General features: G+C 30.8%; 17 protein-coding genes and 1 non-coding gene across 30 annotated transcripts; 6 read left to right on the top strand and 12 right to left on the bottom strand.

The window, feature by feature from the left end:
- Nucleotides 1-1,091: 1,091 nt before the first annotated feature.
- LOC137832510 (GDSL esterase/lipase At1g28600) lies at nt 1,092-4,389 on the bottom strand. Of its 5 annotated transcripts, none has more exons than XM_090303405.1 (6): nt 4,061-4,347; nt 3,740-3,973; nt 3,188-3,275; nt 2,742-2,946; nt 1,933-2,206; nt 1,092-1,500 (listed from the first exon to the last, which is right to left on the bottom strand). In XM_090303405.1, exons 4-6 carry the CDS (start codon nt 2,910-2,912, stop codon nt 1,253-1,255), a joined length of 693 nt encoding a protein of 230 aa, XP_090159531.1. In that variant the 5' UTR covers nt 2,913-2,946; nt 3,188-3,275; nt 3,740-3,973; nt 4,061-4,347; the 3' UTR covers nt 1,092-1,252. The 5 variants fall into 5 exon arrangements, with proteins under 5 accessions (XP_090159531.1, XP_090159529.1, XP_068496806.1 ...); XM_090303403.1 differs by having other exon boundaries at nt 2,742-2,890; nt 4,061-4,336; XM_068640705.2 differs by lacking the exon at nt 3,188-3,275 and having other exon boundaries at nt 2,742-2,890; nt 4,061-4,389.
- A 1,635-nt stretch (nt 4,390-6,024) lies between these two features.
- LOC137832513 (pyruvate decarboxylase 1) lies at nt 6,025-10,818 on the bottom strand. Of its 3 annotated transcripts, XM_068640709.2 has the most exons (7): nt 10,736-10,818; nt 9,953-10,585; nt 9,687-9,850; nt 8,002-8,563; nt 7,557-7,645; nt 7,154-7,460; nt 6,025-6,442 (listed from the first exon to the last, which is right to left on the bottom strand). In XM_068640709.2, the coding sequence occupies exons 2-7, from the start codon at nt 10,412-10,414 to the stop codon at nt 6,272-6,274; spliced, it is 1,755 nt and encodes a 584-aa protein (XP_068496810.1). In that variant the 5' UTR covers nt 10,415-10,585; nt 10,736-10,818; the 3' UTR covers nt 6,025-6,271. The 3 variants fall into 3 exon arrangements, with proteins under 3 accessions (XP_068496810.1, XP_068496809.1, XP_090159107.1); XM_068640708.2 differs by lacking the exon at nt 10,736-10,818 and having other exon boundaries at nt 9,953-10,729; XM_090302981.1 differs by lacking the exon at nt 10,736-10,818 and having other exon boundaries at nt 9,687-9,873; nt 9,953-10,648.
- A 796-nt stretch (nt 10,819-11,614) lies between these two features.
- LOC137832515 (GDSL esterase/lipase At1g28580-like) lies at nt 11,615-15,029 on the bottom strand. Its single transcript, XM_068640712.2, is given in 6 exon segments — nt 11,615-11,799; nt 11,801-11,973; nt 12,099-12,372; nt 12,729-12,877; nt 14,251-14,457; nt 14,715-15,029. Coding segments are annotated over 6 exon segments (1,155 nt in total). The 5' UTR covers nt 14,992-15,029; the 3' UTR covers nt 11,615-11,724.
- A 2,590-nt stretch (nt 15,030-17,619) lies between these two features.
- LOC137832514 (GDSL esterase/lipase At1g28590-like) lies at nt 17,620-23,083 on the bottom strand. Its single transcript, XM_068640710.2, is given in 6 exon segments — nt 17,620-17,978; nt 18,103-18,183; nt 18,186-18,375; nt 18,724-18,872; nt 22,289-22,495; nt 22,778-23,083. Coding segments are annotated over 6 exon segments (1,167 nt in total). The 5' UTR covers nt 23,070-23,083; the 3' UTR covers nt 17,620-17,730.
- A 2,034-nt stretch (nt 23,084-25,117) lies between these two features.
- On the bottom strand, nt 25,118-25,577 carry LOC137833176 (signaling peptide TAXIMIN 1). Its single transcript, XM_068641536.2, has 2 exons — nt 25,412-25,577; nt 25,118-25,283 (listed from the first exon to the last, which is right to left on the bottom strand). The coding sequence occupies exons 1-2, from the start codon at nt 25,525-25,527 to the stop codon at nt 25,160-25,162; spliced, it is 240 nt and encodes a 79-aa protein (XP_068497637.1). The 5' UTR covers nt 25,528-25,577; the 3' UTR covers nt 25,118-25,159.
- A 3,185-nt stretch (nt 25,578-28,762) lies between these two features.
- Nucleotides 28,763-30,942, bottom strand: LOC137832516 (Tetratricopeptide repeat (TPR)-like superfamily protein). 2 transcript variants are annotated; one of them, XM_068640714.2, is made up of 2 exons: nt 30,352-30,875; nt 28,763-30,267 (listed from the first exon to the last, which is right to left on the bottom strand). In XM_068640714.2, exons 1-2 carry the CDS (start codon nt 30,743-30,745, stop codon nt 29,168-29,170), a joined length of 1,494 nt encoding a protein of 497 aa, XP_068496815.1. In that variant the 5' UTR covers nt 30,746-30,875; the 3' UTR covers nt 28,763-29,167. The 2 variants fall into 2 exon arrangements, with proteins under 2 accessions (XP_068496815.1, XP_068496814.1); XM_068640713.2 differs by having other exon boundaries at nt 28,763-30,942.
- A 1,155-nt stretch (nt 30,943-32,097) lies between these two features.
- Nucleotides 32,098-35,336, bottom strand: LOC137832518 (THO complex subunit 7A). The gene is made up of 3 exons (XM_068640716.2): nt 35,267-35,336; nt 34,511-35,112; nt 32,098-32,419 (listed from the first exon to the last, which is right to left on the bottom strand). The coding sequence occupies exons 2-3, from the start codon at nt 35,102-35,104 to the stop codon at nt 32,288-32,290; spliced, it is 726 nt and encodes a 241-aa protein (XP_068496817.1). The 5' UTR covers nt 35,105-35,112; nt 35,267-35,336; the 3' UTR covers nt 32,098-32,287.
- A 1,748-nt stretch (nt 35,337-37,084) lies between these two features.
- Nucleotides 37,085-40,406, top strand: LOC137832517 (SGNH hydrolase-type esterase superfamily protein). Its single transcript, XM_068640715.2, has 5 exons — nt 37,085-37,324; nt 37,436-37,672; nt 39,277-39,344; nt 39,487-39,642; nt 40,029-40,406. The coding sequence occupies exons 1-5, from the start codon at nt 37,223-37,225 to the stop codon at nt 40,183-40,185; spliced, it is 720 nt and encodes a 239-aa protein (XP_068496816.1). The 5' UTR covers nt 37,085-37,222; the 3' UTR covers nt 40,186-40,406.
- A 5,740-nt stretch (nt 40,407-46,146) lies between these two features.
- Nucleotides 46,147-48,330, top strand: LOC137832519 (HXXXD-type acyl-transferase family protein). 2 transcript variants are annotated; one of them, XM_068640717.2, is made up of 2 exons: nt 46,147-47,043; nt 47,711-48,330. In XM_068640717.2, the coding sequence occupies exons 1-2, from the start codon at nt 46,205-46,207 to the stop codon at nt 48,249-48,251; spliced, it is 1,380 nt and encodes a 459-aa protein (XP_068496818.1). In that variant the 5' UTR covers nt 46,147-46,204; the 3' UTR covers nt 48,252-48,330. The 2 variants fall into 2 exon arrangements, with proteins under 2 accessions (XP_068496818.1, XP_090160292.1); XM_090304166.1 differs by having other exon boundaries at nt 46,163-47,043; nt 47,697-48,330.
- A 2,263-nt stretch (nt 48,331-50,593) lies between these two features.
- LOC137832520 (magnesium-chelatase subunit ChlI, chloroplastic) lies at nt 50,594-53,025 on the top strand. The gene is made up of 3 exons (XM_068640718.2): nt 50,594-50,898; nt 51,101-51,198; nt 51,831-53,025. Exons 1-3 carry the CDS (start codon nt 50,796-50,798, stop codon nt 52,881-52,883), a joined length of 1,254 nt encoding a protein of 417 aa, XP_068496819.1. The 5' UTR covers nt 50,594-50,795; the 3' UTR covers nt 52,884-53,025.
- A 935-nt stretch (nt 53,026-53,960) lies between these two features.
- Nucleotides 53,961-56,452, bottom strand: LOC137832521 (nudix hydrolase 15, mitochondrial). 2 transcript variants are annotated; one of them, XM_068640720.1, is made up of 4 exons: nt 56,193-56,452; nt 55,969-56,111; nt 54,562-54,681; nt 53,961-54,434 (listed from the first exon to the last, which is right to left on the bottom strand). In XM_068640720.1, exons 1-4 carry the CDS (start codon nt 56,398-56,400, stop codon nt 54,192-54,194), a joined length of 714 nt encoding a protein of 237 aa, XP_068496821.1. In that variant the 5' UTR covers nt 56,401-56,452; the 3' UTR covers nt 53,961-54,191. The 2 variants fall into 2 exon arrangements, with proteins under 2 accessions (XP_068496821.1, XP_090160168.1); XM_090304042.1 differs by having other exon boundaries at nt 54,562-54,694; nt 56,193-56,439.
- Nucleotides 56,453-58,864: 2,412 nt separating this feature from the next.
- LOC137832522 (nudix hydrolase 15, mitochondrial) lies at nt 58,865-60,492 on the bottom strand. The gene is made up of 4 exons (XM_068640721.1): nt 60,170-60,492; nt 59,830-59,972; nt 59,355-59,474; nt 58,865-59,283 (listed from the first exon to the last, which is right to left on the bottom strand). The coding sequence occupies exons 1-4, from the start codon at nt 60,438-60,440 to the stop codon at nt 59,074-59,076; spliced, it is 744 nt and encodes a 247-aa protein (XP_068496822.1). The 5' UTR covers nt 60,441-60,492; the 3' UTR covers nt 58,865-59,073.
- Nucleotides 60,493-65,970: 5,478 nt separating this feature from the next.
- On the bottom strand, nt 65,971-70,552 carry LOC137832523 (protein IQ-DOMAIN 9). 3 transcript variants are annotated; one of them, XM_068640722.1, is made up of 6 exons: nt 70,084-70,552; nt 69,375-69,484; nt 68,446-68,613; nt 67,431-67,658; nt 66,797-66,910; nt 65,971-66,703 (listed from the first exon to the last, which is right to left on the bottom strand). In XM_068640722.1, exons 2-6 carry the CDS (start codon nt 69,444-69,446, stop codon nt 66,365-66,367), a joined length of 921 nt encoding a protein of 306 aa, XP_068496823.1. In that variant the 5' UTR covers nt 69,447-69,484; nt 70,084-70,552; the 3' UTR covers nt 65,971-66,364. The 3 variants fall into 3 exon arrangements, with proteins under 3 accessions (XP_068496823.1, XP_090159733.1, XP_068496824.1); XM_090303607.1 differs by having other exon boundaries at nt 69,375-69,509; nt 70,084-70,275; XM_068640723.1 differs by having other exon boundaries at nt 69,976-70,086.
- Nucleotides 70,553-70,879: 327 nt separating this feature from the next.
- TRNAI-UAU (transfer RNA isoleucine (anticodon UAU)) lies at nt 70,880-70,953 on the bottom strand. Its single transcript has one exon. It is a non-coding gene; the product is annotated as a tRNA-Ile (tRNA).
- A 1,324-nt stretch (nt 70,954-72,277) lies between these two features.
- LOC137832524 (RING-H2 finger protein ATL5) lies at nt 72,278-73,462 on the top strand. The gene has a single exon (XM_068640724.2). It carries the CDS (start codon nt 72,590-72,592, stop codon nt 73,271-73,273), a length of 684 nt encoding a protein of 227 aa, XP_068496825.2. The 5' UTR covers nt 72,278-72,589; the 3' UTR covers nt 73,274-73,462.
- A 9,961-nt stretch (nt 73,463-83,423) lies between these two features.
- Nucleotides 83,424-86,721, top strand: LOC137833177 (uncharacterized). Its single transcript, XM_068641537.2, has 6 exons — nt 83,424-83,730; nt 83,935-84,631; nt 84,750-84,857; nt 85,509-85,672; nt 85,752-85,929; nt 86,013-86,721. The coding sequence occupies exons 2-6, from the start codon at nt 84,017-84,019 to the stop codon at nt 86,178-86,180; spliced, it is 1,233 nt and encodes a 410-aa protein (XP_068497638.1). The 5' UTR covers nt 83,424-83,730; nt 83,935-84,016; the 3' UTR covers nt 86,181-86,721.
- Nucleotides 86,722-88,512: 1,791 nt separating this feature from the next.
- Nucleotides 88,513-101,126, bottom strand: LOC137832525 (RNA helicase family protein). Of its 2 annotated transcripts, none has more exons than XM_068640727.2 (23): nt 100,692-101,126; nt 98,973-99,294; nt 98,825-98,899; nt 98,642-98,731; nt 98,387-98,466; nt 97,643-97,712; nt 97,421-97,506; nt 96,059-96,128; nt 95,328-95,423; nt 93,878-93,983; nt 93,636-93,682; nt 93,462-93,545; nt 93,316-93,369; nt 92,736-92,836; nt 91,793-91,883; nt 90,756-90,920; nt 90,351-90,440; nt 90,115-90,186; nt 89,836-89,934; nt 89,650-89,736; nt 89,251-89,304; nt 89,041-89,120; nt 88,513-88,873 (listed from the first exon to the last, which is right to left on the bottom strand). In XM_068640727.2, exons 2-23 carry the CDS (start codon nt 99,225-99,227, stop codon nt 88,726-88,728), a joined length of 2,100 nt encoding a protein of 699 aa, XP_068496828.1. In that variant the 5' UTR covers nt 99,228-99,294; nt 100,692-101,126; the 3' UTR covers nt 88,513-88,725. The 2 variants fall into 2 exon arrangements, with proteins under 2 accessions (XP_068496828.1, XP_090159293.1); XM_090303167.1 differs by having other exon boundaries at nt 98,387-98,471; nt 98,973-99,307.
- Nucleotides 101,127-106,106: 4,980 nt separating this feature from the next.
- LOC137832527 (glutamate receptor 2.7) lies at nt 106,107-109,888 on the top strand. The gene is given in 6 exon segments (XM_068640729.2): nt 106,107-106,460; nt 106,820-108,111; nt 108,405-108,711; nt 108,846-109,243; nt 109,329-109,715; nt 109,717-109,888. Coding segments are annotated over 6 exon segments (2,700 nt in total). The 5' UTR covers nt 106,107-106,174; the 3' UTR covers nt 109,747-109,888.
- The last annotated feature ends 1,002 nt before the right edge of the window (nt 109,889-110,890 follow it).

Here is a 110,890-nt window from a genome sequence, read left to right on the forward strand (position 1 = left end):
AATATCTAGAAAAGAGAAAAACTGAAGTGAGTCTTACCTCGAATAAAAGCTCTCTTCTTCTACGATAAAACTAAATAAACAAAGGAGACCAAAAAAAAATGTGCAGAACATCTAAAATTATAATTCTAACTTTTGAATATTTTTTCTATACTTTAAAATTTTTACACGTATAATTAAAGACAATTATATGTTTATAAGAAAAAAAAATTGTTCCCCTCCATTTTTCTATCCAACTAAACAGGTAAAAAAAACTTAACATGTCTCTTCTACGTCTCTTTTCGATCCAACACGATAGATTTGTTTTTTTTCAACTCATTTTCTCTTTTTTCTTACTTTTAACTTTCAAGCTTCTCTTTATCAACACAGACGGCTTCTTTTTCACCTAAGTTTTTTATTCCAAAAATGTCTTTTTTAATATTCTGTATTATGTAATCTAGAAGTCTTTTGTAATTAGCTTCCAGATTATATAATCCGGAAGCCTTTTGTGATTAACTTCTGGATTACATAATCCAGAAGTCTTTTCTATACATGAGATTAACTTCTGAATTATGTAATCTGAAAGTTTTTTTTCAGATGCTTGATTAAATTCTGGATTACGTAATTCAGAAGTCTTTTCTGAATTGATATTAACTTCTAAATTATGTAATCCGGAAGTCTTTTTTCAAATGTGTGATTAACTTTCAGATTACATAATCCATAAGTTTATCTCAAATTCAAAAAAGACTTCCGAATTTCATAAATCTAAAGAACATTTCCAAATCTAAAAACATTTTCTGGATTATGTATGGGATGACACAAAAGGATACAAAAATATTTTCACATTTGGTATGGAGGTGCAGGAAGAAGCAGTCATCAATGCATAAGTTTCTGTGGCTAAAATTCACATTTTTTTTTATCTGGAGGAATGTGGGTGTATAAAGTAAGAAAAATGTCGCAGACCTAATAATAATTCAACACTTCTATTTCTTTTCCTTTTCTTGTCTCTTACTGACTTTAGAAATTATGATTTCTTCTTTAATTATGAAACAGATATAGCGCATGAGCAAATTAAAGTTAATGTCGAAAATAAATAAAAGTAAATAGTACAAATCTTAGCCAGACGGAACATTAATTAATATTTATAGAAAAGCATGCAATTATATAGTGTCTTCATTAAACATGAATTTACAAGGTGGTGCTAAAGAAGAGTCTGTATTATTGCAGGTATCACATCCTCTTCCATAAAGCGATCCTCGATTTTCATAGATAGTTATTAAATATCTGCGATGGTTTCAGCTGTGAAAGAAGAGACATTAAATTTAGGAATGGTGTAAGATCCATCTAATAAAGCTATGGCAATCCATCTATATGCAGCCTCGGTCATATGATAACCATCCCAGCTAATATACTGTGAAGGATCATCACAAGCAACCACCCCTGCCTCCCCACACTTGTACGTGTCATTGTAATTGTAAGAACCATCAACTCCACAACAAACTTTCAGAACATTTCCACCAAACCCTGAAACAATAACATCAAAGCAAATCTCAGTGTCACTCTTTCAGAACAAGAGCCCATGCTTAAATCACAAACATCCTAACAACAAAACTTAAATACATTTCGGTAAGTGTTTTTTATAATGTTCTCCAATCAAGATTACAATTTTATCACAACGAAAGTTTACATTATACATATCGGTATAGGTTAATGAAACAAAACTCTAATTCTGATCTGAAAACAAAACCAACCCTTGAAATATTGGATCCAAGTACTGCTCCTGTATTAAATGTGAAGTCAAACACTCAACCTGAAATTTAGTTTCATTGTATTCATTCATATTAATTATTCCAATTAGTACTACTGACTAATGGAACATGGATATATATGCCTGACTTTTCTGCTTGCTTGCAAGCCATAAATGTTGACATGACAAAGCTAAGAGGATAGATATACCAAATTGTTCTGGGGATTTGTAAAGCTGCAATGCAGCGTTGAAATAATCTGCATAAATAATATTGGTATGAGAATATAGCCCTCGAAGCTGATTTAGTTCAATCTGGAGCAGCTCATTGTGGTATTCATAAAACGTGTTTAACCATTTCAAACAGCCAACTTGGTCATACTCCTCTTTATCTGTAGTCTCAAATCTTGTTAAATATGCAGAATTGCATCCAAGTGGTAACATTCCAGGAACCATAAATGTTACAGCCCCTAAATCAATCAACTCCTGCATGAATTAATAAACCAATCAATAACTAGCCAATGAATTAAACTAGAAAGAGAAAAGAAATCACAAATCCTTGGTTTCTTTTCAAAAGAAACTGATTACTGACTCTCACCTTTGGAGGAATGCAACAAAACGAAGTTTTGTCTGGCATGAAATAGGACCTTTTTAAATATAAAAAATAATTTCTAAGAAGCAGTAATCTAATTGTTAGTTATTAGTCATTCAAAGATGCAGTAGCCTCTTTTTCAATAATGTTTCTCTCTCCAAGATATAAGTAAAAGCTCATTTTCTGAAAATTTTGCTAAATACTCAACAAATTTCATCCCAGCTTTTTACTTCACTCGACAATTTTATTTCAAACCAACATCTCTCAACTTTTGTTTCTTCGTCTTCCACTTTCCTTTCCTCAAATCTCTCTCTTCCTTCCATACACTTTACACTCCATAGAACGGTGTCAATAAAACACTACGGACTCATTAATTACAAATAGAACAGATATCAGAATGGCTGATAAACAATTAAATCAAATTCTTACCCTGATCACTGCAGTGATCACAGATACTACTTGGGGTATATAAGGCACAAGATCTCCAAATGCGGTTGTTTTAGATAAAGGATAGCCATAATCATTGCCTCCAATCTCTCCCACCATAAATAAGGAGTTGCCAATAAGATTTTTGCAGCCTGCAAGAATGTAAAATCCCATATGCCATTGGAATAGCTAGTAGAGTAGAAATTACCTACATGCCGACAACATTCGAAGAAAAGGCATGAGAAAGAATCCTTGCTTATCAAATTTTAAGATTCATTTAATGAACTCTTCATCCTTCTAGTTGAATAGTTATTATAGACTACTACACTTGATTAGAGGATCTTTAATTTGATATTATGGAAAAGCACTCTATTAAAAATATCTAGAGAGAAATGAAGTGAATGAAAATCTTAAATATGTAAATACTATACGATGCTGGGCTGACTTACCGAATACTGACATTAAATCAAACTTGTTGATGTCAATCATTCTCCTCCACATTACCCAAACTGCATATTGCATTCGGTTTGGTCGGATCTAAACGCGTCATATTTATATATAAGTTTAACTCTAATACATCATCATTGTAAGTAGTTTAAAAGTTTCAATGAATTAAAAATTCCTTAGAGAACAATAATCTAGTTAATAAAAAGTATGTAATTACATGTGTAAAACTCCAATTTGAATTGGAGAATAGTACCAACGTCATTCAGGAAACTGTATATAAGTTTTAACCATTAGTTTATATATTAATGTTCAAACTAATTATTTTTAAAACTAGCAATTTTAATTATATGTGAAATCTATGATTGCATAACTATAAAAAAACGTTTACTTTACATTCCAATAAGGAGATTCCATTACATGTAACAAAAAAACTAATTAAAAACTAATAAAATACCATATATGTATGTTACAGAATAAACAATTACTTCAAAAATAGTAAATTGTAATGGATTAGCTTACTAGTGAAAAAAAAAGGAAAGAAAATATAACTTCACCGGAAGAAGAATTGCAGAGCGAAGGCAGCAATTTCTTGAACCAATCTAACTGAACCTTCAGAGAAAAGTTTCCGGTGACATCAACAGTGAACCCCTTTTCTTCAAAGAAACCGCGGTCCAACGCGGAGGCTCCGGCCACCGCAAAATTCATCCCCTGCTCGGTATTCCCCTGTTTCAGCGCTCCATTCTTGAAACCAAGATACGGTTCCAAATACGGAAGGCCAAGAGAATCAGCTGCAGAGGAAACAGAAAGAAAGAATGAAATTTAATGGGAGAAATTGATAGAAAAAGCAAGTGGGTATGGTGGAATTTGTGCAGTACCGAGGAAATCGAGGATAAGGCGTCCATCGGAACATCGTCCAGTGGGGCGATGAAAGTAGGTTTGTCCATAGGGAGGGAGCAAGCAATTGGGGCTCTGGGGAGAGGAAATGAAAAACAAGTTACCGGTATCAGTGAGGGAATCTCCGAAGCTGAAGAGTGAGGAGAAGGAAACAGTGACAGTTGTAGAAAGAAGTAGCAGCAGTAGTGGTAGCAGGAGTGACCCAGCCATGCTCATCATTGCATTTTCTGCTCTCCATTTTCCAATGATGATATCACATCCAATTGCCAAGTGCAGAAAACAAAATGTATTAAAGTAGAAAAAATATACATTAACAACCCGGGGTACTCGTAAAGAACCACTCATGTAATTATTTTAAGAAAAAATATACAATAAAAATTTGATTTGTAATTAAATAATGTAAAGAATTATTAAAATAAAAATATTGATGGAGGCTAGGTCGAATGTAAATTGACTAAATTTCTTTATACTACAAGGTTGTGGATTTAGTCCGAACTTTTCTAATTTTTATCATTTAGTAGGAGGCCGATGTAAATAAATAATGTAAAGAAAATAGTATAAGATGCAGATTTGTATTAATTAGCATTAACAAGTTAGTAAAGAGAGAATCATAACGGCAAACAAAGGGTTAAGACTTCCTCTATATATACTAGGTAAGACCTCACATATAGATAAATCACAAATTAGGTTAAGAACACACTTGTTATTGACTATCTTGAATATTTTGGGTTTAGGTCTCCAATTAGTTTGTCCAGAGTACAATTATTAAAAGTAGAAATATAAATAATCTTTATTGAAATGTGAGTTTTGCTTATGAAATAATTTTTTTTCAAAAATAATTAACTTATACCTTTAAATTTGACCTGAAAAAGTAATATTTTTCTATTTTTAATATTCATCTTGACTATTAATACGGGTTATAGAAAGGGCGATGATACTTTAATACTCATATTATTTTTTATTAATAAAATATAATATTTTATTATTAAAAGGAATCCTAAAGTGGGAGTAAAAAAAATTAGGTATCAAATAAACTTTTCCTTATAAAAAAGTAATTAAAATGTTTTCGATTTTAATATAATTTTACTCACTGTATTTTGTTTTGTTTTAAGAAAATTTTCGATCCTTTATAGTTTAGGATCAAGCTACTTTTATTTTTATGCGAAACAAAAATTAGTTCTGCTTTTTCAATATTTTTCTTTTTGTTGTCAACCAAAATTGTTGATGCAATAACAATAATATAATAGTAAAACATACATATTCTTTTTGTGTTATACTAAGTAATACTCACATTTATTTAGTTTTAAAATAATTATTCATTTTCATATATTTTAATAAAATAATACTTACACCTATTTTAGTTTTAAAATAAACATTTAAACTTTTTTCTATGAAATGATAGCCACTCTTTTTAAAGTTTTTAAATGTCATCTTTCTCGTAAATGAAGAGAGAAATTAAATGAGGAAGTTAAAGAAAAAAGACGTAGCTAAGAGAAAAAAAATAGAAAAGAAATAAGAAAAAAATAGAAAAACGAAAGAGATGAGTTATGACCAGATCTTCAAAAAGAAATAGAAAAATAAATAATATATATATATATATATATTGATAAATGCCCTAGACTAAAAGAAAAACAAATAATTGGCAATTGATGATGATGAGGATGTCATGGTTTATTTTTCTGCCCTCAATTATTGCTTGATGAATATCTCTAACATTCGAGTAAAAAATGGAAAAAGAGATTGAGAAATTACTTTGGGAAGAATATGGAAGAGTTTTTTTTATCAGAATATGGAATAGTACTTTGGCCCAAATTATCAACCTAAGTTTAGGCCAAATCAAAATCCAACCCAAAATTCAATTTGGATAATTCAAAAATGTATGTAATCTATATCTAATCCATTTTGCATAGGCCAAATCAAAATTCAACCCAAAATCTAATTTGGATAATTCAAAAATGTATCCAATCTATATCTAATCCATATTGCATTGTAGAGTATCTCATTATAAATTATAAAGCAAGAATAGTTCGTGATTACAACAACAGGAGAGTCCAGGTATAAGTCTGGAAAAGCAAACATTTATTTGAACTTCACATTTATTAGGCTTTTCTCTGGAAATTATGATCTAGTCAATTTATTTAACAGGATATACAGATTACAACTAGGCGATAATTAGGATAGGAACGGAATTTCTATTGGGGATTTGGAGGACGGCTGTTAGCAGCTGCAACACGAGATCCCCATTCCAGCAATTCTTTGCTGGTGTCATCCTTGTGTACAAAAACTTCTATAAAACATAGTGAATCTTTCTCTGCTCCACTAGCTGTTCTAATTGCTTCACTCAAATCATCCTCTGTTCGTACCTACACTCACAACAATTTATATATGGAATTTCTGAAGTAAGTAACTCTTTCTTGTAAAGTAATTAACAAAATCTGCAGTCTAAAATCAGTTAAATGCTTGAAACAATGTCCATTTTCAAACGGACTCTTACTTCCTTATTTTACTATATCGAAGTTTTAAATAATACAATCTAAGTTGTTGGGGACTATATGCTTACAAAGCACAAAACAAAGGTGCTCTTTCCCTTTAATGATACCAACTACAGATGATAATTAGCATAGTATATTAAAGAAAGATCAGTGGTTGCACAAGGCATTATTCACTTTCAACTACCATATTTTATAAAAAAAAGAAAAAATTATAAGGACCATAACTAATAAAAGAAATTAAATAAACTACACTATCACTCCCAGGTTATTTTAGATTGCATTAACCCTCGTTCTTTTCTACCCTTACACTAATCTCCTTTGAAAAAAGAAACATTACAATGACACTTTTTATACATTGCACTAACTCCCCTTAATTGTTTGAAAAAAGATAGTGACCCCATCCTATTTTACATAAGGAAGATTGCTCCAAATGTTAAAAAAGTAAGGAAGTATATGCAATTTTAAGAAACTTCAGCAGTGTAAGTATAATTTATTTAAAAAAATTTAGAGGACTGAAACCAATTCAACCATATTTAAAAGGCCCAAACGATATTTGAGTGATTATTGAAATTTTATGCTAACCTTGGCAACCCAGCATTTGCCTTGTCCATTATGGATGGCTTCCACAAAACGTGTGTAGTCCCAATTCTTGATCACATTGTATGGGCCATCATGAATCTCAACTTCAATTGTATAACCTCCATTATTAATGAGAAAGATGATGCTCTTTTGTCCGCATCGAATCATTGTTGAAATATCCTGTGCTGTTACCTGAAAACTGCCATCGCCAATGCAAGCAATTACACGCTTGTCTGTTGCAGCTTGTGCATATCCAAGAGTAGCACCAACTGACCAACCAATGGATCCATACTGCATCTGGAATTCATACCTGAAAGAAGGAATTCAAATTGACAATGTTAATTCCAATAATATAATGGTTGCAATTAGCATATTGTTCGATGCAGTCATAGAGAACGACTCTCACCCGCAATTCTCAGGCAGACGGAGCTTCTGACAGTTGAACCACGAGTCTCCAGTTTCAGCTATTACAGCAGTATCTCCGCCCAGCATGTCCTGTTCAACAGATTCAATTAATGGCCTACAGGGAAACTTGATTGAATGCATTAATTCGATTGAAACCATGAAAATAATGTGGCATATTTAGCGATGTCACGTGAATCATCTGAAATTGCTGTGTTCCCAGTTTTTGTGCAATGCTTCACACTTTTGACCCACTCAATTAACAGATACAAACCAAATTCTGTAAATGCTCACAACTATCTTGTTCTTTAGCATAAAAACGAAGCTCAGGTTTTGAATGAAATGCTAGTTATAGAACCAAGTAACAGAAAGAGAACTCCAGCTTCAACTCCTGCCACAGGACCACTTCATCTCAAATTTTAAGGAGCTTACAATACAAATAGACTTACTTGAATGTGTTTGAATAGAACATTAACTCTTAGAGGTTCATCCTTCTCTCGCTTCAAAGGAATGCCTGGAGGGACATAGATACGTCGGTAATTCTCCACAGCCGTGGTGTTTGTTTTCACTTTTTTAGCCAATGCAGTTAAGAAATCAGCCATGAAAACCCAGCCAAATGAAGGACCATTGCCTATGGTCACCCGATTAGGCTGCACTATTATGGCTTTCTCCTTCTTTATCAACAATGAGTATCCAACGGAGCTATAGTCATTGAAGACGGGGCCAACAAAAATATAAGCATCAGCAGACTCCACTATCTCTCCACAGTAGCTAGTACTGACAGCACCCCAATATGTACCAATGAAATGAGGATGATACTCTGGTACAAGTCCCTTCCCCGAGGGCATAACAGCTATTGGATATCCACTAGCTTCTGCAAACTCCAGGAAGGCCTTTTGTGCCTTCGCAACCCTTAGTTTTGGTCCACCCACAATCACTGGCTTCACAGCTTTGTTAAGTAAAGCAGCAGTTGCTTCCACTGCTGCTTCTAATCCTTCTTCATTGCTTGCCCTACATAAAATAAAGTATTTTATTCCCACCATTAACTTATTGCCAAATGTCGATGCAAGAACAAACATTATTCATGAAAATGGTTGTCTGGAATTCGCTTCACCGAATATATATACATTTACATTTTAATACTTTTTACAGGAAAAAAAGAAGTCTATATACCGACCACAGGGTCATCTGGTGATATGTTAAGTTTGGCAACTTTTTACCACAAATATCTAAAAGTTATATCAAAATTTCTAGGATGTACATAGCCATTTTTTTTCCTTAGAAAAATTTAGATCCTCCGTCAATTTTCCTTATTAATCTACATGCTTATTATTACACAAAAAATATTAAATAAATTTATAGTATTTGTTACAGTTTATTTTACACCGAATTTTTACTTTTTTAAATGTTAAGCTTTTTTCATTAAAAAAATTATTAATTGATACCTGGTGTGATTTTTGGAAAATTTACAGATATGGAAAAAAATTAACACATTTTTAAATAAAGAAGCTGTGTTTATAAGCAAGATTTTTTTTTATAATTTTTTTTTTCAAATTGGAAGTTACACTTCCAAGCATGAGTTTTAACTTTTTTTTACAAAGCACGAGAATTGCACTAAAATCGTGCTTTGAAGCACGTTTTCTTTTGTTACTTTAGTCGTGTATTGAGTTGTGTTTCAAAATACAAGTTTTAATTTTTTAGTTTTCTTAATCTCGTGGTTTTAAAGATGCTTTTCAAATTTTTTAGTTTTCAAATCGTGATTGCAAGCATGACCATTTTTTTAAACTTTTTTATGTTTTAAACAATGTAGATAATTATCTATACATTAATTGAGTTTACGTTGCTGGTATGTCCCTTCACTATGGGATTTGGAATGTTGTAGAATTTATCATTTATTTTGGTACAATATCTTTCTAGACTTTCTTAGGTTTAGGGTTGCTAATGATGTAATGAAGTTTGATCTTTTCAAACACACAACGTCCTAACCTTTCTTTAAAATTGGAAAGTAGTAATTTTATAACTATCAATATAAAATATCTCCTACAATTTATTTTTCACAAAAACCCCTTTAAGAAATAGCAATGTTTTGAAAAGTGATAAGTTAAGAAAGTAGAAAAAGGCAAGAAAAGCATACTTGGGTGCAAGATAGAATGGAACGGGGTCTCTAGCAAAAGTTGGATGAGGAATTGCAGGAAGATTACAACTGATGCTGATATAAACAGGCTTGCTTTCCTTCAAAGCAGTAGAAATCGCAGTGTCAATTAGTTCATGCGCGTCCTCCAAGTTATTCACCACTGCCTGAACAATCATAAACACTCATACTAATAATCACAGATTCTTCAATTCCATTCACACCCTCAAAAATCAAAACCAAAACCAAAACACGCACTGTTCACTCACCTGAAAACACGTCACGCTTTGAAAGCACCGAAGCTCTTGGGAGAAATCGGGTAACCCGATGGTGTGGTGGAGGATCCGGTTGGTGCCGTAGTCGTTCGAATTCGGTCCTCCGACGACGCAAATCACCGGTAAATTCTCGCTGTAAGCTCCGGCTATGGCGTTGAGGACGCTGAGTCCGCCGACGGTGAAGGTGACGACGCAAGCGCCGACGCCCCTGGCACGCGCGTAGCCGTCGGCGGCATAGCCGGCATTGAGCTCGTTGCAGCAGCCGACGAGGTTGAGTCTGGGCTCGGCGATGAGGTGGTCGAGCAGCGTCAAGTTGAAGTCGCCGGGGACGGAGAAGACGTCCCTGACGCCTATCTCGACGAGGCGGCGAGCCAAGTGGCAGCCGAGCGTGCCGTCGAAGGAGGGGGGAGCCGTGGTGGGTTGAGCCGCCGCTCCGACTTTAGTGGCGCTTTCCATGTTCGGAGGTTTCGGTTTGGATAATCGGTTTGCGTGAGTGTGGAGCGAGCGAGGGGTTTATGATGAAGGGGTTTCCCAAACCATGTGCCATTTGTTTGCCGGATTCAAAAACAGACAACCCTGTTACAATTCCACACAAACCGCTTTCTTTTTCTTTTCAAATCCCAGACTCTTCTCGTTCATCAATAAAAAAATATTAAATAAAAATACTGCGTGAGTGTCCATAACCTAATCAACTTGTTTTATAAATAATTTTGCCTTTTAAATAAGTGTATTTTTTTGTGGCACTACCACACATAATACACATGAATGATTGTGTACCTTTTTCTTTTTTGACGTTTTAATAGGAAAAAGCAGAACGGAATAAGAATGACGAGTTTGCTTATGCACGCTGTTCTTTAATTTTGTCACTGTGCTACCTGTGCCCGTATTATTTTATGCTAAGGTCGTCCTACAAATTCAAAACAATGGAAAAGCAAAACCAGCTGAGAGGCCAAATCAGTGTAGGCACCAAAAATATCCAATATCCTCCACCACAATCAAGTAACATTTTTTTTAAATTAGTCATATTTCACATTTTTTTTAAGGAGAATCCATATTGTAGCTTTGTTTTTGGTAAAAAAGTTGGAAATTCAACTTTACTTTTAGCCTTAGTATTGAATTTCCCTCACTACTTTATTTTCAACCAAAGCTAAAAATGTGTCCTATTATGGAGTACAAAGGACAAAGGCTAAGAGATTTGACAAGTATGCTGTAAGAAAAATATGTCAAATAATTAAATAATATCACTTATGTATTAGGTAAAATATAGTTATTGATCTAAATGTAATTTAATAAAATAAAAAATATATTGCTTGGTTTGGAAAGTTATCCTTTTAAATTGATGATAACCAATCTTATGAGAATTGGAAAAGATTAATAAAATATGTTTATGTAATTATAGTTTGTTCACATTTAATTATAAAAAAAGAGAGTGATAAAAAGAATTTGCAGAAAAATACATTAAGAAAAGAAGATTGAAAATAGAAATTAGGTCTTTCATGAATTAAGATAAATGTCTCTCACTTTTATATGTCCTAATTAGAAATTTTTTAATTTAATCAAATAATAAATTATAAAGGTTTTGACTAGTACTTACTCAAAACATAAAACTTGCTCAAATAAAACTTTTGACACCAATACCAATCATAAAGATCAAAGTTGTAAAAATTGACAAGCATGTTCATAAAAGTTAGGTGTCCGAACAATATTTTTATAGTGAGAATTACATTAAACTTGTCTCGCTTCATTTGAAAGAAAAAAAAAAGAGTTCAGCTATTGAAATAGCTAAAATTTGCATTGGTCAAACACAAGGAACTAAATGGAGGAAGAGGAATATGACCATTTTATAACAGCTTGAGCGATTAATTTATTTGCAGCTTCAGTTAAATGAATTCCATCCCATCCAATATACTTGGAAGGATCATCACAAGGAATCACTCTTGGATCGCCACACTTTACTGATGCATTGAAATTGTATGGACCCCCCATTCCACAACAGGCTTTAAGACCACTAAATCCTGCATAGGAATCAAAGTATAAATCATAATACTATATGTTTGAAGTAATTTGTTTTCATGGAGTATGAAGATGTATATTTGAAAGCAAACATATAATAAATTACAATGAGAATTGAGAAGATTACCAAACTTTGTGGGGTCACGATATAAAGGCAATGCAGCATTGTAATAATCGGCAAAGATGATATTAGCATGAGAATAAAGGGCTTGAAGCTTATGTAATTCACTTTGGAGCTCATGGTTGTAATATTCAGCAAACTCGTTTAACCACTTCAAACACCCACTTTGGTCATATTCATTCTCATCTTTGGTTTCATAAATTGTTAAATAGATTACACTACATCCAATTGGTAAATTCCCTGGAATAATTAGTGTACGAGCCCCAACACCAACTAACTCCTATAAAATAAAAAAACAATACAAAAGGTTTTAGGGATGCTTTGAAGCTGAAATAAAAATGTTTAGCAAGATATTTAAAAAAAATGTAAATCTTCATATGTTACCACCTTTAGTACTCCAAAAACTCTAGTCCTCAAATTTTTAATCTTGAAAAAAAAGTCACCAAATTTATCAATAAAAAAAATATCATTTTATCATCTCATCCCATGTCTAAAATAGAGAATCAAAGGGGCGATAATAGAATCATAATCTTTGAAACTTTAATTTGGTGACGAGATATTTTGGATGATTAAAGTGGTAACATATGTAATTGTAGAAGAACAAATTAGAGTTTTAATATATAAAAAAAAACTTACATGGATAGCTGAAGCTATTGCATTGATTACATACGGAACATATGTTTTAACCTCTGCTATGCTGTTTTGTTCAAAGAAAAAATAATTGAAATCGTTTCCTCCAATTTCGCCCATAAGAAATAATGAGTTCCCAAAAACTTCACGACAATCTGTAAGATTAAACCTTAATTCAGAATTTGATATTATTAGAGTTACATCAAATGTGTGATAGACTATTAAAATATTTTATATAGAGTATAAATAAAAACTGTTGAAAAATATTTTATATAGAGTATGAATATATCAAGTGTTAAGACGATTAAAATTTCTGGCATTAAATTGGATGTAAAAAACTGTGGATATTCAAGATGGATAAAAAATTATACTATCATTAAATATTGTTAAACGTGATATATAGCAAAAATAAGATAAATAATCAGTTAAATTAATTCTTCCTTACATTTGAGAGTGAAGACCAAAGGTTGTTTTTATTCATCTTTTATCTTTTAACACATCAGAGTGCCAATTAAAGAAAAAAAAATTGATAAAATCTTGAAACTCCAAATAAATAATATCTTCGAGAGATAACAAAATTCAATATGTATGTAACTTTATTGTGGTATTTTTTTTGTGTGTGTTTGCTTTTGGAATGATGGAAATTGAGAGTGAGGGTGAATGAAAAGTTAAGGGTATTTAGGATCCTCTCTTGAAGAGAAAGGAGTGTGGAATAAGATGAAAAGACCATGGTATTCTTACTTTCTCATACAATAATATTAATAATGGAAATTATTATTATTAATAATTTATATATATATATAACATAACATAATTTAAAGAATTGTAAATAATATTAAAATTATCTAAATAAATTAACTTAAATAACAAAATTAATTTTGAAATTAATAAAAGGAAAAATAATAAAATTATACTTACATTTAAAATTATATTTAATTATTTTTTTGAATTTTACATTTTTTTCTTTTATTTATAAATGAAACTCTAAATTATTTTAATTAACTAAAATATGCACCAAATTAATAATTTTTTTTATATATAAGGGTAAATTTATAATCTTACAATTTACACAGTTCAAAATAATTTAAAATACTCTTACAATCATTACATCTATCTCAATAAATTTTCTTCACACATCCACTCTAACATACTCTAATACAAACACACTCATTTTTTTCACAATTTCTTCTCACATTCTCAGTCTCTCACACCCTCAATTTTCCACTCTTCAATCCAAATAAATTCTTTTAAGTACGTTACGTCAAACAAACTATAAATGAGCACAGTTGCATTTATAGAAAACATGATAAGTGAAAATATCTATTCAAGGTGTAGAAGAATCTTTATATTATTGACTTATATAGTATTATTGATTTTTATAATAAAGATTTTAAATTGATAATAAAATAGCCCCATGTGTTTTTTAAAGTTGATCCTCTAATATCTATCACTGTGGTTGTGTAGGGTAGGTGTGGAAGAAAGTTGTCTCCAGAGTGATTGGAGAGAGAAAAAAAAATGGAGAACTTACCAGTGAAAGAATTGCAGAGAGAAGGAAGCAATTCCTTGAACCAATTCAATTGTTGTGTCAAAGAATAATTGGTTGGGATAGAAACGCCCCTCTCTTCAAAGAAGCTGGGGTCTAAAGCCGTCGCTCCAACCACAGCAAAATTGGCTCCCTCTTTCCCATTCTTCTTTCCCAGATACGGTTTCACCAATGGAAGCCCCAATGACTCAGCTGCACATAAAACAACTCCAAACACTTAAAACCTACTTTCACAGGATTTAAATTAATTCTTACCATACAGAATTTACAACTTCATCATTGTCATTCGCTTTAACATTTTAGTTCATTTATATTTATGCTCAACAACAGACTAATCTCACATAGTATAAGACATTTATGGAAGATCTAATTAAATATATATATTGTAATTTGATTATAGTTGAAATGAAAAATGAAAAGTAGGAGTAAGAGAAGAAGAGAAACGGAACCGATGAAATCGATGATGAGGCGGCCATCGGAGCAGCGTCCGGAAACATGGTGAAAGAAGGTTTGACCGTAGGGAGGAAAGAAGCAGTGTTGAGGGGAAGGGGAAGCGAGATACCAGTTGCCAGTGTCAGCAAAAGAATCGCCGAAACTGAAGATGGAGGTGAATGGGGACGGGGACGAGGATAATAACGGTGGCGATTCTGAAAGTGAGAAAGGTATCAGAAATGCTGCAGTTAGCACTGCGATTGTAATCCATCGCTGCTCACAGATTGACCTCATTGAGAATGCGATGTCGCCACACACATCCCCAAACCTCAATTTATTCTGTTAAAATAAACATTATTTTTAATTTATGCGTTGTTTCAAATTTGATAAAAATCATATTTCACACTATACTAATATGAATTTAGCTATATTTAACTATCATTCAAGAAAAATTTACTCGCTACAGGTAGAACACAGATAAGGTAAACAATATGTATGTATATACCTATTCCATCCTCATATTTTTATTTATTTATGAATATTAAATATATTTAATTTATTATGTATTTTAATTTTTTTAATTTTTAATTTATTTTATTAGAATATTCTTTTTATATAAATTTTTATAAATTTGATCATTTTGTTTGTTTTCTAATATTTTATTTACTATTTTTTTCATTTGATAATATCTATCGATCAATTTTTAATATCAATTTTGAATGTTAAATCATGTTAACTTATTTATTAGGTCATTAAAAAAAATGTCTTTAGTTCTTAATTTCGTTTTATTTAAATAAGTTTTTACTTTATCAAATGATAATTTTTTTATTAAGTTTTATACTTATTTATGATATATATTTTGTACATATACTACCAAGCTAATTAGTCATATAGTGATTTTATGGTTGGTAATAACTTTCATGGTATTTGCTTCAAATTCTAAATTGTTGTTTTGTTTTTACTTTTCAAAATACAATACTTCAAGATAAACTATCACTACAATTTGTTATTTACATATAGATTATTATATGTGGATTTAAATTTGTATGTAAAGTGAAATTATATATGGATTTTACATATGAATTTGAATCTGTATGTAAAGTGAGCATTACATACGGATTTTTACATACGAATCTGAATCCGTATGTAAAGTGAGCATTACATACAAATTTTTACATATGAATTTGGATTCGTATATAAAATAAGTGTTACATACTGATTTTTACATACAGATTTAAATTTATATATAAAGTGAGTGTTACATACGAATTTTTAAATACGTATTTAGATTTGTATAGTTTTTTATGAGAATTAAAAGTAATGAACAAACTAAAATAAAAAAAATATAAAAAAAGGTTATAGGGAATTGAAATAATTTTAAGATTTATTACGTTGTTAGAATTAAATTAAAAAAAGTAATTTGAGTTTAATTATTTCTTTTAATTTAATTTAATTAAAGAAAAAATTATAATATTAAAATTATAAAAAAGTATTAGTGATATTTCTAATACAGAATATTACATACACAATATTTTTAATAATTATAAATTGATATTAATATTTTTATTAATATTAATAGTTTAATAATATTATTAGTAATAATAATATTAATAATATAAATGATATTGATGATATTAATAATATAAATGAAATTAATAATATAAATGATATTAATGATATAAATGATATTGATGACATTAATGACATAAATGACATTAATGACATTAATATAAGTATAATAAAAATCATAATGTGACAAAAAAAACTTGTCTGGTGTAGCGGTATAAGGTTTTTTGGTCACTAAAGGGACTTGGATTCGATTCTTGCTTCTCTAAAGTTGAAGAAGCATACTTAAGATGGTAAGGGAGAGAAATGTATTACAAACTTTTTTCAAGGAGAATCCATATTGTACCTTTGTTTTTGGTAAAAAAGTTGAAAATTTAACTTTACTTTTAACCTTAATCTTGAATTTGTTTCACTCCTTTATTTTCAACCAAAGCTAAAATTTGTCGCTAATTGTTGATCAAAGTGCAAAATATCTCTTCCACTTATAATAAAACCTATTATGGAGGACAAAAGACAAAGGCTAAGAGATTTAACATGTATTATGTAAGAAAAATATGTAAAATAATTAAACAATATCAGTTGTGTAAAATATAGTTATTGGCATAAATATAATTGTAGCGTCATGTGTCAAGCCCGATAATACGTATCAATAAATCTTCTAGTGACATTCATATGTAAGACATTACTATCGTATCAACACAAATTAAGGGATTTCGAATAATCAACATTAAATAGGAGACAACATTTATTATTGAATTAGGCCAATGACAATATCAAATAATACACAAGAAAGAAAGAAAGACAGATTACACTAGCTAAGAGTTTTCATATTCTTGGCTACACTCAATGTTCTAGGTTTGAGATCGTCAATATTTTTATATGTAACATTTTAACATTCACCGTGGGGCTGGTAAATTTTTTCCTACACGTAATACTCTTGTCTGGAATAGTAATTTAATGGGAAAAAAATCTATTGGTTAGTTAGGGAAGTTATCATTTTAAATTGATAATAACCCATCTTATGAGATTTGGAAAAGATTAAGAAAATATGTTTATGCAATTATGGTTTGTACACATTTAATTATAAAAAAAAAGAGCGAAATAAAAAGAATTTGGAAAAAAATACACTAAGAAAAGGGATTGAAAAAAGAAATTAGGTCTTTCATGAATTGAGATAAATGTCTCTCACTTTTATATGTCCAATCATGAAATTTTGAATTTAATCAAATAATAAATTATAAAGGATTTGATTAGTATTTACTTAAAACATACAACTTGTCCAACCACGGTTTAAACATTGAGTGTGACATTCATTTTTCTTTGTTTCAGCAAATAAAAGTAATTTTGACATCAATATTAATCTTAAAGACTAACAAATATGTTCATAAAACATACGTGTGCTAACAATATTTATATAGTGGGAATTACATTGAACTTGTCTCACTTCATTTGAAAGGAAAAGAAAGTTCAGCTATTGAAATAGCCAAAATTTGCATTGTTCAAACTCAAGGAACTAAATGAAGGGAGAGAATATGGCCCTTTTATAATAGCTTGAGTGATTAATTTATATGCAGCTTCAGTTAAATGCATCCCATCCCATCCAATATACTTGGAAGGATCATCACAAGCAATCACACTTGGATCACCACATATTACCGATGCATTGAAATTGTATGGACCCCCTATTCCACAACAGGCTTTAAGACCACTAAATCCTGCATATGAATCAAAGTATATATCACAATACTATAGGCATGAAGTAATTTGTTTTGATGGAGTATGAATATGAATATTTGAAGCAAACATATAATAAATTACAATGAGAATTGAGAAAATTACCAAACTTTGTGGGGTCACGATATAAAGCCAATGCAGCATTGTAATAATCGGCAAAGATGATATTAGCATGAGGATGAAGGCTCGAAGCTTATCTAATTCAATTTGGAGCTCATGGTTGTAATATTCAGCAAACTCGTTTAACCACTTCAAACACCCACTTTGGTCATATTCATTCTTATTTTTTGTTTCATAGAGTGTTAAATACTTCACACTACATCCAATTGGTAAATTCCCAGGAACCAAGAGCGTGCGAGCCCCTAAACCAATCAACTCCTATAAAAAAAACAACACAAAAGGTTTTAAGGATGCTTTGAAGCTAAAATAAAATTGTTTAATGAGATATTTTAAAACAAAAATGTAAATCTTCATATGTTACCACCTTTAATACTCCAAAAACTTTAGTCCTCAAATTTTTAATCTTGAAAAACAAGTCACCAAATTAATCTATAAAAAAAAATATATCATCTTATCCCATGTCTAAAATAGAAAATCAAAGTGGTGATAATAGAATCATAATGTCTGAAACATTAATTTGGTGACGAGATATTTTGGATGATTAAAGTGGTAACATATGTAATTGTAGAAGAACAAATTAAAGTTTTAATACATATAAAAACTTACATGGATAGTTGAAGCTATTACATTGATTACATATGGAACATATGTTTTAATCTCTGCTATGCTGTCTTGTTCAAACAAAAAAGAATTGAAATCGTTTCCTCCAATTTCGCCCATAAGAAATAATGAGTTCATAAAAACTTCACGACAATCTGTAAGATTAAACTTTAATTCAGAATTTGATATTATTAGCCAATGTGTGATAACGTTGGAATTTTAGCCAATGGGTTTATATCTCTGTCTTCACTTTCCACAAGCATGTCCTCATCTTTTCGTAATAAGTACATAAAATTATGAAATTTTTAGTAATTTATTCTTTAACATTTTTAATTAAATAGGCCTCACATAAATTCATAAATCTCAATAAGTTTAATATTAATTTTTTTAAAGAATACCTTGCTCACCTTCTTCATAAGATAGACCAAGAAACCTACATGTATTGAACTATTACTTCAAAAAAATTACTTAAAATGGCACTTATTATTGACTTAGAAACTTGGTTATGGTTTAACATTTTGTATACTATGTTCGTGAATTTGTAAAAGAGAAAGGGATTATTATTATAGAATTTGTATAAAATCTATATATAAATAACACAGAATTATTTATAAGTTGACCACAGTTAAATAAATAGAAAAACTAAATATTTACTTATTTTGGGGTGAATGAAGGTCGAGGAAAGAAAGATAAGAAAACAAATGTAGAAAAGAGTGATAGATATGTGTTAAAGAAAAGTTGAATATAATATCAAAGAGAAAGTAAACGTACGTTAGTAATAAGGACAGGTTTTCATTAATCCTCTTTAAAGTCATACTAATTACTTTAAAATCTGTTATAATTTTGAAATATTCACAAAACTTGTTTGCTGTCCTTTCTATCCAGATTTTTAAGGACCGATGACCTGCGACATTAGGGTATTAGGGTGGGGAATTTGGACATTAAAAGGAAAGATGTTAGGAAGTGGACTTTAAGCTGACTCTGATACCATGTTAGGAAGTGGACTTTAAGCTGACTTTAATATCATGTTACGAAGTGGACTTTAAGTCTAACTCAATACCATAAAACCTGTTCAATGAGATGAGGTTTGCACCCACTTATATACAATAAAATGTCCTTATCCCTAATCAATTATATACAATAAAATGTTCTTATCTCTAGTCAATTATATACAATAAAATGTCTTTATCTCTAGTCAATGTGAGATCTCCATCAAAAGAAACAATAATTGTCTTTAAATGTTGTCTAAAAAAATTATGAATACATGATTTTCTTTTTTATTTAAACAGAATAATAACAGAGAAAGACAACCCATTTAACGAAAAAAATTGTCAACTTTTTAAAAAAAAAAAACCTTTAATACGTTAATATGAAAAACGGAGATTTTCTCATAATTTGTTTCTATGAATAATCTATGAAGAAGACTAAGAAAATAAAAATGATCGAAAAATTATTTTGTGCTAATTCAAATGAAAAGTTAAACTCTTCTATCACTCCAAAATCCATAAACATGAGCCAGATATGCTTTTAGCAAAATGTTACCTATAGTTTTTCTAACTTTTAAAAAAATATTTATTTTTTATATTTTAATAAACAATATAAATCTCTTTTTATGCTTTTTTATGAAACCAGACTGTTCTCTTTTATTTTATTTAAAAATATCATTTAACTAACATTAAAATAAAAAATTACGAAATCAAATATTAATCTTCTAAAATATAAAAATGAAATAACTTTTTATAAACAGAAAAATTGAATGAATTAATGTGATATATTAAAAATATTATAAAAGTATATTTATCCCTAAATTTTAAATTTCCATACAAAAATTTACATTTTAGATAAATTATTACTTGAATATAAGAATAAACATTTAATTTTTTTATACAGAAATTTTCTTAAATTTTACATTTTAGAATTTTAATTTTAATTTTTTATTTAAGTTTTAGTAAATATAATATTTAAAATAAAATGAATAAAAAAATATTACTTTATTAGAGTGTAAAGGATTTGAATCATATTTTTTAGAAGATAAGAAAAGAAAATGTCTATTTAAAAATTAGAGGATGTGTAAAGTCTTATTTTATTAAAAACATAAAAAAAATAGTATCTATTTTAAAATCACTATGAATTTATTTTAGCTATTTTTAGTGAGGTAGTGATGTTTTTTTTTGTAATAATCCTTAGGTAAATTTTTTTAAAAAAAATCACTTATATATTTCTTTTGTTTTCATATACGAAATTTGTTTTTGACATAAATAGTTATTGGTTTTCCAATCTTAAAGCAAAGTAAATATTTAATTAATTGAATTCGATTATTCTAGTATAAGAATATGTTTAATAAAGAGAAATATGAATTTCTTATGATTTTTTTAATCCTTCTTAATATTTTTTTTCTTCGTATTGTTTTTCTAAAATTAAGTTAATTGATATTAGTTTTTACATAGTTTAAAATCTAAGAAGTACTACTGAGTTATGAGTTATTGATGTTTTGTGTGTTAGAAAATTCTCAAAAATATTTTATATATTGAGTATGAATATATCAAGTGTTAAAGACAATTAAAATTTCTGGCTTTAAATTGCATGTAAAAAACTGTGGGTATTCAAGATGGATAAAAAATTATACTATCATTAAAAATTATTAAACGTGATATATAGCAAAAATAGGATAAATAATTAAGTTAAATTATGTGCGTAGATAGATTTACAACACAAACACTGCAGACAAAAAATATATATATAATTTTTAAAATATAGAATAAAAAACATAGATCTATATATTATATAATTATGAATTATATAAATTGTTAATAAAAATTTATTTGCGCAAGTATCTTTTAATTTTTTTTTTAACAAAAAGATGTTTTTCGTGTGATTCAAAGGGAATTGTTTTTTATTTTTGTAATCATAATAAAAATTTATACAATAAGTTTGAGATTGTAGAAAAATAAATTTATTTCTCTTTTTTAAAATTGTATTATAACCGTACTGAAATTGTCAGAAATACAAAAATATTTTTTGAATTGGACAATTTATCGATACATGTCTTACGAGTATCGTGTGAGTATTGATATTCTATAGGTGTGTCCAACATATACACATTATTTAAGACTTATTTAAGAAAGTATCTGAATGTAGTAAATGTTATTTTTGTTCTTCTTTTATCTTTTAACACATGAGAGAAAAACTTAATAAAATCTTGAAATTCCAAATAAATAATATCTCAATAGATCTTTTGGAGATAACAAAATTAAACATGTATGTACTTTATTGTGGTATTTTTCTTAAGGACGTTAAGTCAAACGAACTATAAATGGGCACAGTTGCTCTAGAAAACATGATTAGTGAAAATACATATTCACAGTGTAGAAGAGTCTTTATATTATTGACTTATATATATAGTATTATTGATTTTTATAATAAAGATTTTAAATTAATAATAAAATAGCCCTAGGTGTTTTTTAAAGTTGATCCTCTAATATTATCACTGTGGTTGTGTAAGGTAGGTGTGTAAGGAAGTGGTTTGTTATTGTACAGAGTGATCGGAGAGAGAAAAAAATAGAGAACTTACCAGTGAAAGAACTGCAGAGAGAAGGAAGCAATTCCTTGAACCAATTCAATTGTTTTGTCAAAGAATAATTGGTTGGGATAGAAATGCCCCTCTCTTCAAAGAAGCTGGGGTCTAAAGCCCTCGCTCCAGACACAGCAAAATTGGTTCCCTCTTTCCCACTCTTCTTTTCCAGATACGGCTTCACCAATGGAAGTCCCAATGACTCAGCTGCACATAAAACAACTCCAAACACTTAAAACCTACTTTTAACAGGATTTAAATTAACTCTTACCATTTATGTTTGAATTTAATATACAAAACAGAATTTACAACTTCATCATTGTCATTCGCTTTAACATTTTAGTTCATATATATTTATGCTCAACAACACACTAATCTCACATAGTATAAGATATTTATGGATGATCTAATTAAATATACATATTGTAATTTGATTATAGTTGAAATGAAAAATGAAAAGTAGGAGTAAGAGAAGAAGAGAAACGGAACCGATGAAATCGATGATGAGGCGGCCATCGGAGCAGCGTCCAGTGACATGGTGAAAGAAGGTTTGACCGTAGGGAGGAAAGAAGCAGTGATTAGGGGAGTGGGAAGCGAGATACCTGTTGCCAGTGTCAGTAAGAGAATCACCAAAACTGAAAATGGAGGTGAATGGGGACGGGGACGAGGATAATAACGGTGGCGATTCTGAAAGTGAGAAAGGTATCAGAAATGCTGCAGTTAGCACTGCGATTGTAATCCATTGCTGTTCACAGATTGACCTCATTGTCGCCACACACATCCCCAACGAATAACTAACATGTGTTTCACACCTCTTTATAATAATATTTTATATTAAAAATAAAAAGTATTATAAAATACTAGCGGAAAACAGTCTCAAGCTTGTCTGTTTATCCGTTTTTTTTAATTAATTTTTATAATAATAAAAATTTAACATACATATAAAATAATTTTGAATGAGTTAAAATTGAAAAATAAAAATTAATATGTAAAAAAAATATAAATTGGTTAAATAATATTTTTTTCATTAGTAGTTTTAGAATAAAAAGACTGATTGAAAATAAAATAAAAATTATTTTATTTTATACATAAAATTTGATATGAAAATGGGAGAAAGTATTTGTTACTTTAAAATAATGAATTAAAAAAATAGTGAAAAGTCAGTTTGAGTATAAAAATTTACATTAATATTAATTTAAAAATTTAAAAAATAATTTTATTTTTTAAATAGTTTATATAAAATAACAAAATACTTATGTTTTTACTGCCCATCCCCAAACCTCAATTTATTCTCTGTTGAATTAAATATTAATTTTAATTTACGCATGGTTTCAAAATTGATAAAAATCATATTTTCACACCTACCGTAATTATTTAACGATCATATTATACTATAATAATATGAATTTAGTTATATTAAATATCACTCAAGAAAAATTTTCTCGCTACAGGTAGAAGACAGATAAACATCTTGTCAGACGTTGATAGAACATCTTCTATTTTGATCATTACAGGCAATATTTCATTTCTTAAATTAGGAAGTTAACAATATGTATGTATATACCTATTCCATCCTCATATTTATTTTTATTTAAGATTGTTAAATATTTTTAATTTATTATGTTTTTTTTATTTGATTATTCTTTTTATATAAATTTGTTTGGTTTGACTCATTTCATATCTATTAAGTTCATTTCGATCTTCATATATTGTTTTCATTTTTCTTTTTATATATTTCTAAAATATATATTTGACCATTTTGTTTATTTTCTAATATTTTATTTATTATAATATCTAGCAATCAGTTTTGAATATCAATTTTTAATGTTAAATCATGTTAACTTATTTATTAGGTCATCTAAAAAAAAATTGTCTTTAGTTCTTAATTTCGTTTTATTTAAAGAAGTTTTTATTATATCAAATGATAATTTTTCTATTACGTTTTATACTTATTTATGATATATATTTTGTACATATACTACCAAGCTAATTAGTCATCTAGTGATTTTATGGTTGGTAATAACTTACACGGTATTGGCTTCAAATCCTAAATTGATGTTTTGTTTTGACTTTTCAAAATACAATACTTGGAGATAAACTATAAAGATCCGAAATTATTGCACGACAAGTAGACCAATTTCAATGCAAATAAAATCTAAATGTTAAGTATTTAAAAGGACTTTTATTTATTAGCAATGTTTAATCTGTTGAAAGTGAATTAATAATTAATGTAGTTTATTTAAATTTAAAAGGTTAGCATATATATATATATATATATATATAGTATATAATCTATAATAATATATAATATGAACTTTCTAATACATAAATTATGTTTTTATTTTATTTGTACTAATAATAATGGTATGAAGATGATGGGTGAAACCCGTCACTGTTATTAGTGTTTTTCATTTATTTTTAATTTGAAAATGTAAATAATTTTATTAAATTCGTTCGTATGTATAGTCTTCCATCATCTAAACCACTAATTTTAGATTGAATAACTACAAAGTTGTTGGCCGACATAACTATTTGATAGAAGAAAAATGTTTGTTTCACACACTATTGCTTACTTTACCCTAAACCTTACTTTACACTCCATTAAATATTAATATTTTAATTTTTTAATTTTAAAAATTATTTTAATATTTATTTATATTTTCATTAAAAATATTTTTTATTTTTTAAAAATATATTTATTATAAATATTAATATTTTATTGTAAGTGTAAAGTGAAGTAAGATATGAAAATATTATCACCCTTAATAAAATTGAATGAGTGTTGCAGGTATTATCTTAAAAAGTACATAAAATGTAGAAGTGGTGTAGAAGAGGAAGAAATGTAACTTATTTAATTGACATACATAATTTTTAACAGGGAATCTTGGAGATGAACCACTCCATAACAACAATTGGAGCCTTGATGAGTGCCAGAGCAAACTCTATTATGATAGTCACGCAAAGGCAACACGGACATATGCATGTCAAAATCAACCTGCCACGGGATCACACACAAAACTTTTGAATCAAAGAACCAAAATTAAGAGGGTATTTAAAACTTCCATTGTAGTCTAATTCAAAATTTAGAAGGAAGTAAAGAAGAAGAGGAAAAAAGAAGTTTACCCAACTATCCAAACAAGCACACCCAGAAGGGAGATGAGAAGAGATAAGAAGGCAAAAGGCAGGCCCAGCAAGAACCCAAGGGGCCTGCATTTACAGTCTTCAGAGCAGCAGCACATGGTTTAATAATATCTTCTTAATTCATCTTCTCATATTGCTTTTTATATATATCTTGAAGCTTTTGTGTTAAGCAGAAGCCAAATGCAACACAAACTCATGCTGTTGCTACAAAGAATAGGGTTGATTACCAATACCAGAACGTGGCACTTTCAAATAGTTGACTGTGTTGAGACCTGTCTGCGTTGCCAACTTCCCATGCTAAGATTCAATCACTCAGTCATGTGTCTACTGGGGGGCTATTATCTGAATCAAACATCTCTGGAATTCGATTCACCAATTTCTTAAAATAATTGTTAGTCAACAATACTAATAAATTACGTCTAATCAATACATAAATTATTGGGATGCACTATTCTAAAATTTAAACCATTACATGAAAGGTACCAGAAATTTAAGTGTGACAATAAATTATTTAGACATGTAAGGTACGGGAAATTTAAGTGTGAAGTTGGGGGTTGTAAAATTTGAGTACTTTCTAGTGTGAATTTAAGTTATCGTGTTAAAAAAGTTTAAGTCTTGTATCGGTATGAGTGGAGATCGACCTGATCGAGATCTGGAAATTCTGGTTGAGATCAGGGAAATCTGACCAAGACCAGGGAAATCACCACGGACGGTTCGGTCGATCGACACATAAATTCATTAACGCTCAAACCAATGTCAGTGATGTTAATCTGTCATTAAGTATTAGGTAATACATTCATAAGTGTGATCCATTCAACTAATCAGGCCCAACAAGCATTAAAATAATATAAATAGCACACATTCCAAAGAGAATGGTACGACATTTATTACTGTGCACCTAACTGGATACCGATCACCCGTTTTACTGACTTAAGCGTCAGAGTGTTTTCCGCACGTACCCCATTCGGTGTTCACCCGAGACCAAGAGCCGAAGGAGAAACATAAATACGAGAAAGATCTCAGTCAAGCACTTAACCACCTGCCGACCAAAGGAGGAGGACGAAGACTTCAATAGTTCTCTAGGTCTCATCTTTCTAATAGGAAAAAATCTTATTTATTAGAAGATTGAATTATAAAAGAAAGATTTATAAATTTATTAGTGTGAAGTTCGAGACGGTGTTATAATTTTTTATAATCTTTTTATAATATAAGAGTTGATTCAACATGCCAAATAAAAAAGTTATAAATTTGTAATTTTCTTAAATAAAAAAGTCTTCTTGATAGAATTTCAACATGCCAAATAAAAATAAAATGACATTATAAATAAAAGTCATCCAGAGATATTCGTGGTTAGGAATACTTTCACTATTCAAGAAAAAATATATCATTGGTGTTGCATATGACTTATTTAACCTCTATTTGAATAGTATTCTTTTAAAAAAAATTTAAAAAATGGTAATTTAGATCAAACTTATTCAATTTCCATATACCTCCTGTAAACTTTTATTTTTGGATAAAGGCGGTGAATAACTCTTATTTTTTTAATATCAAGTTCTTTTTTAAATTAATTCAAATAACCATTTTAATAATTTTCTTTTAAAATATATTACAAAAAGTAATTGAATTTTAAAAAGAGGGGATGTTTTTAACTTTTGTTTGATTTAATTCAACATTATTGTTAAAACATGTGGGTGTCAACTATTGTTTGAATCAATTATTGCCGAAACTGAGAGTTTAACAACAACTGTTCCTTAAGGCAGATTCTTCCTGCATCATATCATTTTGGACTGCACTCAATATACACAAAAAAAAGACTAAAATATGCTTAATGAAAAGAAAATTAGGATTTAGATAATATGTGCACCCAACCCACATCCAACTCACCCAGCAGCCTTGCACCCTTCATTTTTATTCTTGCCGTCACTGTGGCTGCCGGAACTCGGAGCAACATTGAGACACTGCGACGACAGCAAATGAAGCCACCGGAGAAGGAGATGAAGTCACCGGAAAAGGATTGAAGCCACCAGAGAAGGAGACAAATCGCAGTATGTGAGTTTTGAGGTTGCCAGTGAGTTCCGCACTTTTATCTTGAAAGTGTAAAAAGAGAAGAATGTCACAACGATAATCTTTGGGAATGTCAACCCCGTCGCGGTGCCTCTGCTGTTTTCGAGTTCCATTGCTGCAACAGTCACGACAAGAACAAGAATGAGGGTGTTTGGGTTGCTCTATGTTTAAGTTTCAAAGCTTTTGTGCGTTGCCTCACATTGACCACCGAAAAATTAAGGGTGCAAGACTGCTGGGTGGGTCGGGTGGACATTTTACCTAAACACTAATTTTCATTTCATTAAAGATATATTAATCTTTTTCTGGGTGTATATTGAGTGCAGTCCAAAATGATATGGTGCAGGGGAGAATCTGCCGTTCCTTAATTGCCTTCTTCTTCTTATTTTTTTGTGTAGCATATATCGCTTTTTTCTTTTGTTTGACATCAGTGACCTTTTTCTTTTCAAGAGAAAAAAGAAAACTCACATGTCTTTGAATTTTTTTGACTGAAATAATATTATTTTCAAATTTAATACCTCAAATAGCCCCCAAAGAGGAATATTCCCCCAACTACCTAAGGGAATTCGGTCCTAATTTCGGGAAGGGTTTTTTTTTATTTAAATATGGGTAGAGGGAATGTAATTGGAAAAAGAAAAATAAATAAAGGAAATTGAATTTATAGTAGGAAAAAATAGTTAAAAAACATTAATTAAAAATGTTGAGAATAAAATTTGATTGGATTTAGAAAGGGAAATATAAAAAATTATTTAAACGTGAAAAAATGGTTTTTTTAATATTGATTTTGTAGTATTATTTGAAGATTTTTTTTATTAATGTAGTGATTTATAGAAAAAATTAATTAGAAGAAATACCGATAGTTATTTCTGTAACTCATTCCAATGAGTCGTAGGGTAAATTTTCTATCTAGCATCATTTGCATTTTTATTTTTCCATCTAGTTTATATATATTTTTAGAATTAATGTTTTTTATCGTTTTTAAATTTGTGCTTTTTATATTATATTTTAATATTATAACTCTCGATAAAGGAGAAATAAGTAAGGATGAAAAAAAAGAAATAAAATATTAATGAGCACCTTTTCAAGAATTCCCTGTCCGAGTAATAAAACATTGTTTTCAAAATGTTATTATGCTGAAAGAAACCTCTACTGTAGCTACTGTGGCAGAACAAATTTTGCCTTTGCATCCGTGTGTGGCAGAACATTATATATGATGAAAAGAATAGATTCCTCTAAAGTTAACCATCTAATAATAGAGAGTAAAATGAAGAGTTGTGAAATTGATTTTATTGATTGAAAAAATGAAGTTGTGTAAAGTAGGTGAGTCATTCACTTATACTGAGGCAATCTCCCTATATTCTAATCACTCAGCAGGAGATGATAATTGATGAATTCCTACATCCAAGCCAAACAAAAATCACCTTATCTCTTAAGCAGCCGGGCTTGACTTCAACCTTGCTAAAAATAGTTTTTCTTCTTTTTGGTCAATTGGTATTAACCTCCCCCTGACAACACTTTCTGCAACTTCCTCAAAAGCCACCATGGCAAATTCATTTCATCAAACATATTGTTTTATTTTTCTTTAAATGCTTTACATTATTGTCAGAGGCACAAGAAGACATGAGTAGCAATCAAGAGGGATAATCTCGTTTAACAGAAAAATGCCGTTGTGCATCCCTAAAAGACATTATCAGCTCCAACCCAACTCCGGCCAGTGTCCTTGGATATTCCTCTCGCCTTCATTGTTTCTCTAAGCTCAGTTACACTTTCCCATTTGCCAGCATCTGCCAAAGTATTAGATAGTGCAACATATGCCCCTGGTCTTCCAGTAGCATTCAGCTTAAAAAGTTCATTTGCAGCTAATTTTGCCATCTCTATATTACCATGGAGTCTGCAAGAACTAAGTAGAGCAGCCCACACATCCGAATTCGGTCTCTCGGGCATCCTCATGACGAATTCCCAAGCCTGATTCAGCCTCCCTGCTCGTCCTAACAAATCAACCATGCACGCATGATGCTCCATCCCTGGCTTTACCAGGTAATCATTCTCCATCCTCTGAAAGATCTCCCAGCCCTTGTCCACAAGTCCAGCATGTGCACAAGCTGAGAGAGCACTAAGGCATGTCACGTAATTGGGTACAATGCCATATTCTTTTTGCATTTTTCCAAATAGCTCAAGTGCTTCTTCAGGGAACCCATTCTTCCCGTATCCATCAATCATAGATGTCCATGAAAAAACGTTCTTCACACGCATGTGGCAAAAAACTCTCAGAGCATCTGAGACTCTTCCACACTTTGAATACATGTCTATAAGGGCACTTCCCAGTTTAATGTCAGCATAAAAAGGAGTCTTCATAAGCTGATTTTGTACTTGTTGCCCAATTTCGAATGCCGCAAGCATGGAACAGGCACCAATTACACTAGCAAATGTAGAAACGTTTGGCCTAAACTTCAACCTTTGCATATCAATGTAAACTTCAATAGATCTACTCGCATATTCGGATGTCTTGCTGTAACCTTCTATCATGGCATTAAATGCTACCACATCCTTGCCCAATGTTTTCTTAAATATACGTTCAGCATCTTCAAAATACCCTTGATTCATGTAACCAGAGATGAGGGATGTTGAGCATACAACGTTCTTCTCTGACATCACGTCAAACACAGTCCTCGCGTAAGCAATCCTTCCATTCTTTACATAAGAGTCAATCAGTGCAGTACAAAGAACTTCATCTCTCTCAACATCAGATTTGAGGATCTGGGTATGCACCATTCTACCTAGATCACCAAGCAACGCAACATTACACCCAGAAGTAGACGCCTTTAAAATCATAGAAAAAGTAAATCCATCAGGCTTCTCACCAGACACTAAAAGCCTACGCACCAAACCAAGAGACTCTTCAACCTGACATTGTTTGATATAGCCACTAATCATATAATTATAAGCAGATAAACTTCTGTCCCGCAAGTCATCAAACACCTGGCGTGCATATCTCAAACAGTTGCATTTCAGGTACAAAATAAGTAGCTTGATGGAAATATTGGTGTTTGGAACAAACCCAGATTTAAGAATACGAGAATGGATCTTTTGGCCGTGGGTAGGAGTCTGGGAATTAATGTAATGCTGCAGAGCAGTGGATAACAAAGTAGAGGGAGAAGCAAAGTCATTATTTTGAGGAAATGGTCGATGGGGTGAGATGAGCGAAGTGCAGAAGGCACGTGACGAGAAGAAGGGTCTGAATATTTCATTGTTCATCCTCTCATTGACATCGCCAGAGCCAAGTTAAGCAAACTCTCGTTGAAAATACAATGGAACATAGTAAACTATTTCTAGTAGTCGCAGGTGCACGTAAGATCAATTGGCATAGCTTTCGTCTAAAACTATGTTTTTTTTTCAAAGTACGAAAAAAAGAGGGAGAGAGAGAAATTTCTCCTCATTATTGAAAGCATATTAGTTTGAATGAAAATAAATTACAGAGAAAACTTCTACTTTCATTTTTTAGTAATTTCATCATTTAAAACTTAATGAATTATCACATTACTTATCTCAGAAAATAATTATGGAATTAATTCTTTTAAAAACTTAAATTATTATTATATTAAATTTTAAAATTTATTACCATGGCATGACATTTTAGCATATTATTGTTTTTATAATAAATATTAATAATAAAGTTTGAACTTAGAATCTCATACAAATTATTTAAATTTTCACTAATTGACTAATAGTAGTGGATACAATATATTATACTATATATGACAAATCAAATTTTCAAAAAACTATTTTCATGATAAAACCATTTTACATTTTTTAAATAACTAGTTTAATAAACAAACTAAAATACGTATTCGTGTAATTTTAAGCTTATGAGCCAAATGCGAAATTCTAAGTCCAAATTTACCCATACTCCACACCTAGTAAACATCCCTGGATCCCTGCTATGTTTTATGTAGAAATTTGTTTATAAGATTTTGATACCAAACACTTGGTTTGATTTCTAATTCTAAATTTTGTTTTTATCTTTTAAAATACAATTAAACAAGGTTAGTTTGATATTGGGGTTTGGGGGAGGGAGATGATGTAAGCTGCAAAGCGTTTAGGCAGGAACTGTTGAACAATTTGAAAACACGAAATGAAAAGAAAATGAAAAACAATATCTTCCAATTGTCACTGGAGTTTTTTGTTAATTGAGAAAACTAAATACGCAGTTTCAACATTTTCTTTGAAAGTTTAACCGGTTTTTATTATGGTTTAAAATTTATTAAATAAATAAAATCTAAGAAATATATTATTTTCAATATATTTCAGTCTGTAATAAAAAGTTTCTTCAACAGAGTATGCTTCACAAAATTATATTTCTAGCATTGATCAAATTATAACAAACAAATACAAAAAAAAATCAATATTTCATCAGTAATATCTACCATAATTATATTCTTTTTTAATAATTGTCAAATCCCAGTCTGTATGGTTTTGACAGTGGTACGCCATACAAATACCTTACCAGTTACAAGTATACATTACTTTCTTTTGCTAAAAAACAATAAAAAAAATAAAAATATGGAGTGGACAAAACCCCAACTATAACAAAGGAATAGCTACACAAATTTTGATAGAAAAATCCAAACAAAATGCATTTAGTATTACTTTTTTTCATCAAAAATGCATTTAGTATTACTAAGGTCTAAGCATTGGCATAATAGTATTGATGTTTCATTTACATATAGTTCCTAATAACAGAGAAAAAAAAAAAGCAAGACTGAAATGTTACAACAGGAAGATTGAAGTTCGATTTAGTTACTGGTCAATTGCCATTGCTTCCGCCCCACTTGTGTCCTCCAGCCCATTCTTAAGCTCCTCTGTTGCCATTCTCATCTCTTCAACTAGGCTCTTCTGCTCCTCCTCAATTGTGTTTTGCAACTCATCCACCTGCAAGGATAGGAAGCAGAATAAATATTATCCTCAACAGTCAGTCAACATAGCCGATGAAGACCACAACATACAATATCACTAACAATAGCCTTGTGTCAATTTACAGTCAACAATTACAGATACTAAACAAGATATTTCACCTGTCCCAGTTTTAGAAATCGTGATGGTTATATTCATAAGATATATAGGCTGTGAAACACAGAACAGAGTGAAGAACACAGTTCATGTGACATGGGACATTATAACCAAATAGAAAATACACAATAATAACATATGATATGAAGATATCCTTGAACCAAAGAGATATAATAGCACTTGCCATAACAGAGATATAAATATTTCATTACACAAGTCAACAAATAAAAATATGAAAAGCAACACTCTTAGGAAGCTATAAATGGCTACAATATTCTAAAATAGCTAAATTGATATTTTTCATTCCTTTTATAATAGGTAAGAAGGAATACACTTTTATAACCTAAAAGATACCAACAACTGCCCTACATTTATCATCATCTAACTTTGGGGAATTAAAATATATACTTAATATTATAAATATTCTATTTATAACCTACAAAATCTTTTAACCATTTAATTTTCTTTTCCCATCTTATCAAACACAAACCAAAAAGAAGCAAGGATGAGAATGAGAGATTGGAACTCTTTTTTAAAATGCAGCATATGGGTCATTTTTGGAGAAAATCACACGGTCACAATTTAATACCAAGGGCAATTAGGGAAATTGAAATATGTTCACACTGAAGTCCCTAGTAAAACACTCCAAAGAGAAAATACAGCAGAATGGTTTCATTATCAGCACATTTTACAAGACAACTTCATGAGTTTCAAAGCAATTTTACATGATAAATTTTAAAATTGCAACTTTTTTCCAGTCCAGAGCGACTGGTGTATTCATATGATTATACAATTTTCATCCTAATCGCCAATGTAAATGTTGCATGCCTCAATGAAATAACCCCGAAATACAGTTTTGTTAGCTCAAGTTACCCTTTCAAATGTATTCAAACCATGCATTCTCTCGTTTCTCTTTACTTTTCTAAGTTCTAAGGCACACAAATAAGTTCCATGTTTTGGTCATCAGGCTATCATGTCACAACTTCTACTTTTGTTACAGAATGAACTCAACCAATAATATTAGGGGACCAGCTGCTTGAACTGCAGAGGTAGTCCTCTGGTTCATTGAAATTCAAATGCAGAAAACGGTAAGAAAACATAACCCAAACAGAGACACAAAGGCTTCACCAGATACCGGAGAAGTCTTGTCTGTCTACCCTCACTTTCCCCCTCTACTCAATCCCCTCCTCACACCCTCCCTTCAAAAAATCTTCTTCAATTGTTCCTTTTTCGCTCTCATTTTGCCAGCTGTCCATTTGCAAACTAGTTCATCCTTCTTTCCCCAACCATCCATTCCAAACCCAGTCACTAATGGCAAGCCTTTCCCATTTCAGACCTCCTTTTGTATAGATGTCTTAGAGGTCAGCTCAAGGGCATATCACCTTCTTATACCACATTTTTATTTTTCAGTTTATACAATGTTCTCTATATATGTTTTTGCATTCTTTTCTCTTTACTTTTAGGTTTCGTCACTTGCAAAACGAGATCTATCTCTAAAAATAATTAGACCCAAATTAAAAGAGCTACACTATACACGCCCGCTTCTCACCACATAAAACAGCATGCAAGTTCTAAGATACCACTTGCAACTTGTAAGCATGTGATGAGATGTCAATTGAATTGTATGAAAAAGATACATTTTCAGTGTGAGTGCAGTTTTTCATATACATCAGTGGTTGCATCTAAATATTTATATCATTTTAATCAAAATCTAAATATCAGACAAATCTAGAGGGTGTTCGATTTTGTAAAATGGCATGCCATCCACTAAGTTCTATTCCATACTTGTAGCACCACTACTCTCCCTTCTCATTATAAGCACACTATTCATAACATCGGTTGCATTCTATCAATCTACTACACTAGCCCAATAATTCCCGAAGCAAAACTCCTCAACAATCACATTATATAATAACAGCATAAGCATTAAGCGAGCTTCAAAATTACACATACCACATGTAACAACAATGCAAATTGCTTCTTCCTGAGCTCCAACAACCTGGAACCAGCCGTGTTCTCCGTGTCCAGCGCCGCAATTTCCTTCTCCAACTCCGAAATAACCTTCATTGTCTCCGACCTGGGTGGCTGCAGCGCAATCAACTTCCTAATAGCCTCGCACTCCTCCTTGTGCCGCCTCTCGACCTTGCTCTCCTCCAGCTGCTTCTTGAGATCCTCAATGTCGGCCTGCGCCTGCAGGATCTGGCGATTCATCTCCTCCTTCAACTCGTTGAAATTCTCCTTCTCCCTAACGTTGGCCTCCACAATCGCCTTGCTCTTCAGAAGCGGAATCTCGAAGGTCGTCAGCTCCTGCAAGAAGGCTCTGGCGAGTTTTTCGCAGTCGTTGTAGTTACCTTCGTCTTTATCAACTTCCGAGACGAACGAGGTGAACTTCTTTTGGAGCTTCTTCAACGGAGGGTCGCCCCTGGTGGTCGTCGTGCGCGTGAGAAGCCGGTGTTTGATGATTGCGTCATCTTCCGCAGGGCCAAACGCGTAGTTCGCTGCTACGGCCTCGCCACGCGCCGAAACCTTCCTCGTCTTTCCTAGCATAGCGATCCCTGAAATCAATACAGCGATTATTTGCTATAATTGCGCCGAATTGAGAAATTTAAATTAAATTAAATAATTGAGCATGAAATGACTGCTTGTTGATGAGGTTTTGTTCTGTATATGGGGGAAAGTGGAAAAAGGAGTAAGAAGGTTAGAATGAACCTTTGTGGGTGCACGGTGGTGTTCTGATGCCTTCACCTTCGCTGCGGAGAATGGTCAGAGCGGTTTTGCGCTGCTTTGAGTGCGGGAGAAAAAGAAGAAACGGGCCTTTTGTTTAATTTTTACTCGGCCCAATTGTTTAAGGTTGTTTCTTCCTGCACCCTTACAAATTTCTTCCTGCACCCTATCATTTTCGTAGAAGAGTGTTTTATTACACATTTTAAAAATGACTTTCGACCTGTTCTTTCCAAATTATTTTTGGAACATATTCTTTAGAATATATTTTATTAATTCCGTATTTACCAATTCAGAAATTAAAAAAATATATTTTGGAATGATTTTTTTGTCTTCTGGATTTCCTAATTTAGAAACACTATTTGTTTACAGAATCTCTATTCCCGAAACACCTTTTGCTTATGGAACTCTATTCCAAAATCACATAAAAACTGTAAAAAGGGTAATTTCGGTATTTTAATCATGTAAGGTGCAGAAAGAAAAATGTAGGGGTGCAGGAAGAAAGTGCCATTGCATTCTGATTGTTTCTTCCTGTACCTCTATATCTTCTTCTGCCACCTCTACATTTTCTTTTACCACCTCCATACACAACATGAAAATACATTTTTATCCTTTCTTGTGTCATCCCATGGAGTAGTTTCTAGATTATATAATCCAGAAAGTAATCATGCATCTGAAGAAAGGCTTCCGGATTATGTAATTTAGAAGTTAATTACAAATTTAAAAAATAACTTTCAGATTACGTAATCCATAATATTATAGCGAGGCATTGGAAATTCAAAAATTTATGAAAGTGAGATAAGAAGTTACGGAGGTATAGAAAGAAATAGTCTTGCATTCTGCACCCTTATGGATTGAAGTTGCACCCAAAACTTGGTTTTTTATCCCAAAACTATTATCCAAGGGGCTAGGACGGCACAAAAAATGTTGAATGAGCCACGTCATATGTGAATATCTTAAAACAAACATTCAAAAAGGATCGGGGAATTTTAATGGTATCTAAATTATTAACTAAAGTTAGTTAATTAATGACTAATACAAGATAGAAGTCTGTGAATATCATTCAAAATCTATTTGAAACGTTAGTTACAATACTTAAAGGGGTGATTAAAATATAATAAATATTTGTAGTGTAACAGGGATATCTCATAAAATAATTATTACAATAATATATCATCTTACAGAACCTTCTTATTAAAGAATATATTACTTTCAATTATAAGTTATAAATAAATACATTTTTATCGTCATTGGATGTAAATACTTAATTTATTAATACTGAAAAAATTATTAAACTGATTAATAATAGCTAATAATCCCAGATTTTAACTTTATTTTAAAATATCTATATATTTTAAAGAACGGCAGTATATTTTTTATGGTTAAGATAAAAATTTCTTGTACGATGAAAGGTAATATTAAATAAGGAAAAACTACGTTTTTTTGGAAAGAAAAAATAACTATATCTTAAAATATAGAAAACTGTAATATTTATTATACCATAAACCACGTCATTAATGTTAAAACTGTAATATTTATTATACCATAAACCATATCATTAATGTTAGTAAACAAGAACCGGTAATATAACATTCATGTTAGTTAAAAATTAATTAAAAATTATAAAAATTTGAAATAACTAAATAAATGAAATAACGTTAAAAAAGTGAGAAGTGGCGAGCCCCATCTGTCCCTGTCGCTCGCCGCCCCTGGCAGTGTCTCTGTCAGCACATGCCTTTTTAGTGCAATGCAATGAATTGGGTGCATTTAAATATTTGCAGCCTTTTTCCACCCAAACCTAAAAACCATTGTCAGCTTTATTTAATCCCAAATGCATCAACATCGTAGCACCCCAAACGCAATCCAATCTGCATTCTCCACTCGCTACTCTCTTCTTCTTCACCCGCACCTAACAAAACCACTCTTTTCCTCTCACCAAAAAACATGACAAGGCCAAAGATTTACCTCTTCGGTGATTCAATCACCGAAGACTCTTTCTCACCAGGTGGCTGGGGTGCTTCTCTCGCCCACCATTTCTCTCGGACGGTATTCCTTCTGCCCTTAACTAATAACCAACCCTGTTGTTTCATTTTTTGTCAGTTTGAACATTCCATGGTAAAGTTCACTTTTTTTGCAAATGGGGTTGTTGTTGTCCAGGCCGATGTGGTGCTGAGAGGTTACAGCGGGTACAACACGCGGTGGGCGTTGAAGGTGTTGGAGAGGGTTTTCCCGGCGTCACAGGGCGGTGACGGTGGAACTGAAACAGCGCCTATTGCTGTGACTGTTTTCTTTGGGGCCAACGACGCTTGCCTTCCTGATAGATGTTCTGCTTTTCAGCACGTGCCTCTCCATGAATACAAGCGGAACCTTCATTCCATTGTTTCCTTCTTCAAGGTAAATTAGCCTCTGTTGCAGTTAGCAAGTGTTTTAGAATAAATGATCAAGGGAAAAGTTGTATGGTGTTGAAACCCAGAAAAAGTGTCACTAACACAGTGGCACTGTTTTTAAGAGATGTGGAAAGTTTTTATTTATTTATTTTAGAGTTTTGACTATTGCGGGTTGATAAGCGTGGTTTTGTTGTATTATGTTGCATGTCGTAGAGGGGGGTTAATTATTTGAGTTTTGGTGGGGTAGAATGTTATGATGATTTTGTTTGTCTTGGGTGGTCAGAATTGAGAAATGAGAGGTGGTTTCTGGTCTCACACGTGCGACGCCGTGGGAATGGGAAATGTGTTTGGTTTTCTTTGCCACTTGATCATGTTACCCTGTCAAAAGGGGCCCTCCTTTGCTTTTTTATGATTTTTTTTTCTCCCATGGCAGTGGAGTTTGCACGAGACCTTTGTGTAAAGGTCCAATTTTTTATTGGTTTTCTTTTGGGGAAACTGAGAAGTGTTAGTTGAAGGGAGCCTACGCTGTTTTCACGACCAAAACCCTTTCGTGTCTTCTTTCTCGTGTCTTTTCTGTGGCTTCCATGCAATTATATTATTCTGCTCGGTCGACTATGAGCTGTTAGGTATGAATGTTAAATAGGATTACGTGGAAGACCCGCATTTAGGACTGCAAGAATTTGGTGCTTCTCCTTAAGGACCAAGACATCATCATCTCTTACCAAAAGTTACTTGGTACAAACGGTTTCACACTTCAGTTTTCTTAGTGGCTAATGACGTGGCCCACGAAAGAGGAAGGTTATTGAGCCTTGCGCGGGACACGGTGTAATGAATGCTTACACTTGTTGTATGATATGAGTATTTTTTAGTTTAATGGGAAGATACATGTGTAGAATGAACGTATGGACTATATTGATCGCCAAAAGTTTGAAAGGATGTTGTAGAGAAAAGTAGATGCCAGCAATGGAGTACAAGTAATAAGAATTTAATTCCTCTCAAGTGATAAGATGTGTAGATGTGTAAAGCAATAAACTAAATAAGGATGTATCTGTCCTTGCCTACACATTCAACTATAAGAGCCATCTTAATTCAAATTACGTGTGAACATGCCTTTAGTTTTTGTGTTTGCTTTATGCATCTCTCATTTTAAAGGAACAAAACATTGTAACTGCATCATAAAAGGGTTCTTAAATTAGTGGTCGAAATGTAAGCTAAAAATATAAGGCATGTGGAATGCATGCATAATATTTTATTGAAGTCGATAAAAGAATAATTAAAAGAAATTTAATTTCTTTGAGAATTAGATGATCCAGGCATTCAGTCCTCTTGCATGCTTCTGGACTTTACCTCTGTTTCATTTTTTGTACTTGTCTGACTCCATGTTTTTGTCATCCATTATCTGCTGCATTTAGGGTGAAAGTTATCATAAAAGGCATGACCAAGAACCCTGCCTCACTTTTTTTCTACATCATGTGTAGCTTTTTGTTGACCGGGTAGACTAGGACCAACTTATACATTTCAATTCAATGTTGGTAACATCAATATACGTGCATGTTACATCAACACATGTCTGTTTCAATTAAATATTGCAAGTTTTCCTTTCAAATGTAGAAGCGATGGCCCACAACTTCTGTTCTCCTCATAACTCCTCCTCCAATTGATGAGGATCTACGTTGTAGGTAATGTTTTATTGGCCCTTTGTTCTTCATATTGCTACTGATTCTATTGGATTCTCTCCCTTTATATGATACAGGTAGAGATACAGATACAGTAGAATAGAGGTTAAACCTGAATAAATTAATTTCCATAAATGCATTGTAGACATCCGTATGTAGAAAATCCACAGGGTCTTTCTGAAAGGACAAATGAAGCAGCTGGTGAGTATGGTAGAGCATGCATTGCGGTGGCTGGAGAATGTGGGATACCTGTGGTTGATCTATGGAACAAAATGCAACACCGGAAAAGAGATTATCTAAGGTCTCACAAAAGTTTTACCTTTTTGTTTTCTCTTACATCATTTTTTGCATCTTTCTATATCTTGTACTTTTTACTATAGTTTCCACTTAAATTTTTTAAATGCCGACAAAGATGATGATTTTGTCTTGTCATATATGTTGTACACCTTTTGTGTCGTATTTTACTGTTATAAACTATAACTATTATTTCTCTCTCACAATCTTATTTATACTTTCTAAATGTGCTTTGAATTGTCATTACAGCATACATATTTAAGAGAGTTATGAGGTTTTGATTGCTGAGTTGTGTCTTGTTTTTTTCTAAGATTATGAATCGAAGAGTGATATGTGTGATTATTTATATCTTTGATTCGGTATGAATTTATGGTTTTGGTGACTGAAATGTAGTGATGGTTTGCATCTGACTGAAAGTGGCAATGAAGTTGTTTTTGAGGAAGTAATGACAAAGCTGAGAGACGAAGGGTTGAGTCTGGAATCTATAGCAGTTGATCTCCCACTTATTGCTGATATTGACCCTAATGACCCCCTCAAAGCTTTTCTGTAGTAACAGAACGATGCATTACAAAAGGAGTGTCTTTTTGGGGTTATGGTGCTTTTATTGATACAGTATTACCCATAGTATTTTGATCGTCCTTTTGTTTGTAGCTCTATTATGTGGAAAACAATATGTATTTTTTGTAGTAACTTTTCATTTTATCGGCTTGAATGTGAATGACCTAATATATGAAGTGTTTGTATAATGCAAGATACGTTCACATTGGTCAACTTTCTGGTTTTCAGATCATCAAGGTCAAATGAGTCTCATCTGGAATTAGTGCTAATAAAAACACGAAATGTATACTACTTGTTATGCTGAATTAATTAATTACTCTATAATGTATGTTAATAAATAAAAGTAAACTTATATCAATTCTTATTGTGTTTGTAAACCTCAGTTTTATGAGTATTATAGACTTAATTTTGAGTTATTTTTTGGAAAATTTTCCTTACAGAAGTTTTATAATATTTATATATAATTTATTTTTTCAAAATATAAAAAGATTTTTTTTTTTAATTTTTATGATTCAAAATCTTATTTAATCTTATAAGTATGAGATCTAGATTATAAAAAGATAGAAAAAAAAATACCTTGCTTCAATGAGTTGTATATTTTACAATTTACATTAAAAATCCTGTAACTATTGCATAAATATTAAATTACAATATTAAATAGACATAATATTGATGATAAATGTTGATGATACCTAAGAAGATATAACAGTCTAGAAAAATACTTCTTAGTGACTCAACATTTTATCTTTGTTAATTACAATGCTTTATTTTCTTTCAATTTCCGGTATTATTTTTAATGTTCTTTTCTTAAATAAAAAATTATCTAAGAATTTACACAAAATATCCAATTTTGCATCAAATGGTTTCGTTTTCCTTTTTTAAAACATGTATTCTTTTAATGAAACAATAATTAGCATTGTTAAAATTTTGATACTTGAAGACTTAATTATTTAGAAAAAATATATATTAAACTGCACTTCTGTTTTAGTTTATGTTTTAAGAATAATTTTTTTTGTAAATAAAATTGAATTAAAGTATGACTTATAAACAAAGAAACATGTTTTAAAATTATATTTGTATTAATATAATAATAATTTAAATAATTAAAATTGTTCAAAATCAATTTAAAATAGTTTAAATAAATTTAATTCAACTAGACTATGATATAAATCAGTTCGTATAAAACTATTATACGGTTCAATTTTATAAAATTATTTTAAAGTTGAGTTTAGATATAAACTAATTTGATTTAGTTGATATATTTTGTTCACTGCTGGAAGTAGTAGTTTATATCTCCTTCTAGCTCTTTTTAAACTCTCTCAACAATTTTCTTAGCCACAAACAACGTAACATGTAGTTGCAACCCAACCATATACACGTAACTTCACAATTAAAATGTGTAAGCACATGGACCAAATTGATTCAATTATTTTAGGTTAAAGGTTTGTGTTCTAAGAACATTTTCCATGGAAAATTGCTTCCTGGATTTCTGTTTTTTATTTACGCACCTCCTATTTATAATAATATAATAATGAAAATAAATTCACTATAGTCTGAAATATTCACTATAGAAACATAATACTTAAAAATATTCTGAAATGTTTTATTAAAAAAAAATTAAAAACTTTTATGAGATGTTTTATTCTGAATGCTTCTTTGATAGAACAAAAAAATAAGACGTTTTCAGTTATTATTTATTTAGTTGATATCTGCTTTAAAAAATGAAGGGAGGTGAAAATAAAGCAATGCATCACCATCATTCAACTATGCACCTAGTCTAACTTCAATACCAATCAAAATGGCCTTCAATAATATACCAAAATGATAAAGCACCTAACACTGAGAAGGAAATTTACCTCCACTAGTAAGTGGAGTTTTCTTTGCACTTTCTTTTGTTGATTTTTCATGAAAACGGTGCAATTATTTTTAGAATTTACTGGTTTGGGTAATCTTTACAAAAATAAAATTTGATAAGTTGTATTTGGAGGTACAATTTCATTGTGAAGAAAATAAGTTGTTACTAAAATGACTACTTTAGTATTTTTTATTTTCTTCTTATTAAAAAGTTTATATTAATAAAATGATTTTATTTTTATTTTTTAAAATAATCTTCATATGATAATTTTAACTTTTTTTAAAGTGAAGTTTTCACGTATCTAACTACGTGAAGTCTTCATATAAGTCAAGATTCCATTTTTTTTAAGCGGAGTATCAAGAAACTTTTTTTTTACGTTTTTACATTAAACGGTTTTCTTAATACGTTTATAACCCGTTCTGATTAGATTTGAAACCTACTTGGACTACATAATTATCATATATATAATTAAATCCATGCTTTGTCAAAAAGATTGCAAATTAATTAGCATACGACATGTTAAAGAACGAAAGCATATAAAGCCAGCTATCTATCATATGTGCTCGTGCATCATGCAATCATGGTTCTTGTGCTAACGTGGTTTACACGTATCATCATCCATCACTTTGCTAAACACGATTACAAATACTTTAAATTTTCCTTTTCGACAAAAAAACGCTTTGTCGTTTGCAACGTTTGACTAGGCGCTATTTCGATTCCTTCGGCCTTTTGTTTCTGTCGTCATCTTCTGAATATGCATCATGCCTTTTTTAGCCATTTCTTGGGTGCAAAATGGGTTTAATAATTTGGCTTCATTTTTTTAATCTTGGATATTATGAGTCTATACTTTCAGTTTAACAAGTTTAACTACATTAATTTTTGAAGATACCACGTCGAGTAGAGGTAAGAGTGTTTTATTATATATAAGTGCAAATCTCAACCTCATAAACCAGTTTTATAAGATTAAATTAAACTTAAAATCTACTTCATAGTATGATATTAGAACCATTTTGAGTCTATCCAGATGTTTGTTGGACTTACCAGACCACCCGCTATCAGACCGTTATCAGACCACCCATAATTAATTGAATTGTGTGTGTCTCATTATAACTTTATGCAATATTAATAAATTTAATTTACACACCAAAAGATACTCGATATAACAAAGAATAAATATAAAATACTAATATTATCATAGAACGTCATGATTTTATTAAGACATTTAAATTATTGATTTGTAAAGTTTATTATTTGATTGAATTTTAAAAGAAAAGTGATTATAGGTAAATAATTTAGACGAATTTTCTTAATGAATTAAGTGTTGGCGATTTTTTGTATAGAAAAGAGAATATAGTAAAATTTCAATACTCATGTCTTTTTTTAATATATTAGTAAACTTTTTTCACGTATATTCAATCTATACTTTTAACTCAGTTGTATTTCCAACCGTGTGAGTTGAAGTTTTACCATAAATTTTTATCATAATAAAATATACTTACATTCCTAATTCATTTTAACACGTGCATCGATGAAAAATAATGGATTATAATGGCATAAAATATAACTTTAATTGTTGTATTTCCAACAGCAACAGACAATAAAAGAGTTGCATTCATTATGAACAAATCAATATGGTTGACGTTATTGTAAATGATAAGAATACTTGAGGAATTTAATTAACTCAAATTGCAATGTAGAAACCAGAATTATACATTCACCGTACTTACTCAAAGAGCTAAAAATAAAATTATTTAATCAAGTCATATACCTAAATGCACCCATAATTTATTATACATATTGTGTAAATTATTATTTTTAAGGAAAACTTAAATTATTAGTACGTAGAGCAACGAACTAATTTCTCTCCCTTACCAATAGCAAGCAACCCAAACGTTGAGATAATTCCATTTAATATAAGAAAAAGTCAATAAAATATAAGATAATTTGTTATTTTTGAAAGTACAGGGGGTGCAGAAAGAAAATACGAAAGGCGCAGAAAGATTTTGTCTTCTCCAATCGCTAAACTCCTAGAGTTTATCAATGGTGCTTTGGGTCTGGGCCTTGAGGGGCAAGTCTTGCAGGCTTAAGTGGGCTTTCTTGAAATTCGGAGAAGACGAGCCTGACATTAGAACGGGCCTGGGCTCCGTAGCTTGAACGTTGGGGTAGAAAGGTGTTGAAAGTAAGTGGAGTTTGGAGTGGACGAGATTCAGTGGTTAATAAGAGGAGCAGAAACACAAGGCAGAAGAAGAAGAAGGGTTTGGATTTGAACATGTTGACGGAATGAATAATGTGTGTGTGTACGAGAATGTGTGAGACGGTGCAGAGGTAGAAAGTATTTATAGCGAGAGATTAGGAGGTGTGAGAGAAATTGAGAGTTATATTTTAGTATGAGTTTAGGAAAATTCCAAGCTCTCAAACTCATCTAAAATAATTTTGTTGTGTTCCCATCCAGTGATGATGGTTTTTGGTAGTTTGATGACTGGGTGAATACTAGGACAACACCACATTACCAAATTCTACTTCTATTCTTCATTTCTTCACTTCTATTGGCTCCTGCTGACTCCTGCAGACTTCCAAATAATCCCCATACTTTGTCATTTATCACCCTGTCAACTTTCCAGACATGCCTCGGGACATAATCAAAAAGCAACTCAGATACCATAAATCCATAACCCTTCTCATGCTGTCAAGATTTCATCATTCTTTTTTACATGTTCAAAAACTAAAATATTTGCCCTCTTTCGTCATTGCCATTGTTTGAGAAAGAAAGAGACATCAAAAAGCTAGTGACGCGCTACTTTCTTTGCGTCAGTTTTTGTTGATCCCAAAGAGTTGGTTTTACACAGTCAAAGAATTAAATTACTCTTGTTTTTACTGGTTTAAGAAACAATTAGTTTTTTTTTCTCTTCTTGATCTTTCGGATTCTTATTGGGCTTCTAAGTATCAGAACTACTGGAGTTCATTTTCAGTTGTTGTTTGGATGTATTCTCTCACTCAACTCATGACCAATTCTTGACTTCTTGTTCAAAGGTTATTTTTAGCAAGTGCATATCTATAAAGTGTTCCGATGATAAAATTAGAATAATTTGTTTAATGATTAGATAAAATCACTCTTTTGAAAATATCACCTACTTATTATTGAATTTTGATTTGTTTAGACTTTTATCTTTCACCTTGTAAATTTGTTTAGATTTTTACTTTTTCACCTTGTAATTATTAAATATATTTTAAGTATTTTACTATTCTTGTTTATTTGTCTCTTTCTATCAGTTTACTATTTTATTATTTATTTATTTTATTTTAATTTTTATCATGTTGATCACTCTCTTATACATTAAAAATATAAATTACAAAAAGAAATATATTTTTTAGAGGTTTTATAAATATATTTTTTTTTGTTAAATAACACGACCTTTTCAATATTACAATTTTTATTTTATTATAATTTTATCTTTTAACATATTATCATGTAATACTATTAGAATTATAATAATTTTTAATCCGAGTTATTAAATTTTGAATTTGATACACATTATGTCAAAAAGGAACTATAGTTTGATTCAAATATCGTTTTAAATTTTTCCATCAAATTTAAAGTTCTTATATTTTTAATATAACATTATTAGTATCATAACTTTTTTACTATCAATAACAGTATTTACTGTTTTTTATTTATTTTTATCGATACAACTATTTAAATATAAAAACATGTATATGATGAATGGAAATTTGTTAAAAATAATGCATTTTTTTATTAACTTGATTAGAAAAAGTATGAATTAGTTAGTAAGGTGTTATATTTGTGTATCCATGGAACATATTTAAGAGTTTAGAAGAGGTGAATGATCTGATTATGAGTGTGGGGTTGGTGCGTAGTGTGTTTGGTGAGAACATGGGATGCAGCATGCTCCACGTCCCCTATCTTCTTCTACTTCCTCTTGCATGCCTTCCAGCTTTAAAAATTAAATTTTAATTATGGAGGATTTTTAGATTTTAAAATTTCATAAATTTATACCAGTTTCTTATGTCAATTCTATATTTAAAAAATTGAAAAATATAATTATTATATCATTACCTATATCTATTTTTGTTTTTGTTGAGAACAATGAATTAAAACTCCAAAACCTCAACCATAAAAGAAGCAGAAAGAAGAAGAATGGAAGAAGATCAGAGAAAAAACATGGAAAGGGTAAAAAGGTCAGAGCACAGTGTCATAATGCCTTCTCACCCTCCCTTCCTTCAGGATCACTCCCTCCCTCTCTCCCACCTGGACACGGACCCCAACCTCCACCTCACCTTCCGTTACCTCCGCGTCTACACTTCAACCGCTGCACCAACCACCCTCGACCCCTTCCACGTCATCTCCTCCTCCCTCTCCCACGCGCTAACCCAATTCTACCCCCTCGCCGCCATGCTTCGCCGCCGCCCAACCTCCCCCCACCGCCTCGAACTCTGGTGTGCCGCTGGCCAGGGCGTCCCCCTCGTCCGCGCCTCCGCCGACTGCACCCTCCACTCCGTCAACCACCTGGACGACCCGGCCTCGCCTCTCGCGGAGCAGTTGGTGCCCGACCCGGGTCCCGAGGAGGGGCTGGAGCACCCCTGCATACTCCAGGTGACGGTCTTCGCGTGTGGTGGGTTCGTCCTTGGCGCCGCCATTCACCATTCGCTGTGCGACGGCATGGGTGGCACGCTCTTCTTCAACGCGGTGGCGGAGCTGGCGCGTGGGGCCGCGCGGATGACGGTGGAGACGGTGTGGGAGCGTGACAGGTTGTTGGGTCCCAGGGAGCCGCCAAGAGTGGATTCAGCGTTGATCGACGAGTTTCTGCGTTTGGAAAAAGGGGCTTTGCCGTACGAAGAGGGTGTTGGTAGGGTTGCGAGAGAATGCTTTCATGTGAAGGATGAGAGCATGCACATGTTGAAGAGATCCTTGTCGGAGCAATCTGGGTTGAACTTCACCGTTTTTGAGGCTCTTGGAGCCTACATTTGGAGAGCCAAGTAAGTGTCACATTAGTTTAAATTAATTTTTAAGAGTTAACATCTGCATGAGTAAAATTCATTAGAAGGACAAATAACATAGTTTGATATTTTTTAGTAAAGGAGTAGATACTTATATAGTACTATAAGATAAGATTGGCTTTACTCTCAAATTATTTCATAAAGTAACTTAATTTTATAAATCTGGTTCAGTTGCATCCACATCCACTTAAATACAATGTAAGGGCGATCTTAAAAAAATTTCTGGATCTATATATTATATAGTTATAAATTATATAAATTAACAATAAAGATTTATATACGTAACATAATATGTTTCAGATTATTTACAAGAATTTGTTTTTTATTTTTATAATCATAATAATAATTTATAAAAAAAAAATTAAATTTTTAAAAATTAATATATTTTTTTTAAATTGTGTTAGAACGTTATTAAAATTGTTAGAAATCTAACAAATACTTTTTAAATTAGACACTTTATAAATACGTGTCCTACAAGTGTCATACGAATGTCGAAAGTGAGTATCCGAGCTTCATAGATAGATACACAAGTCTTTTTTTGTTCCGTTTGGTTGAATTGTCCCTTGTTTCTAATAACGTGGAGAGATGTGCGAAGTAGTATTAGAATTGAAAGTTTTGACGATGATATGAAGACTGTTGGTGACAGGGTGAGGACCTCTGGAATCCATGGTGAGGAGAAGGTGAAGTTTGCATATTCAATTAACATACGGAGAGTGGTGAAGGCAGCAATCCCTGATGGGTATTGGGGCAATGGTTGTGTTCCAATGTACGTGGTGATGAGTGCGAAGGAGTTGATAGAGAGACCCATTTGGGAAACTGCAGAGCTGATAAAAAAGAGTAAAAGTAATGTGAGTGATGAGTATGTGCAGTCGTACATAGATTATCAGGAGCTGCATTTTGGTGATGGGATAACAGCAGGAAGAGAGGTGAGTGGCTTCACTGATTGGAGGCATTTGGGGCATTCAACTGTGGATTTTGGGTGGGGAGGCCCAGTTACTGTTTTGCCCCTTGGGAGGAACCTGCTTGGGAGTGTTGAGCCTTGTTTCTTTTTGCCTTATTCAACTGCTTCTGCTCACAACAAAGATGGCTTCAAGGTTTTGGTCACTCTCAGAGACTCTGCATTGCCTGCTTTCAGACAAGCCATGCAACTGCTTTCCACTACCCAACACACAAGTCAAGACTTATAAAAATCTTGTTCAAACAAAACTTGTATGTAAGATCAAGGTTTTATATCCAAGAATAAAAAGGTAATCATTATAATAATAATTGTTTAATTATATATAAAGAATTAAAATTCAGATTCTAAAAATTATAAATGATAAATATGAGTAGACTTCATTTAAACAAAACTAAAAAACAGCAGTTTTAGAATAAAAAGAAAGAGTTTTGATAATATAACATAATATGATGGGATTCAATAGTAAAATAAAACTTTGGGTCACTTTGGGTCGATCGAGTCCATATATATATCGAAATGGTCTTAATAAAAGAAAATTATATATTTTTCATAAAGAAGAGTTCACAATATATTATGGAAGGTTTGTTAACATAGATATATAGAATTAATAAAAAAAATCTATTAACTTTTAATAAAGTTGAGATAATAATATATTATGGATGATTCGATAGTTCGTGTGTGAGACAATATATTATAAGTGTTTCGATAATGATTTGATAAATCTAACAAATAATCTTTAGAATATGTTCAAAATGACTATGATGTCATATTAAGAGGTAAACTTTAAATTTAATTCAACCTAAAATCTCATAAAATCGATTTATAATATGAGATTTGCACTCATTTGTATATTATAAAATACTTTAATCTCTAATTGATGCGAGATCTCCAATAAAACAAACAAAAACATTAATTACTAAAATGGTTAAAATACATTAATTACTAAAATGGTTAAAATTGGTTGGAAATACGTGATAGATATTGTAGTTAAGAGACATCTTTGACTAAAAATAAATCTATGTTTTAAAATAAATAATTGATCTCAAAATGTCAAAGTAATTAAAAAAGTAGTAATTATATTGCTTAGACATTCATCATTATGAATGTGTTGACACCAACCATTGATTTTTATTTTATTAACGAATTGATTACTTATTCTATTTTTGTTTAGTTTGAAACAGTCAAATCTGTATAAAAAGCATAAATAGTTTCATACGGTGCAGTGGTGTTATATGATTAAAAACAAGTTATATCGAAAAAAAAAATGGTTCAAAATCTGAGGATCTGTAGATATACTGATGACCGTAATTGTACCTCACTAAAATCTCACTCCTACAAATATCGAATTCACCTTAGTTCATTCTTAGTTTACTTAATTTACTATTGATTTAATCATACGTTTTATTTGTATGTATTTAATACTTTATCCACCGAACCCAATATTACAACACAAGTTTCATATGGATCTGAAATGAAGGAAAGCATAAGTGAAGGTATTGAATATTCGAAAAGAAAAAATAGAAAAGAACCTTACAAGTGATGAAAAATATGCATGATAAAAAGAGAAAAAAGAAATGTGAGAGATCCTTAAAATAACACTTCATTTTTCAACATTGGTATCAAACTTTATTCTTTATTATCACCCATTGTAGTGACATGATTGGAGAACATAAACCCTTTGTCCCTTCTGTAAGCAATTTCTTCCATCTTGCATCTAATCCATTTGAAATTGACTTCCAGGTTTGCTGGGATTGCCTTAGGGTCCATGAATTCAGGTTCAAATGAATGGAAAATAAGAAGGCCATGCAATATATATTATTACGTAAATATATATTTTCATATCATTTTTAGTAAAAAAAGAGAGAGAAGGTCACGTAATTCCAGTGCTTTTGTGCAAGAATATTTAGTGTAATGACCACACAATTTATGTGTCAAGTTTTGAATTTAATTGAATGTACATGTTTATTAAATTTTACCGTATGTATAATGACCCAATGTTCGTAACAGACTCTATTTGCTATTAACAAAAATACATAAGCATTTAATTTAAGAGGAGAATATTAGGAAGTTGATCTAGTTATTTTGGGCCTTAATAAAAATGTAATGCGAGAGCTATCTAGCACAAATACGGATACAGGATATGTATAATCTTTAAAATATAGGCTACGAACAAAAATATATATTTTTATAATTTTAAATTATATAAATTGAAAATAAATATTTATGTGCAAAAGTATGTTTGAGATTCTTTTGGGAGCATGAAGATATTTTCCATGACGAGTTCAAAAGAATTTGTTTCTTATTTTTATAATCATAATAAAAATTTATACAATAAATTTGAGTTTTTAGAAAATTATTTTATTTATACCTTTTAAAATTATGTTAGAACCGTGCTAGAATTTTCAAAAAATCTAACAAATATTTTTTGAATTGAACACTTTATCAGTATCTTACGAGTGTCCTATGAGTGTCGACACCGATACACGTGTCCTACACGGATACACCATTTAAGAGAAAGTGTCTGATATGTGAGATTACATGCTATTTTAAGAAAATATTTGAAAACTTGAAGGAATTATTAATTTAATTGAATTAATTTTGTAAGTAAAAGAAGAAGAAGAAGGAGAGAGAGAAAGAAGAATGAAATCTATCTATCTTCTTATCCAAAGGCTGGGAGGCCAATAGGAGGCATGCCAGCTGCTATGAATGGTCGATAAAGGACAAAACAAACAATCTGCTTCACAGAGCTAACACTCCTTTCTCTTCTCCGTCTATGGCGTCCACCACGTTGGGCACTTCTTCAATTGCTCTTCTGCCTTCTCGCTATTTCTCTTCTTCTTCCAAGCCTTCCGTTCACACTCTCTCTCTAACCTCAGGTACATTGCTTTGCAAGCTCTATGTTTTTTTTTTTTTTCTATTGGAGGGTGTGCGGCAGACCCATTTCATACAAGTTATTTCTCTCTGCCAAATTTGTGAATTTGTTTCTCCTTGGGGAGTTTGTAGCTGGAAATGGATCGCGGGTCCTTGTGGGCATTGTGTGATTGTTAGAATCTAAGTTGAGTTGTTGTGACTTTGCAGGGCGGAAGTTTTATGGAGGAATCGGAATTCACGGAATAAAGGGAAGGTCTCAGTTCTCAGTTTCCAGTGTTGCCACTGAAGTTAACTCTGTAGAACAGGTTGGTAGAATATTCGGTTTTTGAGGTCTGGATGTTCTTTCTGTGTCTTTGTTTGTGTTTTGGATTGCATTATATAGAGATAATGGATGGACTCTAGATTAATTGCTGTAAAGATTTCCATTCGTTTCTGCGTGTGCGTTGAGTCATTGAGACTCTTAATGATTTTTTAACAAATTTTGGGTTGAAGGCACGATTTTCAGACTATATTGTGATAATTTTCTTTAGTTTAACTAGCATGTACTGTGATTGTAAAAGATTTTTTCAAACAGAAATCATCTTTTGTGTGTCACTGTAAAATGTTTTACACTGTTGATCAATTAGATAGATATTAAAAAAGTTAAACTCTACAGGAAATGAATAATAGTATTTACCTGTGAGTGCATACATTATAAAGCCTACATGGTTTCTGTTACACTTGCACATATGCGCATTTAGAGTATGGTTGATTGTGAGAAAATTGCAAGGTGAAAATGAGAGGAATACAAATGAGTTCATATTTGAATGTATATTGGGTTGAACTAGTTTATTTATGTTTTTTAACTTTCAAAATTAGTGCTAGATTTTTGGGAAATTAAGGACTGTGTATGTATGCTTTTTACAATAACCCAACCCGGTAAATTTTTCATTTACAGAATCCGAGAGTTGCTGCTAAAGAAAGCCAAAGACCAGTATACCCGTTTGCTGCCATAGTTGGACAGGATGAGATGAAACTCTGTCTCCTCCTTAATGTGATTGATCCTAAGATTGGAGGCGTCATGATCATGGGGGACAGGGGAACAGGGAAATCCACAACGGTTCGGTCATTGGTTGATTTACTTCCCGAAATCAAGGTTGTTTCTGGTGACCCCTATAACTCAGACCCAGTAGATCCAGAATTCATGGGTGTTGAAGTGAGAGAGCGTGTACTGCAAGGAGAGGAACTTTCTGTGGTCTTGACCAAAATTAACATGGTTGATTTACCATTGGGAGCTACAGAAGATAGAGTGTGCGGCACAATTGACATTGAGAAAGCTCTGACTGAGGGTGTCAAGGCATTTGAGCCTGGACTACTGGCTAAAGCTAATAGGGGAATCCTATATGTTGATGAAGTTAACCTTTTGGATGATCACTTGGTGGATGTGTTGTTAGATTCTGCTGCATCCGGTTGGAACACAGTGGAGAGAGAGGGAATTTCTATCTCACATCCTGCACGGTTTATCCTAATTGGCTCGGGCAACCCTGAAGAAGGGGAACTCCGGCCACAGCTGTTGGATAGGTTTGGAATGCATGCTCAAGTTGGAACTGTTAGGGATGCTGAACTCAGAGTGAAGATTGTGGAGGAGAGAGGTCGATTTGACAAGAACCCAAAGGAGTTTCGTGATACGTACAAAGCTGAGCAAGACAAGCTCCAGGACCAAATTACCTCAGCAAGGAGTATTCTTTCTTCTGTTCAAATTGATCAAGATCTCAAGGTGAAAATCTCCAGGGTGTGTGCAGAATTGAATGTGGATGGACTTAGAGGAGATATTGTAACAAATAGGGCTGCAAAAGCTCTTGCTGCTCTGAAGGGAAGAGACAAAGTAAGTACAGAAGATATTGCTACTGTCATTCCCAACTGCTTGAGACACCGTCTTAGAAAGGATCCCTTGGAATCAATAGACTCAGGTTTACTTGTCACTGAGAAATTTTATGAGGTTTTCAGCTGAGAGTCATAGTTATAACACGGTCTTTATGCTACAGTATTCAGCTACTTTGTTTACATTTTACCTTTCCTGAGAGGATTTTCATTGTCCTTAAACACTAGTAAGATTCATGAATTCCTCCTATACAGGAAATTCCGAGCTTTTTAAGTGTAAGAGTCATTCACTATTTTTCTTCTGTATCTGCAGCCCTTTCACAAGCTTGGGGTTTTCAAACTGTGATTCCTATTTTTTTTCGGCAACTGTGATTCCTATATTAGAATAAATTTGAAAAAAATTTAAAAAGTTACTTTTTTTTTGTTAAAATCTTTTAGGATTCCTACATATTTTGAGTTTCATTGCAAAGGTTATTACATTTATCTTTTAATTTATGAGTAACACCGAATAAATAATTAGGAAGGTATTTTTGCTTATGCGTTCTCTATGCTTATGTGCGTATCGTTTGCCGTTGACTGAAATTCACCCACCGTGCCATATACACGACTGTTGCATTTGAAAATAGGTTGATTCATCACGCAGTGTAACATCTATAATGCTTTGCATTCGCTCAAAATCTCATATATTTATTCACTCACTCTCCCTGAGTGTCTCTCTGAATTCATCTTTCTAATTGTTTCATCGTATGTTTCCATTCAGATCTACATCACGCAGAAGCTAATATGAACAGCTTCTGCGTTTACTTGATTGGTGGATGTGGTTTTACTGAATGAGGCGAGTATAAAATGGGTTAGCAAACAAACTAATTAAAAGCTGGAACTGGTTGCTTCCATGTTGACTAAAAATCCATGTCTTTAACCCAATTCTATACATTTTTATAAGAAAAATCTATATAAAAAAGGCTCAACACACACCAAAATCCACATTAGTTGCGTGAGCAATTTTGCCAAAATGCAGTCTGATGTAACACTGAAAACCAGAAGAAACTACACAAGGTTAACCAACTTTTTCTTTTCAAAGCGAGTATTTAGCAACTATGAAGAGATCGCCTTAAAGCATTCGAGTAGTCGTCAGAATACAACAATTGTCACTGATTTGTAAATACAATTACATCTCCAAGATTCCTTTAGTGTGTAAAATTCAAAGTTTTATCAAAACATGCAACGTATATAAACTGGCTATAAAATTCCCAATGAAACATTATTAAGCATCCATCTAATACACATATTAGTCGTTGTTGTACAAACCTAAAAAAGAGATTTCATTTTTATGGGCCAGTTAATTTTAATTCACAGAGAAGTTTATTTCATATTTTTTTCTTATTTCTCTTTCTCAAGAGTACTTATAAAGAAAATTTTCCAGCCAAACCCAAAATCATTATTTGGACTTGGAAATATTCTGCAGTATGATCTTGTCACCTTCAGTCATCCCTCCCCATATTGCAGGCCTCTGTTCTAGAAAATCAGGGAAGCGCTGAAGTAAAAGAGTAGCCGTCCAAATTAGGATTGAAGCAGTTATAGCCCATATCACATACTTCTTATTCCCAACCTCATAATCAAAATAATGTGAAAGATACTTCTCCTTCATCCATTCTCTTTCCTCAGCTCTTCTGTTATCATTCTGCATTCAACCATGATGTCAGAAATTAAGTTCATTTGTCTTTTTAAGTCAGAAAGTGCCCCAAATTTTCAACAGGGAAAAATAAGTATACAAAATTTTATTTGAGAACAGTAACACTAGAACAAACCTTGAGGAATATCTCCAATGGAACATCAAATATTTCTTCTACTTCAGCTGAATTTAAAATTGGCGAAAATGCATCCTTGTTGGTGAGTACTCCAAGCACAGGTACTATGGTGACACCATACTGTACTTAAAAACTGCTATGTAAGGGTATTGAGTTATGGAAAATTCTAAGGCTCAAAGATATTTTTAATTAATATAAAATAATTAAGATTTTGAGTCTCTGTGTGCCTCTAAATCTGGATTATGTGTTTGCCTATAGTGTCAAAGCTAACAAGATTTCTTTATTTCCAAGGACACGAGTCAGCTTGAATAAATTTGAGTGTTCAGGATAAGAAAATAGAATGAATTAAAAATGTAAAATTGTATCAAACTTCTCACATTAAAACCAACTAACTCATTTCAACTATTTAGAAGCTATCTCATCTATTTTTTTCAGTAAGCACTCACAAACTAATCAAAACTCCGCATTCCTGTTTTAGAAGTCTCAATAATAGAGTTTTATAATTGAAAATATCCCATAAACTAAAAGTCAACCTAAACAGGGCATAATTGAAGAAGCTTTAACCTAAATACTATAAATTTAGTAAGATCCTCCTGATATTAGCTCGGTATATTATAATTACAAAGGCAAGTCTGTGTTTGGATTGAAGAGTGGATTTGTGGGAGAGGAGAGGGAGTGGATTTGTGAGAATATGTGAGGATGTATGAAGTTGTTTGGATTAAGGAATGATAGAGTGCTCTTACCCTCTCCTGCATCCACTTTCCACTCTTAAAACTACTGAAACAAACACAAGAAGTACCTTCTTCCCCCTCCCTCCTCATTGCACACACCTAGAAACAAAATAGTAAAATAATACCATACTCTGGAATTGCAGGACTTAACTTATCTGATTAAGAATCTTGGATTTAAAGGAAGCAAGTTTGTTCCAGAACCAGAACCCTGAGCTCAACAAGGTTCGAACTTGTGGGCAGGCAGGAGGGTGGTTAATAACCTGAATCTAAGAAATGGATTGGTACAATTGGGTTGAAATATTTACTAATAAACCAGGTTACATGTTTTTGAAACATTTAATTACTCATATGATGTAATAGTTACATAAATTGTCTCATCTACTCTCTACACCTAAAAACATTTAATTACATTAAAAATGATGTGTTAGAGATTTAAAAAAGCTTTTTTTAAGTATGAGGACTTAAAAGAATTTTTTTATGAGTGAAGGAAGATGCAGGAACAATTTGAACTGAAAGCATCTAAGTGAAGTTTTAAAGAGGGTTTTGCAGTAGAAAAAGGAATCGGTAACCTAAACCGAAGCAAATGAAGTTAGATGCAGTGAAGATTCGTTGTAGCAGAAGATGTAATTGATAGAAGAAAAGATGAAGAAGAAATTAAAAACAGGAAGAAATGTACCGTAGTATGGAAGGGTTGGAGAGGAGTAATGACAGAAACAAGAGAAGGGTCCAAGCCAATTTCCTCCTTGGCCTCTCTCAACGCTGTTTGTACATCGTCAGCATCGCCTTCTTCCCTCTTGCCACCTGGCAAAGCCACTTCACCTGCTGACGTAACAGTGAGATGAAACTTGAATTGAAATAGAAAAACAGAAGATCATTGAATGCAAAGAGTGAGGGAGAGACCGGAATGGGTGGAGAGAGAGGAAGAGCGCTTGGTGAGGATTACCCGGAGACTCCCATCGCCGCCTTCGAAGACACAGATCAGAACTGCCGCTATCTTCCTCAAAACGACGGGTTTATCCAAAATGTTGGGGTTGGTGGGAGCGGAATACGAACACTGGATGTGATTTATCAAAGCCTGTAATCTCGATGAAGCTCTGTTTGCACTCATTCTCCTCCTCCCCACCCACCCCCAAACTCCTCTCTTTCACAATTATAATAACACTTTTTTAATGTTAATAAAAAATGTTATAATAAAAAATTAATTACAACACGTTTTTAAAATTTATTTTGAATTTATAAGTAAGTGTAACTACCCCTCATAAAAAAATAATTTTGTTATTAGTTTTTGTAATTTAAAGTTATAGAGACTATAGAGTATCGGTTATCGGTTATTGTTCGGGAATGATATTTTTGAGTTATGAGTAGAATGATTAATTCAATAAATTTTAATTATTAAGCAGTTATTTATGATTATAAGTGATAATAATTGTTATAGTCAACTTAAGGTCGGTCGGTCTGGATGAACTTTTTGTAGTCTCCATTCAAAAGTCTTTTGGAAACGAGGGTTCCTCCTGTGATGATACTTTAACGCTCAAGTCACTAAGAGCATAAATATGAGTATAATATGAAATAAGAGTTGAGAGCACTCCCTGTGTTGTTTATTAGATGTTTAGGTGATGTCTTTCTGTAGAGCATAATCAGGTATATATAGACTGAATTGTAACCTCTTCACCTTTAGTCATGATTCTATCTTAATTGAGTCATTAAAGATGATTAAGTCTAATTGATTGAGATCCCTTTACTTGTACTCCCTCATAATATTAGATACACAAGTCGAAAACGACCCATAAATGACCAAACATCGGGTTAGGTCCATAACCTAACAATAACTATTGTAAAATCAGTGTAATGGTCACAATTTACAAAAATTTACACATGACTATTATTATCTTACATTACTACTATTATCTTGTATCTTTATATGACTACTATTATCTTGTGTCTTTATTGTTTATTGATTTAAATATGGGAGAGTTTTTTATCAACATACTTTTTCATGCTGTACTAACTCATCTTTGGAGAGTATTTGAATTTTTCAAGTATATAAAATGCATTAAACAAAAAAATTACATAAGAAAAACAATAGAGGCACTTTAAATATGAAAAATCATTAAAATAATTAAAAGACTGAGTACCATAGTCGTGACATTATAACTAAGAATTAAAAATGGATGAACCGTGAGTGATATTGTCTACCTTTTGGGATCAGATCTAATTTGCTTTGATTTATTTTGTTTAAATCTATGTGTATATTTTTAATCTTATATTTTAATAAATATTAACAATAATGGTAATTTTTCAGCATAAGCAATATCCAAATGCAATCTTCAAACGTCCCCACATGTTGAAGTAAGGTCCATAAAACTTTTCCACATAAAATCATGTTTGTACAAGTAGTGCAAAAGCTTGAGGGAGAATACACTTAAATGTATATAACTTATATTACTTTTTTATAGATTATGATAAATTAGGTGATGATATGAAAATGACTAATAATTTCAATAGAAATATGTTATGTCTAACAACTCTAATATTTGATTTGGTATTTTGTGATTGTGTTTAGGTTCGTGTCGTCGTAAAATGTTTTTGACGAGTTAACAATTAGTTATCTGATAAGATTAGGTGAGCAAACTGAATTAATTTGTCATTATAGATTCAAAGTTGATATTCATAAATTTAAACTTTGCTTAATTCTTTTTGCTATTGATACCAATAATGTCATCTAATGTTAATGGAGAGGATCGCATGGTTTAAAAAAAATATTATATTTGTAAATATAAATGTGAGTAATATTTTTTAGGATATAGCTCGAATCCTAATTTAATAATTATATAAAATATTATTTAAAAACTTTAAATATTATAAAATTAATAAAAATGTTTATTATAAATATTAAGAAATTGAATTTTTCATTATTTTACTTCACACGTCATTTTTTGCATTCCGACTTCAGTTAAACCATACAAATTACTTTTATTTTTTTAAGTTATCCTGTTATTTTGTTTAATCATAAAACTAAATGACACATGAAATACATACCAAATATAATTTTTAAAGTAATATGCATCCAATGAAAATACACTATTTCGATTACTAATTATATATATTAGCTTTAAACTCAGGACAAGAGCGTAGTTATAAATTCATAAATAGTTGCATTTATTTAAAATAATTATAAAATTGTAAGAGAATTTTATGTTATGGAAATAAAAAATGTTAACTTAAAAATATTTTATAATTTAGAAAAGTAATTAAAATGATAAAGACTTCAAATGTAATTTGCTTTAATTTTATAATATTTAAAATCTTAAATAATGTTTTAAATAATTTAAATGAAAATTTGAATTAAATTAAGATGCAAACTATATACTAAAAGTATTACTCCAATTTACATTCATCAATGTAAGTTTTTTTAATTATAAGTTAATCAGTGAAACAAATCAAGGAAATACTAAAATTTCACTGTCTTATACCATATGAGTTGTCAAATTTTATTTAATGATTTTCATTTAACTTTATAGCTTTCAATAAAAAAAATGGTACAGAGAATATTCGTACTACTGCTGAACAAGTTTTTACTCAGCAAATGTTTCTAAATATTATTGATACATTTTTTGAAGTAAACAGATTCTGCAAGTAGGAAAACGAATTCCAAGTTCTGAGATAGTTTTCCTTCTGAGTACATGTAAACACTTAATCTTGAAATCTATAGTAGTGATGAATATTATTGTAGGATGAAGAATTGTTAAGGGCTAAAATATTAAATGTCAAATTAAATGAGTTACACAGTTGAATCCCGAGGAAGCTTGAACTTAGGATTCTGCTCCATGAAAGCTGGTGGTCGTTGGTACACAAGTGATGCTGCTCTTATTAAGATCCCAGCAGTTAAACCCCATATTAGGAATTTCTTATGCTCCATTTCATAGTCAAACAAATGTATCAGATAATTCTCTCCCATCCATTGCATCTTCTTCTCGCTCCTGTTTTCATCCTGATTAATATATACAATGACATTAACTTCTACATGAATACAAACTAAAACATACATAAAACTAAGTCAACCTTGAGAAACATTTCTAAAGGTGCATCAAATACAGCTTCTACTTCAGCAGGATTCAGAACAGCTTTGAATGCCTTCTTGTCATGAAGAATGCCAATCACAGGAACCACTCTCATGAGGTACTACAAAAGGGAAACAAAATGCAATAGATTAACTTTCACTTGGAGGAAACTTTTATCAATAGTTTTCAAGTTAATCATTATTCATTTGTCAAGCAAGAAATACATAACCACCCAAGATCATGTGATATGATGCTTCAAAATTCTGCATCCCTCTAGAAGCATATATATATATATATATATATATATATATATATATATATATATATAACTGAAGTATGTTAGACATAAATGTTTCTTCGTAAATATCTATGATATAATGTTCACGGATCCATAAAATGTAAACCAAAATTCCTAAGGACCCGAAATGTGTATATCAGTTACTCCAACAAGTAGATGTGTAAAAAAGAGTGTATACCTTAGAGAAAAATGGTTCAAGAACAGTAACAACATCGACAAGTTCAGGGTCCAACCCAATTTCCTCCATTGCCTCTCTTTTTGCTGTGTCCTTATCATCCTTGTCCCCTTCCTCCGCTTTCCCGCCAGGCAAGGCCACTTCACCTGCAAAACAAGGTCAACAACATGCAATAGACACAAGATTTTTGTTACATTGCAAATGTAGTTACAATAGTTTGTCTCTTGAAACATTATATATAATGATAATCTATCTTTTTTTTTTAAAAAAAGGACAAAACCATGGTCACATGTATTGGCCGACATTTAAAATCTTAAAAACACTTGTATGAAATTGAACTGACCCGAGTAAGTGGAGAGCTTGGAAGAGCGTTTGGTGAGTAGCACTCTGAGATCCCCAGCATCTCCTTCAAAGATGCAGATCAAAACAGCAGCTCTCTTGTATCTGAGTTCTTCTGTGTTTTGAGCAATTGAGGTGATTGATTCTGATACAACCTTCTCTTCCATGACGCCATCCAAAATATCTTCAGGTAGTAGTGGGGGCTTGTAAAGGCGGAGCCGTTGGGCCAAGTCCAGAAGCCTCTTTGATCCTCCATTGGAGTTTGAACAATCCATGAACTTGTGGAGAAAAACTATGTTCTCACAATACAAGCCATACTACATATATATAATGTTGTAATGCTATTTGAACTTGTAGAAGTTAATGAAAAGGGGTAGATGGTAGAATAGTATAGGTTTTATGATTGAATGACGTGAAAGAATACCTGTTTTTGGCAACAAATATTAATGTCCTTGAAATGGAAAAGCTTCCATATATGAATGGTTGCATCTTTTTCGTCCTACTCCTACCACATTATAATCATCTTCATTCTTTATCACTAACAACCAACATTGAATAACGTGTCTCCCTCCAGTTTCCTGTAAAAACAAATACAGCTTCAAGGTTTATGTTCTCCTACACATACAATGCATATATTTCTATATTTAACATACTTGCATGGTTATTGTAGTTTTATTAGATATAAACGTTTTAACGATCAGACACTTCACTAACCTGTATTAGATACTTGATGTTTTGGCTTTAAAATAATGATTATTTTATAAAGAGTCTATAAGATTTGCATTAGGATGTATTTAGTGGTGCGAACATTAAATGATTGTGGGTTTAACGTGCTTATTTCATTATTATGCGTGTCGAGTGGCTAAACCATCTACTTCTTATAAATTTTTATACATGTTTATTTTAACTGTTTCACCGGTTTTCTTTTGTTCCAGTTTCATATTCAGTCGTATTAAACTTTTGGTATGTGTTTTAGTGTATGTATTTTCGGTGCATATTGATTCTGTTTTCTTTTCTACCTTGTTGGAACCCATAAGTAGTAGACAAGTAAAATATATAAGATTACTAGTATTTCATAAATCTACATTCATATATATGTATATATATATATAAATATTTTTCAATATTATTGTTGGAGATCCTACATCGACTAGAGATTAGAACCTTTCATAGTATATAAGTGGGTGCAAACCTCATCCCATGAATCGGTTTTATGAGTTGAGTTAGGCTTAAAGTATCATAGTCATTTTAAGTTTATCCTAGCGAGTGTTTGTGTTGGACCTATCGTGTCATCCGCTATCAAACCGTTATTGGACCACCCATAATATATAGTTTCACGCACGAGTTGGTAGTCTCGGCGTGGGAGGTGTATTGGAGATCTGCACAATAATTATTACAAATTACTTCATGTTTTCCTTTTCAATATTTTTTTTATTTTCCAATTAATTGATGACAGAGGATTGCACAACCTAAGTAAAATATTTTGACTATACAAATCATAAAGATTCTCGAAACACAAATTGTGAAATAAGAAAATCTAAAAGATAAGAAAATAATAATCAGGAGTGCGTGATTTATTTATCCATTCTTTTAACCTAAGTTCGAGAGTGAGAGTTTATAATGTTATGGTTCAAACACGATCTTTTTAGATTCAATCTCAATAATATTTTTAACAGATAGTGGATTAACTTTAAGAATAAAATACGATAATTAAATTTATTTAATAAGGAAATAATTAAAAAAAAAACAAAAGGAAAGAGGGCTAGAAAGTGTAGAGTTTCTTGCTTGAACAAATATAGATTAAACATTAATATGAATATGTATCGGACACAGACATGTAAAAGAAACATGTGAAGTATCTGAAAATGTAAAGTAAGTGAAAGTATCCGGTTTTCTATAATCCTAAAATGACATTTAAGACACGTGACAGTGGAATTCGTGAAACTATATATGGAATATCAGAAATTGAAAAATGTTTAATGCAACAAGTTGACAGCTAGTGAAGGAATTAGAAATGTAGTGAATATTTATTCATCTTGTTAGGTATTAAGATTGTGTTGTTCCTCTTCTGGAGTTTGGACCTTCTTTTTGCTACCCACTCACATTAAGGCCCACTTATCAGTCCATATCCAAAATACCGGTTTTTAATGCAAAACTCCTTGGATTCCATTTCATTATTTTATACTATTTACATAATATTATTTTTTTTAATTTTTCGTGCATTTGAGTCGTCTTTTAGCATTATAACTACTAATGCAGATCTAGAAACATTGATGATAAAAGTATTCTATTTAATGAGATTAAAGTGGATAAGTCTAATGACGAGTTTCAAAGGATAAATAAAAGAATTAGGATTTTTTACGCAATTTATTTTTAAAATCTCTTCAACATTCTAATGGAAAACTAAAGGTGAAATAAAAAAATATTTTAAGAAAGATCTGTTGGGGTGGTAGAACGAAAAGTCTGACCTTAATATTATTTCAGTGTGTAAAAAGATATGAAAAAAAAAACACTTTTCAATTTCATAATCTGGAAAACTTGTGTTGTATCATATTGAAAAATTAAGAAGTTGTGACTATTAAATGTTATTGTTAGTTTTGTTCTGTGATTTTGTTGCTTGCATTAGGTTTTTATTTTTGTTTAGAAAAGTATGACGACAAAAAGAATTATTTTTTCGAACTCAAATTGGTGGCGACAATGGAAGAAGATGAGGATTACGAGAATTATGTGTCTGTGGCTAAGTATAGTAGAAAACCATTATTGCTGCTGAAGATGATTTCTAGAAATTGAGTGGTTGAATCTAAGTCTAGTCTACTGTTTAAAGTATCACATATGATAAAAAAATAACTCAAAATTAGTGTGGCAAAGTAGATTGTTCAACAATATTTTATATTTTATTTTTTTTGGTAGTGTTATAGATCTCTTTCAACTAATGCATTTAGTTAGTGAAAAATCATAATTTTCAGTTAAATGGTTATTATTTCAGGTCATATTCTTTTTCTTATATTCTTTCTCAAATTAATTACAATATCACATACTTAGTTCATCATTACCATAATTAATATAATTAATGTCATCTCTTTATCAGAAGTAAAGTAAATAATATTTTTTTTTTGTCATTTTCAGATATTGATATCGGATTTGCTTTTATCCTATTATTAAGCTCGATATGAACTCATAGATAGTCTTGGAAGCATTTCTCTAATTATTTTCTTTTCTCTTTAGTTTTTTAAATTATTTTTATAGTGTTAAATGAATTGACTAACATTTAACATAAACTTAAACATTTAGCTATATATTGAAACCAGAACGTATAGTTTTAAAATTACAAAAAAAAAAACTTAGATGCAGAACCACACAAAGTAAGTTAAACTCTATAAAAGGTCTACTTGAATATAACTACCAACAGAGTATGAGATTATATTAATTAGAGATATTTTGAGTAAGAGATTAATTTAATTAGACTTATACTTGCATACAAAAGGGACACCAAATATTTCAGATTAATTCGTTTTCAGTTATAAATCACAATAATTAATTAATTTGTCTTATGTCATAATGTAAATCATATTTTAAAATTTTAATTTAACCTTTAAATTCAACTGTCATTTTAATTTGTTTCTCTTGTGTTTAATTTTGTTTAGTTAGTAATGGTTTAAAAAATAAGATGTTGAGTCTATTTGAAAGAATGACATTATTACTTTATGATACTCTATACTTGTGATTTTTGTGTACATGAAAAAAAGTTAGCTTCGTTTTATTTGTTATTATAAAAATAATTCATAAATAAGAACTACCATAAGAGTTATAAATAAAATTATTGTTTTAATATAATTTCATGAACATAAGTTATATAAAAAAAACATTAAACATGAATTCCTAAATTAAAATAATATTTTTTATTCATAAACAGCACTCATGAAACAAATTCTAAGTATTTATTTGATAATCTCTTATATAACACATGCTTAATGCTGAGCCATAATCAATTCGTGTGAATAAACTTTGCGGTATGAAATGGGCCATAAGAAAAAAATTTAAATTTGGAAAATTAAAGAGAAAAAGGAAAAGAACCTTTCCTGGGCCCTAGGCTATTCCCTCTTCGGCCCTATGGCTGTAGCATTAGTTTACGTGTTGGTATTTTTTCATGATTTTATAAAACAATCACTTTAATCTTTAATTTTATTTAAAATGTTATTTTTTTGTAAAATATGTATTCAATATTTAAAAAATAAAAATAAAAATAAATTTAACATACTATTAGAATTGAATACTTTATCCAAAAAATATTGAAATCATTTTATTTTAAAAAAATGACAATTGAAATTATTAAAATTTTGATGTATTTGAAATATTTAAATTTTTTGAAAATTTCCATTTAAACACTAAGCTTTGTTCGTGTTGAAAAAGTGACTTCAGCAAATAATTATGATAAAAAGTAAATTTGGCAGTGAAATTAATACATTTTAGGGATAGGGTTACTTCTTACTTAGGGTGTTTTGAAAGTTGTTTTAAGAAAAAGAAACATTTAAGAGTAGTTTGATAGAAGATTATTGGTTCATAATTAGACATTAAGATAGACCGATGAAGTTGGTGATGAGAATTATCAAGCATAATTGATCACCTACTAATTAGGTACTCTTTCCACCCACCACTATCATCTACCACTTCTTCTGCAATTATTTTCCACCCTCCATTACTAAATCTAATTACTTCTTTTATAACCTTCTCAGACAATTTCAAAAAGTACCCATTTCTTAGGTTGCACCAAACCCAAAATTTACAATTTGCATACTTTGGGTGAGTTTCAAAGCATGTAAATGAAATTATTCAACTAGTGGTATTGCACCTGATTTTTCACTAAATATCATTTGCTAAACTCTCATAAAATAAAATGCATGATTACTAATACTCTTTCCGTTCCGAAGTTATAGTTATTTTAACTATTTAGTTTTGTTCCAAAACTATAATTATTTTATAAATTCAAAATAACATTTATAAAGTTTTTTTTTTCATTATACCCTTATTTATATTATATCTATCAGAATAAGTTTTACAGAACTATTACATTAAATTATGATATTTTACTCTACAATCTTAGTAATTAATGTTTTCTGAATGATGGTGTGCTAATATAAAACAACTACTCCCGCTAAACCAAAATACAAACAAAAAGAAGTAATATTTGGTAGAGTTAAATATAAACAAATTTTAGTTTCCTAAACTCTACTTCAAATTATTATTTCAAAAATATTTTTATCTTTAAACCTAATCACCATTCTCAATAAATATATTTGAGATTAGTTTATGAAAAATATCACCTTATTGAACAAAAACAAAAATATTAAATGAACTTGTAAGGCCATAGACCTAACCCGATTGTTGGTAATTTATGGTCGTTATCCGACCTTCATATTTAGTGTAATGTCATAGTCATGAGATCTCAATCAATTAATTTTAATCACTCAATTAAAATAAAATCAAGACCATAAAGATAGAGGGTAGAGTTTTGTCCATATATACCATGTAACACTCTACCAGAAAGATCATATAATACATACCGGTAAAAGATACACTTATCATCACTGTTTCAAATGTTTTAGGTCAGAGATCGCCTACATTTTGTCTGAAACAGAACTTAACTAACATTCTTAATCAATGTGAAAATATTCAAGTTTGCTTATAAGAGTCCGGTAGTAATATAGTATTGGAAGGGAGAGCAAGTATTCTGGTAAAAACATACAAATGTTTCTGTGTATTACTTTTGTAACATATAATTCTAAATGGAACAGAAACAATAGCAAGTTGCAAAAGCCATCTGAAAATGGTAACTATAAACCATGCGGAAGTCAACAGCATGATCACATCTTGGAAATTTTCTATTACAACATATAAGGAAAAAGAATAGATATATTGTTCTATCTACAATCTGTCTCTTCCTTGAATATACAAGATTGAAAAGAAGAAAATAAACAGAAGCAATCAACAAATCACACCCACAACAGGTCTTTGACACATTCTCTGCAGTGGTTTGAATTTCAGTCACACTCGTATGCACAATTGGAAGCAATCCAATAAATAAATAAGTTGGCTTTTTGGTTGACCTTTTATGGATTGTAACCAATTCAGTTCCACACAAGTTATCAAAAAAGCTTGATACTTAAAAATTGTGCTCTACCTTTGTCACCATATCGAGAACTCATTGCACTCCTTGAACCACAGTTTTCTGGGCAGTTGGTGGATAAGATAATCTCCTAGCTTTTGAATTGCCTTTTGCATTGGCAGAAGGAGGAGGCCCTTTTGCAATGGCTAAAGGAGGTTTAACTGAGACTGGAGTTTTTGGTGTTGATGCGTTCTTATCCTTCTCAACCTTGTTTGGTTGCTTATGTTGAGCTTTCTCTGGGGTGACAGATAAACTGGAGATACGGCTTTCCCAAGGTCGAGCAGCAATCCACCGTTCCTTCCAGCTCCAACCCCAATTAGCCTTGCTAACTTCATAACTACCAAGCACTTGGCTCTGACTAGAGTTGGCCCTCCACTGATATGATTCATAATATATGCATGCAATGTGATTATCAGTTGGATAAGGTAATAAAAGATATTGAGACATTCCTAAGACTAACAAACCTACCTGATGGGAAAAGGCATATGCCATGGCTCTTTCGCGCTTAACTGCTGCTTCTTCCCTCTGATGTATCTTTCCAAGGATTTCCTCCATGGTTTCAGAACCACCAGACCATTCAACCTGCAATTTATGCTATCTAGTGCTCAGAACAAGACTAACTGAATTATGTTCAAAGAATATTATGTATCTAGTGAAATAGAGAAGGCAATATTCCAGGAAGACCATAAATTTCCCAGAAAAATATAAACACTACTAATAATTTCTCACCACTATGAAATAACTGAGACAACTAAAATACATCAATAGGCTCTTCATCAAATAGACAGATGAAAATTTAGATTCAGTTAGTGATAGCATTGGAAGAAGATACGACATTTTTTTAAGCAACAGGATGTCACAGTTGACATGTAACCTTTTCCCTTAAACATTAAGTTAGAAGTTCGATCTAAGCTCTGTGCGTATGAGAAGACTTTTGTTAGTAGATGTCATCCCCCCTTAGATAGATCTTAGTACCTCGAGATATATTAGTCTTGCCTCTCGGCCTAGGGATACTCCAGGTTCACAAAAAAATGGTCTTTTAAAAAAATTTAAGACTGGAACAAGCTTAAAGAAAATGAGGGCAAAGCAAACTCAAGATTACCTCCAGATCATGAAGTTTTGCTTCCAGTTTTAATTGAGACTCTAGTTTCTTCCTCCTGATCCTGTCTTCTGTTACCATACATATTCGACGATCTCTGATCTCACCTTGTATCTTGCTCCATGAGTGAAGATATGTTATAGCTGCACTGGCTTGCTTTGTAACAGTGAAACCTTCTGTTAGGATCTTCAGTTTTGAAAATCCTTTCATGCGACGTAAAGCCTTTCTAGCCTGGACAGTTTAAAAGTCAGAGTTACAAAATAAACACCAGTCAAAGATATTAAGACATGTTTGGACTATAATAAATAAGTAACACAAATCTACATCTGAATGCCTCTAATACTAATCATCAGCAAGCATAAATCAAGAGTTGATTAGTAAAAAATTTACCAATTCATGTTTGTTTTGAAGAATTATAGCATGCAATTATAATTAATGAAAAGGAAAAAGGTGTCAAGATAGAGAGATAAAATATCACTCTTCGCTCAAAAAACAATAGGAGAATTTAAAAATCCACTTTGCACGTAACAATATGAAAAAGAATGAATCTCCAATCCCACGAACATTATGAAAAACAAGGGTCAATTGAACCCTTGCCGTCCTAATGTATTAGTCAAATTCAGCACTTAATTCATAAAATTAAGAACACAGCAGATTTGATTTAATGACATTTTGCAATGCCCTTCGCATCATGCAATGCAGTAGATATAGCTTGAATAATACCACTAGTGTGTGTAAACATAGTAATTTAATTCCACAGTATTATGTCTACTCTGCAATATTTTTAGTTTTTCTGTAAACAAAAACTCAGCAATCATACATCCCTCTAAAATGAAATCAGAAATCTGGCATACAAGCAATAACGGTACAGTACTACATAAACATTGACAATGGAAAAATGAAATAATATATACAGAATTATGATTGCTAAAGATGCTCAATAAAAAATGTCAGACTAGAGTTATCATACACATATATTATAAAAGAACCTCTCTGCACATTTTTCAACTGAACACACCTTATAAGCTCGGAATGCAGTCTGGATCCTTGTTGCAGCAATAGTTTCAACTGACACCCCAGGTGAGACAAGGTTTTCACTTTTAATACCATTTGCTAAATCACTAGACTCTTTTCCAGTATAATTGTCTGACTTTGATGCATTTAGTTTCTCTTGAGCTAAGATACCCTGTCTCAAAATGTGGCCAGACAGAGATAGAAATATTCTGGTTACAAGGGCTCATGAAAAATATATTGAAATACTTGATAAAAATGGTATTTCTGCAGCCTAACATAAACAAAGCAATTAAGTTTTTGTAAACAACATTACTGTGCATCATCATATGCATGATCATTCCAAACTCAGTTAAAATACGGTTTAAAAAATAGCTACATTCATTTAGAGGTGTATTGCAGTCAGAAATATTGAATGACCTTATAGTTTATAGAGGGCTTCTAAACTAACTTTGCTCTTCATTTTATAGCAACAACGTACTGGACAGTATGTTAGTCTTTTAAATTATAGAAAAGAACTTAAGATTCATTTTCGTAACAACTTAATAATAATAATAATAATAATAATAATAATAATAAGTTATTTTCATAAGCACTCCTGACGAGTTATACTTATCCAAGTACTTATATCATAAAATAAATCCAAATAAGTAGTAAATAAGTTCTTCCAATCAGACCCTGGGTATGGGTCTAGAGCCAACTTACTACAGTTTTGTCCTTTATTGGAAATGAGAACTGCAATTATATAAAGGCTTTTATCTCTATATCACGACGTAAATAATTTAAGATAAAGGGGCATCAAAACTCAAGTTAATTCAATAGTTTAGGAGAATAATGGAGGTATAGAGGTTTAAAAACAACAGATTGACATTTCTGCAATTTAATCCATGCAAGGATTAGAAAAAAAGACTACAAATGATAGGAAGTACATTGTACCTTTGCTTTCTTTGATCGGCCTTTCTTTGATTTTCTTAAGCTAATTATTGTCTTAAACCAATGTGAACCCATTCTTGATGCGAAGTAACTTCTTTCAAAATAACATAGCCCTGGAAATATACCAAACATTAGCATCTTATCTCACTCTTCATTAATACACATTCAGGCCTTAGAAAGTTAGACACTTAGACTTCTAAACATTAGTCTATGTAGAAATACATGATTTTAAAGCTTGATAAGGGAATTTCGTGTGTACATTGTTTTATAAAAAAAGTCCAATGCATATACTATATTCAACCAATGAAAAATTCTGTCCCAAATATACATAGTATGGATCCTATCAGAAATCACACTAGGATCAGAAAAGCTTACACACAATTTCAGACACTACAAAAAGAAAGCAGCAAATTTAACATATTGAAGCTAAATGTAATGAAAATATAGGACATGCTGTTATAGTTGATAAAAAAAAAACGACTATTTGTTGTCTTCCCAGAAATAATAACAGCCAAGTCAGCGAAACTTCCAAGAGAAAACAAAACAAACTCATAATGTGATCTACCAAAAACAGCACATCAAAAACATGGATCAAGAACTCAACCTCTGGAAAAGAAACGATGAATATGTCCAAAATGAACATTAAAATGGGTTTCCCAGCATCACAAAAAAAGAAAGAAAAATGCAAGTGGGGTGAGAAAGACAGGCATACCAGAGAAGTTCCAAAGGAGACCCCTTTTCTTTCCTGAACTGGCAACGTAGCAATGGGGTGTGGGGAAAATGATATATTAGTGTAGAAGTAAAGAGGAAGAAAAGTAGAGAACGAAGAGAGAGAGAGAGAAAGAGTGAGGAAAAGAATAAAAGGTGGGTGTGAAATGTGGATTGCCATGGCCCAATACCAGCCATAGTTCTATAAGTTGAAGGAAAGATGAATGTAAGTCCAAAAATGAAATAAATATAAAAGGAAAAGACTTTATGTATGTGAAAGCGACGACCGACGAATACATGATAAGATGGGGTGAGGGTAGTCTTGCGCTGTTGCCCTGAACGGACCCACATAGATATTATCGTAATATGGCATACATAGTTGGTTGGATTTTTGGAGAACTCGACAAGGAACCCTAAAATGACACCACAACAAATTCTATTCTACCAATCTTTTCATCTTCACGCTTTGCTTTATCTCCTCTGCTATTTTTACATATTCTTTGAAGGGAGTTTCTTACAATTTTTAATATTTTCTATTTGTAGTAAAATGATAACCAACAAAAATTATACATTTGCAAAAGGGGATTTATTTTATATTATTGAAGATTATTAGTATATATATATATGGTAGAGACAAAACAGATAGATGGGTATAATTTGTTGTGGGATCATCTGGTGCAGGCAAGTGTATTAGATCCTTAAATTAAGGTTCCGACGTGGAAGGTTGTCGGCCGTTGGTGAAAAATCAACTCATGACAGATAGGAACATAAATTAAAAAAAATAATAATAATATAAAAACTGGTCCCGACGAGGCTCGAACTCGCGACCTCCGACTCATAAGACCAGCGCTCTAACCAACTGAGCTACGGGACAACTTTAAAATCGTGTTTTATGAAATGTAATTTAATTTTTTATTAGATTATGTTTTTTGTGTAAATATTAGTTTTATAGTCCAGTCACATATTTATTTGAATTTTAAGGTCTCATTCTTCATTCAAAACTTTTATTCTATAATAGAAATTTTATACAATTTTTATATTATTATTTGTTAATTATGTTCATATATCTTAAATTTTGTAAGAATTCATCTTAATTCATTATTAGTTGTGTTATATTTACTTTTTTTATTCTCATTTCCCCCCTCTTTTAGTTTTTATTTTATTTCATTTTCTGGTATTTGATAATATCAATTCCAATCAAATAATAAATTTATAGGAAAATTAAATTGATACAACACATTAAATAACATTGCCGATTATAAAACATTAAATAATATTACAATTCCGTATCATTGTTAAATAAAAGTTATCGAATTAATCTTACATATAAAACAAAAAAAATTACATATCAATTTGCAAATTGATATAAATAAATCAAGTAAATATAAATAAGTGCCTCATGTTCAACAAAATAAAATATGATGATCCAATTTATTTTGTGGTCGCTAATTAATATCAATTAAAATGAAGATTAAACACAACAACATAAAGTAATTCATATAAAAAATAATGTTTTCATATATATTTCTTATCCATGTTTAACTGAACACTTAATTATAAGATAAAATTTTAATTACATTCGTGAATAAGTAAAATGACATTTAATGAATATTATATTCATACATATTTTAAAATCAGTATATGCATTTATCAATTTGCTTTTTATTTCCAGAATAAATCATTGGGCAACAAATTGAGCAGAAATTTCAATGACATAAGAAACTCATACCAACTTTCGTTCTGGTTGGAAATTGGAGCATGAGGAGTCTCCTTCAAACACTTGTAATGGCATACTATTAATTTTTTTCAACTTAAAATACTTTATGCACTACTTTCTTAAGAAGGTTATTTCTTATAAACCTCTCACTTTGAAAATTCTTGAAAATTCTTTGCTTTTTGTATTGCTTAAGTGGCACCAAAAATAGACATCACATTTCACCCTTCCATTCATAAACTATTTCATTTTTTATCTTTCTATTCGGAAATATTATATTTGTCCTTTAATTTTTTTTGCCTCATTAAGTTTCTTTATTTAAATTTATTTTTTTGGTTTTTTTTCTAGAACTTCAAGTTTCCATTTTCTACCCAAAATTTATACAAATGAAATTAACTGATTAAATTATACCCAAAATAAAAACCCAATCCCTCTTTCTTTAAATCTTAAGAGTAATATATATTTAAAATTAAAAATTAAAAAAAGGATATTTTTTACTCAATAAAATGATAACAACTAAAACACTAAATAAATTTCTCCATTGAAATTTAGTCTGTAATGTAGCTAGAAGTCTTTGTCCCTAAACATCAATTGCTCCAAACACCCAACAAAACAATTTGTTGCGCCAAAGTCAACAATATTGACGGAAACAAATTTAAGATTGAAAGTAAATGGTTCCATTTTGCGTGTTTCAAAGTTTGTTTTCCTCAGCAATAATTTCCATTTGAAGCCGTGGAATATGTTCCGTATAAACACAATCAATCTCCATAGTAGATTCCATTGAAATCAAATAAGCATGGGCTCTAAGGAAAAGCATGACGAGGAATCACTTAGTGTAGGCCTGAAGTTGATGCTAGCAGCAGCTCTCTCTTTACTTAGTATGATCTTGTTCATCATCATCTTCCATTTCAGTGTCAAATATTTCATCAGACGCCAACAGAGGAGACGCCAAAACGACCTTCTTTACCAGATCACCACTCAAATAACACCAATTGATGTGAGTTCTGTGGAGCCATGCAACCCTGGACTGGAACCTTCGATCATAGCCTCTCTGCCTAAACTTTTGTACAGCCAAACGGAACAGTTCAAGAAAGGTGAAGTCATAGAGTGTTCGGTTTGCCTTGCCACTATTACAGAGGATGCAGTTACTAGAGTGCTACCAAATTGTAAGCACATTTTTCATGTTGATTGTGTCGATAAATGGTTTAGTTCTAACACCACATGCCCAATTTGCCGCACTGTGGCTGACCCAAAGGTGGCACCAGAAGAACATGATCATTTGGCCACAAGGGTCCACCAAGTGCAACCCACAGCACCACCTGCTGTGAGTGGTGATGAGGTAGAAGATGGTGATGAAATGGAGAAGGTGGGGTGTTCTGGTTTGAGAATAGGATCTTTCCATAGGATGGTCAGTAACAGGGAAAGATCAGGGAGGACTCAAAGTTGTGATGAATCTACAATAGATATAGGAAGACACTGAATTAAGTAGTGATTGTATTGTTATTTGCTAATTTTCTCCTTTCTTTAGTTTGGATGGGCATTTATATGTTTTTATATGGGGTGTTGGAACTGTTTATGCCACAATTTTCCTGTATTTGTGATTGCTTTGTATTTCTGTTCATTGTATCAGGGATAAACTGAATAAATAATATTATTTCCCTATTTTTAACTGTTTGTAGGAATAACATTAATGGCCAATCTAAATTTCTTTTTGTTACGAGAAGTTCAGATAAAATAAAGAACCCAAGATAAGAAGATTAATACCCAACGATTCTTCTGCAATTCTTATCATTAAACATTTCATTTTGCTTCAGCCGAGCTTTGCCCAAGACTAACGAGGGTTGAGGCAAGAAAAACTTACCGGAATAAAAAGTTGACATAATTTTTTTAATATAATTAAAATGTCAACAAAAATCAACGGATTAGGGTCGACCCATGACCATTTTTTAAATAATTTTAAAAAAAAGTTATTTAAATAAATTTGTATTCCTGTGAAAAACATTTATTCAATTCAAATCCAAACTTAATATTGATAAATTTCGTGTCGAATTGAAGTTAAATTAGGATAGTCCACACCATGTAAAGCTGGTTAATATAGTCAAGGTGACATGGATAGAAAAAAAGTACAAGAAAGAAGATTACAAGTGTAACATCCTAAATTTTTAACAACAAAATAATAATAATTTTGAAAAAAAATATAACTTTTTAAATCAACATCTGATATAAATATAATACGAACATAACATCAACAACTAAGTTTTGATTATTCTAAGTTTTGATTATAATAATACATATAAAAAATGAGTGAAGAGGATATTTAGTCATTAACATACACAAATGTATATGTCATAAAGCACCAACTTAGTTTCCAAGTCTTGCAAAAAAAGGCAAATGGAAAATTGTGTCCAAAGAATTTTTCACAAAGGATTACAAAGAATTGTGTACAAAGTCTTGCATCCAATAGGATTGATCTAATGTGCGGAAGAAAACTGTTACGTAAGTTTGGTGGCATACACCGATTGAAGGTCAAAGGTTGGTCACTTAGTCTGATGTTAAGATAATAAATTAAATATAATATATATACAAAAAATTAATAATAAAATTAATTAAATTGGGTTAAATATTTAGTCCATTTATATAAACACGTTATTATTTTTATAAATATATATTAAAAAATGTAATCAGAATCCTATCTTTAATTGAAAATGTGTGTCATCTTTTATTCATTAGACTTAATCACTTTTAATGACTCAATAAAGAAAGAATCTTATTAAGTTACATAGGATATGATCAATATATATAAGAGAGAACAACAACAATGAAAACTATCTTTTATACACTTATCTTAACAACAATGAGAGAACTATCTTTTACATAGGATATGGTCAATATATATCGCAGTAAGAATTCTCGTTTCCCGAAAATTGAATCACTTGAAGGAATATCACCATTAGAAGTTCATCTAGATTCCGTTTTACAAATACCTTGATATGAATAATCCTAGTCGAAGACTTAAACCATTGACAATTATTTGTGTAAATTTCTCATCTCCGACCCTTGTAACAAAAACTATAACTTAAAATAATTTTATTTTATACTGATATATTTCAAAAGAAAATGTTTTAAGTATCCATTTCTTCACGGTCCTTTATGTTATATATGTTTTTTATATTTGTTGTGTATATTTTTATATCTCTTGTAGCAGAAACAAAGTATCAACTGCAACGAAACCTTGATTCCTCTGCAAAAGTGATGTCGGCTCTGTCGGCTCTGGCATGGCAGATGCAGTACCAAGTACACAAATTGTGGTCGTTTTAGAAGTCAACACGCAAAGCTGCTCTTTCTTATGTGCAAGATGTCACACCAAAAACACTTTTATCCTTTTGAGACAAGTGAAACACTTATCCCAACAATCCTTTTTTTACTACGTCTCATAACATTAGGTGGTAGATTGTCACAAGAGCAATGTTATTATTTTTCATTATAAATTAATTGAAGATAGAGTGAAATATTATAAGAAAATTATTAAATAAAAACTAATTTTAAAAATAAAAAATAATTAATTATTATATTAATTAAATTAAATATTATTTTAAAAATGATAAAAATTATTTTTCATTTTTTAATAAATATTATTTTTATCATTCTTATTATCTACTGACATTTATGTTAATTAATTGGACATTATGTTTTTTTATCAATAAAAAATAAATAAATAAAAATAAATATTCTAATTTTTTAAAAAGATACATACAAACCTACCACCAAACTTACACATCAAACATTACTATCAAATCAATTCATAAGCTAATGCTTCCTAACAATTTATTAATTTACAAGATAAAACTTCTGTAAAATAATTATATATAAAAATAAAGATATGTAAAATGTTTAAAAAGTAATTAATGCGTTATGTTTTATTTTAGAAAATCTATAATTTATACGATGAATTATTAAATCAGTAAAAACAAAATAAAAATTTAATTATAATTTATTAATTACAAATCGATGTAATTAATACGTTACACCTTAGATATATTTTTGTATTCTAATTAAATGGGGGATGTTACGATAAACAAGTCAGAAAAGGATTTTTATTTATTTATTTATATATTTCAATGAAAATTTAAATTTATTTGCATTTTAGAAAACTACAAAATTTAGTAAAATAAACTAAGATATAAATATTCTTATTTGTTTGGATTCTACTCTCTCAATGCTATAAAAAAAAGGTTGTTGAAACAAACTTAAAACATAAAAAAAAATATCATTGATACCAAAACGAAGTATCTTTAGTACTCATTTTCTTATTTAACCTTCATTTGACTCTTCCATTTTATTATCACATGTGTTACACATACATGAGGAGATAACGAAAATGACAATTCCCTAACTTACACATTAGCTTTAGACCACAAACTTAATTTGGGTTATCAAAGGATACCATTTTAATATTTTGTTCAAAGAGAATTTCATTCATAATTTGAATTGAGCTTGTAGCTGTTTGTTTTACAAATAAATAAGAATTATTAATTATCACTACAAGAAAATTATTCAATAAAAAATAATTTTAGAGATAAAAAACAATTAGTTGTTATATTGACAAAATTATATACTATTTTAGAGAATAAAAAAATTATTGATATCTAAATTAGTTTCTATTATTGATAAATAATTTATAAATTTATATATAATTAGATACGCACATTAGAATCTAAATAATTGGTTGTTAAAACTTAGGTAGCTAATTAGATACCAATTTAAAAACTATTTATCAATAATAGAAATTTATTTATACACCAATAATTTTTTTAGTCTTTAAAATAATATCTAATTTAATCACTATATAAATTAATAATTTTTTATCTCTAAAATTAGTCTCTATTTAATGATTTTCTAGTAATGTACTATAAAACGATAATGATATTTAAATAATGAGTAAAGATTGCATCCATATCAAATTTTTTTCTTGCAAAAATTCTGAAATTACCTACATATGTATCATTCTTAGAATGTATTTTTTTATAAGTTTTTGTCTTAAATAGAAAAATGCATCACTGTTAAGTTTATTTAAAGATGGTTTTGTGACATAAATGTGTTACTTTGTGTGGTATGTACAACTGTTATTACTTTAAAGATGCAAGATTTTAAGGCTACGAGATCGAAGATTACACAACTTTCTTAATGAAGTTAATGAATTATAACCTAGCCCCTGACCACGAATGAGAGATGAAAAATAACAAATGATGGATTAAAAAAATAAATAGGTAAAAAATCAAATATACACAAAGATAAGAAAGAGTTTGGTCCGAAGTAGTTGATAAAGAAATTTTTTAACCAGTTGTTAAATTTAAATCAAGAAATATATTTGAATAAAAGAAAAAATAAAGAAGAAATTTAAATTATTAGTACACAATATTAGGTTAATATGTGGTTTAGCCCATTTAAATTAGAATTGGAAAAAAAAAATGCATATAAGTTAACCTTTGTAGAAACTTTTAGGTATAATTTTTTTTTAAAATATTTCTTTATTTGTATATATATTAATTTTAACTTGTAGTATCAAGAAATGAACCAATATAATTCAATCTTGTAACATCAGTTTGTAAGGTGAGATTGTACCAATCTATATATTATGAAATGTTCTTATCTATAATTGATATGTGAGATTTTCAATATACATCTCCTCATGTCGAAGTTGTCAACTTGTGCCAACTCGTGCGTATGACTATATAATGGATAATCCAATAACGAATGATCTAATCAATCTAACAAACTTTCGTTATGATAAATTTCATTTTAATATCATATTAAGAGGTGAACTTTAAAAATAATTCAATCTTACAAAATCAATTCATAGGTGAGGTTTGTACTCACTTATATAATATGAAATGTCTTTATTTTTAGTGAACATGAGATCTCCAACATATAAAAAAATATTTTTATTTTATTTTCTAAAATTAATAAAAATTATAGCAACTCCTAAAATAATATTTTTCATAATAACTTTTTTAAAAACACTCTGAAATAATGACATCTAAATATATTATTGTTTAAAATATTTATTCTAATTATATAGAGTGATAGTTAAGATCTTTCATTATTAATTTTTCCATCATTGTTTTTTATTTATATTTTGCTTTAGATATAGTTTTCATGAGTCAAATCTAGAATGATATAAGTAAAATATATTTTTTTTCACATAACTTTTATTATCTGATTACGTGAAATCTATTAAATAAAAATGAAACTAAAATAATCTAGAAAAAATGTCAATAAATTGATTTAAATATTGATACTTGAAATTATAATAAATATATCCTCATATAAATTATATAAAGTGATTGCTAGGATTTTAACTATTACATCACTTGAATCAATTATTTTTTTTTTTAAAATAAAAGCTTTCATGTTAGGTATCACTATGTCACTTAAGATCTCAGCTAGGCTGACACCTAAAGTAACAACAATCATTTACCATCATATGAAAAAAAAATATTATTAAACAAAAGAAAAAAAGAAAAGAAAAAAAAATACAAAAATACCAATTATTATTATTTATATATTTTGTTCTGAAGATATATTTCTTAAAGAACCATTCTAGAGAGATACCAATAATGTTTTTAAATATATTTTTCCACTTAAATGAATTATTTTGTTAACTAGATTAAAACACAACTCTGAATTTGGAAAACCAATATCACAGAATTTAGAAAACCATAATCAAAGAATTTAGAAAAAAAAAGTAATAATAACGTTTGATTTAAATATCAACAGTTAAAATTATAATTAATTATATTCACCTATATCATATATTATAAGATTTTTAAGATCTTAACTATTATTTTATAATCAATTATTATTATTATTTATACTTTACCATTCAAAAAAAATATTTTCTTGAGACAAATTTAGAAAGATATTAGCGAACCTTCAAAACCTTAATAGTTAATTATATATCAATTTAGAAACTATTTAATAATAATATAAATTAATTTATAAATTAAATTGTTTTTAGTTTATAAAATATCATTAGTAACTAATTATTTTTTTTCTTTAAATTATTTTATGATTTTTTTTAATGATATATATATATATATATATATTTTTGGAAATATGTAACTTCCAAAAACTATACATATTATTTCCAACATATAAAGAAGATAAAAAAATCCTAGTCCTATTTGGAATTGCTATATACATACTTAGAGAATCATTTATTTCCAAATCAAATACATTCACAGTTAAACTAAGATGCAAGAAGTACAACATAATTAAAATAATAAATTATATAAAGTAATATATCAAATTTATTCATCACGACATCTTTCAATATAAATAATTCATATATTAATTTACATATTTAATTCATATTAGATACACATTATATTTGAATCATTATTCGAGTCATTATGAATTTTAAATATGAACTTATAAGAAAATATTTTTCAAAAGGTTTATATTAATATAGATTTCATCCATTAGAAACACTAAGATTATAAATAAATATCAACTTCCTATATTAGGTGGTTCCTTAAGCTATTATAAAAAAAAATGTCAATTTTTTTAAAACTTTTCATTACTTATTATTTTAATTTATATAATTTAAATTATAATGTTTTTCAATAAATTTAACTGCTTAATACCACAACCATAAGTTAATATAATATTTTTATTTTAAGTATAAAACATTTATCAAACTAAATCATTTCATCTTATACATCCCTACATAATATATCTCAATTTATACACATAATGTAACACTTTCATATTAAGTGAGAAGAATTGTAATGTTTTACTAAGTCATAGTTGAAGAATGAGAGTGACTCAATTACATTTATAATTTGTTATGTGAATGAGATAGCTATACTGCTGATAAAAAAGAAATATACGGCTATATGTATATGTTATTTATATTATGTTTTAAGATGTTTATATTTAAATTTGCTCACTCTTTTATATATGCACTATAAAAAAATTATTAAATAAAAATTAATTTTAGAGACAAAAAATAATTAGTTGCTATATTGACTAAATTAGATACCATTTTAGATACTGTATTTTTTTTCTAAATTAGTGTATAAATATATAGTTTTTAAATTGGTATCAAATTAACTACCAAGGTTTTTACTAAAAATTTAAAATCTAAATAATTAGTACTTAAAATCTTCTAGCTAATTAAATACTAATTTATAAATTATTTATTAATAATAAAACTAAATTAGAAACCAATATTTTTTTAGTTTCTAAAACTTAATTATTTTTTGTCTTTGAAATTGATTTTTATTTAATGATTTTTTTTTAGATATGTAAATTTTTATAATTGTATTTGATAAAAAGTAAATAATAATGCATCTCACTGAAGTACAGTTTTAATTTATTAAAGTCCTATATAAAGACATACTGAATGTATGTTGTATAGTATGATATACATAATAGTATAATAACAATAAATTCTTAAGTTATTATTACAAAATACTTAATAAATTAAACTTTAAAAATATAGAATGTTATTTTAAATTATTTTATTGCTAAATTATTTTTTATATAAAAAATTTGATTACAAATTTCTAGGATTAAATATTTAATAATAAATTTTTACCTTATTAAAGAAATAAATTATCCTTTCAAAAGTCATATACACAAAATCATTTATTTTCAGTTTTTTAATTTTTAATTTTATTAAATTGTGTATAGTTTGATATAAGTTTTGGTAAATACTCATATCTTGCATCAATAAATAGCTTGAATTGAATGGAGTTCTAAATACTTTAGCACACGTTATACTAATAAATAAAGAAAATAAAATCTATCACTTGTTGGATTTATAAATATTTCATCAATACGCTTGAATTCAATGGATTTATAAATATTTTATCACGCATTGTACCGATAAATAAGAAAACAATATCACTTATTGAATTTATAAATATTTTATCATTATACATGTTTATGATTTAATTTGAATCAAATTCTCTTGTTCAAAATTAAATTAGGTTCTTATTTTTCTTATTTTTTAGGTTTCGAGAATTCCAATTATTATTTTTAATTTATTTTTCATTAGATTGTATGTATTTTACCTAAATATGATTTTAATAATATATCTTAAGCCAACCAATTTCAGTAGACAAAGATACTATTTGATGATTTTATAAGTATTTTATTACACTCCAATAAATTAGTAAAACAAAAATATTTGAAAGTAAATTTTTTATTTATATTTTTTATTTCTTCTAAAAAATACCTCAAAAAAAATATAGTTAAAAAAATTGAATAAATTGTTATATTGTGAAAAAACAAATATTAGTGTATATACTATATTATTAATAATATTTTTAAATATTTAATCTTTAAAAATGTATTATTTATATTAAATATAAAGACTACAATTTTAAAAATATAATTAAATATTTTTTTAAATCAATACAATTTAATCTGTCAAATAAAATTATTCTAGTCATAATAATAATAATAACTTAAAATCTTATACATTCTCTGCCTTATATAGAGAGAAAAGGAAGAAAACCTACAAACAAGCCAATAAATTTATGAATAGACGTAACCTATTATAAATTCAAATAATTTAGATGGAAATAAATATAAATTAATAGTTTATATATTTTAGATTAAAATTCAAATAATTTAATTAATATATATATATATATATATATAAATATTGAAATAGTTTACATATTTATAAATTAGTTTAATACTGATATTAGAACCAATAATTTTATAAATTAGTTTTAAATCTAAAATAATTCAAAATTAAAGATATTAGAAGTAAACCAGTGGATAATAATGTGATGATAAAATAATAATGATATTTAGTATGAAATTTTGTATATAATAAATAAATACTATTTATTTAAATAGATATTAATTAAAATATATAAAATATAATTTCTTGAGTATTTCATGTAATTTAATTACATAACTAAAAGAACAGAGGGTAATAAAAGTGTACACATCTATCATTCCAGTGTCAAACTTATATTTTACAGAGTCACATGTTTGAATTCTTTAATTTAATGTCAAAATAAGGAAAAACAAAATAAAATATTTTATGATCCAATTGAATAATAATACATATTAACAAAAAACTCAAACATTAATTATTAATAGTGTATTAAATTTAAATAAAAAGTGATATTATGATACAAACAAATACAAGAATACATATTAGTTTATTATTTTTATTACTATTATAATTATTATTATGATATTATAACTTATAAATATAAGTACATGTAAAGTAATAAAATTATCTCAATAATAAACTAATAATCAATAATATATATATATATATATATTTATTTATTTATTCAATATTTTGTTTTCAATAATAAATATATTTATAAATTTTAAAAATATTTAAAATTAAATTAATACTAGAAAAATTAATTTTGAAATAAAATTCTTTAAATTTCATATTTCAACTAAAAATACTTTTAAAAAACAACAAAAGAGCAAGAAAACTTACTAAAAGTTATATAAAACAAAACTCTACAGTTCGTAGACACAGAAAAATAATTAATTTTGGTAGAAAACAATGTTTGGAAGAGAACTTGTTTCAAATACTAAGAAATATTATAATTGTAATTTTTTTAGTTAAAAAATTTATACATAGTATATAAATCATTATTATTTATACATTTGTACTGAAATTATGTTTTTTAATGAGTCAGATCTAGAAAGATATTAGTAATATTTTTTTGATATATTTCACATAACTTCAATTATTTAATTATTCGATTTTTCAAAAATTAAAACAAAACTCATAGAATTTATAAAACAAAATGTAATAATAACAGTTCATTTGAGTATCAACGTAAAAGAAAATCCATACCTGAAATTATAACCAAAGATATGAACATATAAAATATATAAATTGATTTTAAGATCTTAACTATTAACTTTCTGATCAGTTAATATCATTTATACTTTGTATATTTTTCAATCAGCCAAATCTAATAATATATCAGTTCCATATTTTTGACATTATTTTCTTAGTATCTAGAAAATATTTAGTAATAAAACTTAAGTATCTTTTGGTAATAAAACGCCCTTAAATACTTTCCTTAAATCCTACAATAATTCCCTGACAATTTACTTTACTTTTACGGTTTTATCACCAAACTCCCTGTGTCTTTTCTTTTTATAATATTCATTTAATTGATATTTAAGAAATAATGTTTGGAAGAGGATAAATAAAGATTTTCTAAAATCACACAACAGAAAAGGTTAAATCTAAATTTAAAGAAAAAAATGACCTAAAATTTGAGAGAATAAAGTACATTAAATATCTGAAATTACTTCATGATCTTTTTAATTTGGATTTGTTTTTATTACATTATATTCACTTAATAAAAAAGCATGTAACTGCTGATTGAATTTATATAGCATATTTACATTTTTTTTAGGATTAGTGTTTTAAAGATGTAATTAGTATGTTAAACAATTATCATAGTAATATCGAACATATAATTAAAATATTGGGTGAGTAAAATTTAAAAAAAAGAAGAAGTTTAATTGACGAAGAAGGAAAGAAGTGTGTATGATATTGAAGAGGGGTCCATAAAAAAACTATAAATTGCATGCAATAAGTGGCTAAGGAAAATAGAGAGGAAGGATTTTTACGCGCATTTAACAGTACTACAAATTTCAGTGAAAAATTCCCTAAAGCTTAGCTTTCTTGTTAAGAAGACAAAAGCAGAGTGAGGGAGAAAAACAGGGGCGAGGAAACCGAGAATGAAGAAAGATTGTGATGAATGCATGGATTTCCTCGCTTTGAAAAACTCTCTGAATTGTTCTTTCTTGGCATTCAAAAGGGTATGAGAAAATCCCGCGAACACCTTTAGATATTACTCACTCCATACTAAGATTTTCCTTTTGAAGACGACGACAAGGTTCACTCTTCTTAATTATTGCACCAAGGTAGTAACCACATTTTCCTGTATACTCGAGATTTTCTTTCCATGTATTTCGCTATCTGTTCTTGAATGAATATTTTTTATTTGCCCCTTATGGATTATATTCTGTGATCCTTGCATGGATATTTTGGATCTTTTTTGAATTCTCTATATCTCTCAAACGTGTTTAAATATATTGATTGGTTTGGATTTTGCATTATCAAATCAGATGCATTTGCATGGCTGAAATTGCAGTACGAGGAGACAGAGACAGAGACAGAGACAGTGCATAATCCATATAGGAGTTGAATATGTGCAGCAATACTTGCAATAGTGCTTGTGCATGTGGGACTGGTGTGAATGTTGTTAGTAGCATCTGGAGTTCTGGTTTGAAGAAACCGCAGAAACGTCCCAGAGTGCCAAAAAGAGGACCTGGTGTGGCTGAACTTGAGAAGATCTTGAGAGAGCAAGGAGGCATAGACATAAGTACTGAAAAGGGGGATTCAGAGGGATTTCCATCTTTTGTGTCTCGTGCTTCTTCATCTTTAAAATTCCATCCATTGCAACCTTCAACTACAACAAAAACTACTCCACCTTCTTCTTCTCTCCCAAGCAATTTGGCTACTAATGTTTCTTCTGCCCCAATATTTGATCATTTAGGTCCGAGTACACTCCCACCCACTACATCTATGTACGGTAAATGTGGATCACTAGAAAGAAATGGTGGATCTGGTCTTGTTTCTCCTGAAAAAGAATTGTTTCCCTCCAATCTTAATTCATGTAAGTCTAATTTGAACATGAATGAACCGATTGATGGAAATCGATATGATTCTGCCAGTTCCCCTTCCAGGAATTTATCTGGTGACTGGCCTTATGCAAAAATTCAACACATAAACAATCACTACTCTGCTCCTATTACTTCTATGGTAAATTATTACTTTCAGTTTCAGTCCATGACTCTGCCGAAATCATTCTTATTTATATGTTTTTTTATGTGTGTGTCTCTGTGAATTCTGACTGCATATGCATATGATTTCTATGCAGACAAATATCCGTGGGACCTCAACAATCGGACCTCAAAATCAAGCAGAGCTTCCTTCAAACCAAAGTTTGTGTTACAATTACATGTCTAGAGTACCAGAAGAACAAAAAGTAATATTTTCTAGTAAGCAACATTTATATTAAATTATAAACAAAATAATAGTATTTTATCTAGCACATTATGCTTGCATTAGTTTTACATTATTTTTGCTTACGGATGCAGTCTATTCTACTCTCACAGTGGATTAGGCGTTGTACTTGAGTGAACAACATTTAAAATCACATATTTTGGTTGTTTATAAAGTACTTTTGATGGCCTCAATCAGTAATTAGACGTGAAAATTGATAAAAAATTGAATTTGATAGTTAATGGTAGAGTCCTAGATTGATTGCTTTCTTAGTTTGATTTGACAAATTGCTAAAATTTTATTTGCATGGCTGATCAAGCAAAATACATAAGTTCTGACAGATCTAGAAAGCAGATATCTGGTGACATTAATTTGGTGGGCATGGAGCTTATTTATGAGCTATTTAGGTTAACATAAACATGTTTCTTTTTGTTACAAGAGCAATTCATAGATAAGTACTTTTATGATAAACTATTAAAAATAAAGAAGTTGTATACCTTTTGACCTCATGGGACACGTCCCGATCTGTCATTATGAATGAAATTTAATTTTCTACAGGGAATGCATGTAACAATGCTGCAAAGTGAAGATTTGTCTATTGCACTTTTATGCTGACAACCAATATGTTCTGTAGGTTGGCATGAAGAGATCTCATTCTTCAACCTTGGAAAACTCTCTGATTCCGCCATCAAACTTCCATGTTCTTCCAAGTTTTTCTCATTACAATAGACATCATCAATCATCCATAAATGATAGTCATGGTGCAAGTGGTTTCAATTCCCCCATGGAGTGCTATAAGTAATAACTACTTTTGTCATCCCCTGCTTTTGCCTAAATTCTTAGCTTAACATGTGTTACCAACTCTTGTCTTTCTCAGGGATGTCAAATGGGGTAACAGTTTGGAGCTTAGTAACACAAGGTTCAATTCTGACATGACAGTGCCTGGTCATGCAAATTTCCCACCATTTGTTACTCCTGAAGTTCCTTCACCTCCCATGCATTTGTTTTCAGGTGTTATTTCAAAGGGGAATGCGCTACCTAGCCATGTTAGTGAAGTAAGTTGGAAGCTATTTTAGAATGTCCAGTATTCTTTACTCTTTTGTTTGGCTTGCTGAATATAGTTGCTTCTCTTCTTAAGGATAAAATAGACTCATGCCAACATTCAGAATCAAGTGAACCAAATCGTAGACCTTTCTATAACTTCTTAGAAGTGGAGGACTCAGAGATGACAGATAAAATGTGTGGGACAAATCATGGGGGACGTGAAGCAGGAAGACTTGGCATTGATCTGAACTTGAAGCTCTGAGTTTGTGTTTGCAAATCTCAAAGACTAGCCAGCTCTGATGAGTATGCGCCAGATTTTCAGTTTGAATCCAACAATAGCATTAAGGGAAGAAAAGAGAACAGTTTCCGGGTAATGGTTGGAGAAGAAGTAACCCGGGATATGCAGCATACTTGCCATAGGATTTTCATTAGATAGATTGGGTGGAAGATCATGCATACTGTATGATTCATGAAAGTCAAGAGATGCTTCTTTGCATGGGATTTTCATTTAACTTAATTTCAGTTGTTCAGGCTTTTTGACGTCATAGTTATTTAAGTTATGTTTGTCGCAGTTGTAGCTTCAGAAGTTACTTCAAAATGAAAGTTTAAAGAAGAGATTTGGAAATTTGAATAATTATGCTCAAATCTTCACATGGTCGAATTTTGGTTTGGATGTTCATGTGGGTTTTGTTAGTAATGTGTTCATTTGAGACAATAATTTTGTGTTTGGGCGTGTTTCCATTGTTGATTTGAAACCCTGATATGTGGCCAAGTGAACCATTTGTTGATGTTTTTGTCATAAACTTTGGGTTAAATGTTGACTACTTTGTCGTTCGGTTGAGAAAAAAAATTAGGCTGTTTAATTTTTGTATTTTTATTAAGTTTTTTTTATATAAATGATGTTTACTCCAGTCATTGAAAAACATGAGTATTTGCACTGTGTATATGAGCACCAGAAAGAGTTAATGACATTATCAATGAATTGATTGGTAGTTTTGCATAAAGAAGAAATTGAATTGTATAGGTAGAGTGCATTTGAAGCAGTAGGGTTTGTAAAAGGTTTAGGATGATAATGTTTTGAAAATTAGGTAGCATAACCACCAAGTGTTAAGGCAACAGAGCTTGCTCAATTTGAATCCAAAATGGTATAGCTGTAGAAGCTACCCAACTCAAATTGTTAACTCAAATTGCTTTTAATAATAGAAACCAAATCCAATATACATCCCCAGCTTACAGAGGTAGTTAGTGTTTGACCATGGAAAAAATTAGGTGGATGAAAATAAAATAAGTGAAAAATACAGTAAATGTTATTAATTTTTTTAAAAAAAGAAACAAATGTTATCAAATTTTCTCTATACTTTTATTTTTGAATCTTTCTCTATATTTTCAAATAATTAATATTTTTTATTTTTTTACAAAAAACGCACCATTATTTTTATTTTTTTACAAAAAAAATACTAACATTCGGTTTAAATTCCCCACTATTTGTGTGAATACAAAGGCTTTGAGGGATAACTGTTTCAATTATATAGTTAAAAAGAAAACAAAAACTTTTGTAAAAAATAAAAGTAATAATATTAAATAATTTTATTCTAAGTATTGCTGTTATGTATTTTAAATCACAATAATATATACAAAGGGAAAATGTAATATTTTTGGAATGTAAATTTATTTATAACGATTTTCAAACAAAATTATATAACAATAATCTACTGTCAGATGACCATTAGACTCAAAATAATTATTTTATAAATATAATATACATTTATTATTTTTAACTTATTTTTTATTATATTGTGTACATCATATCTAAATATCAGTTTATTCATACATCAATAAGCCAGTGACAAATCTACTATTTGACTATTTGATAAATTTGTAAATTTTTTATCACATTCGAATAAATTAGTAAAAATTTTAAAAACCTATAATTGAATGTAAAAGTTTTATTATATTTTGAATTAAATAGCTTCTAAGAAATAGCTCAAAAAATCAATTATAAATATAATACAAAAAACTTGAATAAAATATTAGATTATGATACAAACAAATATCAATTTAGATCATTATTATTAATTTTTTTTAAAGTTTAATATTTACAAATTTAATCTTTATTAAATGTAAATACTAAAATTTCAAAACAATTAAATTCAAAATATAAATAAACACATTTTTTTGAAAAATGGGAAATTTAATTTAGTCAAATAAGAAATACATATATATAGAGAGAGACATACATACCTAATAAAAAAATTGTTTTTTTTCATCAAATTGAGATAACGGAAAAAAAATTCTATAAATCGATAACATTATGTCTTGTAATATTACTAATACTAAATTGATTGATATAGTCTATTATAAATTCAAATAAAATCTATATTTTTAGAATAATAGTTTAGGCTTTTATACATCCAAATCCAAATAATTGAATTAGAATTTAAATTAAAATAAATTAATTTGAATATTTCTTAGTTTGATACTAATTTTAAAATCAAGAATAACAACTATATTTAGTAAACACTAAACTCTATTCAACAAAATAATAAATAATATGATATAATATAATATAACATTTAGTATATAACATCTTTATATAAAATTCACATATAATAAATAAATATAATTTGTTTAAATAAACTTGAAAATATCTCATTTTCATAAAGTAATGAAAATCTTAATGTGTCCTACCTGAACTGAAACTTCATTCATATTACTGGTTAATCTATCCTACCTGAACTGAAACACTTGATACAGTAACGTTTATTTCTTTCATCTCAAACACATTTAATAAGTCTAACACAAATCAATCAATAAAGGAGATGATTAGATTGTTGCATCTTGTAGAAGTGAGGAGCAGCATCCAGTAAGCACGAGGGGTCTATAGTTATGACATTACGCATGTATTGTCGATCAGTTGATACAAGAGAATAGTAAATGACCCATTTTGGATTTACTCTGCAAAAAGAACAAAATGTGTTTAGATATTGATTCCATCAAAGTCTTTCATTACTCCCGAAAAAGGAAAATAATATATATAAAAATCACAAGTTGTAGTAGAGACTATTGGATTTACAGTCTTATAAAACCTGCACATACATAACGTTCATTCAGTTTGTACGGACCTGAATAGCACTGACGACGGGTGAATATAAACCTCCTGTGATCCTCTTAACGTCTTATACATCCCATCATGACTGTATGCCTTACATAAACATAAAATTTAAGGAAAGTTAAATTGTCTGTTTTACAACAATTAGTGGCAAAAATTGGCAATATATATAAAGAAATGAATGAAAAAATCATGCATTTTATTGTGTCAAGAAGTATCTCACCTCTAGATGACACGCATTTGCAAAAAATCCGGCAGTGACAGCTTTTCTCACTAACTGTAAGAGTATATGTAACAAAATAATTAAATAATATGAAAAGTTGTTTTCAGCTCATTTCAACAGCTCTCCATGATAGCTTATGAAAACAACTTACGGCTTCTTAGAAAACAGTTAACCTTATTTTTCTTTCAATTATTAAAACAACTTGTACATAAGCAATTGTTTAACAAGACATTGATTTAATAGGACGGAAAACCATATAATGAAACGGGATAAATAAAATAATGATTACACTAGAGCAGAGTTTTCATTAAATTTCACTATTTGACAATAAATCAGGAGAATATTGAAGCCAGTTTTTTCAAAAAATAATCAAAACCATAAGTATAAAAAAAAACCTACCTCCATATCACTCTCACATGATTTTAAGACTAATCCTATCCTCTTTGCAATTCTTTTGAGTTGCTCTCTAACTTCAAGAACCTTTCTCTGTGCAATTTAAGCAGCCATGACCACATCAATATTGGAAAGGAGTGGATGGACTATATTGAGATGCCTATATTGTGAACAAATCCTAAACGTACACACCATGGCCTGATAGTTAACAAAGTTCTTGTGACACCACTGTGAAGATTTACCAGATTGATGAAACCCCTTGTATACATTAAGGAACGTTACATGGTCACCCTGTAATTGTACCAATTATCAAAAGAGATAAAATATATGAATAAAAGATATAGCTCATCCATCATATTACACACTGAATGAGGAGTTTAACGAAGAATTATAAGGAAGTTTAGCACATAATAACGTAGAGGAAATTATGGTTATAAATAGCAAGAGTGCGGAAAACTTATGTTAAATTACCTCGGCAGCAGCAAATCTCAATTTTGCTTCATCTGATTCCTTTTGTATCCCTCTCCCTGAGATCCAGATGGACTATATACATAGATATTTGAAATTAAGGTCAACTGCTCTATACATTAATGTTTAACTATACTTTTGAGATGATATACTAATAGATTTCATTTTAATATTTCCTAACTTTAGCAAAAAAAAATTGATTACAAAACAAAAGCAATGACTAGAGCAAAAAGATTTACTTGGACGGAAAGAACAGCCGCAATGGTGATTATCTCCTCTGAACACCCAAGTTGACTGGAAGCTATTATCATTTTTGAGACCATCGGATCCTAGCAAGGATTACATTCCATTAAGCACATCTACTGTTAACCCAGCTACCCCCAACCCCAAGATAATATTTGGACCAACGACATGATAGCATAAGGTTATCCAATCTTGTCAGCTCAAACAATAGATTAAAATAGGAAATGATTACCTTATTATATCCTATTTTTTTATCCTGATCACCAAACAAATCTAAGTGTCCAGTGTACTTAAACTAACACTGGGACCATGGTGATAAAACGAGTCTTTATAATTCTATAAATAGAGATGAAGCATTTAACAAAATAATCAAACATGATTTTTTCGTATGAGAAACTTACAAGTGGAATCTCAGCAACTTGAAATCCAGTTGGTGAAGTCAGCTTAGCATCATCATCCAATACACCAAGTGAGTAGAGAACTTCAAGAGCACGGATCATTGCTTCAGCAGATGGAGATGCTGGCCAGTCAAAGCCCAAGATATTATCAATCCCCAAGGCCTTTAACTGGAAATCGTCAGAAAAAGTATAAAGTAATTAATTTTAGAATCAATCATTAACTTCATCTAGAACACACTATTCCAAGAAGCATTATTCTGGTAACAACTTTCCAATGGAATTACATCAGTAATATCAGAAAAGGAAGAGATGATAACTGGACAATCCATTTCACTAAACATTATACTACTATGCTTTTCTTGGGGATAAAATGCAGAAATTTTATTAGAGAAATGGGATGCACAACCAAAAGGCAGAGGCTAAAAATGTTACGAAGTAATTCAATTTCTTCCATATTCGAAGAGGAATCCCCCTTAAAACTAGCCATTGGCTCATCCCAAAAATATGTAGGGGAGATGTGATATGCAAGTTTGTGGTACTAAAACAAGGAATTATGTTCATGCCCTCCTTCATCTGTATGCGGCTTTGGCATATAGGATTTTTAACATAAAGTTAAAAATACCAGACAATAAAAAGTGTTGGTAAGTGAATACTAGGCAGGGAAAAAATAAAGGTGCATCAAATTCTTTGCAAGAGTTGATAAAATAAATTGCCAAAATTGCTAAAGTTTCTAATGCAACTTCATCTTTCCCTCTCTTTGATTAATCTTGATTATTATTTTAATTAAAATACCAATATACGGAGCAAATACGCTTAAGATAATTACTAATTAAATTCAAACAAATTGAAGATAAATCAAAGTAGCAGTGATGCAACTGTCACTAGTCATCCTCCTATGGATCAGAAAAATGTCATCCCGACAAAAAGGTTCCCATGGCTGGAAAAAATAAAAATAACACATAATGGTGGCATCACCATAAAAAAATAAAACACACTAAAAATACTTGTTTCTGTGAAATTAATCCATAACAACTACTAACCTGGATTACGCAGGAGACCATATTTGATCTCTGTATCTCTGGAATTCCCTCATTAGGCATGTGGTTAAGAAAATACTCTTCCGTATATAGCCTGGTTTGCAGTCATGTGCACAGTGAATGGTTGTCACAATTAACATCATTACAAAATACAAATTACACAATTTGAGATGTTGTCACGGTAAACAGGACATAAAACATAATAGAATAAATCATATAACAAAATGCATCAATAAAACACAATGACCACTATTACACCATGAAATTGAAGAAGACTAACTCCACCAACAGAATACTTAATACGGGCGGCGTGCGTAAAGAGACAGGAAGGGTATGGAAACAGAGTGGACAAGATATACTCCAAACAAAATAAAAAAATAAAGGAAAAAGAATGTATCAGGGCTACTGGATATCTTTGCATATTAGAATTGAAAAGCCCAGTAAAACAGTCATCAGCAGAGGGCCCATAGAGAAATTCTAATCAGAGAAAATGGAGGGGCAAACATGGCTCTTCAAAATCAATGCATTCTGCTTAAATCAAATCAAATAAACAAACTAAAACAGTAAAACTGAAAACTTTTCTGTTTTACAGAAATTGCCATGAAATTTTGCCTTTTTCTTTAAATGAAGTAAAAGAGGAGCATACTTGTTCTCAGTGGCATAATTAAATTTATATAAAAATGTTTAAAAAGGTGAATATTGTAAAGCATGTTGTCATTACATAGATCAACAGATGTTTATAGATAAACAGGGTCACCTTCCCTGAGCTAATCATAAGAAAAAATCCATAACATGAAACAAAATTATTCTATAGGTAAATAGTTTTGGTTCTTTGTAAGATAACCACATACAAAAGTCAATCTCTTATCTCAGAATCGACAGGTGACTAGGATAATAAATTATATTTTGTAAGTAAAACATTTTAATTAAACAGCTGAAACAACACCTGTAACACTTTCCTGGTCGAACTCGCCCAGCCCTGCCAGTTCTTTGTCTAGCAGAAGCCCTAGATATAGGTGCCACAACCAGATTTTCAATATCAGAAATCTGTTACAAAGAATGAAAGAGAATTGCACTTGAAGACATCCAAGAAATCTGAGTAAGGGAGAAAAATAGATTGGAAAAGGGAAAGGTTCTAAAAATAAAATTACTGGGATGCCAGCTAAAATCAACCAAAATTTAGTGGATAAAATTCTAATAAACTGAAATAATGAAGAAAATACATAATTAACGTTAATTTAGAATTCATAGAGTACCATAACTAGGAAACTGCCAACCCAATAAAGTTAAATAAGACAATAAGTGACATAAACATTGATGAAGTTTCTCTAACATTTTAAGAACATACACGGGTACAAACGATGATATGCAGGGGAACAATGTTAGCTAAAAACTGAAGAGCAAAAAAGAAACTTGAATAGAAGTAAAAAGATAGACCAAAAGTTACATCTATAAACCGAACAGGAAATAATCATTACAGGGCTCATTACTACATTTCTTTAATAGAAACAACCAAATGAAAATACCGGATTGTAGAACCGCTGTTTAGAAAACCCACTGTCAACAACATAGACGATTCCCTGCATGATTAGAAAAATAAGAATTAAATTAATAAGGAGGACTCATCCCTAACCCATAGACATAGGCAAACTTATAGTAAATGGGATGTTACCTCTAATGTGAGTGATGTTTCTGCTATATTAGTAGAAATTACTACTTTCCTCTTTCCACGAGGAGATGGAGAAAACACTAACTCCTGAGAGAATGTAAAACAAATATTACCACATTAAAATTAAAATAAATATACAAAAAAAATTACAATAAATCACACCGATGTATTTCTAACCTGATCAGCACGTGGAAGTCCTGAATACAGAGGCAAAACAATCAATCCTGGAACAAAGAAAAATTCCATGCATTAGATGTATGTATCTCAATGAAGATGAAAAATATGAAATTATTTTCTTATTATCTATGAAAAAAAAAAGATACATACTTTGTTGGTGATGTTTAAAAAAAAGTGTTGTTTAGTAGTTAAAGACAACAAAAGTTAGCAGTCCAAAAATAATAACTATTCAGAGTGTGTACCTGAAGAGTGTTTTCCAGTAGTTTGTACTTCGTCAGTGAGTAGCTGAACAGCCGCATCAATATCATCTTGGCCGGTAAGGAATACTAGAACGTCTCCTACAGGCTCCTGAGGAAAAATAAGTATTAGAAATGTGATTTGATAGGAAAATATCTTACCGAATATTCCTCATTATTAAGTATTCATGTTGTTCCTTATTATTATATCTCTACTTCATCATAAATAAGAGTACATGTTGGGTATACAACAGATCCCACAATTACAAGCAATCTTCTCTATATGGTATCGGATTTCTAGTTCCCTTTCCCTTCCTTTTATTTTTACTTTTTGCTGCATAACTCTCCAGACCCTAGAGTCAAGGGTAGCCATTGAAGACCCTATAGTTGTCTAGTAGAAAGACTTAGTTACCTCATTTTCACTAGACTGAACATCACATTTGCAGTTAGTATGGTTAATCAATTCCTAAAGGATCTACGTCATAATCATTGGAAAAAAACTGCCATATGTATCCCTACCATACCTAAAATATGCACCAGGTCTCAAATTAATGTACAAGGACAAAGGCAATTTCAAAATAGTCTGATACTCTCTGACGCTGATTAGGCAAAATCACCATCAGATAGGAAGTCCACTTTTAGATATTGTGTTCTCAATCTCATTGGAGGAAACTTGGTCTCTTGGAGGAGCAAGAAGCAAAAAAAGTTTATAGATCCAAGGTACTAAACTCACGTGGCAATCAAGCTACTATTCAAATGTGTAAAATTCAGTCTTCCACGAGCGAACCCAAAACTTATAGATTGACAGTCACTTTGTTAGACAGAAAATTGTCTGGGGAGAAATCATCACTCACTTTGTTAACTCCAGTGATCAATGTGGGCATGTTCACTAAATCCCCTAAGGGTTCCTCGTGTTGTTAGCATATGTAACAAGCTGGCCTAAATGACATATATGTTCCAACTTGAGAGAGGTGTTAGAGATATAATTTAATTACATTAATTAGGAAGATATGATATAATTTGACAAGGAAATGTCTTAAAAATATTTGCCATTATTAGGTACTGATTTCATTCCTTATTACTATATCTCTTCTTCATTATAAATAATAGTACCCATGTGTGTACAAATCAAACAATTACAAGCAATTCTCTCTATAATAAAAAAGATCAAAACCACAATTTCAGTCCGTTCAGCTTTTTTAACTATGTAGATAAATATGATTTTCTGCTTACTTCAACAGCAGGAATGTGTAGAATTTATTTGTGTTGCTATTGGAGGACTCCAAAATTTCTATTATAGTTACTATGATATGTATCAAAATAAACACTCATATTTTAAAATTTATGCTCAAGTCTAACGTAAGCACTGTGCAACAACACATGTAAAGTGATTAAAATGCCTCAAATATAGAATGCATTAGTTGAATTTATCCTATCCCATTATAAGATAAAGTACCCGCTGGTGGATCAAGAGTGTCGTTGAAACAGCAGCCTGAACATAGTCTTGGACAGGTTCCTCAGCATAATTAATTTGTACATTGAAGCCTCTACCCTGAAAATCATAAAGCATGATGTCTTTGTATATTGAAAACTTTAACCTGGGAACCACAAAGTCATAGTAATGCTCCACTTAATTAAAATATTTCCAAATTCTATTGTAATTCAGTTTCTGAAAGGTTGTTGCTTTGTCCAATTAATATTACATGGAAAAGACAAAATACACAAGGGTGATAGTACAAACATGCAGGAAAAAATAAATAATAATAACCATGGCAGTCAAAATCGCAGTTTGACATGTAAGATGGTAGGCAATCACAATATTCTCCCTTGTTTCTGTGTTTGCATCTACTGTAGATTGCAAAATTGCTAGTTTTCTGGTTGAAGATCACAACTAGCAGAAAATTGGCACTTCTTGCTACTGCATTTCTAGGTTAGTTTGATGGTCAGGATTGCGAACCAGTTTTGTAACCCTTAACATGCAGCACTCTAAATCCAAAAATTAAGCCCAACTTTTTCATTCCTTACAACGACGTATAAAGAAAAGCAACTATGAGCTATATATATGAAGCAGTGGAAAAGGCAAAGGAAACAATAATGAAGTCATTCAATAACAATGAAAGCAAATACAAGGATGCATTTACAATCACTGATAATATATGGACATGCCAATTTACTACTAAATGGTACCTCAACTGATAAGATTGCAGGTTCCACTTGTGGTCCATGATCCTTGTTTTCGGGCTCTCGGCGCTTTTTTCTGTTAATAGAACACATTGTTGAGTAAGTGACTGCTTTCTTGGGTGACAACCAATATCTGAATGCTCAGCACTAAAATTCACAAGACTTTCAATTTTAAACAACTTAATAATGTGGTACTATATACCAGATAATAATAGGTATAGTGAGTTGGCCATGATCCTAATGGTTGTAACTAAGTACAACAGGTCAGCTTGATAGTGAATCCAGGGGACTTTGTTAGGCATTCCTATATGGGTAATGGACAAAAAGAGGGATTACATAGGTTGTAAGTTTATAGCACTCTTTTATATAGGGATTCATGGATGAAGTTAGGACTGTAGGAATATAAGGGGAAAGGGAATAAATGACGTAGGCAATCAATTGGGTAGTCTTGGGTGGCTCTTGCCAAAGGAAAGATAAATATTCTTCTGATATTTCTTTCTTTCTCAACATTTTCATGTTATAATTAGTGCTCTGGTGTCTGGATTTTACTATAATCCCTATTGTGAACTCCTTATGCTTACCAAACAAGAAAAGTAGGCAACTATAATAACAATATTAATATTAGACAAGTGTCTAAACAATAATTACCAAATGCTATTATAGTACCAAGTATGGACAAATTTTACCCATTGTGTAAAGTAAAGAGAAACATACAAACTGGATTAACTATCGTATTGCAATGATTACATACATACCTACATAATTATATATATATATATATATATATATATATTGTGCTTTTGTAGGTGCAGCAGAGAGGAAGAGCATTGAATGATGATAGTTTGAAGCTATTGGTAATGATCCAGCATCACAAGGTCATTTCTTTGAAAGAATATTTATCAGATGATAAAACAGTCAAAGCTATTTAGGTCTGTCATAACCGTTTTGTGTTGTTAGTTGTAAGTTGTAACAGTTGTATCAGTATTCTGTTTCTTCTCTTGGTGCATATAAACAGTAGTACTGTTCTCCATAGCAATGATACTATACAGATTCTTTGTTTTCCTCCCTTTCTTTTGTGTCTCTCTGTTCCATGTGTTTATCTAACTAACAGTATTAGCATTATAAACAACTAAATGCCAACAAACACAGGTGTATCCGTGTATGGATAATTTGGATTCAAGTAAAGAAACCTTTTCTTTTTGCAGGTTTTTTACAATTAAGGTGAATCTTATAATCAGATTAGCTATTTTCCCAACGAAATCTTGTGACAATTTTTGAAGACAAGTTCTATGAATAAAGCTTCCAGAAAAATGTTGATGCATAAATAAAAGTCTGAACAATTGCAAATTAGCAAGAGCAGAAGAAAACCTCATTTGGAAGAAGTCAGACATCGACTTTGCTTCAATGGTAGCAGATGAGATAATCAACCGCAACTCTGGTCGACGACGTTGAATCTAGAAAGGTAGAGAACAAAATTCATACAAATTATGAGATTAATAAGATTTCAATATAATGAAACTATATTTAATCACCAAAAATAAAGAAGAGCATTTCATTCCTGTACATATGGATAGCCCGTCCAATTAATACCTTTTTCAATAGTCCAAGCAGAATGTCAGTTGATATTGATCTTTCATGAGCCTCATCCACCATTATAACACTGCAACAAGTGATTACAAAGGTCAGGGTAAAAGGAGTTCAAAACAGGAAAATGAATTGGAATATCGCATCTCTTTCAATAGAAACAGCCATAAGTCTTTGCTACTTGTCACAGCCACAAAACATGTAAAAATCAGTATAAGGAACACCATTTATATAACCGTTTAATAAGAGTAATGTTTGCATGGACAACATTTAAAGTCTCAAAAGTCAATTACTTGTTTTGTATAAAAAGCTAGACTAGTCTACCCTGAAAAGTTCTGTGGCTTTCATTTTTTTTAATTAAACGAATACTAGTATGGGGAGGGTTACAATATCTGACAAATAAGAAAAAGGGGAAAACTCAAGAGCCCCCATAGATACACAAGGACCAGAAGAAAGGTTCCCTAAATCTGATGGCAACTTCACAAAGAAGGAAAAGAACATTATTAGTCTCTCTCGAAGTTTTAAAACAGAACATAAAGATAAGAATGCTACACTGCCATCATACAACCATAGTTTCCCTAGTCCATTTGTGTACCATTCCATCTTTAATGTCTTTTTCACCATTTGTGTACAGTGTACACATAACGTATCACTTTTAATATTATATATATATATATATAGGTAACTTATGAGTGTAAACATTTGAAGTCCATTCCACCGAAGATGTTAAAAAAGAGGGATAACAAATACCTATATTTGGTCAAAAGAGGATCGTCCATCATCTCCCTTAGGAGTACTCCATCAGTTAAAAATTTTAGAACCGTTACATCCTGTGCTGCCACAAAACGAAAATAAACGTTGGAACCACTCCACTCGTAACTATCCAATCAACTCTCCTCTTCTATCGACATATTATATATACACACGTGTGTGTGAATGTGTGAGTAAAAGTAAGAATGACAACATAAAGATGCAAATAAACGATAATTGTAGAGAGATGCTCACCGGTTTGGTTACATCTTCAAACCTTATCGTGTAGCCAACTTCTTCACCAAGCTTTACTCCCATCTCTTCGGCAACTCTGGAAGCAACAGCCTGTAAAACGCAAAAGAAATTAGATGAGTGATGAGAGAGTTATGCGAAAGATGCATTCAAGAATCATCAAGCGGTAATTATAAAGAAAGTGACCTGAACGGCAAGTCGTCTAGGTTGAGTACAAGCAATGAGTCTGCCACCGGCGGCCCAACCTGCTTCTTTCAGGTACTGAAATGCAGTGCAAATTGTGAGTCACGTGAATATGAATTGGAATTAGAATTAGAATTTGGAGGTAGATGACCTGAGGAATTTGAGTGGTTTTTCCGCTGCCGGTTTCGCCGACGATGATGGTGGTGGCGTGAGTCTCGACGAGGTATAGAATGGCGGTGCGGTACTTGAACACAGGCAATCGCTGGCGTTGCTTCTCCATGCTGGCGTAGCCATGTCTTGAGGAAGAGGAATGGTGAGAACCAGACAAGAAGAGAACACCACCTTCTTCATCGTCGACTACGCGACCCTGTGGCCTCTCCGTCCCTGGTTTCCAGAACTGCGACATGTTCAATTCTTCACCACCCCACCACACGGCCAACCCACGGATCCTTCAAGAAAACGGCAAATTCTTCCTGCACTTGTAACCTGGGTACCATCACTTCTTTAAAATTTCAAAATTATCATTCATTGTGAAATTAAAAATCTGGAACTCAAAATACATTTCATACAAATAATTCTGAAATAGATTGTTGTATATTCCTAAAATAAATTCCTTAATAGAAATGAAAATTAAAATCTCATTTGCGAAAAAATAATTCTGAAATATAAAAAAAAAAATTGAATAAAAAAAATTACCAAATAAGATTGGAAACGTTTTGCAGAAAATAATTTATAAAATTTATAAAAAAAATCTGAAAATCTAAATTTGGGAAAGTTTGCAAAAAAAGAGGTTCCGAAGTATTTTTCATCTGCATCTTTTCTTTTATTTAAAGACATTTTTATTATTTAACTTGGGTACAAATTTAAATTTGATCGGGTGAAGAAAGTAATTGCCAAAAATAAAATCTGGTCTTGGATCATTTTACATCAGAGGGCCCAAATGCATTCGGCCCAAGCTCGGATTGAATGATGACTGAATCCTGGTATAAACTAACTTTTAAAGTATAAAATTAAAATTCAGATTTATTTATTATGTTTAATTTCGAACGATCATATTGTCGATTAAAAGTATTCATCATTTTCCTGATACAAATGTCTGAAAGTATTTTTTTAATATATCTTGTGACAAATATTAATTATTTATTGTTTTTTTAAAACTAGAAAAACATTTTATTTCATCATAATTTATTGAAATTAAGTGTTTTTCCTCACAAGAAAAATAAATATTGCATTCTTATTTTATTTTTACAGTGAAAATATTTTTGAACTAAGTCCTGTCAAATTTTACTTATGAAGTTAAACAGATTTTTTCAAGTTAAAATTGTTAGTATTACTATTTTATTTTATTGCTTACTTAAGTATAGTTTGGATATAGGGAGAATTAGTTATGATTTTGTAATAATAATAAGTTATATTTCCAATAGACACCGAACATGGTTGTGTTATGAAACCGTTTAGCCGGGAAATCTGGGTCGTGACTGTATGCATCCTCGTCTACACAATGTTCATCATATGGAGCATAAGGTCAATCCAGATTTTGGTGCTGCATTGAAAATTTAGATCAGCACCATACTCTGGTTTGCCTTTTCTTCTCTGTTTTATGGTCATAGTAAGTATAAATATGTGCAAATAATGATTCAGTGGCACAACTATAAAGGAAATGATATTATGAATGGAGAAGGAATGAACAGAAATATATTTTTGAACCGGACGAACGAGGTTAGACATTAAATAAATAAATAAACATGGTTATACGTGGAAAATAAACACTAATAAACACTTGTAACTTCCATTAAACTAGTCAAAAATACTTCGTAGAACAGTTCCTTAATATCAGGAAACCTAAAGACCATTAGACATAGAAAGGTACCCGGACGAACGCGTGTGAGAGAGAAGAAGGACTCGAAAAACCAGATAGCTACAGGCACGACAACAATTATGTATCGACGTAGATCAATATTACGCAGACCCTGACATCCATACAGGTACAAAACGAAATCCTACTTACTAAGCAAACTGAACAATCAGAATGCTTGTGGTGGTGTGGAATTTAATATGGAGGTGGTGGTGCTCGGATTATAGGCGGTTTATAGCGTGGGGCTAAATTCAGTCTGGGAGAAGGTGGAGGCTGTGGCAGAGTGCCTCTGATTTTGGTCACCAGCTTGTGAGGTGAGTCTAAAAGTGCCCTGTGAAACCCTTGAGAATTAGAAGCATAGCTTGGGAAACAAAAATGGGAAAGTAGCAATACATGCAGAAGCATGAACTGAATGAAAAACCACTTGGAATTGAAACTCATAATTGCTGTGTTTAGCAGTGATTTTTGCATTCTCATTTATAGATAGTTTTCTGAAATTTCTTAGGAAGTTTCCCAGCATGACTTGTAACTTTGATGACCAAGACTCACTGTTGGAAACCAGTTTCCTACTCTTCTTTAATGCCTTCCAGCTATTTGTTTACAAGAAATTCATAATTTTTTATTAAGATCTTTTTTTTTCTTTATTCATTACTGTTAGATATTATAAATATTGCACTTTGTAGTAATAAATAATTTTAAAAATCATTAATAATGAGCATAACCTCTTTGATCACCTCTTTACTGTCAGAATGCTAAAGCGAAAGCATAGGGGTTTCTTACAAAAAAAACTGAAACAAATACAAGATTCATTGGATTTAATTTGTGTTAGAGTTTGGAAAATCTATGGATTATAAAAAAAAAAAAAATCCTGCAACTTTTGCTTAAAAGTAAATTTTAAATTGAAAAATTTATGGAGTTAACAGGAAGAAACTATGGAGGTGGAGGAAGAAATACGCAGTGGCTGAGTCTAAGAATGGAATAGGTAGGTCATTGCACAGACTCTTTCTTCCTACACCTCCATACCTTCATCAGCCACCCTCATACTAAATGTAAAAATACTGTTTTCTCCTTTTTTTTTTGTCACCTCCATACATAATCCAGAAGCTGTTTTTGAATCCGGAAGTGTTCTTGAGATTTATAAAATCCGAAACTCTTTTTTGCATTTGAAATAAGCCTATGGAATATGTAATCTGGATATATTCCGGATTACATAATCCGAAAGTCAATCTCATATTTAGAAAAGACTTCCGGATTATGTAATCCAGAAACTAATCACTCCTATGAAAAAAAAGGCTTCCAAATTACATAATCCAGAAGCTAATTTTATGTATAGAAAAGACTTCCGGATTATGTAATCGGACGCTAATCACAAAAGGCTTCCGGAATACATAATCCAGAAGCTAATTCTGGATTTAGAAAAAGACTTCCAGATTATGTAATCCAGAATATTAATAAAGGGTATTTTTAGAATATAAAAGATATATGGGGTGACACAAGAAGGTATGGAAGTGCAGGAAGAAGCAGCCCATTGCACAGGCTTCAAAGTGTGGAATGGGCTAAACCTGTATCTGTGTTAGTTTGAAATATTACAACTAAATTTCCATACTTAAAAATAATAAAATTATTTTAATATGAAGTATAAAAGTAAAGTTGAGTTATTATAAAACATAAGAAGTTCCAAAATATTTAAAATTATAATTAGAAATACCATAGTTGTAATTAAAATATTATTTTTGTTTTAATATATTATATTCAAAATATCATAATATTAACAATTCATAACTTCCTTGTGAATCTTATAACTCATAACACTATCAAAATTACTAAAAATAATTTAAAACTTTTATACCAAATATATAAATCTAACATTTCCAACTTAGTAAATTTGCTAATTTTCCTTTCGTGATCATTGTGTTGTAACTATTCATATTTAAGATATATAGAAATATATATAATAATATAAAACCAAATTAAATAAGTACAATCCAATCAAATTATATAAAATTCAATTGTAATATTATTTTTTATAATTATAATTATGTTTTTAACACTATAGTTTATAGTTAAAGATACAACTCTTTCTAGTTAAAGAAGTGTTATATTTCATTTGTAAATTAGTTTATTTTATCTCCATCATAAAAAAAAATATAAAGTCAATTAATATAAAATACTAATAAATATTTATATTTTATCTAAGATTAATTAATATAAAATATTAAAAACAATGCGTTAATTACAAACAACTAAAATACAAAAATTAATCAATTATATATTTTTAAACATAAATAAAATTATAATCTTATTTTTTTTAATTAATTAAAAGAAGTTAAAATTTTAATCATACATAATTTTATTTATCGTAATGAAAAAAAATAATTATTTTCCTCACTTCTCTTTCAAATTAACTCCTAATACAAAACAAAGCAAAAGATAATATAAAGAAAGCAAAAGAAGAAGTTTGGTGATCAAATGTTGTGCAGAAAAATTTGACTTCCTAACCAGTAGCATGCCTAGATGTTTTCTGCCACCCATTCTTGACTTGTGTTGCCACAAAAGTGTCTTTAGACTGTGTATTTCATTACATAAATATAGCACGACTCTCTCATGATACATATGAATTTTCATACTCAAACTTCCAAAACAGTCTCAAATATTTTGCTTCTACCTTCTCTAAGAATCTCGCTTCTCCTCAAGTAGAATTGTTACGAATCTCGCTTCTCCTCAAGTAGAATTGTTACGAAGTGGACTTTAAGCCTAACTCAACCTCATAAAACCAACTCGTAGGATTGAGGTTTGCACCCACTTATATTCAATGAAAGACTCTAATCTCTAGTCGATGTGGGATCTCCAGGTGTAAGTAACCGGTGGTTTATTGAATCGAAAATGACTGTGAAACAAATCTGGAACGTTGAATCACGAAATCATACTTACTAAGCAAGCTGTGGAATTTAATATGGAGGTGGTGGTGCTCGGATTTTAGGACGAACAGGACGAGGCGGTGGGCTTTTAAAATAGTGGCGGGCTGAATTCTGTCTGGGAGAAGGTGGAGGCCGTGGCAGAGTGCCTCTGATTTTGGTCACCAGCTTGTGAGGTGAATCTAAAAGTGCCCTGTGAAACCCTTGAGAATTAGAAGCATAGCTTGGGAAACAAAAATGGGAAAGTAGCAATACATGCAGAAGCATGAACAACCACTTGGAATTGAAACTCATAATTGCTGTGTTTAGCAGTGATTTTTGCATTCTCATTTATAGATACTCTTCTGAAATTTCTTAGGAAGTTTCCCAGCATCACTGTAACTCTTATGACCAAGACTCACTGTTGGAAACCAGTTTCCTACTCTTCTTCTTTAATGGCTTCCAGCTATTTGTTTACAAGACAAAGTTTCCTACTTTTCTTTATTCGTTACTGTTAGATATTATAAATATTGCACTTTGTAGTAACAAATAATTTTAAATTTCATTAATAATGAGAATAACCTCTTTGATCATCTCTTTACTGTCAGAATGCTAAAGCGAAAGCATAGGGGTTTCTTACAAAAAAAACTGAAAGAAATACAAGATTCATTGGATTTAATTTTGAAATTGAAAAATTTATGGAGGTACAGGAAGAAACTATGGAGGTGGAGGAAGAAGTACACAGTGGCTGAGTCCAAGAATGACAATGGTTTCTCATAAGAAATACTTCCAAATCACCCAATGTCTTATTTTAAGTCCCATTTTAATTTATAGTTAGTGAGATGCCAAAAAATAAATCAAACTCAAAAAATAAATTGTTAAGTATTTAAAACAAAATAATAAAATAAGTAACTTATTAGACTTTCTAAGACTTATTTAAGTCTAATTAATATAAGCATTACATGCCATATAGTATAATATCTTACATACAAGTTGTTGATTTAAGTAGTACATGAGATGAGTCCCATTTTTTAAATAAGGTTTCAGGTTTAACCCTTTCGATGGATAAAATATGATTGAAAGACCCACTAAGCATGTATTCAAACTTGTGACCTCACTCTAACTCCCCAACGTCTTATGTCTTAATTCCTCAACCTTCCAGTCATCAACATTGATGCTGAATTTCTATTTTTACGTCATGAAAAATATAGTTTTTATTCTCTAGGTACAATGACAAAGTCCATTGCGAAAGTCCCACGTAACACAAACTTAAGGCTGATATTGCAGCAGAATCGTTGCCACATACATGTTTTAATTTTGAATTTGAATTATTGTAGTACTATATATTACCAGCTATTCATATTTGTAGTAGTCATAGTACGTTGGCCAACATAAATTTCCACAACCTTGCGTCCAACACAGTCCAAATCTGCTAAATGCTAATTTTTCCCTTCTGTAGGCGAAGACCAACTTGATTTGCTTGGTCTGTCTGTTTTGTGGTCCAAGAAGTCTTTAAGTTTGGGGTGAAGTTCCAAGAAATGTCTTTTGGTAAATCTACGTCTCATGATTCTCCTAAAATAACAATAGTTGTCCCAACTTATTGGACTTTTCTAGCACTCTACTCTTGTAAATTAGTGGTGGATATGAATGTTCTGTCGGTATCTGTGTGGAGTGTATTAAGACGCGTTCCATCATTCTACATCAACACTTTCTTCCAAAGTTTTTGTTTACACACTACATTACTCATATTTACTTGATGTAGAATTTCAAATACATCCAGTTACGCCTAAGAATAAAATACCATTTAGATTGAAATGATTGTGTAAACTGGAGAATATGGAAAGTTTGCACAGTTATTTGCATAAGTCAATTCTCAGCTTGGGTATATAGATTTGTGATCAACACTTTTCACCTTATGAAGTCATGATAGTTAGTATTATTATGACATGGGTCCGAAGAACAACAGAAATGTAAAAAATCCATGTCTTGTACTGGTGTTGGATTCTTACGTCTTCACCTATTCTCGTTGTATGCTTTATATGGAATTATGTTGGGCAATACAAATGATTGAGTTCAAGGTACACAAGCGAATCTGTAGTGTCCTCATGCATGATATGATTCTAACCATAACTATAATAATATAAATAATCAACTAATGAGATTTATTATCGTGCATGTAAGTACCCTTTGTTATAGGACGAAAGAGTGTTTGGCATGATTGAAGTGTGGATTCACATTTGGAATGAAAGTAATGTAACTAAAAAACTAATCCTATACTTAGATCTGCAACTTCTGCTTACCGCTGGTCCTCCTCACCATTACTTCCACGCAAGTTGGAACTAAAAGAATATCCCTTCCTTATTTTGGTGACAAGATTCCCAACTTTGTCTTATGTATGAAGTCAACATCTTCGTAACTGACAAAAGATTCAAGTTCCAGGTCCCCACCAGAATTCTTAGCATCCAACTACTATTAATTTCGCTATTACTGCCTTATTTTCCTCGAAATTTCACTATACGATATGTAATGGGACCGAGGCAGCCTGTACCCAAAAGTTCCAGCTGAAGGTTAAAATGTCATATAAGCAAAACATACAGAAGCAAAATGCATTTCCTTTCAACTAATCCTCAAGCACAAACAATGACTTTGCTCATCTTTTATTTTCTCATGTCCCTTGTTCTTATTAATGGCTACCAAGATGAAGCTACAAATGTACACAACAAGGTTATATCTGTTGGGGCAATCATAGATGTGAATTCTCGCATTGGGAAAGAACAGCAAGTAGCCATGGACATTGCAGCTCGAAGTTACAACAGCACTTCAAAGACCTACAAGTTGGCTCTCTATTTTCGGAACTCCACCAAGGATCCCATCCGAGCCATCACTCTTGGTTAGTAATATCTTGCATTGGCTAAGTAAAAATCTCAACTTTATATGCCTTCAGGTGAACTTTTTCAAAGGGCAATATGTATTTTAGATTCTTCAAGATTTGATCAAAATTTGTTTTTAGTCTTTCTCTTTTAAAAATGATGATGTTTAGTCTTTATATTTATAAAAAGTGGTGGATTTTGTTCCTGATCCTGTATACATCATTTTGACTTAACCAAGAACGAAACCCATCATATTTTGGAAATGTGAGGACCAAAATGATTATGAATAGAATGTAGGAACTAAAATCAATTTTGACGAGATTTAAAAACACATCTCGCCCTTCCTTTATTCTGAAGAATTTGAGACCCTTTCTTGCAGCTGAAGAGATGATTAATAAGCAAAAGGTGCAAGTGATTATTGGGATGCACAGATGGTCAGAAGCAGCTCTAGTGGCTGAAACAGGAAGCCAAGCTCAAGTTCCTATCATAGCATTTGCAGAACCTACCATAACCCCACCGTTGATGACTAAGCGGTGGCCTTTTTTGGTGAGAATGACTAGAAGTGGTTTATCATATATCAAATGCATTGCAGATATAGTGAAAGCTTTTGGTTGGCAGAGAGTAGTAGCTATCTATGAAGATGATGCATATGGAGGTGATTATGGCATGCTAGCACTACTATCTGAGGCCCTCCAGAATGTGAGTTCATTGATTGATTATCACTTAGTTCTTCCACCTATTTCTTCTCTGCATGATCCAGGAGGGTTTATTCGTGAAGAGCTGTTGAAGTTGGTGCAAACCCAATCTCGCGTGTTCATTGTGCTGCAATCTTCATTAGAAATGGCTATCCATTTGTTTAAAGAAGCCTCAAAAATGGGACTGGTGGACAAAGAATCAGCCTGGATACTCCCAGAGAGCATAACAAATTTGCTGGACTCTGTCAACAAGTCTGCTATTTCCTATATGGATGGAGCTTTAGGAATCAAGACGTACTACTCCGAAATAAGCAGTGAGTACCAAGATTTTGAGGCTCAATTCAGGAGAACATTTTGGTCTAAGAATGTGGAGGAAGATAACCGCTACCCCGGATTTTATGCATTGCAAGCATATGATAGCATTAAAATTGTGACCCAAGCAGTGGACATAATGACCAGTAGAAACACTACCAACCCAAAGAAATTACTACGAGAAATACTGTCTACCAGTTTTCTTGGTTTAAGCGGTCATATTCAATTTGAAGATGGGGCACTCCAGAAGACTTCTATTTTAAGGATAGTAAATGTGGCTGGGAAGAGTTACAAGGAACTATGCTTTTGGAGTGAACAATATGGGTTCACCACAAACATCCCTACAGAAAAAGGTGGATATTCTGGTGCTGGTAATACAGAATGTTTCAGTGGTGTTCGATGGCCTGGGAATGTGAAGCACTATCCAAAAGGGTGGAACATGCCTACTGCACAAAATCCAATGAAAATTGCAGTCCGCAGCAGAACCTCTTTTTCCAAGTTTGTCAAGGTTGATTATGATCATAATGGTAATCCTGCAAATTATAGTGGATTTTGTATTGATATTTTTCAGAGTGTGCAAGGCCTTTTGGGGTATGACTTGCCATATAAGTATTATCCTATTGATGGAACCTATAATGATTTGGTTCAGCTTGTCTATAACAAGGTATCAAATTCTTTCCATTTTCATCTTCTTTAGTTTTCTACTTTTCTTTGGAGTGAAATTCCTGTCATGGGGTAAGATATCATATTGCTCCCCATTTGGCTAAACTCCATTTCAATTGAAAACTAGGTTGGCAGTTACATGCCGTCAAATATGAGTATATGACAAATTCACATATAATTCTTATGTGTACTAACTACTACTTCGCTATTTTAAATTAAGAGTATCATTTCGTTCCTGCTTTATTGATTTGGACTACCTTTTTCTGCTGTCTCGTGGTTAAATAATGATGGAAGAGTTATGATGCCGCAGTCGGGGACATGACAATACTAGAGGAAAGACTGCAGTATGTGGATTTTACAGTGCAATATGCAGAATCAGGATTGTCAATGATAGTTCCATCAAAGTCTAAAGAGTCAGCATGGATGTTCACAAAGCCCTTTACCTGGGAACTGTGGATAGTTACAGGTTCCATTTTGATTTACACAATGTTAGTAGTTTGGTACCTTGAGAGAGAATCCAATCCTGAGTTTCATGGCAATTGGAAGACCCAAATCAGCACAGCTCTTTGGTTTACCTTCTCCTCTTTGTTTTTCGCTCACAGTGAGTATTAATCTCAGAATTCCTTGCAATTTTTATTTTAAATAGAATTATGCAAAGCATGAGAACAGTTAAAGAAAATATCCTGAACGGAAAATGTGAATTAAACTCAAGTAATGGCGATTTTCGTCATGCAGGGGAAAAAATGCATAGCAACTTAACTCGCATGGTGATGGTCTCATGGCTCTTGCTAGTTCTGATCCTTACCTCATGCTACACTGCCAGTCTTTCTTCAATGCTCACAGTTAAAAAACTGCAACCAAATGTCACAGATATTGAGTGGTTGAAGAGGAACAACATGAAAATTGGTTGTGATGGCGACTCATTTGTTAGGTCGTTCCTAGAGAAAGTAGAAGGGTTCCATCCTGAGAACATAATCCATGTTACTGATGAATACAAGTATGATGATGCTTTTCAAAATAACACCATAGCAGCTGCCTTTCTTGAACTCCCATATGAAAAGGTATTCATTACTGAATACTGCGATAGATACACGGGTTCCACCCCCAGAACCAGATTTGGAGGACTGGGCTTTGTAAGTGATAATACTATTTCAGATTTTATGGATGTTTAGTATTATACTCTTTCAGTTATGACAGTTTTCAAATAACTTACCACAGATGTTCCAGAAAGGTTCACCAGTGACTAGAGACGTGTCAAAAGCTATATTACATCTGTCAGAAAGGGCAGAGCTGAAGAAGTTGGAAGAGAAGTGGTTGACTACCTCCAGCAAGTGCTCCTCCGACACCAACGATACGGAAAGTTTGAAGCTGAGAAGTTTATGGATTCTATATGTCATCTCTGGTGCTACTTCCACCATTTGTCTGCTACTATCAATCATCCACACTCTAGTAAAATCCTGTCAGCAATGCCAACGCGTGGCAGCAGAAGGTAATGACACCCCAAGTCATCATAATGCGTGGGAAAAGATGATTACACATGTAAATCACACTTTTAACAAAAAGATCAATAATTCAAGAGAGACACAGACACAGGTTGTAAGTGATTTTTCTTCCAGACGGGGTCACCAGAGCATGAACGATTCTCATGAGCATCATCTGGAATTGGCTTCTCTAGTACCTCAAAATTCAATGCTCCCTTCTCCATCACCAGAGCTACACATAACAACACACACAGACATAGGAATCACCAACACTTCAAAGTAGTTGCTGTATTAGACACTTCACGGACTCTTGATTACCGCATTTCTTTTATTTTTAAACTTATGTTGTTAGCAATATGCAGAAAAGTTTCTTTGAATTGGCAACATGTCAATCAACCTTTTGTAAATTTTATAGACTTTTCACGAATAACAGCATGACTAGTTGATAATTGGCTCTTCAACTCTCCCAATGTGGTCAAAACAATCGCTCAAGAAGCTGCATTCACAACTGTTCTATCTTAAACTACCAAAAATGTAGCCATACTTACGAACGTCATCAATATATGAAACATACATATGAACGTTGCCAGAAAATTATGTTTATACAGGGACCAAAAGTTTGCGTAACTACAACATATAATTTTGAGATTAATAGTAAAGATAAATTGTATAGATTACTTACAAGGCCTTCAAAACAATTAGCACTCTCCTCTCTTTTCGGACTCTACTCCTTTTCTCGGTTTTTTCGACTCACACTGCTATTTTGGACTTTCGGTCACAAGGTCTGATCTGAGCTTGGACTGGTTCTTGATTGCGGGATATAGACTATTACTTGTCTTGTTTGATTAGATTCAACTCTCGGATGGATGTGTTTTTTTAAAGATATGTATGTTCCTTATCACTCTACTTACCTCTTAAGCAGATCACCTATTTATAAAACTTATTTATTGAATTTTTAACTTAATTAAGTTTTTACTTTTTACACCCTACCATTAATACATTATAAATGTTTTGGACTTTATTTATTGAATCTTGATATAATATTTTTTTTTCATTTCATTATTTATTTATTTTAACTTGGCTTTTCATCATCTACGATCTCTCGACCTCGTTTCGATTTTTCGGCATTGGTCTTTTCTCATTTTCAAATACTACTAAGAATTAAGAACAATAATTAATTAGATACTTGCTTGTTCTAATATTACTCTTAATTTTATTAATTTTAACCATCTTAAAAAAATGTATTGGAATTGTATTTTTTTAAACAATAACCGAAATTGTTCTATTCGCCCCCCCACT

Source organism: Phaseolus vulgaris, chromosome 6, assembly GCF_051622355.1.
Source record: "Phaseolus vulgaris cultivar YP4 chromosome 6, ASM5162235v1, whole genome shotgun sequence".
NCBI lineage: Eukaryota > Viridiplantae > Streptophyta > Magnoliopsida > Fabales > Fabaceae > Phaseolus > Phaseolus vulgaris.

What these genes read in the sequence shown, in the direction of transcription:
- LOC137832510 (XM_068640705.2), bottom strand. Translation starts at nt 4,298, where the DNA reads ATGATGAGCATGGCTGGGTCACTCCTGCTACCACTACTGCTGCTACTT. An exon ending in CCTTATCCTCGATTTCCTCG is followed by an intron (nt 3,974 to 4,060) that starts GTACTGCACAAA and finishes TTTCCTCTGCAG; the next exon opens with CTGATTCTCTTGGCCTTCCG. An exon ending in TGATCACTGCAGTGATCAGG is followed by an intron (nt 2,207 to 2,741) that starts GTAAGAATTTGA and finishes TAATTCATGCAG; the next exon opens with GAGTTGATTGATTTAGGGGC.
- LOC137832513 (XM_068640709.2), bottom strand. Translation starts at nt 10,414, where the DNA reads ATGGAAAGCGCCACTAAAGTCGGAGCGGCGGCTCAACCCACCACGGCT. An exon ending in AAAGCGTGACGTGTTTTCAG is followed by an intron (nt 9,851 to 9,952) that starts GTGAGTGAACAG and finishes ATGATTGTTCAG; the next exon opens with GCAGTGGTGAATAACTTGGA. An exon ending in TTCTATTCAAACACATTCAA is followed by an intron (nt 7,646 to 8,001) that starts GTAAGTCTATTT and finishes TCTGTTGAACAG; the next exon opens with GACATGCTGGGCGGAGATAC.
- LOC137833176 (XM_068641536.2), bottom strand. Translation starts at nt 25,527, where the DNA reads ATGTGCTGCTGCTCTGAAGACTGTAAATGCAGGCCCCTTGGGTTCTTG. An exon ending in GTGCTTGTTTGGATAGTTGG is followed by an intron (nt 25,284 to 25,411) that starts GTAAACTTCTTT and finishes ATCCCGTGGCAG; the next exon opens with GTTGATTTTGACATGCATAT.
- LOC137832516 (XM_068640713.2), bottom strand. Translation starts at nt 30,745, where the DNA reads ATGAACAATGAAATATTCAGACCCTTCTTCTCGTCACGTGCCTTCTGC.
- LOC137832518 (XM_068640716.2), bottom strand. Translation starts at nt 35,104, where the DNA reads ATGCTAGGAAAGACGAGGAAGGTTTCGGCGCGTGGCGAGGCCGTAGCA. An exon ending in TTGCATTGTTGTTACATGTG is followed by an intron (nt 32,420 to 34,510) that starts GTATGTGTAATT and finishes CTATCCTTGCAG; the next exon opens with GTGGATGAGTTGCAAAACAC.
- LOC137832517 (XM_068640715.2), top strand. Translation starts at nt 37,223, where the DNA reads ATGACAAGGCCAAAGATTTACCTCTTCGGTGATTCAATCACCGAAGAC. An exon ending in CCATTGTTTCCTTCTTCAAG is followed by an intron (nt 37,673 to 39,276) that starts GTAAATTAGCCT and finishes TTTCAAATGTAG; the next exon opens with AAGCGATGGCCCACAACTTC. An exon ending in GATGAGGATCTACGTTGTAG is followed by an intron (nt 39,345 to 39,486) that starts GTAATGTTTTAT and finishes AATGCATTGTAG; the next exon opens with ACATCCGTATGTAGAAAATC.
- LOC137832519 (XM_068640717.2), top strand. Translation starts at nt 46,205, where the DNA reads ATGGAAGAAGATCAGAGAAAAAACATGGAAAGGGTAAAAAGGTCAGAG. An exon ending in GCCTACATTTGGAGAGCCAA is followed by an intron (nt 47,044 to 47,710) that starts GTAAGTGTCACA and finishes TGTTGGTGACAG; the next exon opens with GGTGAGGACCTCTGGAATCC.
- LOC137832520 (XM_068640718.2), top strand. Translation starts at nt 50,796, where the DNA reads ATGGCGTCCACCACGTTGGGCACTTCTTCAATTGCTCTTCTGCCTTCT. An exon ending in CACTCTCTCTCTAACCTCAG is followed by an intron (nt 50,899 to 51,100) that starts GTACATTGCTTT and finishes GTGACTTTGCAG; the next exon opens with GGCGGAAGTTTTATGGAGGA. An exon ending in AAGTTAACTCTGTAGAACAG is followed by an intron (nt 51,199 to 51,830) that starts GTTGGTAGAATA and finishes TTTCATTTACAG; the next exon opens with AATCCGAGAGTTGCTGCTAA.
- LOC137832521 (XM_068640720.1), bottom strand. Translation starts at nt 56,400, where the DNA reads ATGAGTGCAAACAGAGCTTCATCGAGATTACAGGCTTTGATAAATCAC. An exon ending in CTCTCTCTCCACCCATTCCG is followed by an intron (nt 56,112 to 56,192) that starts GTCTCTCCCTCA and finishes TTACGTCAGCAG; the next exon opens with GTGAAGTGGCTTTGCCAGGT. An exon ending in TCCAACCCTTCCATACTACG is followed by an intron (nt 54,682 to 55,968) that starts GTACATTTCTTC and finishes TTTTAAGTACAG; the next exon opens with TATGGTGTCACCATAGTACC.
- LOC137832522 (XM_068640721.1), bottom strand. Translation starts at nt 60,440, where the DNA reads ATGGATTGTTCAAACTCCAATGGAGGATCAAAGAGGCTTCTGGACTTG. An exon ending in CAAGCTCTCCACTTACTCGG is followed by an intron (nt 59,973 to 60,169) that starts GTCAGTTCAATT and finishes CTTGTTTTGCAG; the next exon opens with GTGAAGTGGCCTTGCCTGGC. An exon ending in CTTTAGAAATGTTTCTCAAG is followed by an intron (nt 59,284 to 59,354) that starts GTTGACTTAGTT and finishes TATATTAATCAG; the next exon opens with GATGAAAACAGGAGCGAGAA.
- LOC137832523 (XM_090303607.1), bottom strand. Translation starts at nt 70,260, where the DNA reads ATGGCAATCCACATTTCACACCCACCTTTTATTCTTTTCCTCACTCTT. An exon ending in TCTCCTTTGGAACTTCTCTG is followed by an intron (nt 69,510 to 70,083) that starts GTATGCCTGTCT and finishes GAGTGAGATAAG; the next exon opens with ATGCTAATGTTTGGTATATT. An exon ending in CAAAACTTCATGATCTGGAG is followed by an intron (nt 66,911 to 67,430) that starts GTAATCTTGAGT and finishes CATAAATTGCAG; the next exon opens with GTTGAATGGTCTGGTGGTTC.
- LOC137832524 (XM_068640724.2), top strand. Translation starts at nt 72,590, where the DNA reads ATGGGCTCTAAGGAAAAGCATGACGAGGAATCACTTAGTGTAGGCCTG.
- LOC137833177 (XM_068641537.2), top strand. Translation starts at nt 84,017, where the DNA reads ATGTGCAGCAATACTTGCAATAGTGCTTGTGCATGTGGGACTGGTGTG. An exon ending in GAGTACCAGAAGAACAAAAA is followed by an intron (nt 84,858 to 85,508) that starts GTAATATTTTCT and finishes TATGTTCTGTAG; the next exon opens with GTTGGCATGAAGAGATCTCA. An exon ending in TCCCCCATGGAGTGCTATAA is followed by an intron (nt 85,673 to 85,751) that starts GTAATAACTACT and finishes TGTCTTTCTCAG; the next exon opens with GGATGTCAAATGGGGTAACA.
- LOC137832525 (XM_068640727.2), bottom strand. Translation starts at nt 99,227, where the DNA reads ATGTCGCAGTTCTGGAAACCAGGGACGGAGAGGCCACAGGGTCGCGTA. An exon ending in AAGTTGCTGAGATTCCACTT is followed by an intron (nt 90,441 to 90,755) that starts GTAAGTTTCTCA and finishes AATCCTTGCTAG; the next exon opens with GATCCGATGGTCTCAAAAAT. An exon ending in TGAGATTTGCTGCTGCCGAG is followed by an intron (nt 89,935 to 90,114) that starts GTAATTTAACAT and finishes GTACAATTACAG; the next exon opens with GGTGACCATGTAACGTTCCT.